At 37.3% G+C, this 102,413-nt stretch overlaps 6 protein-coding genes and 2 long non-coding RNA genes across 9 annotated transcripts; 3 read left to right on the top strand and 5 right to left on the bottom strand.

The window, feature by feature from the left end:
• The first annotated feature begins 446 nt into the window (after positions 1–446).
• LOC135082391 (uncharacterized) lies at positions 447–1,418 on the top strand. Its single transcript, XR_010259406.1, has 2 exons — positions 447–733; positions 988–1,418. It is a non-coding gene; the product is annotated as an uncharacterized LOC135082391 (long non-coding RNA).
• On the bottom strand, positions 1,374–18,483 carry LOC135082382 (AP-3 complex subunit delta). The gene is made up of 19 exons (XM_063977181.1): positions 18,263–18,483; positions 18,072–18,167; positions 17,408–17,677; positions 17,076–17,205; positions 16,831–16,970; positions 15,851–15,924; positions 14,671–14,819; positions 13,807–13,952; positions 13,247–13,448; positions 11,904–12,075; positions 10,977–11,142; positions 9,946–10,136; positions 9,181–9,339; positions 8,556–8,700; positions 7,503–7,632; positions 4,154–4,276; positions 3,657–3,789; positions 1,836–2,218; positions 1,374–1,717 (listed from the first exon to the last, which is right to left on the bottom strand). The coding sequence occupies exons 1-19, from the start codon at positions 18,356–18,358 to the stop codon at positions 1,647–1,649; spliced, it is 2,976 nt and encodes a 991-aa protein (XP_063833251.1). The 5' UTR covers positions 18,359–18,483; the 3' UTR covers positions 1,374–1,646.
• A 4,184-nt stretch (positions 18,484–22,667) lies between these two features.
• Positions 22,668–25,219, top strand: LOC135082371 (COMM domain-containing protein 2-like). The gene is made up of 5 exons (XM_063977171.1): positions 22,668–22,842; positions 22,940–23,017; positions 23,169–23,251; positions 23,587–23,760; positions 24,780–25,219. The coding sequence occupies exons 1-5, from the start codon at positions 22,776–22,778 to the stop codon at positions 25,092–25,094; spliced, it is 717 nt and encodes a 238-aa protein (XP_063833241.1). The 5' UTR covers positions 22,668–22,775; the 3' UTR covers positions 25,095–25,219.
• A 103-nt stretch (positions 25,220–25,322) lies between these two features.
• Positions 25,323–30,313, bottom strand: LOC135082363 (cilium assembly protein DZIP1). The gene is made up of 9 exons (XM_063977160.1): positions 30,088–30,313; positions 29,860–29,927; positions 29,374–29,541; positions 28,550–29,302; positions 28,213–28,479; positions 27,706–28,124; positions 27,484–27,634; positions 26,410–27,383; positions 25,323–26,318 (listed from the first exon to the last, which is right to left on the bottom strand). Exons 1-9 carry the CDS (start codon positions 30,200–30,202, stop codon positions 25,946–25,948), a joined length of 3,288 nt encoding a protein of 1,095 aa, XP_063833230.1. The 5' UTR covers positions 30,203–30,313; the 3' UTR covers positions 25,323–25,945.
• A 473-nt stretch (positions 30,314–30,786) lies between these two features.
• Positions 30,787–41,265, bottom strand: LOC135082357 (opsin-1). Its single transcript, XM_063977147.1, has 9 exons — positions 41,112–41,265; positions 40,787–40,955; positions 32,837–32,957; positions 32,626–32,743; positions 32,320–32,533; positions 32,064–32,211; positions 31,867–31,977; positions 31,602–31,768; positions 30,787–31,339 (listed from the first exon to the last, which is right to left on the bottom strand). Exons 2-9 carry the CDS (start codon positions 40,927–40,929, stop codon positions 31,213–31,215), a joined length of 1,149 nt encoding a protein of 382 aa, XP_063833217.1. The 5' UTR covers positions 40,930–40,955; positions 41,112–41,265; the 3' UTR covers positions 30,787–31,212.
• A 6,716-nt stretch (positions 41,266–47,981) lies between these two features.
• On the top strand, positions 47,982–49,149 carry LOC135082346 (DNA replication complex GINS protein SLD5). The gene is made up of 2 exons (XM_063977138.1): positions 47,982–48,683; positions 48,830–49,149. Exons 1-2 carry the CDS (start codon positions 48,104–48,106, stop codon positions 48,901–48,903), a joined length of 654 nt encoding a protein of 217 aa, XP_063833208.1. The 5' UTR covers positions 47,982–48,103; the 3' UTR covers positions 48,904–49,149.
• Positions 49,150–56,734: 7,585 nt separating this feature from the next.
• LOC135082336 (ATP-binding cassette subfamily C member 4-like) lies at positions 56,735–100,290 on the bottom strand. Its single transcript, XM_063977128.1, has 24 exons — positions 99,706–100,290; positions 86,140–86,385; positions 82,767–82,974; positions 80,703–80,928; positions 80,169–80,325; positions 79,397–79,646; positions 78,723–78,980; positions 76,505–76,672; positions 75,781–75,918; positions 74,919–75,086; positions 70,856–70,987; positions 65,555–65,639; positions 65,230–65,362; positions 64,500–64,784; positions 63,203–63,392; positions 62,827–62,963; positions 61,250–61,390; positions 60,592–60,695; positions 59,492–59,781; positions 59,290–59,412; positions 59,046–59,168; positions 58,514–58,674; positions 57,832–57,937; positions 56,735–57,740 (listed from the first exon to the last, which is right to left on the bottom strand). The coding sequence occupies exons 1-24, from the start codon at positions 99,777–99,779 to the stop codon at positions 57,552–57,554; spliced, it is 4,092 nt and encodes a 1,363-aa protein (XP_063833198.1). The 5' UTR covers positions 99,780–100,290; the 3' UTR covers positions 56,735–57,551.
• On the bottom strand, positions 91,885–95,158 carry LOC135082325 (uncharacterized). 2 transcript variants are annotated; one of them, XR_010259395.1, is made up of 7 exons: positions 94,868–95,158; positions 94,064–94,227; positions 93,796–93,984; positions 93,432–93,679; positions 93,176–93,347; positions 92,782–92,878; positions 91,885–91,995 (listed from the first exon to the last, which is right to left on the bottom strand). It is a non-coding gene; the product is annotated as an uncharacterized LOC135082325 (long non-coding RNA). The 2 variants fall into 2 exon arrangements; XR_010259392.1 differs by having other exon boundaries at positions 94,064–94,274; positions 94,868–95,157.
• Positions 100,291–102,413: the final 2,123 nt, after the last annotated feature.

The following is a 102,413-nucleotide window of genomic DNA, read 5'->3' as shown; positions in this document are numbered from 1 at the left end:
ACTTGGTTATTTTTCCAGAAAATTTATATTTAAGTGCATAAATGTAAAAATGGCTTCATAGTGCACAAAATTGGCAATAGGTGGCATAATAATGGTTACCTACTTTTATAGCGCCTAGTTTGAAATGTGATTGAACGATGACAACTAACAACAGTTGTCAGTTAGGTAAAATTTTATTTTAGTTGGATAAAGACAAAAAGTGGTAAATGGGTTAACGTGCGGGGGCTGCAAAATCATGTTGTGACGTCACGCGCGAATATTGGAAATTTTTGAAAATTTTAAAAAGTCCGTAAACTTCTCGAGGCTCTATCTTCGGTAATACTGGATGGATTGAGGTGAAATAAAAACTAGTGTAATGTGTGTGATCTAAACTTTAAATTAAGTCATAATTTAACTTAATATTACAACTTATGCGTGTTGTCCATTCCCTCCAGCAGAAAAACCTTTTTGTTATTAGTGTGTAATTTTACTCATTTTGTTCCTTAGTCTCAAACCGATAGAATTGGTTCCCTAAATTATTTTATTTAGAACAAAGATGAAAATGTCCTTTTACAAACCTCTCCACTAAAAAAGCTCTGAAATAAAGTAAACAGTAACAGTAGCAGTTTTATAAAATTTTCTTATTTATAGGTTGCATTTGGTTACAAAAAAAGCGCAGATGAAGGAGGCAAGAAAGGCGGAGCATGTAAATGAATATTGCAAACTTTCAGCATAAGAAAGAATAAGTGAAAAGGTAAATGCAAATACATTCGAATTATGGAAAAGGGTGAGTCCCAAACAAGAAAATAAACGGCGTAGAAAATTCTCGCACTCTGTGATGTCTGGATAGTTCAAGTTCACTGTACTATACATTCAATTGAATTTGGTACTCATGCAATGCGATGTGGCGTCGTGCCAAATAACTTTGGCTCGCTCGGCCAGCCAGCGGCTACTACAAAGTAGCATTGTTGACCTTGTAGTGTAAGTCCTAAATTATTTTTGTTATAGGCCCACAATTTACTTCCGAAGATGGTTTACGACCAATGAAGAAAATTATTTAGCAAGACAAAATGTTTGTAAACAGAACCTAGCGTTGATGGTAACAGTTGTGACGAAATAACAGTGTTTCCGATTCCAAGACCTTACTATCTCTATAACTAAATGGTAATGGACCTCTTTCCTGTCTTCAAAGTTAATGAAGAAGAAAAGGTAACTAAAATTGTCTACCACCCAACTTAATAAATGGTGAGAAGGCGATTCTGGTCCTTGTTTATTTACTGTGAAAGGTAGGAGAAGTCTAAGTTTAAAACAAATGAGATAGTAAACATTTAAGAATCGAGATAAGTGATGAATTTTTGGATGTTTTTACCGTTTTGTATTTAAATTGAAATACATTGTAATTGCATAAATCATTTTTAATAAAACTGTACATGATTATATATTTGTTTTTGTCTTTGTTATTATAGACTTAGTGGAAATATTATATAATTTTAAATGGACATCTTCATTTCCAGAAATATAACTGAATACGACGCCTATATCTAAATATGGAACAAATTATAACAAAAAATATTATACTAAATTGTTCAAAATTAACAATTGCACTGACAGCATGAGTAGTGTGACAAGAATCAAGTTAAATTATATTTATTTATTATGTATGTACACTATATAACTTCCTTGCTTGGTGTCGATATTCCTAAAGCTTCCTCGTATCCCACTTTAGTTTCATGTTTATCTGAAAACAATAGGGAGTTATCATTAAATATTTCTATCAATATGTAAGAGGTGAGAATCATAGTCATTAGGCCAGAAATATAGACAGATTAAATAGAAATTTACAAAATCATGCTAACCTTTTTTTGAAGATTTCTTCTTTTTAGAGTCCTTATCCTTAACCTCCTTCTTAGACTTCTTGTGTTTCTCAGTCTTAACGTGGTTCCCGACGCTAACTTCTTCAGACGAGTTTCCTTTGGACGCATGTTTTACTTTAGGTTTGCTTACATTCTCTATGAGCATATTTTCTTCGTCTATATTATTTTGCTTCGAATCAGATATCATTAAATCTAAATCATCACTTTTAGATTTCTTATCTTTCTTTTTCTTGACGGATTTTTCTCCAGAACTTTTGTTAGCCTTGTTTTTCTTGGATTCTTTGGACTTTTTGTTTAGGAACCCACTCTCCGGCGAAGGATATTGTTTGATTCTCGACGTAAGTAACTCATCGTCACGCAGGGGTCTGAAATAAAGTGTAATACAACTGAAAAACATTGACATGAAAGAAACAAACGAACATCATCATCTCATCGTGACAATGAGGCCTATCGTTTTTGTACTTAACAGTTGGCACCCCTGGCGATTGACAGGACCTTACTCTACAGTGGCGCCATCTTGATGAGTGCAAATACGATAGTCCTCCTACCACTTTAGCGCTCACAAGTTGGCGCCACTGTCTTCGCTACTAGCAAGTGACAGGACCTTATTCTACAGTGGCGCTAACTGGTGAGCGCTAAAACGATAGCCCTCATTGAGACAACAACAGAAGCAAAGATTTATACGCTCGGGGCTGACGTCTTGCGTAGTAGAACTAATAAGTGCGTTCTGTGTCGTTTGCAAGAGCGAGGTAGCATAAACTCATAAAACTCATTTATTTCTGTAAGTAGGGTTTAAAAAAGCACTTTTACACGTCCCAGTATTAACCCTACCACTGCTTCAGGACAATAAATGGGCCAGTGCTGAGAAGAAGCAGCGCAAGAAACTCTGACACTACTTGCAAGACTTGTTATTCGATATTTGAACTTGAAGTGTAATTTGTTGTATAGATGACCTGCTCTGAACTGTCCCACCAAACTCATTGACAGGGGGCGCCATCATCGTTGAAATATTACATCAGTGTGACCATTGAGGAATATTGCGGCATCCTTCTCGGTAGCGTTACCGGAATGTGTCAATTGAATGATAGGGAATAATCGGTAACGGAGTGCGGTCCTGGGGAACATTTCCGACAAAGATATGACAGGCGGAAAAAGCACAGGTGGTGTACTCACTGGTCAAGATCCAAATCTAGCGCTCTGTTTGGGTCGTCGGGCGGCGGCGGCGCGTCGTCGTCGGACACGGTTGCTCTCTCGGGCAGCTCGTAATATTACGCCAAAGACACAATAGGTGGAAGAAAGACAGGCGGTGTACTCACTGGTCAAGATCCAAATCTAGCGCGCGGTGCGGATCGTCGGCCGCTCTCTCGGGCAGCTCGTAATATTTACGCGAAGACACAATAGGTGGAAGAAAGACAGGCGGTGTACTCACTGGTCAAGATCCAGATAGAGCGCTCGGTGCGGATCGTCGGCCGCGCCCTCGGTCAGCTCGTAATATTTACGCGAAGACACAATAGGTGGAAGAAAGACAGGCGGTGTACTTACTGGTCAAGATTCAGATCAAGCGCGCGGTGCGGGTCGTCGGACACGGCCGCTCTCTCGGGTAGCTCGTAATATTTACGCGAAAGACACAACAGGTAGAAGAAAGACAGGCGGTGTACTCACTGGTCAAGATCCAAATCTAGCGCTCGGTGCGGATCGTCGGGCGGCGGCGGCGCGTCGTCGTCAGACACGGCTGCTCTCTCGGGCAGCTCGTAATATTACGCCAAAGACACAATGTGGAAGAAAGACAGGCGGTGTACTCACTGGTCAAGATCCAAATCGAGCGCTCGGTGCGGGTCGTCAGGCGGCGGCGGCGCGTCGTCGTCGGACACGGCCGCGCCCTCGGGCAGCTCGCCGCCTTCCTCCACAGCCGGCCGCGAAGCAATCGGCTCGTTCTCTGCAGAATAACGCAATTAAAATAATGCCCGTTTTCACCATCAATCCCTAATTTTTAAGTGACCCCTATGGGCCCCTAGGAATTTTGTTTTCAAAGGGGCACAAAAGGAGTCACTTAAAAAGGTCTTCACCCAAATGATAAAAGCTTGGATGGACGACTGTCCATCAAAATATACAGTGGCAAAATAGCACCTGCAACTTCATTCATATTGGCCACGCCTAAATCAGATATGAGAGTGCTAATCTCGATGTAACCGCCGTCAGCATCCGATACATTCATTTGTTTCGAGACTCGAGAGACAATAGTAGCTAGGAAACGTCCAATTAGATTTCATGGACCCATTTTGCAAATCAAATTAACTTACCATCGCTATCCGACTCAGAAGTGTGAACAGCCTTTTTACTCTTCCGTTTCTTCGACGGCCGCTTCTCTTTCTTCGTCTTCTTTGAACTTTCTCTTGAGATTAAGTACTTATCAGATCTCTTGGCTGAAATGAGAATACATAGATCATTCATTACACGCTTCTAGGAAAAAGTATTGCTTGCGTCATTTTAATACTCGTCGGTCAGTAACTATATGAAGCACGTTTGCTAAATGAGACCTTATTCCGTTGCAATAAGGATCACAAGCGAGGCATCTTACTGTGTTACGGCGAGTCATCCTTCGCCCGCGTAGCCAAATGAGACCTTACTCCGTTGCAATAAGGATCACACTTACTGTGTATCTGCAGCGGCACCTCGAGCGCTATCTCCGCGACGGGGATGTCCTCCTGCTGGTAGGAGCGCGGCGAGTCGTCCTTCAGGTAGTGCGGGTTGTTGCTTGCTCCTGCGTAGCCAAATGAGACCTTACTCCGTTGCAATAAGGATCACACTTACTGTGTATCTGCAGCGGCACCTCGAGCGCTATCTCCGCGACGGGGATGTCCTCCTGCTGGTAGGAGCGCGGCGAGTCGTCCTTCAGGTAGTGCGGGTTGTTGCTTGCTCCTGCGTAGCCAAATGAGACCTTACTCCGTTGCAATAAGGATCACACTTACTGTGTATCTGCAGCGGCACCTCGAGCGCTATCTCCGCGACGGGGATGTCCTCCTGCTGGTAGGAGCGCGGCGAGTCGTCCTTCAGGTAGTGCGGGTTGTTGCTTGCTCCTGCGTAGCCAAATGAGACCTTACTCCGTTGCAATAAGGATCACACTTACTGTGTATCTGCAGCGGCACCTCGAGCGCTATCTCCGCGACGGGGATGTCCTCCTGCTGGTAGGAGCGCGGCGAGTCGTCCTTCGGGTAGTGCGGGTTGTTGCTTGCTCCTGCGTAGCCAAATGAGACCTTACTCCGTTGCAATAAGGATCACACTTACTGTGTATCTGCAGCGGCACCTCGAGCGCTATCTCCGCGACGGGGATGTCCTCCTGCTGGTAGGAGCGCGGCGAGTCGTCCTTCAGGTAGTGCGGGTTGTTGCTTGCTCCTGCGTAGCCAAATGAGACCTTACTCCGTTGCAATAAGGATCACACTTACTGTGTATCTGCAGCGGCACCTCGAGCGCTATCTCCGCGACGGGGATGTCCTCCTGCTGGTAGGAGCGCGGCGAGTCGTCCTTCAGGTAGTGCGGGTTGTTGCTTGCTCCTGCGTAGCAAATGAGACCTTACTCCGTTGCAATAAGGATCACACTTACTGTGTATCTGCAGCGGCACCTCGAGCGCTATCTCCGCGACGGGGATGTCCTCCTGCTGGTAGGAGCGCGGCGAGTCGTCCTTCAGGTAGTGCGGGTTGTTGCTTGCTCCTGCGTAGCAAATGAGACCTTACTCCGTTGCAATAAGGATCACACTTACTGTGTATCTGCAGCGGCACCTCGAGCGCTATCTCCGCGACGGGGATGTCCTCCTGCTGGTAGGAGCGCGGCGAGTCGTCCTTCAGGTAGTGCGGGTTGTTGCTTGCTCCTGCGTAGCCAAATGAGACCTTACTCCGTTGCAATAAGGATCACACTTACTGTGTATCTGCAGCGGCACCTCGAGCGCTATCTCCGCGACGGGGATGTCCTCCTGCTGGTAGGAGCGCGGCGAGTCGTCCTTCAGGTAGTGCGGGTTGTTGCTTGCTCCTGCGTAGCAAATGAGACCTTACTCCGTTGCAATAAGGATCACACTTACTGTGTATCTGCAGCGGCACCTCGAGCGCTATCTCCGCGACGGGGATGTCCTCCTGCTGGTAGGAGCGCGGCGAGTCGTCCTTCAGGTAGTGCGGGTTGTTGCTTGCTCCTGCGTAGCCAAATGAGACCTTACTCCGTTGCAATAAGGATCACACTTACTGTGTATCTGCAGCGGCACCTCGAGCGCTATCTCCGCGACGGGGATGTCCTCCTGCTGGTAGGAGCGCGGCGAGTCGTCCTTCAGGTAGTGCGGGTTGTTGCTTGCTCCTGCGTAGCCAAATGAGACCTTACTCCGTTGCAATAAGGATCACACTTACTGTGTATCTGCAGCGGCACCTCGAGCGCTATCTCCGCGACGGGGATGTCCTCCTGCTGGTAGGAGCGCGGCGAGTCGTCCTTCAGGTAGTGCGGGTTGTTGCTTGCTCCTGCGTAGCAAATGAGACCTTACTCCGTTGCAATAAGGATCACACTTACTGTGTATCTGCAGCGGCACCTCGAGCGCTATCTCCGCGACGGGGATGTCCTCCTGCTGGTAGGAGCGCGGCGAGTCGTCCTTCAGGTAGTGCGGGTTGTTGCTTGCTCCTGCGTAGCCAAATGAGACCTTACTCCGTTGCAATAAGGATCACACTTACTGTGTATCTGCAGCGGCACCTCGAGCGCTATCTCCGCGACGGGGATGTCCTCCTGCTGGTAGGAGCGCGGCGAGTCGTCCTTCAGGTAGTGCGGGTTGTTGCTTGCTCCTGCGTAGCCAAATGAGACCTTACTCCGTTGCAATAAGGATCACACTTACTGTGTATCTGCAGCGGCACCTCGAGCGCTATCTCCGCGACGGGGATGTCCTCCTGCTGGTAGGAGCGCGGCGAGTCGTCCTTCAGGTAGTGCGGGTTGTTGCTTGCTCCTGCGTAGCCAAATGAGACCTTACTCCGTTGCAATAAGGATCACACTTACTGTGTATCTGCAGCGGCACCTCGAGCGCTATCTCCGCGACGGGGATGTCCTCCTGCTGGTAGGAGCGCGGCGAGTCGTCCTTCAGGTAGTGCGGGTTGTTGCTTGCTCCTGCGTAGCCAAATGAGACCTTACTCCGTTGCAATAAGGATCACACTTACTGTGTATCTGCAGCGGCACCTCGAGCGCTATCTCCGCGACGGGGATGTCCTCCTGCTGGTAGGAGCGCGGCGAGTCGTCCTTCAGGTAGTGCGGGTTGTTGCTTGCTCCTGCGTAGCAAATGAGACCTTACTCCGTTGCAATAAGGATCACACTTACTGTGTATCTGCAGCGGCACCTCGAGCGCTATCTCCGCGACGGGGATGTCCTCCTGCTGGTAGGAGCGCGGCGAGTCGTCCTTCAGGTAGTGCGGGTTGTTGCTTGCTCCTGCGTAGCCAAATGAGACCTTACTCCGTTGCAATAAGGATCACACTTACTGTGTATCTGCAGCGGCACCTCGAGCGCTATCTCCGCGACGGGGATGTCCTCCTGCTGGTAGGAGCGCGGCGAGTCGTCCTTCAGGTAGTGCGGGTTGTTGCTTGCTCCCGCGTAGCAAATGAGACCTTACTCCGTTGCAATAAGGATCACACTTACTGTGTATCTGCAGCGGCACCTCGAGCGCTATCTCCGCGACGGGGATGTCCTCCTGCTGGTAGGAGCGCGGCGAGTCGTCCTTCAGGTAGTGCGGGTTGTTGGCTTGTTCCTGGCGCCGCGCCTCGCGTAACTATGAAACGATGGTTTTATAATAAATAAGGGGATGTTTCAAAAACAGTACCCAATAAACGTCGTGAGAGGTGATAAGTGTCTACGCTAAAATTCGCGCAGGCGCATGCCCACCCACTGATTTAGCCTAGGCGCAGACCATGGATTTTTAGTTGGCCGATAGTTGGGTCCGATTTTAATTTGTATGAAGAATCGGCCGATTCCAAATCGGTGTAATGTGCGCACTTTCATACATGCCCAATGCCCATACTGATTAACTGCCCGACTAAACTATCGGCCGACAAAAAGATTGCAGTCTGCGCCTAGGCTTATTGCTTGCGCTCCCGTGCAAGTATTAACGTGGGCTAATGCGAACATCAGGCACATATGGTGGGGAGAATGAGCTAATCTTCAATTTGCTCTTAGTAAATTAGCGAGTTATCCTCATGCAGTGGACAAGTTGGGTTTTTATCGGCGGTCAAGCTGTATAGATCCTGGCTACACGTAAGATGCAGTGGTGGGAATAGTTCAGTAATTTATTTATGCAGTAGAGATTAGTGTAGGAGGAATGATTGAGTGAGTGAGTAAGAAAGATGTGATTTTGGGAGAAGACAGAACAGAAGACGGAGCGAGGACTTTCCGTTTCTTGTGGTTTACCCGGAAAAATACAAATAAAGCTAAAGTCCGGTCGCCGAGCACACAGAATTTCTTCCAAATCAATGACCTCAAGCTACCCATCGTTATCGCTCGCGCGAAATTATATTGCTGTCGCGACTGTGCGACGGGCGCCCACAGTGAGTGTGCGAGCGCGACAGCAATATAAACGCGCGAGCGATAAGGATGGGTAGCTTGGAGTCATTGGACGAAATTCTATCTGCTCGGCGACCGGAGTTTATCTGGAGAAATATAACCGCTTTTCGGTTCCTAAAGAATAGACCCACTCACCATCTCGAGCTCCTCCTGCGTGAACTGCGCAGTGGGCCGCGGGTCGGGCGCGGGCGGCGCGAACACGGCCGCCGCGCCCTCGTCCTCTGAGCTCGAGCTGTCGGAGGACCAGCGCTCGCGGGACAGCCATTGGTCTAGATCTAAGCTGTAAATGTAAAATAAACATTATGTTAGTAATAATAAACGCTATATTTGAAGGGTGCATTGCGCTGGACGCGTAACGTACTTGGAGCGCTTTCACATTTAGGCGACTTTAGCAGCGCGACAAACGCGCAACAGACGCGCTGCCGATAATTTTATACTATATGACAGCGGATGCCTGCCTTCACATTATAAAAACGCCGCTGCCGTACTGAGCTGTCGCGTTTCTCACGCCCTAATGTGAAAGCGGTCTTAGACAAGATTAAAAAGTATTATTTATCGATATTTCTCTAGATTTTGACTAAAGTTTTTCTGTGATTGAGTATTCCGGATGAGATTCACTTTCACCTTCAACCTGTTCATCATTTTCCATCTAGTGAGATGCAGGGCAAGAGCTTCCTCGTTGGGGATAGAAAACATGGTTCTGCATTTACATAATTCAATTGGAATAATATTAAAAGATTGGTTCAAATATTGCACTTACTCGGCGGGCATGGGCACTTTTTTCTGCGCTTTAGGCGCAACCGGCTTGAGCTCTCCATCGAACAGGTCAGCGAGTTCTTGTATTAGGCCGCCGCTGAAGCCCTTCGATGTCTCCTCGTCGTTCAAATCTTCGCCATTTGTTTCGACGTCTAGGCCGTTGCTGGAAAAAATAGAACAATTTGGTTAGAGAAACTAGCAAATAGCTTTTCTTCGCTGTGTTCGATGAAATCAGATGATTTGAGCATAATAGAACCCGTTTAAAAAGATACGTCCAAACTCAGGATGCGATTTCTAGTGCTCATAACCACACCACAGCTAGCTATAGTCCAGTACACGACCGTCTCGCTGTAAAACCAAAATGAATTCAAATAAAGAACACTAGTGATGCCCCGTGGCACATCACCTCGCATCGAGCGGTCCGTCATCGGCTTGGACCGCGGTGGCTTCCAGCACGCTGTCTTCAAGATTGAGGCGGCGCAGTACGAACGCGTTAAAAAAAGAACACTAGCTTTAGTTGTATATCGTCGTGATCGACAAGCGGTCCGTCATCGGCGTGGACCGCGGCGGCTTCCAGCACGCTATCTTCGGGATTGAGGCGGCGCAGTACGAACGCGTTAAAAAAATAACACTAGCTTTAGTTGTATATCGTCGTGGTTGACGAGCGGTCCGTCGTCGGCTTGGACAGCGGTGGCTTCCAGCACGCTGTCTTCAGGATTGAGGCGGCATTGACAAAGGAACACTAGTGAAGTAGTGACGCGTCAGTTACCTTGTATCATGGTCGACGAGCGGCCCATCGTCTGTGGCTTGGGAGGTGGCGGCTTCCAGCACGCTATCTTCGGGATTAAGGCGACGAAGAACGAGCGCGAGTAGCGCGTGCGCGTTGTGCGCTCGCTCCTGCACCTCCATGTCCTCGCTGCATAGCAGCGGCCGCATGCCCGCTACGCTCTCGCGCAGTACCTGGGAATCAATGACGTCTCATTTAAATATTTTTTTTTACGTTCTCACTAGGGTTTGTCCAGCGTAATAGGCGTTTGATCATCATCATCATCATCATCATTTCAGCCATAGGACGTCCACTGCTGAACATAGGCCTCCCCCAATGCTTTCCATGTTGATCGATTGGTAGCGGCCTGCGTCCAGCGCCTCCCTGCCACCCTTACGATGTCGTCGGTCCACCTTGTAGGTGGACGTCCCACGCTGCGTTTTCCGGTGCGCGGCTTCCATTCCAGACTGGCGTTTGATCACAGAATGTTAATAATTGACCGCTGCGCTAGGACGGCGTCACCCAATTACGGTGCATAAGTGGCGGGAGAAGTCGAATAGAAACAGAAATGTACACTGCAGTAAGAGCGCTTTCACATTTAGGCGATTTAGCAGCGCGACAAACGCGTGACTGACGTGCTGCCGAAAATTTCATACTATGTGACAGCTGATGCATGCCTTCACATTATAAAAACGACACTGCCGCGCTACTAACGCCCTAATATGAAAGCGCTTTAATGCGGCGCATGCTTCTCATGTGCCCCAGCAGTTGTCGCGCTATCTACGCTGCGCATAAGTTCATCAAACCGGGTAGGTTGGAATGTACGCTAGTGAGAAGAGGCCCAAAAAGCTAAAAACCTTACAGTCAAATAGGTTTTGAGCGTGGCGTGGGCTACCTAAATAAACTCCGACAAACGTTATTTCGACACTACTGAATATCGACATGACTTTACTTCGGCACTGCACTAGTGTAGTGTAGTGTCGAAGTAACGTTTGTCGGAGTTTATTTAGGTAGCCGGTGGCATGTATACTAACCGAGAGCGCCGCGTCCCTATCGCCTCGCTGCTCGTAACGCAGCAAGAGACGCGATGCTAACTTGAGCGCGGCGTGCGCACAGACAGCCCTCGCTCGCATCTGTCCTCCGCCCACGCCCGCGCATACCACCAAGGGAGATATCGCCTCGCGCATCACGTCTTCCTCTCTGTAAAAGATGCGAGCTTTAGAATAACATAACATACATAGCTGTGCTAAAACGAAGAACGAAAGGGATACGTTATTCCCTCACTCCGTTCCGATAGCTTGTCCACTGGAATAGAACAAAAGAGTTATGCGGAGTGCGGAGATTCGGACTGTTTTATTCCATAACCGTAGAGTAATGTGGAGCAGAGTTGCAGCCTGTTTTTCCATACGCGGAACTAGGCGAGCACGTGACGAATCATTTGTTTACCCCGCTTCGCTTCTTGGTTTTGCATGAATTTTTAAACTAGCCTGTGCACTGAATCGAAGCGATGATTTTATGCAATTCTTCACTTCTTTCTCTGCTGCTGTGGACACTTGGATAGGCAGCCTAAGGCCCCTCGCCCACGGTGACTTTTTGTAGGGATGCAGTAGCGATTCTGTAGTACTTTCGCATCGATACAGTCGCAATGCGGTCGCTAGCTGTGTGCCCTCGCCCACATAAACGCGCTTCTGTAGCGATGCAAACGCAATACTGTCGCACTTCTGTCGAGATGCAAACGCAATTCAGTAACCCTCCCTCCATTCTTTCCCCGATATCGTCCGACACGGTCGCGTGTTTGCGTCGATACCGTCGCGCTGCTGTATCACTGCGGCATCACTTCTGTAGTGCGTTGCAAATGCGACCAACGCGCGTTAGTGCTAGTTTACGAACGCTCGACAGCATCACTACAAAAAGTCGCCGTGGGCGAGGGCCCTAAGTGGTGTGGTGGTGACGTCACTCACTCGCAGTACTCGGCGAGCACGTAGGCGGCGGCGTACAGCACCTCGCGCGAGGCGGGCCCGGGCGGCGCGGCGGCGGCGCGCGCGCACAATGCGGCACACTCGCGCGCCGCGAATGCTCGCACGTCCGCCACGCGCGCGCCCACCTCAGTCAGCTGCGCGGCTATTATGGCGCCTGGAAAGAAAAAAACCGCTCACTTAACATCAGGTGCAATGAGGGTTTTCGCGTATGAAAAATCCGCCAGATGGCAATACGTAGACGCGAGGTCCAATTTTTTTTTTATCCACAACGAGGAAGCTCTTGGCCTGTATCTCACCTGATGGTAAGTGCTGCATGATTGGTTATTTTTGACATGACATTGACAGATATGTCAAAATCCACCAATCACGCAGCAGTCAGACCCCACATCCACGTCCCGCCATCTAGCGGTTCTTTCATACGCGAAAACCTTCATTGCAGTGAAATGCCTTGTTCTGCATAAAAAAATCACGTCAAGAATGCGATGCATTCCTCTAATCATACGCTGCGCGTGCCAAATGCGAAACTGTCGCAGCAGATATCAGCGCGCACGTTATGGAAAAATATCACAAGAAGTAGACATAGTGGGCCACAGTTCCAACTATCCATTTCCGTTTTTTCTCTCACCCTCATTAAATGGGGATTCTTTGCGATAGAACGAGATGACATAACCGGAAATGGGTAGCTGAAAGTGTGGCCCATTGATACATATTTTTTTGCGGGGCATAACGCAGTCGCACGCCAAAACAAACAAATCACGGCTTTAAAGATTTAAGAGAAAATCCAACAGTAGACAAAGCGCATTCCAGATGCGCATGCGCATATCGTGCGCGCACTTGTGTTTTTGCGTTCGCGAACACATTCAATCGATCTCCATCAGGTTCTTTTTCGATACCTATCCTTAACTGCCTTTTAAGTACTCATAAATAAAACTCACCGTGTTTAGCGCTCGTCTCCATCTCCGTGAGCTCGGCGAGCACAGTGACGTACCACTCGAAGTCGACGACGTGTTGGTAGTTGTTCTGCGAGCAGATCTCGATCATGCGCGTGAGCAGCTCGTCGCGGTACAGCGTGCCCTCCGCGCGCTCCATGTGAACCATCAGCTTCTTTACTATCTCCATTGAGTTCTTCTTTGATACCTTTCCTAAATTGCCTTTTAGGTACTCTTAAAAACACTAAAATAAATATAACTCACCGTGTTTAGCGGTTGTCTCCATTTAAGCGAGCTTAGCGAGCACAGTGACGTCGCAGCCAAAGGTTCTTCTTTGATACCTTTCTAAAACTGCCTTCTAAGTACTCTAAAATCACTAAAATAAATAAAACTTACCATGTTTAGCACTTGTCTCCATCTCGGTGAGCTCGGCGAGCACAGTGACGTACCACTCGAAGTCGACGACGTGCTGGTAGTTGTTCTGCGAGCAGATCTCGATCATGCGCGTGAGCAGCTCGTCGCGGTACAGCGTGCCCTCCGCGCGCTCCATGTGAACCATCAGCTTCTTTACTATCTCCATTAGGTTCTTCTTTGAAACCTGTGCCGAGAAAGAAAAATAGGGTGATGAAGTGGTTCGGTGGAAAATACTTAGAACTCGTCGTTTTAGAGGTGATCACTCTCTTTCGCACTGGGCACTCTGCACGATTGCGCCCACTTTTTGCTCAAACTTTTAGTTCTTTTATAGAAAAAGGGCTCCCTTGATCCCTAAATTCCAGCACCCTCACTAGGTTAGACGGCCCAGATTATGCCTTGAATACTGGAAACACTTATTTTTAACCGACTTCAACAAAAGGAGGAGGTTCTCAATTCGGTTGGTTTTTTTGTAGCTCAGATAATTAAAGTTTCTTATTTGACATCTAACGTAATTACCAAATGGACATCGCTGCGAAACTTACCATGCCATACAACAATCCTAAGGCCCGAAGCCTGATGGACTCGTCTTTGTCGTCAAGGCAGGCCAGCACAAGATCCTTATGTGCCTGCACTGACTTCGGATGGGACTTGAGTATTCGAGACATCGCTAGGAGTCCCAAGTATTTCACTGAAACAATAACATTTTCATATGACCACTATTAAAAAATCTCAATTATCAAAAGCTGCCAAACACTAAAGTTATGTGTACATAATCTTCGTACAACTTCTGCACAGTATGTATGTATAAAGAATGTAGGATGGCCATTGGCAGGGCTAGAGATTTCTTCTAGAGGGGGCAGCAGTTCAGCTGAACCAACAATATGTATTTTAATTCGTTTTTCAGTAGGTAGTGTCTACTGATTTTTATAGGGTAGGCAAACAGCATTCGTTTCAAATCTTATCAGTTAATTTCAAATCTGTTCTGAATTTATGACGATGTGATTCGATGAGAGCATACTCCCAAAAGTGTATTTCGTTTTACCATAGATAACATGAGTTAGTTTTGATGTATGGTAAACAGGAGGCGTAGAGTGAGTTTACATCAAACACTTTCGATGTCGACTGCGTAAAAAAGTGGCATTAAATGTATGACGGATTGTAACATTGAAACATTCAAGAACTAAAATCTTCATATAACGCTTGCTAATGACTACGTTTGATGTAAACTCACACTAAGCCCTCAGTACTCTATGTCCACTCCACGAGTGCACAAGAAAGGCTGCAGTGCGGGAGGAATGGCGAGGGATTGTGAGACTTGCCACCGGACCTGGTGTGACGACCACGACCACTCTGGCAAGAGTATAGCGACGAGGAAGAAGAAGAACTTTATGTCAAATACTACTTACAGTTCTGGTCGCTATCCTCGATGAGTATCCTGAGCTTCTGCACGCATAGCTGCACCGAGGCCGCGTGTCCCGGCATACCGCTGCTGATGCTGATGAGCACAGCGATCACCGTGTTGATGCACTCGTATAGGAGCGACATCGCCGATGTGCTGCCAAACAACACTGCTACTTAACACCTTCACACACGGATTGAAATAGACTGCATTTCATCAAGGTGATCGCATTGAGAAATGGCACGTAGATAACTATTGTTTTTGTTATGTTTGGCCATTTCTAAATGGATAAACAAAGTTATACTGCAATTTCTAGCTAGATTAGTGGATGCCAGGGTATACCTGTAGTCTGTAGTATTATAAATGTATTCCAGAGATAAACCTTGAAAAAGATAGTACATGGATTGGGACAATAATTCGCGACTCCGTTTCATTTGGCTCCGGAGGACACCGTCGGGTTTTAGTGAGTAGATCCCGGTCTTCAGGTGGGGAAAACCCCATATAACCCACTGGCCATCCCCTTCAGCCATTGAGTAAGCAACTTTATGCATATAGACAAAGAGAGGTTATATCTGGACCCAAAATTGACCATACCTTTTAAGATCTATAAAGAAGTTTTTTATAAACTCTCTTCGTGCTTTGGCAAATAGTGAACCCGATGAATTCCAGTCACGGTACTCGCGGTATTAAGCAGCTATAATATCACTATTTGATAGCTTTGCATGTGATAAAGATGTAGTTATACATGCTTCAGCGTTGTAAGCAAAATAATGTGATTGTGTAGTCGAAACTATATCCGATAAGATTTTACTCTAAGGAAGAGAAAGCTTTATAATATTACCTATCTATCATTAACCATCCAAGAAGGACAATTTAAATTAACATTATAATAGCATCCTTTTTATATTCTGCTGGATGCATTTGCACGATGTATTTGCGGTGACGAATCGAGACATGAGGACGCACGAGCAAAGGCTAAGTATAAAATCTAAATGCTACATACGAAAACCAAGCTGTTACAAACGAAAATATAAACAGAAGAAGCTGTGTAAGCAGTCAATTTCCATTTCGATGATTAAAAATCAGCTTTATAACTCTAGCATGGTAGTAGTCTACTTTCCCTTCACCCCATAGATGCCTAAAGTAACATTTAATGCAATAGTGTCAATTGACAACAACTGACTCACCTATGTATTAAATTAGTTAATGGTTCTATCAGTTTCTTGCCAAGTCGAGGCTCTAATGGGGTTAAGGCACCAAACTGCAACAAACACAATGATACTACTTAAATCTAGCTTCTCTGAGCAATGATGAATGGTTCCCTGAATTCATGATAGACTCCAATTTGCTGTATCCAGGTGTACTCAAGAGCTGTTAACAATCATTTGATTTTGAACTTTATTCTCTGAATCACTATTGATGTTTTGTTTATCATGTATCATGAATGTATTATCAGCAGCAAAAATAAATACAAAATGTGAGATGTGCCAATCCAGAATTGTGTAACTTGTCTTGTGGAAATTAGCAGAATAGTTTTAAAATTTGCATTTACTATGAACCAACTGTTATACTAAAACTAGATTATGTACTATGAATTCATATTAAAAAATATTAAATGCAAATTTTAACTTTTTCCAATTTGATGTGAGTATAGTTTGTCTCTAAATTGTATAATATAGTATAATTATGGTGAAGTTGGGTGTAGTGAATAATGCTAGCAGCTAAACTCATTTCATACTTTTACACTTGGTACCTGCAAATTAGATCTATGAGGCTTTGAGTTATTTTCCTTCCAATATCTGGTTCATATTGGGTCATTAAACCAAACTGTGAATTAATAGGAACAACTGATTAGCAGTGTGCAATAATTATTATCAATGTTTTGAATATTGGCTATATTAAATTACCTGATACAAATAATCAGTTGTAATAATATCCACAAAAGAAAATTAAACGATATGACACTTGAATAAGGTAGGTATTTTCTCATGTGCACTTTCAAGTATAGCAATACCTGCCTATGTCAATCAGTTTTAAATTGGAGTTTATTTATTCTAGAGTCATACAACTCAGCCAATAGAAACATGACTAATACAAGTGGAACATTCTTATCTCTAATGTATTATATGAGTTTAAATATAAATATACATTAAGGATTTGGACATACCAGTTTAATGATCTTGATAAGCATCCAGTTGTTTGTAGATGTGGTCATAAGTTTAAAAAACACTGGGGCTAAAGAGAGGTAATTTTTGGGGTTCTTTCTAGCTAGTTCACATACAACATTTACAGCAGCTGACTGAACACCTGTAAAAAGATATAAATAACATTAAATTGTTTTTAAAGTTGAAAAATAAGAGTATACTATCAAATAAAACCATGCCATTCATAAATAGATTTAAAATAACATACCAGGATCAGAGTCTTCCAATTTTTCTTTCAATTTAGGAAAGGCTGGTCTTAGAGCCTCAGGGTACCTTAGAAATACCTTGTACATCATGAGCACAGCCTTCATTCTTAAATAAGGTTTGGTTGAGCTCATCTAAAACCACAAGCATTTATTTACTCTGTCACCAAAACAGATACAATAGAATAGCAATTGATGTGTCATACTCAATTTACAGGAAAAGGAAGTTGCTCAATTGGTTCTATACACATTCCTGTGTGGTTAAAGCTTAAGAGAAGATGCCAGCATTTTAATTTAAATAATACAGTACAAATAATAAAATATTAAAGTTACTTACGAGAGTCATTATGTCATTTGCAAGATCTTTTGCCAAGTCAGTGGATATGAAACAACTAAGCCCACTAAGAGCAAGTCCAGCTTCATATTGGTTCTGAGCATTCAGATCTTTGCGGATCATGTTTGTGGTCAACATAAGTAACTCAGAATCAGCATGAAAGGACTGACTGGCAGCCAAGTAACCAATTCTTTTATAAGTGAACTTATTTGAGCTCATCACTTCTATTACATTGAATATGGCCCAAGATATATCATATCCCAACATTTGAAGCTGAAAATATAAAAGTGTATTAATTGTATAAGGGTGCTGTGATATAAATTTTGTAAGTAGTTTATCTAAACCACTCATTACTAATGTTTTGAGAGTTGTAGTGCACTACAAGTGCCTGTTAGCTTTTGATACTTGGTATCACAGCTTACACAGATGAATAAATTAGTGACTGTCTGAACTTTATTTTCAATTCTATTTGAATTTAATCAGATCAAGAATGGTCCTAATACATTAAGAGATGTAAATCAAATTTATCTAAATGTTATCTGCCAGGATTGCATTACAATAAGATGTCAGAGTATAGAGCTGTAGGTTACTCTAATAATCAACAAAACTATCAATTTGGAAATCTTAAAGCAACTAGGTAGTTTTATTTGATAATTCGCCTACTTACATAGGTAAGTTTTGCGACTGCGTTAGCTTTCACTGCTATGTTATCCTGCCGCAGTTCTACTTTGATTTCTTCCATACATTGTGCTATGTATTTTGCCTGTAAAATTTGGGAAAATAAATAAAAATTTAACGAGCTCTAAAGACGTGTTAATGTTTAGATAATTTGTAATGTATTCGCAACTTAATACCTACCTCATTATCTTTATTATTTCGTATGCCTCGCACAAGATCAGTGAGATTTTTGTCGAACATTCTTTCGAAGTTTCCCTTGACTTTTTTCAAAGCCATATTGACCGAATATCTTGTCTAACCATCAATATGAAACTTGCAGAGAAGATTGTGCACAAATACATGAAACAATGATTTTCAGCGAAATTGAAAAATTAATTTGTCAAAATTTCATTTCACTTGACTTGACCATAGAGAAAAGTAATACATAGGAAATAGAGAACCCTCTCTGTCAAATTTTTGAACCTACTAATTGACAGCCTGGTGTTAAATTCCCTGTACTTAACCTACGTACGTAACGCTCACATACATACATAGTACACGCACACATACATACATAAAGTCCACGCACACATACACACTGTTCACGCACACATAGGCCCTCATAACCTTCAAAGAATTATTGTTTTTATGATGTACAATGTAGAATTTTTTCAAATCCATTATTTTGAAAATATTTATCTTTATGGTGTACGTATTGTATTATTTTCAAAACAATGGATTTGGAAAAATTCTACATTGCACATGGAAATGCAAATAAGTAAACAAAAACTTTTGAATTTAATAATTTTACTTTATTTATGAACACACATAATATTATACACCAAAAGCGTCTTTTCGCAAAGTTTTCAACAACACTAAAAAAGCATTTGCACATTGAGAAAACTCAGATCACTTGTGAACATAACAGAAAGTTCTTCGCGATTCACGAAGGAACGAACAAAACTCCGATGAACCAGAACAGCAGCAGGTACGAAGGAATGAACTTGAATTTGACTCGACGACTCTTCAATACTTTAATAGGGCCACAGAAAACTTAAATGATGGCTAAGAAAACAAGAATGCATTTAACATAACAAAAACAACACCGGCCATTTTGGAGGAAAAACAAAGTTGCCATATGTTAAATAGTAATTTCTACTATAGGTCTACCAGAATCTCATGGCAAACAAAAATATTGGAAAAGTGTGTTTTTCATATGGCAATTGTCTATGGTTTAATGTCACCTGTCAAAGAAAATTATGAAATCTGTCAGCCGCTGCAAAAATTTTATAATCTCTTCTTGACTATTTGTTATTTTTGTGAAAAAATCGAAAAAGCTCAAGCAAGTCATATTGTTTTCAATGTGAATTGTAAAATAAGGCATAATTCAAAGTCAATCTTTAATTTAAAGCGCGTCGTCGAGTTGACAGTAAGTTGGACTGAAATGTTTTGATACATTTAGTTTATTACCCAACTGCGTCAGAAGGAGGGTTATGTTTTTTTTATATTATTCTTACTTAATAGCTGCTTTATCGATGTTTTATGGTCAAAATGTTATGACCATGTAAAGAAAATTAAAAAATATTTCATCAAGCAAGATTGAATAACGGAGAAGTTTCCAATTTTTTTCTTTTAAATAAATTTGAAATAAATATAAGTAAAACTAATAATAATTGTGAAAGAATCATGAAAATATCTCTACAAATAAATTATATACAGGGCCCTAAAGTTGCGCATAACTATTCACGCCATTTTGATCGGTGTATTCACGACAGTCATTCGGAGTACAAACAGTAAATCACCCCTGATCCAGTGCTGTTGACAGATCCATATTTTTTTAAATGTAACAGTTTTTAATTTTTCAGCTAGGGTCACTCAAGGTTCTTTCTTAGTAAAATTTTGTAACCTTTTTTTTAAATATCCCTGACCTGGCCATTTATACAAAAAGAACGGCACCGCCTGTTTCAATTCCACGCGATAATATGTTGGTAATTTAAATAATTAATTTCCCATACATTTCTTGATCTATTTAAAAAAAACTTCACCGTCTTTTTAGTTTTGCTATTTTCTCTGAATGGGATTAAAATTTATATTATATTTTAATCCCATTCAGAGAAATACAGGGTGTTAGTTAAATGGCTATATGAGCCGACACTAGCCCATGTTTACATAATTATGCATATAAATGGTATGGTGAAGTCAGAAATTTGATATCATCATTTTAATTTTTTTAATGTTCATACAAAATAAAATTTATAAAATCAGATTTGTATGAAAATTAAAATGATGATATCAATTTTCTGACTTTGGGGCCGTCCATATATTACGTCATTCTAAATTAGGGGGGGGGGGGTTGGTCTGCGGATGACGGTAAATGATAGATAGGGGGGGGGGGGGGTGTTTCGAAAATGACGTCATTCTTATTTATTTATTTATAGTTTATTGTTCACGTACAAAAAGATTATTTCTAAAAAGAAATTTCTTCCAGCACACCTAGTAAGTGAGACTGCAAATGTGAGAGGCGGCTAAGGCGCGTACAATACTAAAATAACTCATAATAAACATACAATGCAACATAGATGTACACAAATACAGTAATAACTACAGATAAAATACTCTAACAATAATATTACATATAATACTACCTGCCCGCCCCGGCTTCGCCCGTGTTACTTACATGTATTATACATATAAACCTTCCTTAAGAATCACTCTATCTATTACAAAAAACCGCATCAAAATCCGTTGCGTAGTTTTAAAGATCTAAGCATACATAGGGACAGACAGCGAAAGCGACTTTGTTTTATACTATAAGTCGGCTTCCTTTGTCTTTGGCGCGCATAGGGTTGCCAGGTTCAAAATCACAAAAGCCGGACTTTGTGTTTCATTTGGCCGGACATTTTACCCTAAAAGCCGAACATGTGACTTTATGTGCAATTAGTGTCAGCTCATGAGTGAGTACTATCATCATCGGTTGCTAACCAACATCCTGATGCGTGCGCTTCATATGATTCTGTGGCTCGACTTTCGCCTGGTGCGGCAACCAAATAAAAAGCCTAACAAAAGCCGGACAGGCCGGACAAGACCCTAAAAAGCCAAACATGTCCGGCTAAAGCCGGACGCCTGGCAACCCTAGGCGCGCACCGCCACCGCTGCGGACCTGCGGCCTGCGCTCGCTGTCAATCTGAGTACGAACGTGAACGATGCAACACGTTTATCCGCGCAGATTTTGTCATCACGCGTTTAACGCAAATTCGTTAAACAAAATCAGCAAACTATTTTCACTGCTATTTATTACTATAGTCGATCCGCGATGGTTAATGGTTATTGATTTACAAAACGTGCACCAGCGATTGTTTTCTGCTGTGAAGAGACGTTATTTTGATAAAACCCCTCAAGCCGCACAAATTTTGTCAAACTGGTAATGACGTCAATTTTGGGAGAAGGGGGGGGGGGGTCATTAAGAAATGACGATAGGATGATTGTAGGGGGGGGGGGGGTCTAAAATCTGAAAAAATCGATGACGTAATTTATGGACGGCCCCTTTACCATACCATTTATATGCCCATGTTAACATGGGCTAGTGTCGGCTCATATACCCATTTACCAAACACCCTGTATAGTGTTTTTAACATCAGGAAACTTCTGCATTGAAATGCTGGAAGAGCAATTTATTTACTATACCTCTTTATCTTGATCATCTATTGAAGAACAAGAAATGCAAGTGGAGTTCTTAGAATCTTTTTCTAGTTCTGAATGAAGTCATAAGTTAAAAGTATGATGCGTAATAAAATAAGTTACTTAAAGTAATATACGATTTGTTTATTTTTCAAGACTTGTTTAAAACCCGATGTATAAAAACATTCTTCATACACATACCTACCTAAAATGTATATTCGTACTTCATGTTCATTAATATTAGTCATAAAAGTAAAAAATTAAAAAGTATCAAGATCGTTTATTCCAATTTCCCCAGTATTGCTCTCAACAAAGTTTATTTTCCCTATTTGCCATGAGATTCTGGTACACCTATACTCTATTATGTAAATTATAACAAAAATGTCAATGTTCAGTTTTAAATTAAAACAAATTAATTTCATTTAAAAAAAGTTTTCACATTGTAATTAACAATATTCTCAAATATATTTTAATTAAGAAAAAAATGAAAATATGAAGGAAACAGGAGCAGCGACATCTAGAGCGTTTTAGGGTAGTTAAAAAGTATTTGAATTTATTCACCGATGTCGCTGTTTGGAAGCAAGTTTCACTTCGATGACCGTTGTATGGAAGTTTCCACACCCTGGACTTGACTGACTGAATGACTGACAGTTCTCAAGCTGTGCAATGTTGGCGTATTAAGGTTGCGTTCATTAATATTTTAATGAAACTTAGCTGAACTATAACTTTAAGATGCACTTTAAATTATTAAAAATTTCATGATGCAACAAGGTCTAAGCCCGATAGTCCATTTTTAATAAGATTCGAAAAGTACACAGTACAATATAAAATCAAAAATTAAAGAAATGTTTGTTTATGTATTAAACAAAACGCTATGTGACAGCAGTGACGGCCACCCGTCATACAGTTTTGTTTGACATTGACAGATCACAGATGTGTTTTTTTCAGTTTTTTGCTGTTTAAAATTTCTCCATTTTTTTTTTCAATAATAATTCTAAAAGAATAAAATAAGTGTTCATATTCATCCAGCATAAAAATGATTATTTTTCTTAGTGAATTACAGAAAGAACATCTCAATTTACTACACAACCACTCTACTCAAGGTAAATATAACAACTCAAAAAACTTTTCAACCGAATTAATCACTAAATACTGTACTCAGTCCTTTATGATAAAATTTATGATTTGCTATTGTTTCAGTGTTAGTCGACTTTTGTAAATTGTCAATTGATTACTTGAATAATGGAATTAATCTCAAGAAGTACAGTGTTGCTGCAGGTAAGTAAAGTAAATTGTTGCTTCGAAGCTCTTACTCTTAACTCATGTTACTTGTTTACATGATAAATGTTTTTTTGTGTGTTCATAAATTATTAATAGCTTTCATAAGTTTAATATTACCTATTGAACCAAAATAACTTTTCTTTTTCAGAAAAATTGGATGTACCAGTTACTACAATACAAAATTTGATTTATGCACTTACATATCTGTTGGTAGAGGCATGTAAACATAATGTAAGTGAAATGAATGCTAACATTTTGTAATAATTCTGGGTTCTACCTTGGCCAGCGTCTAAGCCTAGCAATTCAACGCGGAAACGCTGCCAGCCTTCTGGGCACCGCTAACCTCAATGACGGATCTGGGGATACTTAGTATAGCTTAAGAATGTTTTTATTTTACTTTATTTTCTGTAAATATTACTTTTGTTTGTATATAGTTATTAGTTTTTTAGTTCACTGTAAATTAATTGTAAATAACTGTAATAATTTAACTTTGTTATCAGTATTTTTTGCTTCAGATAATTACCTACTTATTGAATTTATTAATAACCATCATTCTTTTCCCACAGTTATCGGACCCAGACTTCAAATCCTCAATAGCAATAGCTGGATTTTCTTCTGAGCATCAAGAGGTCCTAGTCAAATTATATGCAACTAAAAAAGCAGAACTTTCCAGTGCTTTAAATTTATTACAACAAAAAGAGCCAACTTATCAAGACCTTACTTGGCGGTTTGAAATCCAGGTAAACAAAAATATATGAAAATTTTAAGACATTGTCTGATTAATAGGGGAGAGTTCGGTATATTGTACCGCCGGGTAAATTGTACCACCCTTATATTTCGTAAAATATTTATTGAATGTCTGTAATTGCAACACTCAGCGATACACGACTAAAATCAATTAATATCGGCCATGTGGTTTTTGCCGTGACAACAAACATGTGTGTTTTATTTTGAAAAGTATTTTTTCATTGTTTTCAAGTAACTTTTGACAATAGATGTTTAGATTGTAATTTTGTTAAATTTAATCACAGGGTGTTTCTAATATATTATTTAGAAGCGTAAATTAGTGTGGATTACAATTATTTGAAACATTTTTCGGTATTTATAAGCTATATTTTTTACCGATTTTTTAAAAGCACTATCACCTAGTCGGCTAAATTGTACCACATCAAGTTGTATGGAACTTTACCAAAGGATTTTGAATTTTTTTTAGTAAATCATATTTTGAAGTTATAATAGCGTAGATGTGTTTGACTAACAATATATGTAAGCAAAAGACTGGCAAAGTAGATTAGGTACAAGTATGCGTTACGATAATTGGAATTACAAAACTTGTACTCAAAATCGTGATAACGTGTAAAACAATATCGATTGTCTATGTTATTAACTACTGTTCCTCTTCGTTTCCTAATTTGTTAAGAACGTATCGTAAAATATTTTGCCATAGTTTTTTAAAGGCTTGAAATTTATTGAAATCCAATTTAGTAACCCTGTGGTACAAATTATCGAACCGGTTGGCTAAATTGGACCGAAGCTCTGAACTCGTACTTTGTTGATTTGTGCTAAATATACAACAATCACGTTAATTAATACTTATGAAATAGTAAGTTGAATAATGTATCTTTTATTATATACCATGGACATTAGCAAAAACAAAAGAAAACTATGTGTAAAATGGGATTGAAAAAAACTGGTCCAAATTAGCGGACTCTCCCTTAATATGGAAAATCACTACATTGGTGTTTGTTTGTTCTAACAGGTAGCCAGTCAGAAAAGCTTAGAAGAAGTAAAGCCTACAGTTGCAATGGACTTTGTGCTTATGACACCAAAAATATTTGCACAAAATAAGGACAGTAAAGGAAATAGTACTGAACCAGTGTACAAAAACCTTTCTCCGACTCATGTAAACTTGCCCATTCAAGATGCCAAAGCTGCTAGCCAGTGTCAAAATGTAATTAATCACATACTCCTCCAATGTGATTTACCTAACTTGATGCACATGACAAATAAATTAGACCAAGCATTGAAAGAATCAAAAAGCCAACATATACGCAAAGTACAGAGGGCATTATAGACAATGAAGAGGAATATTGCTTCAGTTAAGTGACTTGTGCCATCGCTGTTTTGAAGACTATGTAAGTAAGGATACATTCCATGTATTTTGCATATAATTTAATTATTTTAAGTGATTATTATTGATATTATTTTTAATTACTTAGCTATAAAAAAGGTACCCACATTCTTTCGGCTTAAACTGGGTTAAACACATTGGAAACAAGGAATACTCCAGAAACTTAAGTATTTCCTTTCCTATAATTGTGTATTACTTACCATATTGTTAAGATTCAATTAAATACAGCATAAATATATTTTGGCATCAATCAGCCCTTTGATAAGGTTATGCGCATAAGTGTAACCCTAGGCTTTTTTTAAAAAACCGTCAAATCAACTTTTAACTACTTTGGTTAATCCTACCTAGAAAAATATTTTACAGTGATGAGTAATAACCTTACTCAATACTTAATCAAATAAGAATTGGTGTTCTGCAAGGCTCCATTTTTGAACTTGCATTATCATAACATCAGGTGCGATTGTGGTCAAATACCTGCCTTTTTATGCATAAAAAAATCGTTATTAATGTAAAGAACTAACGACATTGCATTGCAATCATATTTCTCATCAATTAACATCTCAAAAAGATACACAATTATTGAATAAAGAACTATTACAGCTAGTTTAAAAGGAATTTTTAGTTCCCCCAAAAACTTCTAATTGTAGTGATAATTTGCTTAATTAACTAATGTTAAAATTGGCAAATGAATATTTAATTGTAACTAGTTTAAAGTAGAAATAAGTAACTAATATGTATAAACAATAAATTGTGTAAAATATATTTATTAATTAATTTTAAAATTAATATACAACTTAAAAAGCATCTCGTTCATTCTTATTTGAAACAATTCCACTTGTACTAAACTCAGATAAATCAATTTCGCTGTCGTCTTTCTCAGCAACTAACTTAGGTTTGACAAAAGCTTTGTTGTTAACGACTGGTCGTGGGCTTTCCGAATCATCTAGAATCGAACTGCCTAAACTAGTATTACTTCCAGCAATACTTGAAGCTCGCAACAAGGGTGCTGGGGCTAACACGTCAATGCCTCCTACTATAGCAGTTGAAGGAGTATCGTTGCGCCGAGCTAATTGTGATTCTATGGTCTTCGTAAGTTCTGCTATCTTAGGACTTGTCCGAGAGCTGAGTTGTAGTTTTGTATCGTTCTTCAGTGGCTCATTTTCAATGCTGTAAAGATCAAGTATAGTTAAGTAAATTGTGAAACACATACTTCTTAAAATATAAAACACTTAAATTATACTTAAAAGTTGATAAGTACCTTGATATATCCCACTCTTCTCCATCCAAATTTATTAAACCGAGTTCGTATTTCTCATTTCCATCACTTTTCTCAGTTAGACTCTGAGATGGTGAGGCACTTAGAGATTTCATTTGTATTGCTTCCATATCGAACAAAACTTTCTTCTTGTTTAAAGAAGACGTCGAGGATGCATTTTTCAAAACTCCTTTTGTTTGTTTTGGATTACTTTGAACATCTTTAGTCAAAGGTTCTTCTTTGTCTGAGGATTCTACGTCAGTACTATTGTCTTTAATTTCATGTGAAGGTTTGCTATTGACTATAATATCTGCTTTTGAATTAGAAATATTTGTGGCAGATTGTGAACGAAACAAATTATCTTCAGAAATCGTATACTTCTTTACAGTGTCTTTATAATCAGAACTTGCCGAAAGTGGTCTACGTGCAGGAGACTTAATAAGATTTTCTATTGATTTTGAACACTGCTTGACAACAGTTTCGTGGTATTTGTGCTCATTTTGGGAAGATTCACTGTCTGAATCTGTGTCAGTATTTATAACAGAATGACGCCTTGCAGAGTTGGTTGTTTTATCTTTAGTTTTATCTGTTGCATTTGAATTATGTCTTTTCTTTACAACGGAAACGTGTCTTGATTCTGAATTAGATTCAATTTGAGACTCCGTTGTAACATAATTCACATGTTTATTAACAGGAGTTGATGGTCCTGAATCGGGTGGTGTATTGAGCAAAGTCATAACTCTTCTAGCAACTTCTGCATTCAAAGTCTTTCTTTTATCTTTAGTAGCGACATCATTTGATTTGACTAAAGATAGAGCTTTGCTCTTTACATTTGAAATCACCGAAGTAAAACTAAATGGTTTGGAAATCTTATTTGGTGAAACGTAATCTTGTGGTGGTAAAACGATTTTACGTGGTACTTTTGAATCCAAATATGCTAAAATAGAATGCCGGACTTTTTCATGCGTAGGATTTTCCTAAAAATAGTATTATTGTTTAATAAATATACTAAAGTGTAATTTAGTTTAACCGATTGAGACCCAAATCAAATCTTATTAATTATGACTTCATTCATACCTTAGCTTTCATCTCTTGTTCTTGTTGCAATTGCATTTTCCGTTTTTGGTAATCAAACTTAGGAAGGCTACTTTTTAAAGGATCTACTCCAGCTGATATTAAACGATTATTAACTTCCTCGGTAATTTTTGCTCTTAATATTTTCATTGGGCTGAAAACAATCATGTCATAAGTATAAGCAATATTTGGTTTAAAGATATATAATTTTGCGTAGGTACATACCTTCCTGGTACGATAACTGTCCCATTTTTTTCTATTTTATTCGGTAGTGATTTTGATTTCGTTTTTTTACCCTTTATTTCTCTATTATTATGAGAATCATGATTATTTTTTGTGTTAGTAGTTCGTTGCAAATGATTGCTATCTAATTTGGGCTTTACTTTATTGACCTCGTCAGTCTTGTGGTTGGGCATTTTGTTTCCTTGTAAATCTTTCAGTGTTTTTCTTGGTTTCGGGGACTTTGCATTTTCCACACTTAAATCTTCTGAAGAACTAGTGCTAAAAGAACCCATATTTAGTAATGCTTGTGCCTTCTGATGGAGTTTTTTAAGAGTTTCTCTATCGGCCTCGGGAGTTGTTTTTAGAACAGCTTTTTTCTTCATTGGAGTTTTCTTAACGTCACCATCTTTTTGACTCGATTCCTGAAAATTATTATTGTTTCTTATGTATTGAATTTTTTAAAATAAACCTACACATGTTTATTGTAAAGGATTTTAGAATTATACATACTAGTTTTGATTTTGGCAAGTCTTCTTTTTGTGGTGAAGTTTTACTATTTTTTATACTTTGTTGCAACATATCTTCCAGCTGTGCCACTCTCCTTCTCTCAGCATCAGCCTGTGCTCGAGATTCTTGTGCCTCTGTCGCCACTTCGTTCAACTTTTGTACTAAAGATTCATACTGTTTTGCGTGTGTTTCGGCTCGGTTTGTCCATAGCGCCATTTGAGTTTCTGATTCCTTGCGTCTTTCAGCATCTTCCTTCTCGATTTGTGATCTCTGTAAAAAATAACAGCTCGAAAAATATCAAATGTACCTAAAGATTAAAATCACAGTTCAAAATACTTACAGAATTAATTAGTTCTTGTTTCAGAGCTAATATTTCAGCTCCCTGTTTGCTTATTGTAATATTTAGCTGCTCAATTATTTTCAGTTCTGTGTTTGGCACAGGAGTTTCTTTGTCTTTTATGGATTTGATTGTATCCATAATTTGACTTCTAAGTAAGTCTATCTCTTTATGATATTTATCTTGTTCTCCTTTTTTCCATTCTTCAATCTTATCTAGTAAATAGTCTTCATTATTTGTGGCAACCTTAACATCTTTTGTTTGCTTTAAAACTGTATTAGTTTTATTATCATTTTCTGTAATACTTTCTACTTTGTTTTGACTAATCACGTTAGCATTAGCTTGCTCTGAGTTTTGTTTTATCGCACTTTCCATCTCTTTCAATTTTAATTTGAGCTCTAAAATTTCGTCCCTTAATTTTGTATTTTCTGTAATATTCGGTTGGTTTGGTGAACTATCTTCAGTGTCCCTTTGTGGCATTTCCATGATATTCGAATGCCGTCTTGAAATATGACTTTTGAGGTAAAGTTGATTCAAAAATACTTTATCGCAAAAGTTGCATTTATTGTATTGATTTACGTCACCAGCGGCATAAGAAAACAATTCGTTCTTTTGCGATAATGTTTTCAAAATCATGCTGGCTATGTTATCATTTCCATATGGAAGGGGAGTTCTGTATGTGTGTTTGGTTTTTCTTTTTAATTTACGGATTTCTTCATCGCGGTCTCTGAGTTCTTTTTTAGTTGAATCGAGTTCCTGAAATTAAGCAATAGTTGAGTAAATTGTTTTAATGTGTTTATGTTTTGTAGATGAGTTTTGTTAGTGACCTGTGCTAGAGAAGTTATTTCCTCTCGTAATACGTAGACGCTGCGGTCTAGGTAGTGGCGGCAGAACTGTTGGTACTCGACGGCGAGTTGCGCGAGCCGGAACATCTTCAACACGCCCTCGTCCAATATACGCACGTCGAACTCCGACTCCAGAACACAGTCCAGGATCTATACAAAAATAATAATAATAAATTCTAGATTAACACACCGACACTGCAGCATTTTCATCCATGGCTATAAGTATAGAATAAAATGAATTGCACACGAAAGAAAAGGAATTTTTAATTGATGAAATCAAAAGAATCGCAAACAAAAACGAATCGGAGAGTAATTACAACTATTACAATGTAAGTCATTGAGCTGATAAAATGCTATATAAAAAAAAAAAAAAATCTGTTTTTTGTAAATAAAGTTCACCACTTAAAAGTACAGGTAGATATAGCAAATGAATTTGTAAAGTAATGAGTATTGTAGGTATTTACTCACGTCATTAACATGTTGTTCGATTAATACGAATTTCTTCTCACGTATTAAACTGTCTATGTCAATTAATCCTGCAAAAAATAAACCTCTAAGTTAGCTGAAGGTAATAAATAACTTTCAAATAAATACGAAGCTGATCTGATCTTCAACCTTAAGAGACGCATGTCTAAAATATGGGCAGGCGGGCATTTCTTAGTAATTAACTATACTTAATGTATATTATTTACTTACTGATTTTATTCCAGTCGATGTGTATTCGCGGACGATGATTGTTGAAAGCGAATCCCGCTTCGTCTGCTATCTTGGCAAAGTTGTGATGCAACTCGTAAGAAGTTTTGCATGCCATTTTGAATGGTTATTTTCTATTTCACTTACTTGTTAATACATTTTAACCTATTTCTATTATTATTTTATTTAATAATTAAATGAAACTAGTAAACACAGTGGAAGAATAAACTTGGCGTGGTTTGACATCGGCTTGTTTACATTTTTGATAGTTGCTAAGCAACAGGGTGTGGGAGTCATAGAGAAGTGATCATGGTGCGATCACAGTGCGGTGAAATGATTGATTTGTTTGCGTTGTCGTGCTCTCTTGTCTCTAGGTTTACATCTTATGAATGCCTTTGAGGTTGAAATTAATGGTTGAAAAATAAAATAAAGTGGTCGATTAAAAATTTATATCTTTTCAGTGAAAGGAAGACTAATTTTATAAAAAAATTTATAGGCTTCTACATTCTTCATCTATCAATCACTGCTACTTAATTATGTTCCAATTACCAATATCCTATTCTATTTGGGCTCACATCTCTCAGTTATGAATCCTACTCTATAAGTGTGTTTTATTATTTGAGTAAAAATAAATATCTTAGCATCGTTTTTCCATTTCCTAGCTCAAAAATTACAAACTACCTGTAGGGTCAAATGAAAAACTTTTGTTTGTGGTAATTACCACTTTGCTTGATAAACTTTATTTGGTCCAAGATACAGAGCTTGTTTCATCGTAATCTATCGCAGTACCTATATCTAGAGGAGCAGTCTCATGGAAGGGGTGGCCTAGCGACACCGTTCATTTTATCATTTTTTTGTATTTTTTTACGTGCCGTCGGCCTTTTTAAGCAAATGTCAGGTATAAGAAAAGTGTGCAACGTTCAACTCGACACCCAAAACGTGAACTCAAAATACGCAGGTTTGGAAATATTATAAAATAGTTTGTGACCGCCTGAGTATTTTGCTCAGCACACGCTCTGTGTTCAAGTTCATAACTTTGTACAAATGTAAATGTTCGCGTATAAAAATAAATAACATCGCATTGGCAGAAATCGTGTGTCCGATGGGCGGTGTGGCCAAGTCTGGTGTTTACGCGGCGGGCTTCTCCTCGGAGGTGGCGGTGGCGCCGGAGGCGACCGAGCCGCTCTCGTCGGGGGACGCCTGGCACGACAGCGATGGGAACTTCTTGTATAGCTCAGCACGGTATTTCGGATGGCTGAAAACACAAACATTCGATTAAATCATAAATCGACTCTATCTAGTGGTGTAGAAGCCCCAGAAGTTGGGATTCATTGGAGATCCTGGCTACAGGAGTTACAGTGGAGGAAAAGAAAGAATAGTCCCGTTTAGTTGCATAAAAATCGCTGGCACTAATTTTGAACATATTGGAGAAATCAGGATCAAAGCAAATGAAAAACATTTATTTGTATAGACACAGATTGGTGGTACTTCAGAAGCTGTCAGAGATAGTTACGGACCTGATACCATATACAATAGGATTGTATACGGCGTTAGCTTTGGCGAACAGGGAGCCCCAGATGGTAGCCAGAGGGCTGATGGGGGCGCTCTCGAATACTCCTGTGTAGTTGATCACCAAGTACGGTGTCCAGGCCATGAACCACAGAGAGATGGTCATCAACGCAACCTACAAATATTAGAGATTAGATAATATAAAATAAAAAGAGACGAAAACAACAACAGATCAGAAATTTATTGTTTTGGACCTTAGTGCTCGTGCATTACCTTGGCTAGTTTGCATTCAGCGCTGGTGTTGGCCGCTTCGGAAGACCTAAGGGAAGCCACATTCATTTTCTTGGCTTGTTCTCGCATGCCTTTCTCGTGGGCAGCTACAGCCTGAAATTAAGAGGCATTATTAAGAAATTAACTAACAACACAGTTGAGTTAATTTTGCATGTCGTGGGAAGAAAGAATATTCTTACCTGTACAATGAAGAAATAAGAATAGATAATAAGCAAAAGAGGCATGAAGTAGCAGAAGACGGAGTAGATGAGAATGTAGCTTCGGCTAAACCAGTCCTTGTTCAAGTAATCTGTTCCACAAGCAGTCATATTACCTTCTGGGACATATCTGGAATAACAGAAGCATAATCATTGTTAATTTTCTTAAACCATTTGGTCATCACAGTGATGAGCAGGAAACATAAAGGTTTGTTGACATTATTAGCTAGTCGTTTACCTATTCCAGCCGAAGAATGGAGCGAGCGTCCATGCAAGAGAGAACAGCCAGATTCCAAGGATGCGCAGTAGAGCTCCGTTGTTGGTCATAGGCTTGGCGGCGATACCTTTCACGATGACGTTGTAGCGGTCGAAGGCGATCATCGTCATTGTCCAGATTGAAGCACAGCCAAATAGAGAACCCGCGCAGGCGTACAGTTCGCAAGCCAGAGGACCTGAAACGAAAAACCAAAATTAAACCACTTGAAAACTTAGAATTATCTCATCTTTTTGGGCAAATTAGCTTTGTAGCTAAACAATTACTTACCCCATACCCAAGTCTCATTATAACAGTTCACAACCATAGCCGGAGACATCGCGCACATCATCAGAAAATCGGAGAAAGCAAGATTGACGACCAGTAGATTTGACGGCGTTTTAAGACTCTGAAAATGAAGCACTTATTAAACTTCAGCAAACAGCAGTGCAATTTATTATACCACCTAGATATTTCCACTGTGGTTATAATATGTATGTACCTTGGTGCAAGTAAAGATGTAGATGACCATTCCATTGCCAGTGATTGAGATGAAGCCGAGAACGCCGATAGTGAAACCCAAAAGACCGTGCCATAGCGGGTTCATAGGTGGAAACTGATACCTAGAATGAGACAGTCATTTTAGGTCAAAGTCAATACTCAAGTATGTTTATTGCTTCCTCGAATTGGTATTGTGACCAATCCTTCAAGATTTAGGAGTTTGTTAGCAACGATGTTAGCAACGAAAGGATTAACGCTGATTTGGCTATCAAATTACACCTGAGGAACGCGGGGAGTCGTACGGGATAACAAAAAGATATTCCTTGTGGCATTCGAACGTTGGCCGCGAGCTAAACGCCATGACCCGAGAGCCTTCTAAAATATCAGTGTGTTGTGTACCTATGATTGATGGCTTGAATTGGCAAATTATGGTATTGGTGAATAAGTTGGTTTCAGACTATTTGTATTTAATATCCAATTTGTGAGTGAGTATGTGTACGAATTTAACATATCAGAAGTGAGTCCGACGCCCATTGGTATGTAAATTATTTTTATTATTATTGATGCAGTTGCATGAAACAACAAGTGAGTTTTCTGGAAGTAGCCGCTCAATCAATAGTTGACTGGCAGAAAATAACATTAAGTCCTTATTTTATGCGCTTTTATTTTGCGCGATAAAGTTCACAACAAATGAATGGAAAATACAGTGAGAAAAAAAAACTGACATTATTTTGGATACTGTTACTTACGTTATTATTTGAGAAGATCTGCTTCGATAATTTAAAATTTTAATTTAATTTAAAAAAAAAACGCGAAGTGAGTAATTTTTGGTATGAGGATGTCATTATGCAATTTTTGCAAAGAAAGATTTCTTTTATTTATCAAGTATTGAAGATATTTATAATTTAGATCTTCGCAAGAAACTAAGGTATGAATTTGGAATTGCTAAAAGTGATTTTATAGTGAATATATTGAATTCGTAAAAGTACCATTTTACTAAGAGAAAAGATAAGTTCTCAGCAGATAGTTTATGATTAATATAAAAATATATCATAATGGCACAGTTCATTAATTTTATTTTTACTCCATCATTGGTTATTAAGATCTTAACAAAATAAATGTGAATTATTTGAAAGTGACAAAGGATTATTAGAAGTTATGTGAGTCAATTATGGAATATATTACTGTGAAATAATAATTATGGTGATGTAAATTAAGTAAATTTAAATTACCCATATAGAGTTCGTAATTGTTTTGTATTAAAATAATGTAATATGACATGCTGTTTGGAACAAACACATCCTGACTCGGATTGCGCTAGCGAAGCGAACCTGTGTTTATATTAACACCATTAAGATAAAATTTCGTGGCGAGGCCTCGAAACAATAAACACCATTGTGTGTGGTTCTAAAGGTTCAAAGTAAGTACTTGTGATTTGTTACTATTATGATGAATTTGGTTCGACAATTTGTCGTGATTGTGCAAACATGATTTATGGAGATACATATATTTTAAGAGTTACTGGTAATAATAATTTATATTTTGTGTATTTTAGCCCATGGAAAGGTATGGTACCTGCTATATTTACAAATGGCAAATGTACTGAAATAATCATAACATTGACTGACTGAACACATGGACGATGAAAGTTGGTAATTTTAACAAATCGATAATAAGTAGGTAAGACTACCTAATTGTCGTAGAGATGTGAACACAAATGATAAGTGTTTTGATTTTGACGTCGAAAAATAAATAAGATTCGGTAATTAGTTCATTACTCCAGTGAATGGAGTTGTTTTGAAGATTCGTAATTAACACTGTCAGAGTGGTTAAAGATTGGTCAAAGTTTACAAGTTGAAAAGCGACACCTACGTGATTGTCTAAATGTGTCTGCGTTACATTTATGTTACCACACGCAATGTATTTGAAATAAAATCGTATCTGAGGTAAATGAAGTGATAAGTAAGTAATTTGTTTTCAACCATCAATGTGGGATTTAACAGTTGGGCTTTCAGATTTGGTAGCCATTGTGCTAGAATGTTTGTGATATTATATGAGTAACGTATTGGTTATTACGTCACTATGAAAAATTGAACTTGAGTTAATAATGGTTTGATACCTAAGTGTAAAGATCACGAAAGTCCGGTGATGTTGTGATGATAACAATGATTTTACAGGTAATGTTTACAGATACTGATTGAAAGATTTGAATTAAATGATGATTTGTTAACCGGAACAAGGTAATTTAATACATAACTGATGTGTAATACATCCAGTGCAGCTTATACAGCCATGTGTAGTGAGCGATACCATGTAGTATCGATGAATATGATTTTAATCAAATTACTGGTTTTTACAACAGTTATTTAGAGCGGTTTTAAGTTTACGTTTGTTGATCTTGTTGAAGCGGATGTAGCGAAATTAGAGCTAGATAAATTGTGTACCATATGGGTAACAGTGTTTTAAAGCATACCTACAATTGATTTACCAAGAGACAGTTTATTGTGATTGGTGGTATAACCAATTAGCAGTGAAAATAGATACATCATTGAAATTACGTTATATTAGTTTGAGTGTAACTATCCCGTTGGGAAAAGTGTGGTGTGTTAATGTTGTAATTATTATTATTATTCGATGACTGAGTAAGAAAGGTAGGCCGAATAGCAAGCAGCGCTCACATAATTGTGAAATGGATGCTGAAGCTTAAACGGTGCTCACTCAGTAGGTAGATAGATACCTGAATTATTGAGTAAGGGAAATGCTATGAGAACAAATACAAGGGTGCCAGAGATTATTCTTATAAATAGACAAATTACCCATAATAATTGATGCAAATCGAACTATTTGATTCTAGTAACACAAATTGTGTCGAATACCCTATATTTTATAGTGAATGAATAGTGATGAATGAACTAACAAATAAGTAAGCTATAGACCTGAATCACTATGGAGAAGAGACTAATATACGAGTGATACTATGTGAAAAGAATGTATGTTTATTGATATGTGAAATGTGATAGTGATGTATGTAAAAAAATAAATATCCGTGACAAATGTCATACGACTTAAAAATAAAAGAAGCAACCTGCTTATTTGCGAGACAAGGAATCGAAACAGACTCGTCGTTCTGAAGTTCATATTACATGGTCACATTCTCTGTAATTTATGTAGAGTTTAATGTTTACCTACCATTTTCGAGCAGTGTACTAGTGGACCTGCGTGATAATGAATTGATAACACAATACAAATGATTTATGAGACTCAATTTAGCTGTTGTTACGTATATGCGAGACCTACAACACTGAAGACGAAAGAACTAGAGGTGTGTAAATTGGAGAATACAACTATGTAAATTCAAAACAGGACTACGAGGAGGCATGTGCCTGACAGACAGATCTTAGAGCATTTTGTTAATTGAGAGCAGCTTCTACGAGTGTCATACGGTGAAAACAATGTACTCAATTGAGTAGATAATATAAAATCCTCGCATGGATAGATGTTATAATATTATACAGAAATAAATTTAACCACATTTCAAGGTACACTTAAAATATGGTATACGAAAGTTTAAAATAAGTAATGTACTTATTTGGTGATTAAGTTAAATCAGAATGATATTCCAGGGATGGAAATAAAAGTAAAAGGTTAATAAATGGAACGTTAAGAAAATGAAAAAAAAAGTTGCCTGTTGATAATGGATATAATACGAGTAGCAAAAGATACCTTAAGCAGGCTTTTGACGGAGGACAAAATTTTATTGAAAACCCGATCACTAGAATAAATGAAATATTAATAAAATAGAGCGATAATTGCAAACAGTAAAAGTTTACGTTTATCTTGGCGATTCTCGAAGTGGCTGTTCCAGTGTTAAATGAAGACATTATTTTAGTACATATATGTATCTATTTACATGGGACTAAACTTCTTTATAATGATTCAAGTTCATTGGTGGAAGAGTTAGTAAGTACTTACTGAATTCTGCAACGATCGACCCAGTTCACAAGAGTTATAACGCATACTTATTTGCTTCCCACTTTTAAAATCTGAAGATAATGATGTTACACCGGAAATGTTACATTACATTTCCGGTATTCCGGACTGTAACTGAATTTAACAGCATAATATAATGAAAAGTTGAAGATGATAATGTAATAATTAATTGGCCACATATGAAAATTTGTCCATGGAAGTCGATACAAGTGTGGACACTGAGATGTTTACAAACATTTCAAATGACCGACTCCAGGCTCGAGTGTAGTTATTGTTATAAAACATTATCGGAACATTATGTATACGAAATTCATACATAAATAATTAAGTTGCAAAGGATACAACAAGTCGTAGTTCATTTAAATGAGAAGAGTTTTAATGCTGGACTTTATGAAACTGAACAATAATGGTGAATGATGAAATCAAAGTGATTGTGTTATTGTTTTACATATTATAGGTACGTTTGGTGAAAGTACTTATTAATATATACATTTACTACTATACATTTAGTGGACGTGACAACAAAGAAAAGTATATTTACTGCCATCTCAGTGAAATAATCCAAAATGTATGTATACAGATACATGATAATGTGTTCCAACTTATAGAAAACAGTGAATTTTTATAAATGGGATACACTTGAAAAAACATAGGTACGACACGTGGTAAAATCTTTATCTACCATAATGAGAAATAAATAATTTGAATTTGAATAAACATGTCTTGTCTTATGAAGTGGTAGACATATTGACGAATATAAGTGGTACTTCATTAGTTTGTCACACTTGAAAAGCATTAATGAAACTTATGATAGTGATCTAATCCACCATACCGTGTATGCGAGATGTGAGTAGTACATCCAGACTCACCACTATTTCCTTGAGTAAAGGAGCAGCACTAAAGTTATCAAGCATTTATAATTCCAAACAAACCCTGGACAGCAGTGCAGTAATAACAAGGCCGATTGTGAATCTAGCGAATACTAGAATTGAGACTAAAGTGAATTTAAAATGAGAGATTTGAAATGTGAAATAGTCACATCACCAATGGATACTTACTTTACAATATAGTGCATTGAGAGTTGAGACTAGAGTGAGTCTAACTAGAGGTTTGACAATGTGAAATAAATAGTTGTTACCAATGGATCCTACTCTAGGATATAATGCATTGAGAGTTGAGACTAGAGTGAGTCAACTAGAGACTTGACAATGTGAAAAGTCGTCACCAATGGATACCTACTTTAAATTATGAAAAGCGCATTGAGAGTTAAGATTAGACATGTGGACTATCCAATTACTACTCATTTTGGGATATGTACGTGACAAAATTTGCAGGCAACTATTTTAATCATGTGTACAAGTAATGATTACTGGGTCCTATTTATGAACATTTACATATTGGTTGACTATATTGAGAATAAAATGTAATGTAATGTAAATTATAATGTTACTGTTAAAGCAATGGTGGAATTCCTTACTTCAGAATGTTTATTATATTACTGTTACGGGACCAAACTACTTAGAAGGAAAGCAAGTGATAAAAAAAAAAAAGGTGATTAAGAATATTATTTTGGTAGCAATGCTGGCACCAATGGAGGTAATGATTTAATTTTATTTATTAGACAAAGGAGTGAAAAGTATGCCGAAGAGCAAGCAGTGCTCACTTAATCGTGAAATGGATGCTGAAGCTTAAGCGGTGCTCACTCAGTAGATAGCTGAATTATTTTAAAACTACATTATGAGTAAAATAAAGAAACGCTGGTCTCAATGTGACAATTTTATACGATTTACTGAATTGAAATGGAACGCTAATGTTTATAAATCTTATATTATTATGAGTGAAAAGGAGGCCGAAGTGCAAGCGGTGCTCACTTTAATTGTGAAAGGGATGTCGAAGCACAAGCGGTAGTCACTCAGTACCTGAATTATTACGAATATGTATATTGTTAGTGAAAAGGGGGCAGAAGTGTAAGCGGTGCTCACTCAAAAAATGTGAAAGGGATGTCGAAGCACAAGCTGCGCTCACTCAGTACCTAAATTATTATAAGTTGTAAAATTGCTACACCCTTACAGAGTTAATATTAAGTATGATACAGTATGTGATGAAATATGACTTGCAAATAATGAATAAATAAATATTATGAATATACATATTATTATGAGTGAAAAGAATGCCGATGCACAAGCGATGCTTACTCAGTTTTTGAACAAGTAGAATCTTAAAGGGATTGATAAAGTGAAAGCAGGAGTTCCACAAGGTCATGTCATGGAACCTACACTGTATCTATGCCGCCTAAACCTGTTAATGAGGAAATGAATTGTAATGAAATGAAATTAAATAATGAAATGAATTGAATAAATGTAATGAAATTAAATTAAATGAGATGAGATGAGATGAGATGAAATAATGAAATGAATAAGCGTAATGAAATGAAATGAAATGAAATGAAATGAAATGAAATGAAATGAAATGAAATGAAATGAAATGAAATGAAATGATGAAATGAAATGATGAAATGAAATGATGAAATGAAATGATGAAATGAAATGATGAAATGAAATGATGAAATGAAATGATGAAATGAAATGATGAAATGAAATGATGAAATGAAATGAAATGATGAAATGAAATGATGAAATGAAATGATGAAATGAAATGATGAAATGAAATGATGAAATGAAATGATGAAATGAAATGATGAAATGAAATGAAATGAAATAACGAACGTCAAAGCGAACGTGACAAAATTAGTTTCGATGAAGAGATATTTACATCTTGGCATGTACTTGGATGAAACGTAACGTGGAAAAAGCATATTTTTACCAAACGTCCAGCAATAGGACAACAATAACGCAAAAAGTCATAAGAAATGGTCAACCTGCAGTGGAAAATAAGGTCTTGTTATAGTATAAGTGTATAATGAAACCAATCTAGACAAACGTTTTTGTTGAAGTTTCAATGGAAACTGTCGAAGATGCTACCTGAATTGTAAATCTTTATGTGAATGCACTAATGTGGTAAAGCAGCAGTATACGATGGAGTATTGAGATATTGTAGAAGCACCGTGGTACGTCACGAGAGACTTTACCGAAAATTCGGTATCAAAACAGTGAAAGAAGAAATAAATAATAAAGCTAAACTTATCATAATGAAAACTGGAGCTACATAACAGTTTATTTGTGGACGATATATTTTCAAGTATTCGTTCGTAGACTAAAGAAGAAAGTACCTCAGGACTTACTGAAAGAAGATTGATTTATGACACTGGCCTCGAAGACCGCCAGAATCATTATTATGAAAATGGTACTGAATATCGCTCAGACAGAATGATTGCAATAACAGAGAAAAAGAAAATGTAACGAAGACGGAAGAGTAAAATAGAATGTTTAATTTAAGGTCCTCGGGTGAAACTATTCACAAGGAAGGTGTTGACACTACACTGGTGTTGTCAAATGCGAATCGAATTTCAGCTGGACGATTGATTCAACTGTTGATTAAGGTGTTGCAGATGATAATTGATTCTCAAATAATTAAACGACATAGATAGCATACATGTATGGGGACATACATCATAACGTTCGAATGGCCGAAGCGGAATGGGGACATTCCGGCATCAGGACGGCCGTCTGTTAGCAACGATGTTAGCAACGAAAGGATTAACGCTGATTTGGCTATCAAATTACACCTGAGGAACGCGGGGAGTCGTACGGGATAACAAAAAGATATTCCTTGTGGCATTCGAACGTTGGCCGCGAGCTAAACGCCATGACCCGAGAGCCTTCTAAAATATCAGTGTGTTGTGTACCTATGATTGATGGCTTGAATTGGCAAATTATGGTATTGGTGAATAAGTTGGTTTCAGACTATTTGTATTTAATATCCAATTTGTGAGTGAGTATGTGTACGAATTTAACAAGTTGTTTCAGAATACGCGCCTTAATTTGGTGTCTGTTATACTTACCAGTATGGATCGACCATATGCAGCATGTCGGGAGGCACTTTATCGACGACGGTCTGGTTGGCGGCGCCATAGGCGGCCACCTGCCCGCCCCACGCCTGCAGCGCGGCGACTCCTGGGCCGGGGTCCAAGCTGGCAATTGCCATGATCACAAGACTTCTGTTTGCTTAACCTGAGAAAAATAGAACCTCTATGAATTAATATCGTTTTAAATATGGGTATCAAATGTTCCCTTTATTGAGTCTTTTACATGTAAAGCGAAGTAAAATCCAAACAGTAGTTCCTAAAACTAAATAAAGACAAGAATTAAATAAACAAATCCACTTACTTAAAAGTTCCAAGGAAGGGATGGACGCCCCGAGATGGTTATACCAAAAGTACTGAAGAAAATCGCTGCACGAACTACTCCAGACTTTAGTTTTGTAACCAATCTCGTGTCGTGGCGGGGTTGCCAAGGTGCGGAGGCTACTCGTCTTATTCCGCGCCGCGGCCGTCTTTTATACACTTCTAAGGATTATAACTAAGACGTCACAGAAAAAAAATCGATATTTATAATGAGATAGATATGAAGGTGAATACATCACCTACTCTACTTTGATGCTTTTTTGCACAGGGCTGGCTTATATTTTCTAAAGGATTTCTTTCATAGTGGAAAAACTGAGTAAAATGTCACCTTCCATCTTATGCAAGTTCAATTAAAACTTTGCTGTGATTAAAATTAAACCCATATCGAAGTAAGTTGGTGTTTAGTTATTTTTCCAGTTCTCATCATTTCGATTTGCATTAGTCGGACCACGTTCCTTATGGAAATCTGTTTACTTGTTCTGTGTAAGAGTATCAGATCAGATAGTTAGATTCTGCTCTATTTGTCAACAATCTAGAGTTCGGGACTTTAAGAGTTTGATTCTTTGGGTTTTGAAGTTCACAACTTCACATACGCTATGATCGTAGTCACTCGTCTATTCCTAACATCAGGGAGTTATGGCCAGTGTGATTTATTATTATGCATTATTAGTTCATTTTAATGAAATCCGTCCCTGGCACTTGGTCTTATGCAGCAGCTAATATAGTTATAAGGCTACCAAGAAGCATAAGGGAATAAAACTAACAAGATTACGGGGCTAGGAACTGTAGAGACTGCATTTGTAAGATATGCATGTACTCGTATGTGTAACCTACCTGTTTAATAAAATTAGATACATATTTGTGTTTTGTGGTATCTCTTCGAAATATCAAAATCATCGATCAATAAAATTGATGTTGATCAAATATAAATTATTGAATGCTACTGCTGGAGGGTCGTCGTACATACAAGTCTTTTTAGGCACCTATACATATGTATACTAGACTAAGAGCTAGTGAACGCCAGACCTACGTTATTTTATAAAAGCTGAAAGTTTGTCAGCGTATGCTCCCAATAAAGGTTAGAATGCTGGTGAATCATGAAGTTTAGGTCATCGTGGCTTTGGCAGCTATCCTAAAAAAACTGTCTGGCAAGGAGTTGGAACTGTCAAAACTATCTGGCTAATGTGGAAACAACTTCTAATCATTGCTCAAATATATATATATAAATATTATGCATAAAAGTCAGATTTTTTGGTATAACGTACGCCTAACTTTTACGGTGGCTTTTTCTGTATATTCAATAGGCTGTAATTCTTCTTACGTTTACGTTTGCCTTCACTAAGCTATTATCATAAAATAACATGATCTGATCAAACTGCAGGCACCTAAAATCTCCAAGGCAAGATAGTTAAAGGTTAGGTGCCAGCACTGCCAGATCCAGACGGTAATTTTTCGATAAGAAGGTATCGTATGATTTCAAAAGGCATTTGCTATTGTTTGTGTTTATAAAAAGAACTAGCTTTGGTCGCCCGCTACGCGGGCTACAAAAGCTAGATCTGCGATGCTGGCCGCTCCGGGCTTCGCCCTACGCGGCGCTCGGCCTGCGGCCTCGCATTCGGAGCTCGGCCTTCGGCCTCGCAAAAATTACACGGGGCGTTTATCGTTCGTCGCAAGGCTCTTTTGCTTTTTTGACGCAACACAAGTAAATCTATGGGTACTGAGGGGATTTGAACCATCGCTCGGCCTTCGGCCTCGCCTTTCTGTCTGTCACTGGGCTCTAGTCCTTTTTTGACGCATTAAAAATAAATCTATGGTGACTTACAGGCTTTAAACTATCGCTCGGCCTTCGGCCTCGCCTTTTTCTACGTTAGCTAAGCCCCCCTGCATACAATTTGTATGGAGAATTTAGTCCCTTTAGGAAAACGGGTGAACGCTTGGCGGCCATCTTGGATTTCCAAAATTTTGCATTTTTGCCTTAATCTGGACCATTTTCCGCGCCGAAGCCCATTTTTACTTTTTTTCTATCCTCACCCAGTCCCGAGGAGCAACGCCTTAAAAACACCCATGTCACAAAATTTTGTGTTTCCGTAATTCCCAGTGTTGCCAGGTGATCGAGATGAAAATGGTCAAATGTCATTAGTTTGATCTATTTGCAGGAGGCGTCATCCAAATTTCTGACCGATAGTCGTTATTTCCATTTTTTACATTTTTGAACCAAAACTCTCAAAGTATGGCAACACTGGACATTTTAGTTTTCCCAAACGATACTCCTTGACAAACTACGTAATCGCCCCATACAACTCGACTTTCCCAAATGTTGCCAACTGCCCGAAAAATGCATTTGAAAAATCAGAAATCTGAAACTTTTTACAAAATAGCCACCCGCTCAGCCGCCATCTTGATTTTCTGACATTTCGGATTTTTCCCATAATCTGGGTCGTATAACAGACTAAGCCTCATTTTTGGATTTTTTCTCCCATATATCCTTCTATCCGTCCTTAACTTTAAAGACACCCATGTCGAAAAAAATACTTTTCCCCGTAACTCCCAGTGTTGCCAGGTGATCGAGACGAAAATGGTCAAATGTCATTTGCACGACCCCTTTGCAGGAGGCGTCATCCGAATTTTTGACCGGAAGTCGTTATTTCTACTTTCGACATTTTTGGACCAAATCTCTCAAAGCATGGCAACACTGGAGAAATTTCTTCACCCAAGCGAAACCTCTCGACAAGAGACACAACCGTCTCATACAACTCGACTTTCCAAAATGTTGCCAACTACTCGAAAAATGAATTCCAAAATTTCGAAATTTTCAACTTTTTACAAAATGGCCGCTCACGCCGCCGCCATCTTGATTTTCTGACATTTCGGATTTTTCCCATAGTCTGGGTCGTATATCCAACCAAACGTCATTTTTATTTTTTTTCTGCCATTATTCTTTCTGTCTGTCACTAACTTTAAAGACACCCATGTCGCAAAAAAAACTTTTCCCCATAACTTTCAGTGTTGCCAGACTTTTTTGATAAAAATGGTGAAATGTCATTCGGGTCCCCAAACGTCACCAAACTGCATACCAAGTTTTTGGAATTTTTGGAAATTTCCATTTTCTACTATCCGGGGCCGTGGTGGAAAATTTTCTACCAAAATGGTAGTTTTTTCCGATTCATGGCAACACTCGAATAACAGACCAACAATCGCTCGGAACATTGTACCCCACTCCGGTGTCGCCATCTACCGGAAAATTGCTGTCAAAGTTTAGAAATTTTTTGATCGCAACAAAATGGCCGACGGCTCAGCCGCCATCTTGTTTTTTGATAATCTGTGAATGGGGCTCTGAAGCAGACTATATAAGTCACAAATACCCAAAAGAATTTTTCAAAAACAATGGCGCATCTCGGAGTGACACCTCCCTAAAAACACCCCGAAATCGCATTTTCAATCCAAGATGGCGGCGCGGCCATTTTGTTTTTCTATTTTTTTCTCACATTAAAATACACCTTTTGGCAACTCCCACAAACCACCAAAAAAGAAAAAATTCAGGACCAGAGACAAAAAAGTTGATGTCTCAAAAAATGCCGCCATTTTGTTTTTTGGTTCAAAAAATCCAGTAAAGCTGGCAGTCGAAAAATCTAGTTTAAAACAAACATAAACAATTTTACCCCTCTCCCCTCTAAATACCCCAAAAACACCCCTGATCAGTCAGTCAGTGAGTCAGTGGTAATCGAGCTTTATATATTATAGACTAGCTTTGGTCGCCCGCTACGCGGGCTACAAAAGCTAGATCTGCGATGCTGGCCGCTCCGGGCTTCGCCCTACGCGGCGCTCGGCCTGCGGCCTCGCATTCGGAGCTCGGCCTTCGGCCTCGCAAAAATTACAGGGGGCGTTCTCGTTTGTCACGGTGCTCTTGTGCTTTTTTGACGCAACACAAGTAAATCTATGGGTACTGTGGGGATTTGAACCATCGCTCGGCCTTCGGCCTCGCCTTTCTGTCTGTCACTGGGCTCTAGTCCTTTTTTGACGCATTAAAAATAAATCTATGGCGACTCACAGGCTTTAAACTATCGCTCGGCCTTCGGCCTCGCCTTTTTCTACGTTAGCTAAGCCCCCCTGCATACAATTTGTATGGAGAATTTAGTCCCTTTAGGAAAACGGGTGAACGCTTGGCGGCCATCTTGGATTTCCAAAATTTTGCATTTTTGCCTTAATCTGGACCATTTTCCGCGCCGAACCCCATTTTTACTTTTTTTCTAACTTCACCCAATGCCGAATTCATTTGTTTCTACAATTCCTTATTCCTCCGTTGTCCCAAAACTTTGAGTTCCCCTAACTCCCAGTGTTGCCAGGTGATCGAGTTGAAAATGGTCAAATGTCATTAGTTTGACCTATTTGCAGGAGGCGTCATGAAAATTTCTGACCGGAAGTCGTTATTTCCATTTTTTACATTTTTTGACCAAATCTTCCAAAGTATGGCAACACTGGAAATTTTTGTTTTCCCAAACGATACTCCTTGACAAACTACGTAATCGCCCCATACAACTCGACTTTCCCAAATGTTGCCAACTGCCCGAAAAATGCATTTGAAAAATCAGAAATCTGAAACTTTTTACAAAATGGCCGCTCACTCGGTCGCCATCTTGATTTTCTGACATTTCGGATTTTTCCCATAGTCTGGATCGTATAACCGACCAAACCACATTTTTGGATTTTTTCTGCCATATCTCCTTCTGTCCGTCCTTAACTTTAAAGACACCCATGTCGAAAAAAATACTTTTCCCCGTAGCTCCCAGTGTTGCCAGGTGATCGGGATGAAAATGGTCAAATGTCATTTGCACGACCCCTTTGCAGGAGGCGTCGTCCAAATTTTTGACCGGAAGTCGTTATTTCTACTTTCGACATTTTTGGACCAAATCTCCTAAGGTATGGCAACACTGGAGAAATTTCTTCACCCAAGCGAAACCTCTCGACAGAACACACAACCGCCTCATACAACTCCACTTTCCCAAATGTTTCCAAGTACTCGAAAAATGAATTCCAAAATTGCGAAATTTTCAACTTTTTACAAAATGGCCGCCCACGCCGCCGCCATCTTGATTTTCTGACATTTCGGATTTTTCCCATAATCTGGGTCGTATATCCGACCAAACCTCATTTTTATTTTTTTTCTGCGATTATTCTTTCTGTCTGTCACTAACTTTAAAGACACCCATGTCGCAAAAAAAACTTTTCCCCATAACTTTCAGTGTTGCCAGATTTTTTTCATAAAAATGGTGAAATGTCATTCGGGTCCCCAAATGTCACCAGACTGCATACCAAGTTTTTGGAATTTTTGGAAATTTCCATTTTCTACTATCCGGGGCCGTGGTGGAAAATTTTCTTCCAAAATGGTAGTTTTTTCCGATTCATGGCAACACTCGAATAACAGACCAACAATCGCCCGGAACATTGTACCCCACTCCGGTGTCGCCATCTACCGGAAAATTGCTACCCAAGTTTGGGGAATTTTATGCTCGCAACAAAATGGCCGACGGCTCGGCCGCCATCTTGTTTTTTGATAATCTGTGAATGAGGCTCTGAAGAAGACCATATACGTCACAAATAACTAAAAGAAATTTTCAAAAACAATTGCGCATCTCGGAGTGACACCTCCCCAAAAACACCCCTGAAAACGCGTTTTCAATCCAAGATGGCGGCGCGGCCATTTTGTTTTTCCGTTTTTTTCTCACATTTTTGAACACACCTTGGCAACCCCAACAAACCACTAAAACAGAAAAAATTCAGGACCGAAAACAAAAAAGTTGATGTTTCAAAAAGTGCCGCCATTTTGTTTTTTGGTTCAAAAAATGTAAAAAAGCTGGCAGTCGAAAAATCTAGTTTAAAACAAACACCAAAAATTTTACCCCTCACCCCTTTAAACACCCCAAAAATACCCCTGATCAGTCAGTGAGTGAGTGAGTAGGAATCGAGCTTTATATAATATAGATACCTATAACGAATTTAAAAAAGAAGGAGCTGAAAGCAATAACAGATTTAAGTTTATTTTATCCATTATGTCAAACATGAAGCAATCGTAAATCGTCAAAGACAATAATTCAGACAAATACAGAGAAACTAAATTAAACAAATCCTATGAACGAAGTGAGATTAACCAGTTTTTTACATATATCTTGCTTATTTATTGGTAATTATAATAATGATATATTATAGTAGGCATTAAACTTGCACGATAGATCGGATTACAAAACAAAATAGCGGATAAAATGTCTACAACTCTGTAATTATCAAACAATGAAGGAAAAAGATTTGGAAAACTAAGATTTTTCCCGCGACAACGTTCCGGAAACGGGCTACTGACAGATGTCACCAATTACTTCCGGTGCGTTCCGAAATTATTCCTAACGCAAATTCCGCGGTTTATAAAATGATCTGTGCTGATTTTTCAATCGTCGGTTAACTTTTATCTGAAGAATAAAATTGACATTTTGACATATTTCCCATACTGAAACTGTCAATGTGCCAAACTTATTTTTCAGTTAAAAGTTATCCGATAATTGAAAAATCAGCCCTAAATTGTAAAACCAGTCAATAAATTATATTAGACTTGCACTTTCTAAGATTCTTTTGTTTCAATTAGATTCAAAAACATAATTATGGTTTAGGTTAAAATGAGTTTAAGTTCTTAAGAACTTGAATTTAAAAATAAAAAATATGCGTTGAATTGAAGTGCCTATAATTTTATGACTTTTTAAATTAATTCATAATTATTTATGAATAATAATGAATACTTTATTAATTTTATGACTAATAATTTACCTGAGGAAGTTTCGGAACGGAATACAAACGTCAGTGTCATGGATGTCAAATTGTCAATCAGCAAAACTCGTTTTGGCCCGGTCGAGCAGATTGTTGTTTTCATGTTAAATTGTAAAAAGTACTTGAATTAATTCAATAATAACTACTTACAAACATTCTACGACGATGGATTCAATCGACGATATAGAATTAAGTGACGAAGAAGAAGAAATAACAGCAGACACGGTGTTAAAAACATTGCAAAGTGCTTGGCAAAACGAACGTCTGGCGCCAGAAATATTACCACATCACAACGACATGGTGGAGTGTATGCTTGGACAAATACAACACATGGAGAGGAACATAAACAAACTCCCAAAGACTGATCTGCGAGCTTCTATCCATAAAATGGAGCTTAGCAGGATAAAATTTGTCATATGCAACTACCTTAGAACAAGACTAAACAAAATTGAAAAGTACTGTATTCATATTATTAACGAAGAGAGGCAAAGGATGGAGAGCGGCACAAATTACCTGACACCATCGGAATTTAAATATGCACAAGATTATTTGCTAAACATGGAGAATCATTTGAAGACTGTTGTGCTAGATAAAATGCCTGGCAACATGCAGACGCTTGAAATGAATAAAATGGCCATTTACCCGAATTTACAAACACATGTATTCTTGAAAGCCAATGATACAGTGACTGGTGTTGTGTTAGAGGACCTTGTTGGGGATCAGGATGAAGAAATAGATTTAGAAGGTAACTTATTCAATCAAGTTTCTAATGTATATTTTCATACAATACAAGTCAAATTATATTGTAAATTCTACAATATTCCACCTGTCAATTGAGCTGCTGTCATCCAGCGATCGAAGACTTTAATTTCTTCTTTTTCTATTTTCCAGAGGGATCACAGCATATACTACAGTATAAACCTATAGCAGATTTGGTAAAGAATGGGAAAGTTCAACTTGTATGACGAAGTATGTTCCGTTGGCTAAATCACAAACTTATGGTGGTGTGTTCATTTACCATTATTCAACTTAGAATAAGTATAAAGTTTTAAAATGAACTAAGTAGTGCTCATGCTATGAAGTTGTTTTTATGAAACTTTTTAAATAAAATGTGTCTGAAACTAATGTTTTATAAAACGTAAGTTTTCTTGTCTGAAACAGTTAAGTACAATGTTTTTTTAACAAAATAATATAAATCTATATCAATCAAATGCATTTTCTATTATTATATCTGGTTTGAAACAGTGTGGTAAATGAAACATTGGAAATAATTGAATTTTTATATTCTTCATATTAAATATACAAGGCTGATTTAATTGTAAACATACACAGTGAAAATAATCTCATTAACACTTAGGACATATTGAACATTGTAACATCCATAACATATTGGAATGAATATTTTACTGCCATTAACAATTATTTATAGGTCTGACACAACACAAATCAAAAAATTTGCATACAATTACCCTCATTACTGGTATGGTACATAACTTTTTGTGATAAAGCATAACGTACCTCAGTTATTATTATTGTTTTTGTTTTCTTCATGTCATCTCTGTCATCATGACGTAAAACTCGGTAATTAAAGTTAATAAGTCAAGTTCAAAGTGGTAATAAGTGTGTTAAGGTTTTAATGTACTTGTTTACAGTAATTTGCACACTAAACACAATTTATGAGCTCAGACATAAACAATACCACAAATAACAATACTAAAATGATTATAATAAATGAGGTATGATAAAATTTATCACAAAATATCTTTTTTATTTTTAGTGATCAAAACCACCTTCCATTATCAAATACCTATTGTACTCTTCTTTAAAGTATCAATAAGATATAACATCAGATATCTTGTAACAATACTTAAAGTTTCACATTTAACAAAATAAACTTGGTAGGTAAAGGCATGTCCAGCTGTGGACAAAGGCTATAATTATTATAATATTTACTATTTCATAGTTATTACTTATACGTTTTTTAACGAGAGAGGTAGATACATAATTGTAAATATTTGTTTTGAATATTTTAAAGTAGATTTATTAAAAATAGTTATTATTGTGTTATCCATACTTACAAAAAATGATTCCTACAAGGGCCTTGGATAGCCTGGTAATTAAATAGTAGTACTTAAAATGGCAGTAATTATAATATATCTTACTGCAGATGCTTAGATGTGAGTGCATCCACTCTGTATTTGTGAAAAGCACGTAATACTAGCTTCGAACATTTTAACCAAATAAGTTTTTAGTAAGTATAACATATTTAAAAAAAAAACTAAAATCCACATGGACCAACATTTTATTATCATTCAATGATGTTTAGATAGTAAAAATAGATTGATTTATTAATATTATTTGAACAATAGGCAGGCATAAAAGTAAAGAGACAAATAAGTACTAAGGCCTCTTCATAATTAGCACCAATTTCACTATTTTTTAGGTTCGGAAAATTGTAACGTTATACGTCACATAATTACTATAATGAACAAAAATAACTAAAACTATCAAATACATAAAACAACAAAAAACTGTAAACAAGATTTTATTCTTATCACTAAATAAATAACATTTACAAAACAAATAATTTACATAATATAATATCTCAAATCAATTTTAATAATTTTTAAAGGTTCCGTACATATTTTTTGAGCCGTGGTTTGAATTGTTGTCGAATTAATTTGGTTTTACATAATTATTTTTGAAGGTTCCGCATAATTTAAGTAATTTTTAAAATGAGTCATCAAGTTAAATTTTTATCATTGCAAAAATCGGAACTAGAGTATGAAGTTCTCATAAGAGGTTCTACTCCTGCTGCTACTGTTTTTGATTTGCGCAAACAAATTGCAAAATTAGGACCGATATTTCCTTCTGAGGACATTTTAGATAGTCCCTTGGAGCCTGCTGACGATATAAAAGGTGTTGAAGAGACTCTTAGCAAGGTTAAAAACAATCTAAAATCAAATTTAGATAGGAACACTTTGTTACGTACACAAAACTATCTAAACCATTTGTACCACCGCATAAACCGAATCATTAGCAATAAAGATACGGACGAACAATTTGAATTTTGCGTGTCTGAATTTAAAAAGTATACAGATATTTTAAAAATTAATACAGATACGGTTACCGATCCTTTAATACCAACAAGCAATTCAGAATGTCCGACTACCTCTGCTGCCCCACCTCTAAATATTTCTGTCACTTGTGATCGTGGAGGAGCAGTAGACTTAGGTAGGCTTAAATATGACGGTAAGTCTTGCGTACGAGCGTTCATTCAACGTCTTACTGAATTTTGCGTCGCTAGGAGTATCTCTGATACTAGGGCCATGTCTTATGCCACTGAAATTTTCACCGGAGACGCACTTCATTGGTTTAGAAGTGTTAGGGATCGTGTGTCTAATTGGAGCGAGCTAATTACCCTGTTGAGACAAGATTTTGACCAGTCTGACTTTGATTACAGACTGCTGTCAGAAATTCGTAACAGAACACAAGGCGAATCGGAAAACATCACGATTTATTTGTCGATCATGTCCGGATTGTTTTCGCGTCTTTCGAAAACTCTGTCGGAAGAAGACAAATTAGAAATAATCCTCCATAATATTAGACCTTGTTACGCTAGCACTTTGGCATCAGCTTACGAAATCGGGACCCTAGAATCGTTACAATCGCTTTGTCGTAACTATGAAGCTATCCAAGCACGTCTCGCTAATTTCCGCGAGCCTAGTGTTGCGACATCAAACACCTTAGCTCCTGAGTTCGCATATAATAAAAACCGATTTAATTACAAAACACAAAATAATCCTAATAGTTACTCAAAATTTAATAAACCTATAAACAACACAAATTATAATCAAAATAAAACCTATACAAATAATTACACTAATAATAAAAACAATTCAAATCAAAATTATGTACATGCAATCGAGTCTCCTAAGGTTCCTTATTGTCCTAGGTGTCGTGTGAACACTCACCATATCAGTCAATGTACTGAAAATAAAAACAATATATTTTGTTTTAAATGTGGCAGACCGAATGTCAAGAAACCTCAATGTCCAGATTGTAACAAAATCGAGCCTTCAGCTTCAAAAAACTGAATGGGCTGAATTGTAGTAGTACAAAAAGTAATTTTGATAAAACTGATTGGGAAAACTGGCTTCAAACACTCAAATTATTTTTCAGTTCATATAAAACTGCTACAATTCGCAGCAAACCAGTTAATGATACGAGACCTTTTGTCACAGTCAATATAAATAATATTTCTTTTACTGGTCTACTTGACTCAGGTTCCGCAGTAACCATTTTGGGTGACAACTCTCATGTTTTATTAGAGAACAACGGTCTTAAACTGCTTACTGATACCTGTATTCTTGTTACAGCTGCAGGTGGTCAGTCTTTACAAAGCATAGGTCACATTAATATTCCTGTACATTTTGAGAACCAGTTTCACATTATTGACGCTGTAGTTGTGCCACAAATAGAAACCTCTCTTATTTTGGGTGTTGACTTTTGGCGAAAGTTTCAAATATGTCCTAAGTATTTGGGTAGCATCTCGTTCGGTACAGTCGGCGACGATGACGATACTACTAATGAAACTCTAATTCACGGCTATGACAATTTATGTGAGTCTGAAAAACTTATAGCGGATAACATCATAGATCAATTCAAAGACATTTCATTTGAACGTAGGGGTCTAGGACAAACTTCTTTGATTACCCATCGAATTGATACCGGTGATGCTCAACCAATCCGGCAACGTTACTACCGCATGTCTCCGGAGAAACAACGAATCCTGGTTGAGCAGGTCGATGAGATGTTGGCTCTTGATGTGGTTGAGCCTTGTGAAAGTGCCTGGTCTTCCCCAGTCCTTTTAGTAACAAAAAAGAATGGTCAGCCGAGGTTTTGCCTCGATAGTCGCAAGCTCAACTCAGTTACCAAGCGTGATGCTTATAATTTGCCATACATTTCTGAGATCTTGGATAACCTTAGAGACGCTCGTTATCTTAGCAGTATCGATTTATCCAAGTCTTTTTGGCAGATTAATATAGCTCTCGAGGATCGTGATAAGACTGCATTTTATGTTCCGGGTAGAGGTACACTCAGGTTTAAAAGAACCGCGTTCGGTTTAACTAACGCACCCGCGACTCAACAGCGTTTAGTAGATCTTTTGTTCGGTGAGTTTGGCCTTAATGTCTTCGCATATTTGGATGACATAATAATTGTAAGCAATGACTATAATAGTCACGTGACACTCTTGTTAAAGGTCTTAGATAAATTAAAACAAGCTAATCTCACCGTGAATTTAGAAAAATGCAAGTTTTTCCGTAGCCAACTTAAATATCTGGGTTATGTCGTCGATAGTCGTGGACTGCGCACAGATCCCGAGAAGGTCGAGGCTATATTAAACTATCCAACACCTACTAGCCGAAAGGACCTTAAACGTTTTCTTGGCACAGCAACATGGTACCGTCGCTTCGTACCAAATTTTAGTACAATTGCTGGCCCTTTAAATAAATTGACTTCTAATAAAAAAGGCACACCTCCATTTAAGTGGACTCCGGAGGCTGATGTGTCCTTTTTAAAACTAAAAGAATGTTTAGTTTCTGCTCCTGTTCTAACGTGTCCTGATTATGCTCAGCCTTTCGAGGTACACACGGATGCGAGTAACTATGGGGTAGGCGCTATGCTCACACAAACAAAAGACGGTAAGGAGCATCCTATCGCTTATATGAGTAAGTCCTTATCTGCGGCTGAGAAAAATTACAGCATTACTGAGCGCGAAACTTTAGCTGTGGTAACTGCTCTAGAGCACTGGCGGTGTTATTTAGAGAACGGCAAAACTTTCACTGTCTATACAGATCACAGCGCCTTAAAGTGGTTCCTCTCTCTGAGTAATCCGACTGGTCGCTTAGCTCGTTGGGGAGTACGGTTGTCATCTTTTAACTTCGACATTAAACATCGTCGTGGTGTAGACAACGTTATACCCGACGCCCTATCGCGGTCTGTGCCAGTTAGTGCTATCTCCTCCTCCGATATAAAGGACACTAAAGACGAGTGGTACAAAACAATTTTTAACGGTTGCCTTAACAGACCACAAGATTTTCCAAATTATTTAATTAAAAACGACATTTTGTATAGGTTGACTAAAGTTAAATGTAAATTGCAAAATGAATTTTCGTGGAAGATCGTAGTTCCTTCCGAATTACGTGAAAATGTTATTTTAGAAAATCACTCGCAACCAACAGCTGCACATTTGGGCATATTTAAAACTTACCATCGCCTCATGTTGCGTTACTTTTGGCCAGGAATGCACAGTGATGTAGTTCAGTTTGTTGGTTCTTGTCAAAAATGTCTTGAATATAAAACTTCTAATCATCAAATACTGGGAGTCATGGGTCGTCCAAAACAATGCTCTCGTCCTTTTCAAATGGTCTCAATTGACCTCATGGGCCCTCTGCCTGTTAGTCGAAAACAAAATAGTTACATTTTAGTTGTGACCTGCTGTTTTTCAAAATTTTGTCTGATTTATCCAATTAGAAAAGCAACGTCAGATGTAATTATAAAAATTTTAGAGGATTCCGTTTTCCTTGTCCACGGAATTCCTCAAACTATAATTGTCGATAATGGTTCACAATTTATTAGCCGTGACACAGCTGTGTTATTTAAAAAATATAACATACCCAACATTTATTTTACGCCGAAATATACACCACAAGTTAACACAGTTGAACGTTACAATAGAACTATTATCACTTGCATATCAACATTTGTCGAAAATGATCACAGAACTTGGGACGTTTTTATTCCAAAGGTTCAATTTGCGATAAATAACTCGGTAAACGAGGCTACTGGTTTCACGCCATCTTTCTTAGTCTATGGTAGGGAACTTGTCACCTGCGGTACCCACTATACAGACTCAGAATTAGACAACGAAATCTTATTTTTACCTCGGGATATTTATGCCGAAAACTTAGGCTGCCTTTCTAGTATTTTTAATGACGTACAGAAAAAGTTATGGCATGCTCACGAAAAAAATACTTCACACTATAATCTGCGTCGAAAGCCAGCAGAGTTTAATGTGGGAGATATTGTTATGAAGCGCGCTTACGTATTAAGTGACAAAGACAAATATTTTAGTAAAAAGTTAGCACCAAAATTCATTAAATGTCGTGTGACTCATAAAAAATCGCCTTTGGTGTATGTCCTAGAGGATATGTCAGGTAAAGATTTGGGCACTTGGCACATTAAGGATTTAAAATTAGTTGGCCTAAATAAATAAATATTTTTTTGTCGTTAATTAATGTTTATTATAATAACTTTACCTCGTAAAAAAAAAAAAAAAGAACATCTTAAGTATTATTAGTTTGTATGGGTTACCAGTTCAATGTATAGCAGGAACCTATTTATGTAAGGATGCGTCATTATTCATTATATTAAAGAATAATGTTGCCATAATGAAAGCGTGACGTATGAGAGCAATTTTATGAAAGGATTAATACAAGCATCGACTTATTACTTTTATGCGGATTTTTTTTTATAAAAAAAAAATCCTTGGTGACGCGGGGGGGTAATGTAACGTTATACGTCACATAATTACTATAATGAACAAAAATAACTAAAACTATCAAATACATAAAACAACAAAAAACTGTAAACAAGATTTTATTCTTATCACTAAATAAATAACATTTACAAAACAAATAATTACATAAATCACTTAAAACTAGCTTAAAATAAAATAGATCAATATTACAGTGACCTTGCTAATGGTTCGTTTATCGGTCGCGCGGGACCCTAAGCAGCTTTCTCTTCAATCCTTTGCGTCTGGGCATTGGTCAAAAACATCGTATGATTTTAATGGGCGGCGCCTAAAGCCGTTTGACCTTTAAAAATCGTCGGCCAGGGCACGTCTCCCCGGCTTCATTTCGACAAACCAACTTGAAAAGTACGGCCGCGTACCTGCCTATCGCCGCCGCGCCGATTCAATTTCAAATAATTTATAATATTTAGTGCAAATGCAATAAATACAGATTGCAAAGTACAAATTTCTGCGAGTACAAGTTATTACGCCATATTTCATAAATAAGTACGATAAAACTGTGTAGTGAATACATCCCCGATAGGGTAAGTGATGAACAAGTATTTCTTCTTTCGCTTTAGTTTTAAGCAGATAATGTAACTACAAGTTGCGATTAGTTAGTGCCTATCTATCCAGCTTTGTTGAAAACCTAATTATGTCGCAAATTCCTGTAGCAGAGATCAGTTAGTAATTATTCGCTATTGGCGTAATTATTCATACAAATTGTTAATTTAAAGCATTTGGCGTAACTAATAATAAATCATAATATTGTTTACTTCATTTTAATTATGCTGTGTTTGTAAACTCCGATCTGATTGCATTCATCGCCACTTCGCCTGCTATCCTACTTACTTAGGCTCGACTTTCTTGGCTTGGTTTGACGATGATTGCAGTCTCCGGATGTTGAGACCGGAAGTGGCTTAAGCTGGAATGTTCATTCCCAGGGATCGAATTTGGGGACTAACGCGGAGGCAAACGCGTACCATCTGCGGCTCAAGATCCAAGGCGCCTCCAGCTGACAGCGACTACGTCCAGCACCTACGGCCACCATCTACCTTCGGCCGCCCTCGCCAGGGAAGTCACGGACCGCGAAAGTATACCCACAGTCGGGCACCCGAACCCCGCCCTCATATTTTTTGTAAAAGTAAATAAACCGTAATTTTATCTGTGTACGCTAGTGTTGATTATTTACTAATTTCCCACTACGCGACAAAATAAGTTATTATTTATATAAATTATATGGTATTTTGTATATCAAGATGGTCTTAAGTAGGTACATATTTCTAAGTACTTTTTGGTTCAATAGTTAATTCACATCACATCCATTAAAAATAAGTAGATAAGGCCGTACAGTTCGTAAAAAATGAACCAACGAGTCTTCATTATTTAAGTATTTTACTTAAGTATATAAAATACGATTTTACTTAATAAGTACCTAATTTAAAAAATGCCTAACTTAAAATAAAAACTAAATTCGAATAAAACAACATCACATTTCTGTGATTTGATACAAGTGCAAGGCAAAAAGTGCAATGTAATTTTATTTAATCAATGGCATTGGTATTTGAAGTTGTGCCACTGAATAATTATCTACTATAATTAGTCCACGCGTTATCATCAATCCTCAGTGGAATGACCTTATCTTCTACGCAGAGATAGATTGATTATTTACATCTTTACACGTGGCAAGTTTATGATATACTAAGTACCTAGTAGGTATAACGCGTACCTACGTATACGGTTTACTTTTACGCACAAAAGTAGTTTCTTGATAGGAGTTGAATGCTAGATGAGAAAATATAAAACGAAGGTGATCACCATTTTCCACGTCTACTAAATTGTACATCTGGGTAATTAAATATCACATTGGCTTTACGGTCCTCCTAACCTGTGTGAAGGCATTTATTCCTTTATAGTTACATTTTCCCAAACATGTAGGTGACCATATTAGGCAGTTTGGCAGAGACAATTAGCATTTTGAATTATTTTGTTTTTATCTGTGTTAATTATCACATTGGAAAGCCTATTTTGTTTCTACGCCGCTTGAGTATCCTCCGCGTCAACGTACTTTATATGCTGGGCGTAAGCATTGGCGGCAAGGTCGCGAAGGCTCTGCTCGGCGGCGTTACCAAGCTGCTTCACCATTTTTGTGAAGTGACCCTCCTCGTTCTGTAGAAGTTCATGGGGATGCCCGCATTCCATAATGCGGCCCGCTTCCATCACCTAATCAGAAACAGATATAGATCATTTATTATATTGAATCCCCAAAATATGATAAGATTATTAAACATTTACGATATGTAATAATACTTACGACCACTCTATCTGAATCGGCAACAGTGTGCAAGCGATGCGCAACAGTCAATACGGTGCAATCGGCGAAGTATTTACGAATGGACTTCTGGATAAGGGTGTCGGTGCTGAAACGAAGAAAGAAGTAATTTTTCTTGATTAAAATCGTAATTACAGCAATAGACGCAAACAAGCCTTATCCAGCCTGCAATAAATTACTGAAGTAACCGCTATAGAGTGCAAAATTAACAAACTCAAGTTCCAGTGGGAGAGCTCGTAGAGCGGTTGGTCGATGGAGCAGAAACCTCGAGAAACGATTACGCACAGAAGGACGTAGGTAGTAAGCAGAGTTCTCGATGGACCGAGGACGCGAGGGCCTAGTAAAAATGCGGGAAGATCCTAGACATGGGCTACGTAGGAGTGGTCGTTGTAGAAATCCTTGCGAAAAGCTTTTATTCAGCAGGTCAGCTCTCGATGTAAAAGTCGACTACTATTGAGACAGACTGATATGTGTATCACTATGAAACACACATTGTTGTGTTCTGGCAGTTAAGTAGAGGTAAGATAGCCAGTTCCTCCGTGGTTGAGGATTCCGGGTGAAGCTCGCTTCCAACTTCGGCCTGATCGTCACTTACCATCAGGTGAGATACAGGCCAAGAGCTTCCTCATTGTGGATAAAAAAAACTTAATATATCTGTACATACTTGGGGTCGACGTTGGCGGTGGCCTCGTCCAGCACCAACAGTTTGTTGCGAGCCAGCGCGGCGCGCGCCAGGCACAGAAGCTGTCGCTGCCCCGCGCTAAAATTGGTGCCGCCAGACGCTACCGGCGCAGATAGAGATGTCACGCTCTTCTTCAACTCCACCTGATACCAGAAAGTTATCATCCATCAAATTAAAAACGATCACGTGAATTAATTCGCGCAATGAGATGTCGATCCTTTCATTAATTATTCATTATCTCCCTTTTTATTATCATGGTTTTCGGTGTCCTGTATTTTCATGATTCTAGGTCAACGGGAATTACCTACCCAATTAATCCTTGATCTACTAGCGAATGTCTAAAAATATGTCATAATAAATTGCGTTATCTTTAGATTGCCTTGATTGTGTTCAGATAAGGGCTTCGCTTTTTACTATTGTGATTAGCCGAAAAAGAAAATACCTACAGCGTTTTATTTTGGAAGTTATGCTTTTGGCATATCAATCCACTATTATAGGAATTAAAATTAATTACCTGCTCCAATGCCTTCCATATATCAGCATCGGTGTATTTGTCAAACGGATCCATGTTATAGCGGAGACTTGCGGAGAACAGAACGGGTTCTTGAGGAATAATTGAGATCTTTGATCGCAGTTCCTAGAAAAAAGTAGGTACCATTTAGAATACGATGTCAATAAAAAACCTACTCATATCTACAAATCTCAGTTAAACCCTACTGATACTATTATCAGTACGTATAGATAAGTTTTAAACTTACTTTGAGAGCAATCTCTCCAGTTTCAACATCGTCGATATACACGTTGCCCTCAATAGGCGCCAGTCGGAACAGTGCTGATATCAATGATGATTTACCAGCGCCTGTGCGTCCTACGACACCCACCTGAAAAAAGTATAGAATTATTTTAGTAGATGTCCGACCATTTCCAACGTTTCTATTATGATAAAAAAGTTCTACTCACTTTCCAACCGCTTTCAATTACGATGTTTAGATTCTTTAGAACAGGTTCCGAATCAACGTCGTAGCGAAGGTTGAGGTCTTTGAAGACGAGCCTAGCTCTCTGAGGCCATTCTTTCGGAGGGGAGGGACCTGAGGTGTTCTCTTGGGGCAGTGACGTGAACTGTATGATACGTTCCACACTCGTCATTTGAGATATAACTTCTGTGGCCTGCTTAACCCCGTATTGAACCATGGTGACCAAAATCAAGCCCTGACTTAGAGCAAGCCCGACGTTGCCAGACTGCGTATTCCCTGAAGGAAGAAAATAATTTATTATAATAAGACTGAAACAAAGACGAATTACCAAGGATATATTATTACACTAGCGGCCGCCCGCGACTTCGTACGCGTGGATCCCGTTTTACCCCCTTCATCTATCTTACGCGGTTTAGATTTTTTCATACAAATGTTTTTTCCCGCTAACTTGTTCCCGTGGGAATTTTGCAATATCCTGTTGTAGTTAACTAAGCTTTAAGTTTACTAAGGTACCTGCATGCCAAATTTCAAGCGTCTAACTTAAGCGGTTTAGATTTTTCATACAAAAGGTATTTCCCGCTAATTCCCGTTCCCGAGGGAATTTCGGGAATTCCTTGTTGTAACTAAGCAAGCTTTAAGTTTACTAAGGTACCTACATTTTTCCCGCTAATTCCTGTTCCCGTGGGAATTCCTAAGTATACTATAACTTGCCCAGGAGTATGAAGAATAATTTTACCAAGTTTCGTTAAAATCCGTCGAGTAGTTTTTGTTTCCATCAGGAACATACAGACAGACAGACAGACACCCCCTGATAGTTATTTTGAAAATATATTTCATGTATAGAATTGACCTCCCTACAGATTTATTAAAAGTATAGATTATATTCATTAATATCTATTGCCATTTTAGTAGTATTGCTAAAATCAAGGGCATCTATTTACTTTAGTACCATGGGTTGATAAAAAAGTGATATAGACTTTTATCTACAAATAGAAATGCCGGGTAATACGCAACACAAGATATCGTAGTCAATGTGTCATAATATATCTAACATGTCAGATAACATCGATATAATGTAGATCTTACCATCATCCATGAGCAGGAACGTGTACGAGACGATAACAACGTAGAGGGCAGATATGAGGCACAACCAGACGGAGAAGGCGGTATTTGTAACTAGAGTTATATACCTGAAAAAAGACAATTAAATAGCTCATAATATACACATTTACATGGCTTAATAATGTAATGTCCCTAATTAATACCGGGATAGCACTCTTTAAACAAACTTTGCACATAGATAGGTACTCGTAACAAACTTATTTTGGCTTTAGCTGTCCTGCTGCTGAAAAATCATCTCAATTTTATTTACAAATGTGTCTAAGACCATTACACCCATTCCTTACACTTCCTTACAGGTATACTTATTTGTCTAAATTTTGCATCCGATACCTGCCGAATACCCACCCAACTCATCGGATATCTGTACCACCTGCGCATTTTCAGAGAATGTACAATACATTCTATGAAAGTTTGTACGCAGATACCCAAGCAGATGGGTGTAAGTGCTTGCTGCTGAGCAAGCACTTATTTTTTCGAAAAATCAGGTTGATTCAACCCAATTCAGATTTACATGTCTTCATTAACTTTTAGCTCTACCAGCGCTTCGCCAGATTTACTAGTCATCTTCCATCAGATCATCTCAAATTCAAATATATTTGGTAATGTCATTCCCGTGACTTACCAAGCGGCAGTGTGCACGTCCTGTTTATCGTCGAACTGCTTGCGCAGCAACTCCTGCGCACCGCAAGCGCGCACCGTTGACAGCCCCGCCATGCTGGCCGATACGTGTGAGAACACAGGACTGCGGGACACGCCCTCCACCCTGGAGAGAAATTAGTTTAGTAATTAGCATGATACGGGCATGTGTTGTTCCAGCAGAGAAAATAGGACCTACGAAGACCGACTCTTCCCGCGAATGTCGTAAGTGACTAAGGCACAAATATTTGAACAGGATTCCCCAAACCATATGACCAGCCAAATTATCCATATGCCTCTAATAAATCAGAGAAGGCCTGCAGTGGGGGCTTTATGACAAAATAGAATATCTACTTACTATAACCAAGTAAAGGCAGGTGTCATACATAGAACACACGGTGGGAACGAAATTCCCTTATCGCCTCTGTGCTACTATCTCCTAAACTCCGAGCATTGATGTTGTACTTAATCCATCTTCTTCGGACCCATGTGATAGCTAAGAGCACCCGTGCATGATGATAATTAATATTGCCCATGAAGACGCACGATGATTGCGCGTATCTACGAGTATCAAGACTGGCTGCTAAATTTAACTCTACTATGACCGTGGCATTTGTGGGAAACTAGCTTAAAGCTGGTGAACCTATTTCTTTGAAAGAAGAAAACCAGCTGATGCTGAAGAATATTAAAGATGATTCAAACATGATAAAAAAATAGTTGAGAAAATGCGACAAGCTTCGTTTTTAAAGGAAATTGGATAAAATAATGTGCCGATAAACGCGAACTTTGGACTTGATCACAGTACAACTTTAACTGTATTGTGTTTGTATTACACAAAGATAAATATAACCACTGTGAATAAAGAAGAGAATCATTTTATTTACTTATCATTCTATTACATCATTGGCATAGCCCAGATTGTCAGAAATAAATCAAAGTCTAGATAGTTCACTTATCACTCTCTTTGCGGCTTGGTTTTACGGTCAAATCATTGTGAGTTTTGATTTTGCAAGCTACAATGATTAGATGGTTTTGTTGTTGTTGTTTCAGCCAAATGACGTCCACTGCTGGACAAAGGCCTCCCCCAAGGTTTTCCACAATGAACAGGCAGGCCTCCTACTAGGTGGACCGACGATCTGGTAAAGGTCGCGGGAAGAGCCTGGATGCGGGCAGCGCAGGACCGTTCATTGTGGAGATGGTTTTACTACTTACCTAATTCATCGTGAATCATGTGATTTTAAAGACCTACAGGCAGTAGCGGCGTAAGGGGGGGGCGGTGGGGGCGGTCCGCCCGGGGTGCCAAGCATCAGGGGGTGACAAAGTCGCGCAGATTAGTACTCACTGACGCATCTGCATGGCAAGGACGGTCGTGATGTCATGACAGGGGGGGTGCCATTCTGGGGTACCTTAGGCTATAATGGGGGGGGGGGGGGGGGGTGCCGCCCCGGGTGCCAACCTATGCTACGCCGCCACTGCCTACAGGTTCTGCTTTAGAATCTCTGCTTAAAAAGTTTTTTGAACTTTTAAGATTTGTAACTAATAATAACGTTACTTATCACCAACCTTTTAACTGCCTGTGCTGTGCTGAGGTAGATCATGGTCCAGCCATACATGAGCACTGCGCAGCCGGCCGTTGTCAGCAACATGTAGGGGTTGACAATCGCCACCATCACTAAAATTCCCGACATCACCATGAACACCTAGGAAACGACATTTGACCTCATTAGAAACACAAAGTTATAAGTGATCGAGACAAAAAAGTAGAGTCGAAAAGATGGTTCCGAAAGAAACTTTTTTCTGTGTAACCAGTACCAACTAAGTGAAGTAACAGGATGTTCAAATCTATTTATCCAGACAAAATAAATAAACCTTATCTCGTACATAATATGTAATCGTAAATACTAGCAAAGGTGGGCCTTTGGTGTCATCTTCTACACACCTGAATACTGTCCAAATACATTCTCGGTAGGATCTCGTCAACGTAGCCCATGTCCTTGGAAAACCGATTAAGGACTCTTCCCGAGGGGTTAGTGTCAAAGAATCGCATGGTGGCCGCGAGAATGTTACCGAACATCTGGTTGTGTAGCCTTATGGAACTTCTCATGCACACCCATAGAAACAGCACGGATCTGCAAAGATTTTTTTAGGAATAGAAAGTGTTGTGCATACTTTTCACCTAACAAAAAACTTTATCTTATCCGAGTAATAGTAAAATAGAGTCTGATAGATAAAACACATTATAAAACATTTACCTAACACCTAGTATTATATTATCTGTGCTAACACTATCAACTATTATCTATGTCTGGGTAATATTACTATTTACTACTGTAGTAGTAGGGCATTAAATCAACGCTTTTTAAATAGATAGCTTAACCTCAAAAGATAATTTTATTAGTTGATAAATTTTCATTCATACAACATAATAGAAAGTATTTTTTACGTGACAAGTCTTTGGAATTTAATAATATTTCACTCGTCGTAGCTTCGTTAACTTTTAAACCTAACTAAATTACTTAAAAAAAGTGAGTGGAAATACACTCGGCATCAAATAAATCGCACCTCCCGCGACAAGCACTTATCAAACGTATGCATCCCCACTTCCCACCAACATTGGTACCATTTGAAAGCCTAGTTCTAAACTTCATTTCATTAAAGGAAAGGTTTTTACCCCAAAAATGTGTCTTTACAAGGATCCAGAGTCACTTCTTCAAAAAATAGGTAGTTACGCTATAGCCATTTTTTATGACTATAAAACTGTTAAGTTGGGATTAATCGCTATCCATCTGTTAAAGAGGACACGTGAGATCTTTATTTGGTTTTATAACCATAAAAATTGGTCTAATTGATCCCAGAGGTGAGCCCAAAGTGAGGTCTATTTTCAAGTCACATTTATGGTATATGTTAATCATTTATTTAGAAATGAAATGTATTTTTCTTTAAGGATATTTATTGGGCTTTCAAATAACACCAATATTGTTGGGGTACCATGATTGTGTCAGAAGAAAATCTTTAAAGTTCCCGTCGCGGAAGGTGCGGTTTATTTGATGTTGAGTGTAGAATGGCGAAATCTGTTGCAAAGTCAAGATATTATTCTCTACATTGATAGATAGCGCGTAGGTACTTCCGTCCCTAAGTTGTCATAATGATAAAGTTTATCTTATGCACTTAGTGCGCAATAAGGTCTTCTTTTATAGCTATCAGGTACCTACAAAAAAGTAGCAGAAAATGCTCACCTCCAAGTAGTTAACAGAACACAGCCAATAATTCCAATTGTCCATATGTAAATGTACCACGAGTGGTCTACATTTGGGGCAGCAATGCTTTGTATTGTGAGGGCTGTCTTAACCATAGTATCCAGTACGGTGAGATTACGTCCATCTGTGGTGGTCAATGGGGTTTCAGTCGTAACACTGGTAAATTCGGTGTCGTTGTAGCTATTCGTGTTATTCAAGTTGGTCAAATTTGCTAGCTCCTCCCTTGCTGCAGCTGTTGTGTACTGAAGCTCTATATCATTCATCCTAAAATCAAATTCAACTTTAATTCATTGCCATGCCATTTAAAGAAACCTATTGTGTACTTCGGAAGCCACTATAAACCGGGACGATCCGATTGTGGCGTGATAGCAGATGCTAATGTCGACCACGAATCACGGTGAATTGGTGACCTCAATTTTTGCTAACGAGGCGCACTAATTATTAGAGAAGTTGTAATTCGACTGCACTAATAGTATTTAGTGGTGAAGTCTCCATTAAAAAGACATGGTATAATGTACGGGGGTTCCCAATTTTGTTTAGATCAGCTGGCTGCAATCAAACCGATTGTCTGATAATAAATAATGATACGTGAAACTCAGTCTGGTAATTACGATGATATTATGGCATGATATGAATATATGATAGGATGATAGGAAGTTGTGTCGGACGCGTTATCAGACCGTTTGATGATACGAAAAGAAGAACTCACCAATGCGTAAGCCAGAGGTCACTAGCTGAAGTGATTACTTGCGCCATGATAATGGACAGGACCGTAAACAATAGCATACACCAGCCACCGCCGGCTCGGAAATACTTCACGTACACCGATGCTGATACTCGACCTTAACAAAAAATTACATGATAAACCGTTAAGTACCAAAATTAACAACCACTCTACTAGTATTAATTTGGTTTGGACTGGACGTTTTGTTATAAATAATTAACCGCCTTATGGTCTAGCTAGCTTATTATCAACGTAGCATGACTATTTTGTCGGTATTGAAATTCTATGGTTTAATTTATTCATTGAATACCTGATCCGGTTAATTCCGCGTCTTCTTCTTCTTCCACATTATCAACATTTCCTATTTCATTCACTGTGCTGACGCTCGAGTAAGACTGAAAACAAAAAACAAATTTAGATTTGATTTGATTTGATACTAGTACGAGTATAGTTGGTAGAGATTGATGGTTAATGTATTGTAAGCAATAGTATTTTGTCTTTAAACATTCAATTAGGCCTACTGTGCTATGACTTGACTAGTTAAAGTTGCGTGGTTTGTCAAAGTTGCGTTGTATTACCTACTTGTTAACGTAGTACTTATTATTATTCTGTGCTAGTAGGTAATACAACGCAACTTTGACAAACCACGTGTTTTAAATATGTACTAACATGTGACTAATGTTTTTGCGTTTAGGAAAGCTACGAACTATACGAGTAATTTTCCGAAATTGGGCGAAGAGAAAATCAAGTAGATACCAAGCAAGGTACTAATTAAGTAGATACCTACACTGGTTTTATTGATTCTTTTTTGACGAAGGCACGTGCCAATAACTCCATCTAACTTATAATATAGATTAGTTATCTCCATTATTGCATCGATAGATTAGCACTAGAGATGAAACGGATAGTTGTTTGGCCGGATACCGGATACCGGATATCCGGCCAGCTGCTAGGCCGGATAGCCGGATATCCGGCGGCCGGATAGTTGGCCCATTGTCTCGTTTCATGTCGTGACGAGTTTAGCGCCGCACAGGTGCTTCGAACGCGATCAGTGGGTCTATTAGTAGACTAGTCACACTTTTCGAAAATCGAATCTGTCCTAATCTTCTTCTTATTCGTTACGCTCTTGGCAGAGCGGTCGTGGTCACGTTGAGGCGTTGTTCACATCGGTTGGAGAGGCGGATACAACTCTCCGCACGATCTCCCTCCATCTCTCTATTGGCAGACTTTCTGGTGCAGTCACATAAGCCGTCTCCCACTGCTGCTTTCACTTGGTCGGTCCAGCGCATTGGTGACCTGCCACGCGATCGGGTTCCTTCGACTTTTCCCTGGACGACCAGTCGTTCTGTCCGAATAGAATGTCAGATTTTGCCACTTGTCTAGGGGGCAGATCAATTCGAGCGATTTTGGTTGCTATAGTGAGTGTGTGATTGAATAGCGAAAATTAAATTAGTTTACTTGCTGCATAATTTGACTGAACTGCATGCATCATGTCATCAAACCATCAGTGAAAAAAAGATCGCCTTTTTTATTTGGCAATATTTCGACATTAACAGATATTATTTACTACAGGGTGGCCCAGAAGAAAATTCACTTTTGAAAATTCAATGAAGCGAAAACTGTACATTTTTGTTGAACTTTAATTATTGCAATTTAAAGGAAATTTAGTGCAATTTATTTTAAAATTTACTTCCTTTTATAAATTTTATCGTACATGTGATTCCCTTGACGTTTACAACATTCGGTCAACATACATCACAATTTTGGAAAACGAAATGGATTCAGGATCGATGAATGCTGCACAGTTTTTGGATTAATAGAGTATACTCTGCTCATAAGGTAACCCCGCAAAAAGAAGTCTGCTGCAATGAGATTAGCGCTTCTTAGAGGCAGTGAGATTTCATCCCTGCTTAATTGGTTTGTTGCATTGAAAGGATGATTAATTTTTGAGAATGCTATACTGGTAGGCTGAAAAGCTTTTTTGATTTTTAAAGCTGCAAGATTCGCAAGGCTATGACCGGAGCACTTGGTTTCACCAAGATGGGGCTACTTCAAATGAGAGCATTTAGATGGTAAGAGACATGTTCCCACAAAAAAATAATTTCAGGCAGGGGTGACATCTCCTGGCCACGAGGAAGCCCTGATCTCACTCCAGAAAATTCTTTTTTGTGGTGTTAGGTACATTAAGAATAGAGTATACTTTTATAATCCAACAAACATGCAGCAACTGAAGCTGAGCATTCGGCAAAAAATTGAAAATAGGTTTCGAGGTAATTCTAACGAACGCATTTCAAGATTTTGATGTATGTCGATCGAATGTTGTAAGCGTCAAGGAAATCTCCTGGGCGATGTAATTTAATAAAGGTAAATTTAAAAATAAATTGCATTAAATTTCCTTCAAATTGCAATAGTTAAAGTTCTATAAAAATGTACAGTTTTCGTTTCCTTCAATTTTCACAAGTGAATTTTCTTCTGGGCCACCCTGTATTTATGTATTCGTCATTAGAATGAATAGCCCAGAAAAAGAAATTAGTTTTTTGAAAGGCTTTTTGAAGAATGGCTTTATGTAACTTTTTTGGACTTTAAATAAAAGCTGTCATTATTATAAGCCATTTTATTGATATTTACCTCAAAGATTAATGTATTTCATTTTATTAATAGGAAATTGTCGTAGTTTTTTAATATCCGGTATCCGGCCGGATAGTGAGTTACTATCCGGTATCCGGCCGGATAGTAAATTTAGGCCGGATATCCGGCCTACCGGATAGTTGCCGGATATCCGTTTCATCTCTAATTAGCACCATATTCACCAACTGATATGATGTAATGAACATTTAATCTTAAAGTCAACTCATTTTTGTACCAAGGCAAATTGAACTTGATCATCTTAGCTCCATTAATAATAGAAAAGTCTAACTCTAAAAGGTATTTTTTAAAGGTTATTAGCAATTTGTATTGCACAAATTACTAATAGTCCCTCGTGGTAAATATGCTTGTGTTACGAGTGGGCTCACCACAATAATCGAGCGGCGGTGGGATTCGAACCCGCGTTCTTCGGATCTCGAGTCGGCCAGTCCGACCACTTCGCCATTGGGCTATTGTGGCTATTAGATGGGTACTCTTTGTAATACAAAAATATTGTCATAGACCCAATACTGTAGAGTCCTACCTACTTGGTGTAAATCGCGCATACTACAATAATACCTAAGTATTTATCTCTGAGTGTGCAATAACGTAAACATTTGTTATTCTTATGTGTTTCTAAAACGTATGAAACACGCCGAGGAATAGAATTGTGTGTATTATTAAGTACGGAACATGATCGCAGACAGATTATAAAGTAGGAAATGATTGTTGATTTATTTTTGCAACCTTGCAGCTGCGTAAACTAAATCTTGTTTGCACTTTTAACAACTTTACGAGCAGCTCCTATGTTCGTATCTATTAAAGCTAAGGACTTACCCAGTATCTTATTTTATCTCAGTAACTACTTAATAATAAAAAAAAGATCTCATTTAGTCATCCCGGATTTAATTTATGTATTTGTTTTGTGAATTTTCATACTCTTATACAACAGTTACTGACTAACGATGACACTAAAAACTGAATCTAAAAGTTATGGTACCTATGATAAGGGTGTTTAACTTCTGTAGTAGTAGGTAGTTGATAAACTTTTAAAAATATTTTAGGCAACTTAAATGAGTTACAACAACAGTTGAAGATAAATTTTTCGCAAGTCATCGTTACCAAGCGCCACCTAACCACGTAACCACAAAATGACGTAGGTGGTACTAAATCATGCAGTGTAAGATTTACAAAGTTAGATAGCGATATATTATGGTAGGCTTTGTTGTCTTGTATAGCTACCTATTCATAGACTCAGTACATAGCGTCATTTTTGTGATAGGTACACCTACCAGATTTAAAATTAAATTGTCTCGTTAATTCTACCAATTCGCGATAAAACACGCCCGGATTACTGAAAAACTAAAAAAATCTATTGATTACGATGATGACGGAGTATTTATTTCCTACATGTAGTACGGGTTGACCGAAATAGTGTGAATTAATCATTTTAAGACATGGTTTTAGATAACAACATAAAAAATTTAAGTGGATTTAGGTCTGAAACATACCGAATAGAGAATATAATAATACCATCGAAAAAAGAAAAATTACTGAAATCCTGTTTTTTTATCAAAAAATCACACAAAACCAAGTCGATTTTATTAATGTAATAATGGTAGAGCGTAATAACTCTACGAGTACCTACCATTAGGGTAGACGTTAAAAACTATGTTAAAAGCTTTGCTTATTTACTGAAATTTAACAATTACAAAACAAAGTAATTAACGAAGTATGTAATTCTATGAATTTGTGTGTCATTTTCGTTTGTAACTATAATTATCCGGCCTTGGTTTTTATTATTACGTAAGGTATTGATTTAAGCTGCCAAGCATTTGAATGTCTCGTCGCGTTACTTTAGCCATGGGATCTTTGTTTTGTGTTATTCAACTGTTTCATCATGTAGCATCGCGGACTAATCGAGCTTGATTGTTTTAATGAGACTATTAAAGCAGTGAGCGACTGTCCCACATCTCTATTTATTTTTTAATTCATGATGCAAGGAAATAACGCTAGTATACTAGAACGCGTGTAACATAATATTATTTTTATTTCTTTTTTCTGAATTAAATAGGTACCTAACAATTAATTTTAACGTTAGCTTGTAGTTTTATATCAAAAATCTTTTTTTTAACTGTGTACCTACTTATATCTACACGAGACGGTTTTTTTTGCTTCAACGAATAAATTAAATACCATTACTACATTAAAAGTATTTCGACCGCTGGTTTTCTTTTTTTTTTCTGAAATAATATTATCGCTATGTTTTTATTAATAGATTTCCTTTTTTATTTATAGTTTACCTAGCTTAGCCAATAAAGTTAGTAAAATCTAAATAGGTAACACTACTTTTGATTTGTATAATTGCGTTAATTACAAATTATAAATAGCTAGCTTTGCCTTATTTTTAGAGCTCCCTACCTACACCATAGTATATCTATTTTTAGACATACGAAACTACTTTTCGACATGAATTCCATTAGACTTTTAAATTTTTAATGTGATCAAAGTACAAGATGTGTTCCTTATTATGGGATTAAAGAAATATAATTAAATATGAAAGTTATAATACGCACGTATGCTACTTTACCAACTGTGCGTAGGAATACCTACATCTATAAATAAAGGAAAGACAATAGGGGCAATCCGGGCAATACAATAAACATGTAGTAGGTAGACTAAAAACGTTCGAGAATACACACTCAACTCAAAGCGCAATTTGACACCGTGTGATGCAGATTTAAGGCACACGTGCGGATTTAATCATACGCATGCGGACTGCCCGCATTTCATTGTTTTATTTCATACATGTTTTTTCAATTACGCGGGCACACAATACGAAATCTTTGTCCTGCGTGCCACCAGCAGCGTGATTTTACACAGATCTGCACGCCTGCCGAAATCTGCATCACAGGAAAAAGGCACTGCGACATTCTTTTGTTTTATCTCGCAAAAAGATTTTGTTTTTAGTTTTTTTTTTATTTACCTTAACGGACATTGTACGCTGTCGCATCGCCGGCGGACAACCCGACTCATCTGGCTCTTCCTCTTGAAGCAGTTCTTCGAATAGCGGCGAGTTAGACACCTCATCGAAAGTGCCACTAGTTTCTATTTCACCCTGTAAAAATTGGCTTGTTTAAACGAATTGAACTAGGTAATTAATGCTCTTCATTCGCCCTCTGCATCAACGAGAGACAAATTAACTTTTGTAGCACTTGTTACTTACTATGTAAGTAGTGTCACAAATGGTAGTATTCAGAAGTCTTTAGAGATTATAATGACAAACAGGGACTTGGCATATTCAATCCCATTTAAATAATTAAGATTTATTTACCACTATTGTTTCAGTTTCACCTCCTTTATTTAGGTACTGCAAATTTTCTATGTATCTTCAGAACAAACTTTAGCAGAAGCTATACTTTGTGTTATTAAGTAATTTGTTTAAAATGTAGATAATATGCTAAGTAGGTTATTTATTTGGTTACCTACCTACATATCTTTAACATGCACGCAAAATAAACAAGATAATTTTATAGCCATGTGTCTTTCAGTGCAGATGTCTTTTCAACAAACTGCTTTATTGTAGACTAGCGGCCGTCCGCGACTTCGTACGCGTGGATCCCGTTTTACCCCCTTCATCTATCTTACGCGGTTTAGATTTTTTCATACAAATGTTTTTTCCCGCTAACTCCCGTTCCCGTGGAAATTTCGGGAATTCCTTGTTGTAACTAAGCTTTAAATTTACTAAAGTACCTGCATGCCAAATTTCAAGCGTCCAACTTAAGCGGTTTAGATTTTTCATACAAAAGGATTTTCCCCGTAATTCCAGTTCCCGTGGGAATTTCGGGAATTCCTTGTTGTAACTAAGCTTTAAGTTTACTAAGGTACCTACATGCCAAATTTCAAGCATCTAACTTAAGCGGTTTAGATTTTTCATACAAAAGTATTTTCCCGCTAATTCCTGTTCCCGTGGGAATTCCTAAGTATACTGTAACCTGCCCAGGAGTATGAAGAATAATTGTACAAAGTTTCGTTAAAATCCGTCGAGTAGTTTTTGTTTCTATAAGGAACATACAGACAGACAGACAGACAAAAATTTTACTGATTGCATTTTTGGCATCAGTATCGATCACTAATCACCCCCTGATAGTTATTTAGAAATTATATTTCATGTACAGAATTGACGTCTCTACAGATTTATTATAAGTATAGATACCTAAATACTTTACTGAAATTGTGATGCCACAAACAGATATCTAGTACAGTCCATACAATTCATATCTAATAAGTATAGTACAATCTATTCCACGAATCTTTGTTGCAGTTGCAAGATGACACCTATTACAAAATGTAAAAGGTGCAGGTGCCACAATATTATTATGATGTGCCATCGTTCGACATGTTCCTATTGTATTATTGCACTGCATTTGGCAAAAGCTGTAAATTAATTCATAATTTGCTACGGATTTTAAGTTAAATATTTTTAAAACATCCATTATTCTTTTGAAAATATCTTATGCAGGTACCTAGACTTCGCGCCAAAAGAAAAGACGAGAGATGCATGCAAATTAAGGTAAGTGCCCCCTACTTCGGTATATTAAGGCTCTTACGACTTTAACATTTTATTTAAAAATAACCAAGCATGATATCAGTATGAAAGCTTTTGTATGCTAAACTTTGATCTTTTGACAGTAAGTTAATACATAATTTATAGTTATATAGTTTGAACTTTTTTTTATATTAATTGTTCTGCGGACCTCTTGTTTGGATCCTGTTTCGTGACAAAATTTTGCTCTGTTTCTAAGTTCATGAACTCATGTCCCCTATTTCGGGATAAGGTTTTATGCATACAGTTAGGATATTTTAATTATGATTAAGGGTTTAATAAATTTAAAAACGATAATAAAAATTTAGAATAAAATAATTATGTGAAATTCACGATATTTTACCTGAAATATTCATAAGAAATAATGTGAGTCTAGTATAATATTTTGATTTGTTAATTCTAACAACATGTGAAAATATTTATATAACCATTAGAAATGTAGGGGGGGGGGAACTTACCCCCCCCCCCTCGTACCCATAAAATTTAGATTTTTTATTTCTAGCGATATGTGAAAATATTTATATTAACCATTAGAAATGTGGGGGGACTTACCCCCCCCCCCCTCTTCGTACCCATAAAAATTTGATTTGTAACACCCCCCCCCCCCCTTCTCCCCATAATCCCACGTCTGGAGCTGATTCAAGTGAGAGTAGCCCCCCCCCCCCCCCTGAAAATAACCCCAGATACGCCAATGACTCATAATAAAAAGTAAGTAATTAATTAATTTCTTAGGTAGGTAAGTATTAAAAACTAAAAAATATGTCGATTTCTTTGATGGTGTGTGTCATAAAAGTACCTAACACCATACATTTATATATCACGAACTTGGAAAAAAGTAACAATAATACGGTTCCTTGTTTCGTGATACTGATTATTCCAAATTCCCCAAGTAAAATTCATGAATTATTGTCAAAATGTGTCAATTAACTATTATCTATCCCATATACAATACAAATAAACAAAGATAAATAAAACAAATCGAAATAAAACCAAAATTATGCTGGTACTACTTATGCTAATTTATCTTAAAATTGGTCATATATGTGAACTTCAAACTCGTGTCATATAAATTCTAGTGAACGAAACATATACCGAATTTAGGTCATGAGAAACTTAAATAAATGCATTATTTGTTTCATAACTTACATTTAAATTATCATAAATAATTATTTAAAAACCAAGCATCAAAATGTTATCCATAATATCCTTGAATCGGTAGTGTCACGAAATAGGGGACACCCGAAAAATAATATGTACGCTATTTCGTGAGTCAATTAATCGCAATTTTAAAGGAATTCTACGTTTTCATATAACTTTTTTCTAAGCCAAATCAATTGTCAAGGAACACATGAAACCACAATTACAAGTTTTATTTAAATGGACGTTCCTTCGCCTTTTTATAAGCTTAAGAAGTTGGAGCGCTAACCTTACGGTGAGAGCAACCTTTGCAAGCCGCACGGCTGTTTTTGGCTCTCTGAGAGTTTGAAGCTTCGTATTGCTCTCATTTTTGGCGCCACAATGTTGGTACTTGGTTTTTAGATCGCTTAAATAATAGAGTTTTTGTAGTAATGAAGAATTTTTATAAATAATATTCCATTTGCTTATTATTTGAACTAGAAAAAAAACTTACGAACTTACGTACTATCACGAACTAGTAGCCGTTTACCTTAGTGGTTGACTAAATGCTTTAAAATTCTATTGTTGATTTCATCTTTCAGTGTACATAATATTTAATTTAAATTTAAAACATGTAGAGTTAGTTATCTGACAGTTTAATATCAAGGATAATAAAATGTAGAGCTGTTATTCTCTATTCGTACCGACTATACTTTCATAAGTAGGTACATTCCGTCACACAAGGTGACACAGAGAAGTCATTATCAAATGCTTTCTGAAAAACCCTAGGTAACTAGGTACAACTTAAAATTCAAAATCATTCGTTTAAGGTCGCTCAGAGAGATGATGATGATGTCCAGGATTCGCTGTTATTAAGTAAAATTATATTTTATTGCCACATTGACTCATCACTCGACAGTTATTATCACAAACATTGGACACATCTGCAAAATTGCATCAACAAGTGCATCTGTGGTTGTTTTCGCTATCGTAGAAATTAACACAAAACGAATATTTGCTTGGTAGAGCCATGCTTAGTCAAAGATTTGGTTGACATACTTAATAGTGGATTTAGGACACATTCTCATTATATTACTTAAGTGAATAGTCTACTATTTAAACCGACTTAGCAGACAGACATTATCAATTTTACTAATTTTATTTTAACCTAGACTACTTTACATGCGACCTGTAAACTTATTAACATTTATATTACGTCTCTCCATATAAGACGTCCCAGCGACTCTAGGAGAACTTATCGGTCCCTTATCAGTCGGAAGTGTCTCGTGATATGAATTTCAAAACGTTATGCTTTATTAGGACTTACATTGCGAAGTATGACGACTCTGTCAGCTGCTTTGAGATGATGCAGCTGATGAGTGACGAGGATTCGCGTGGAGTGTCGGAGCAGGCCCATCACACACTTGGCTACCAGCTCTTTGCCCACGTGCGTGTCCACGGCAGATAGCGGGTCGTCCAATAAGTAAATGTCCGCCTAAAAAAACAAAACTGTCAAGTAACGAGGCCTAGTAATTGAATTCTATTATACAAGTTGGAAGCAAAAGATACTACCGTAATTAGGTACATTAATTATTGTTTTTTTACTAAGTGCATAATATGCACAACATAGAATAGATAAACTTAGAATATAGGTAAATTATCAGTTCATTGAGTAGTAGGTATTTACAGACGACCGCTCATCACATACGAGTTCATACGACTTACAATTGAAGTAAAATCGTATTTACTACAACAACATAAGGTGTCCCTGCTTAATGTAACTTTTTTACCAGTTTTAATGAGGACGTAGCATATTGTAATGAGAGTAACAATGAGTAATTCAGGTCATCCCGCTATACGCGATAAGAAAAAATAAACATTAATGTGTTCTTCACTGCAGACAGCCCTTTGTACGCAGATGGTCAAATAGGTTTAATTCCTTTCAATATAAAGAACATTATGAATGTTGTCATAGGTTCGTTTTTATCACTTATAAAATAAACTACAACAGCTCAGTATAATTACAAATAATATATAGCTACAGGAATCGGCCCCATTGTTATGTAAAGTTATACAGACTCTACATTGCATCTCATTTATTAAAGATGCCAGTGTTTAAATTGATTCAGCGTGCCGTCGCGTCGTAGCTGTACAATAGTTTCATAAATTAGTTACAGAATTTCAATTACCTCTCTGTAGCATGCTCTTGCGAGGCCAACTCGAGCCCTCTGGCCACCACTAAGACTGGCGCCTCTCTCGCCAACCAGCGTCGCGTCTCCATTTGGAAGTTGCTCAAAGTCTCTCAAAAGGGCACACGCGGTCACCACCTAATGCCAAAAATAAGTTTTAAAGTCGTTTCGTAAACAAAATCATTCCCGAACGTCATCTGGCGCTTCATCTCCCGGCAGTATTTTTTTTGTTGAATAACAAAACAACTTAAGAAGTTCAATACTTATGTAGGTATTCTGTATTTATACCAAAGGTTGAATGATAAATATGGCCATACGGCATATCGCCTTTTGCACCCTGTATTATGTGCAATAAAGATTTTAAAAAAATAGGTAGGAGTAAGAGTTAATAAGTGCTCTTTAATTTTATTTTTTAATTTTAGCGTTATGTCGGGGGTTACCATTTCCAAGAAGGTAGCCAAGAAACAAAAGGCATTCGTTCATATTTCATGTATACAAAGACTGCTCCAAGAATGGGTGAGTACATTACATTACCTAAGCGCTTTGTCCACTACAGAAGCAAGTATTTATCATACATTACACGGATCGAGACAATTGATTTTCAAGTGTCATACATATTGATACCTATAAATACACACATGTTATTATATAACTTTTCGAATACCTAATACCTGTGGTAATACTTAGGAACATGAGTTTGTTAACATTAAAAGTAGATGCCTACCTTCTTGTATCGCACGGGATCATAAGGCAGGCCGAAGAGAATGTTCTGGCGGACTGTAGCTACGAAGAGCCACGGCTCCTGGCTGGCGTAGGATATGCGGGAGCCACCGAGAGATAATGACCCTTCTGATGGTGGTAGTTCGCCCAGGAGTAGTTGCAGCAGCGACGACTTTAAAATAAAAAATATATAAGTATCAAGCAAAATAAAAATAGTTAACCATTATCAGGTCATAGACCGCACCATCTTGATGTGTGGCAGTGTGGGGTCAACATCTTACCATAAAATGCTAAGTTGCGAGTACCTAAATAACTAACAAGAACAACCATGAAATCAAAAACAATAAATGTATACAAAATCGCAATCAGAATACATTCATGGTCGCAAATAATTTGCATTAAATTAGCTCTACATTGTTTATTGATGGTTGTCGTTATGGTGGTTAAATTGGCGAACATTATCGGCTAACGTTTTAGTAAAATTACTTACAAATTAATTTATACCCATTCGCGAAACGAAATAAAGTATTGAAAGTACACTCGCGAGCAATACTATGGAATCACTTACATGAAGTTGTTTCCACGCGATCTTGTGTACTAACGAATTTATTAGTAACAAAAAAAGTGGCACCATTTTAAAGATTAAACTTTTAACTTTAAATTAATACCAAATTTATTTAAATCACATCAGTATTTAAAAAGATATCCCGTTTAATGTGACGAAGTAAGGAAAAAGACATGTATCTACTCTTTGATACGTCGCGAGTAGCGGCCTATTTACCCCCTATAAAAGCACGTGTTTTCGGATTTTGCTTTTACACGTTGATCCTTACACATCTCCGCTTCTTTTGACACTTTACCTGGGATTCTACACCTTCAGAAGCAGCACAAATCGTTGCACTATTGCAAGAAGAGCTCAGCCAGCGGGCTGTCGCACGTCAGCTCCACATAAGCCAGTCCTGGGTTTCGAAAGTTTTAAGACGCTTTCGGGAGACTGGCGGCTTTATCCCGAGACCAAGTTCTGAACAGCACCGGTGCACATCGCAGAGGGATGACCGTTTTTTCATGTCAACCTCTCTATAAAATCGTCATTTGACTGGTATCGACGTCCAGCAAGAGCTCAGAAATGTTCGTAGGATAGCTGTTAGCAAGTGGACAGTTCGTCTAAGATATAAGCAATAGAATTTGACTCCAAAAAGGCCTGCCACGGGCTCGAAACTGACGGCAGGTCACCGATAAGCACGCTTTCAATTTGCTCGTACACATCTCGATGGGAAGTCGAGCAAGCCACCCCTATAAGCCACTGTTTCAGCGAATCAGCACTGCACAAATCTCTCCCCAGGCCGCCTATAGACCCGACCTCTTCGACTGCTGCACTGCAAACACAGTCTGCATTCATCGGAGAACAAAACTCGCCTCCATTACTCGCCTTCCCATCAAAATAAGTGCGAGCTAATTAAAAGCGTGCTAGTCGGTGACTTGCCGTCAGTTTCGAGCCTGTGGCAGACCTTTTTGGAGTCAAATTCTATTGCTCATATCTTAGACGAACTGTCCACTCGCTAACAGCTATCCTACAAACATTTCTGGGCTCTTGCTGGACGTCGATATCAGTGAAATAACGATTTCATAGAGAGTTTGACATGAAAAAACGGTCATCCCTCTGCGATGTGCACCGGCGCTGTTCAGAACTTGGTCTCGGAATAAAGCCACCAGTCTCCTGAAAGCGTCTTAAAACTTTAGAAACCCAAGACTGGCTTATGTGGAGCTGACGTGCGACAGCCCGCTGGCTGAGCCCTTCTTGCAATAATGCAACGATTTGTGCTGCTTCTGAAGGTGTAGAATCCCAGGTAAAGTGTCAAAAGCAGCGGAGATGTGTAAGGATCAACGTGTGAAAGCAAAAATCCGAAAACACGTGCTTTTATAGGGGGTAAATAGGCCGCAACTCGCGACGTATCAAACAGTTGATACATGTCTTTTTCCTTACTTCTTTACATCAGCCGGGATACCTTTTTAAATACTGGTGTGATTTAAATGAATTTGGTATCAATTTAAAGTTAAAAGTTTAATCTTTAAAATGGTGCTACTTTTTTTGTTACTAACAAATTCGTTAGTTCACAAGATCGCGTGGAAACAACTTCATGTAAGTGATTCCATACTTTTGCTCGCAAGTGTATTTGGCTTTAAACACAGTTTCAAAATCATGTTAAAAAATATTCTCCTACCTTCCCTGAGCCAACGAGACCAACAATTCCGATGAATTCCCCAGGTGGTACTGTCAGCGAGATGTTTCTCAAAGTATAGACGATGGGTTCGGGCTGCCAGCTCGCACTAACTCCAGACAGCACCAAGGCGGTTGGCTTCATCCTCTCCTTTTGATTAGCTTTATCCAATTTACTGTCTGTACCATTAAAGAGACTCAATTTGGTCTTCTCCGCTTCCTTCTCTTTGCCATCGTTTATTTCTTCTAATGATAGGAACTCCTGCAAGGAAATAACTGATTCAATTCCTTGTAAATCATTAACTCGTGTGGTACGAGGGAACAATTTATTATGAAGATATCGCATACAACGTCATTACATGACAAATATTATCAAACATGCATTTTACTGCTGTTGGATTGGAAAGTGTTTTTAAGATTTTAATTAATTAGCCTACTCGTAAATATAGCGCAAACATTTTAACAATAATATTGCGAGTTATGAATGCTATGATTCATTAAGTTTGAAAAACAAAATGTAAATAACTCAATAAAATCGCATCCAAAATAACAAGTGTGTTATTATAACCACAATAACAAAACAAACGGCTAATGAAAAGTCTGTTTACTATTTTTTACAGTTAACAACTTGAACTTATAAAACAAACAGCCTAATAATAGGAACTAAAAAGTTGTTACCTCCAGTCGTCTGATGGACACTTTAGTTTCAGCGAGGAACGAAAGAGCCATGGGGAAGAAAATATTGCAAGCTAATTGCAACAGATTGAAATACTGGATCAAAGAAAACGCAATTCCCGATCTGATTTCTCCACCCATCACCACAAAGGTTACTATGGTCGCGAACAAGATGAATCTCTCCGTGAACACCATGAGAGCCGTAGAGAACCCTTTGATCATTGACGTGCGACGTATGAACTTAATTTCGAGCCTGTAAGAATAAAAACTAGTCTCAGAATCCAGAAAATAACATCATCTTAACTAATTCTTTAAAAAAAATATCTACATGGTGCGTGACGTATGGCGCATAGGGAGACAGAGAGTAGGTAGACACCCTTTTACTTGTAAATAAATCGAAGGGTGTACCAGTGGGAACCAGGTGGTTGAATGGTAATTTATCAATTATTTTTATCAGTATGTTCGAAATAGGTAGGGGATGTAGAGTCGCTCGCATATTTCAAATAGATAACATTATTGAATTGTGGCATTATAATTTACGGAGCAAATCTGTTCTATGACTTCCTTTATATTATAACCTGACGTCACAGAAAAACCTAATAAGGTATTAATTATTATTTTCTCATTAGTGCCCAATAATATTTACGTGGGTATTCACAACAAGCTGGTAAAATAGTTAATTAATGGCAGACTAAAATATAAATATTCCCAATCAAGCAATTAAGATAAGTACTTTCCATTACTTTTAAAACCAATAATTAAAATGAAGCCTTACTTCCTCAAAGTGTCGACCAGTTTCTCGAAAGGTTTCTCCCAGGCGTACATCTTAATGACCTGCACTCCGTTAATTAATTCTGTCATCACTCTGACCCTCTCATCTGTACGTTTTGCTATCTTCCCTCGCAGAACTCCTTGACGATTGCTGAGGTAAGCTAAAACATCACCAAAAATTCATGACTACAAATAAATTGCCAATTTATCAATGAAACAGAAGTTCCGTTTAAGTTATCGAAACTGTTTAATAAACCCTTAGTCATTATGATTTTATAAATTAGATATCGATGGCTCTATTTATCAATTTTATCACGAATTAAATTAGATATTGGTAATTTGTTAATGGGCACCATTACAGGGCATTACTTTAATATCTGCAATAAAAATCCGCGCCAATTTGGCAATCATATTAGGTAGGTACGAATAAGATTTGATTAACACCCAAGACTCGATTAATTTATTATTTAGTATCAAAGAAGTTCAATATAAGAAAGTATTCATTTCAAAATTAACTTTCGACGATTACAATAAATACCTTGAATCAACACGGTCTGCAAAAATATGACCAACAGAGCAGCGAAGGTGGCGTAGGAGACGTGCTGCCAGACCAGATAAGACACCACGGGCACCACGATGGGCATCACCCATAAGTAGTTCAGAAACTGGCACACCAGGTCAAACCTGTTTACGTCATTCGACATCAAGTTTATAACTTGGCCCGGCTCTGTTTTACTCATTCCAACGCGATCGAGCTTCAGTATCTACAAAATCAATAAATCATTATGTAGGGTGGTTGGTTTTGATTCCCATAGTTTAAGTTATTTTGAGACTGATAAATTTTGAAGAATGGCAAGTCAGCCCTATCTATAGTAATAGTAGAGTTTAAGCGTTATTTATAAGTGCTATATCTTTTTATTGTCCAAAGGATCCTGTATACACTCGGCAAACAAGCTTACCCTGTGCGTGTACCTAATAATTATGTTTTTTATTACCAACTTTCCTACTGTCTTACCAACTCATGCATGTCATGGTGAGAAATGAAATTAAAACTGCTACGGCGCCAATCGCGATTGTCTTAAACCTATTCTAAATAAATGAGTGTCTGTGTGTGTTTCATATAAGACTCATTATGACTTGCATTAAGATTTTAGATTTACTTTGTTACATAAATTTTTAAAATGTGTGTTTGTACGAGTATAACCCGTTATTAAAAAAATAAAAAATACTTCAACTTTCTTGCAACGTAGACCGTATTAAATTACGTATTACCCTAAAACTTCTTCATAAATTTTAATTTACTAATGGCGAATAGACTTATTCTGTTAATTGATTAATAGACCTTTGGTAGTCCTATTTTTTGGAGTGTGTGGTTTTCACTCTGTTTAATAGACTCAGAATCGATACATACACGTGTTTTAATTAGAGGAAGTGGTTATTAATAACTCACGGAACCCCATCGACCCCATATAAAGAATGGTAAAGGTAACTACCAAATACCATTAACCACATTACAAACGATACAATTCCAATTCTATAAACCAGTGGTTTTCAACCTTTTTCATGACACGACCCCCCTAGCATGAAAAAATATTTCGCGACCCCCCGACCACTTATTTTTTTTTTTTTCATGCATTTTCATAATTAGATTTCTACTAATAATATTTTTAAAACTTTACTGTTTTTTTTACTGAGGTAGTTTTTACAACCTCTCGCGACCCCCCTACAAAGGCTTCGCGACCCCCCAGGGGGTCGCGACCCACAGGTTGAAAAACACTGCTATAAACAATCAATGTTAATCAATCGTGAGTAATTCATTGATTATAGTACTTATGAGCTTTTTTAATTAAGTAAAAGTTAACCTACAGTTTATTTATTTATTTAATGAAAGAAACATACACTTCTATTCATAATTATGTAAACTGCTTATTTATTCTGTTCTATTGCACATGAGAAGTCCAGTGATGTCATTATTATACGATAACTAACCGACCTCTTACTAGCCTTCACTTTTACCTACTAATAGGTATAGTATGTAAACAACACTTACAGCTTTTATAGGTCAATTGTCATAATAAACTATCGCTCATTCATCATCTTTCACTCATTAACGGCTAGCAGAGATATCGCAGTACGGTCAACTTTGAGTGAGCCGAAGGGCGGCGCGCGCGCGTTTCACGAATCGATGATTTATAGAGGCAGATAAGCAGATATAAATTAGTATAATTGTAAATTATATTAATTATTTTTCCTAATTATCTCCCTTACTACCTAACTTATTTAAAAATAGTAAATACAGGGTTGTCCAAACCTCAAAACGGGTTATTTTTAAAGGTCCACGACTCTATTATTCTATTTTCCCACCGGGTCCATGAAATTTTAAAATTTTCATCAAAAATGCTTTTTTATTTTTGATGTCATGGACCCGTTGGCAATTAAATCATACTTTAATTGCCAATGGGTCCATGACACTAACTTAATAGAGTCGTGGACCTTTGGGAATAACCCGTCCATCCAAGCCAGACGGATATAATTTTTTTTAGAAAGTTGGATTAGGCTATCGGGTCCTGCCTGTATAAATTAAAGAAATCATTGCACGTACCTTTCTATACATGATTGAGCAACATGCTATTCGAACTTTCATTCCAACGCATGCCTGAGCCAATGTCATGTGGTTCATCATTATGGCGGTAACTATACTCAGTAAATTCATAGAAAAATTCAAAATATGTGCTTGTTTATAAGTTTCCGCATTCCTTTCCCCGGCGAAATATGCTATGAATAAAGCTAACGTGTATGGTATCAAAGGCCTGAAACAAAGTTTTACTTCCTTTAGTTCAAGTTTCATTTTTAGCTAGAAGACACTACCAGATAACGGTACTGCCGCATTAAGGAAAATAGGCATATTAAATACCTACTACATACATACTACTATAATTAAATGATGATCGCATCTCCTTAATTTTTCGTTATTTAAACAAATTATAGAGCATCTACGTAGCAAGTGCAATTCATATAAAAACACTACACAATTTTCTCAACTGTGCTAAAACTTTTTTACGTTGAAACGCGGTTAGGGTAGTTACATAGACCGCAAAATGGGATTACTAATGTTTGGCCAAAAAACGTTTCCCAAATTATCACATCGCAAACAACGTTTCGCAAATTTTCTTTTGGCAAATTCTCATTTGGCAAAACAACTTATTGCAAACTTTTAATTCGCAAATGTCGTTTTTGGCATATTATTGTTAAGCAAATTATTGTTTGGCAAAGTATGTTTTGCCAAATGTTTCATTTGGCAAAAATATTTCACGATAAACTATTTACAAAATAATTTGATTGTCACATAGAATGGACTACAAATTAGCTTGTGGTTATTATTTTGTTTAGTGGGTAGATAATATAAAATTTGTTCTAAATTAATTTTCATATTTCATTCTTTTTATCGAAATTTCCAAATGATTCATTAAACAATACAGGTGATTCTAGCGCTCGGCGGCCGCTGCCGCGGCACGCTTCGCTCGCCTTCGCGCGTTAAGGGTCACTGTTCTAACCTAACCTAACCTACTATTTTCTGCGATACCTACTTTCTGCAACTAGGGTTTGTACCCGGGTAATCCCGGAACCGAAAGAACCGGGAAAACCCGGGTTTTTTCGACAGCTTAAGAACCGGGTTTTAAAAATTCAAAACCCGGTTCTTTCGGTACTTTCGGGTTTTGCATATTTATCTAAAAATCTGTTATAGGTATTAGGCATGAGTCGTAACAAGAACATTGCGAACGTATAGAGAACCTAAAGATATCAGATTAACTACTAATAAAGATTACCTACTTATTGGTTTTGTATTTTTTTTTTTTTTATGAGATATGTAAATATTTTAAGCATTTTTCTTACACTTTTTTTAAATCACTGGCATATTTTTGTTTGCGCTTACGCTGCGACAGGTTATAAAGAAGATTGACGAGTATAACTTGCCACTATGCTTGGCGTTCGTAGACTATGAGAAGGTCTTCGATTCGTTCGGGTCTTGGGCAGTGCTTACAGTCTCTTCAGCGGTGCCGTATTGACTATCGGTATATCAAGGTGCTGAAGTGCTTGTACAAAAACGCCACCATGTCGGTCCGAGTACAGGAGCAGAGCACGAGGACGATTCCTCTGCAGTGAGGCGTTAGGCAGGGAGTTGTTATATCTCCTAAACTGTTCACCACTGCATTGGAAGACGCTTTCAAACTCCTTGAATGGAAAGGATTAGGCATAAACATTTGCCCACGATACTGATTGTGGTCATGGCAGAATCGTTGTAAGATCTTGGCACAATGCTCAAAGACCTTAATCGAGTTTCCTAACAGGTAGGCCTGAGGATGAATATGGACAAAACAAAGCTTATGTCCAATGTCCATGTTGCGCCCTACCCAGTTTCGGTTGGGAGCTCAATCCTCGAGATTGTTGACGATCCAGCTAGGTAGGTCCAATTTCGAAAAGGGAGTCAATCGTCGAATCCAACTCGGCTAGGCAGCGTTCGGGAAACTACGCAACATCTTTTCATCCAAAATACCTCAGTGCCTGAGGACGAAAGTCTGGTAACACACATTGGTTGTACCAATGTGTGTTACCAGTGATGATTTATGGCTCGGAAACGTGGCCTCTCACTATAGGCCTTATACAGAAGCTCAAAGTTGCACAGCGTGCTATGGAGAGGGCTATGCTCGGTGTTTCTTTACGAGATCGAATCAGAAATGAGGAGATCCGTAAATGAACTAAAGTAGCGACTTTAGTTCATTTACGGATCTCCTCATTTCTATGTCAGCGGATTCAGCGGACATAGCCCGACGCGGACGCAGAACTGACGGCCGATGGGGCAGGAAGGTCCTGGAATGGAGGCCGCGTACCGGAAAACGCAGCGTGGAACGTCCACCCACAAGGTGGACCGACGACATCATAAAGGTAGCAGGGAAGCGCTGGACGCAGGCCGCTACCAATCGATCAACATGGAAAGCATTGGGGGAGGTTTATGTTCAGCAGTGGACGTCCTATCCTATGGTTTAAAATTAAATGATGATGATGATGATGATATTTTTGTGTGAGAGTTGGCAACACTCCTTCTCCTTTATTTGCTTTGCATCTGACAGTCAATAAATATAAATAGTCAAATATATCGATAAGTTGGATGAAAAAGACTCGATTGTGGTACCTCAATTGAAAACTAATTATTTTACTTTTTTTTATTTTTGGGAGTAGAATTTAGTAAAAATAGAAAAATATTGTAAATCATGTTTGTTGATTATTCCTAGTCTATTCAAAGAAGTGTTATTTCAATAAAAAAACATAATCAAAATATTGTTTTTTTGGAACCGAAAGAACCGAAAAAACCGGGGCTCCCGGTTCTTATGACCGCCAGACCCGAAAAACCCGGTTCCTCAAACCAGAACCGATTCTGCATTCCCTATCTGCAACCATACTATTTTCTGCAATCTCTTTGTTTTACATAAAATTCTTGTGAAAACCATGATCATCTGCCTTATGCTTTGATTTGTGGGTAACGGTGGGTAAGTATGTGAAGTGTCAATTTGACCAAACAAATTATTTGGGATATAATATTTGGCAAAATAAAACATTTGCTATACAAACATTTGCCAAGTAAAATTTTTCCAAATGATAATTTGACCAAATGAATTAGTTGCGAAAAGTACAGTTGCTAAAAGTTCATTTGGGAAATGAAACTTTGGCGATAAGTTGTTTGCGAAGTGAAATTTGGCGAAAAGTAATTTGGCCAAACGGAAGGATACCCGCAAAATGACTAGGCAGACTTGGAGAGCCGCGTCCGCGCCGCGGTCCTGCACGATCGTAGAGCGGTTTCATATATCAATTTGTTAGACTCTAATCGATCACAAATTCAAAAAGATAGCTAAATCATTCAAACTCAGAGCAGATATTATTTCAAAGATCGAAATAATATGTCTTATCATATCACTCACCATAACACGATAAAAAGTAAACCAACGCCAAGTCCGCAGAGCATGTACTCTACCCAGAAGGACCTAACGATGGCCCGTGAGAGGGACGGTTTGCCGCCATTCCGCCGGGCGTTGTCGAGCTCATACTCCCATGCCTCCTCGAGTCTGTCGCCGAGGGCGCCGGAGTGGTCGCCCTCACGAGCCTGCCAGAGGTCCTCAAGGGTGATTGCTTGTTTGTAGCCTCTTTTGAACAAGCTGAAGCTCCATCTGAAACAAAGAACATGAGCAGTTGGCATCTTCTTGTCAAATACACGTTACCTATTTGTACCAGACGACAGCATATAAAGCTATGTCAGCGACTTTAGTTCCTTTACGGACCTCAACATTTCTTATTCGATGCATCCATAGCACGCTGTGCATAATAAATTAAGCTCAAGCTTATTTAATTTTATGAGGCTTATAGTGAGAAGCCACGTTTTGGAGCTAATAAACACTTCGGCAAGTTGTAATAAAAGCGAGTTAGCAACCAAAATGTTATAGTTTGATGTGCAGTGGACTTTTTGATAGTTTCCGTGTTAATCAACTAGCCTACGCGTACGTTGAAATGCCTACCAATTTATGTATTGTTCAAATCACCACTATGGTAACAGCTGCAACGATGCTTTAATAGGTAGGTAAAGTTACCGAAAACGTACTCATATCGGCAAACCCCTTTTTTAGTAAATCGCTGAAAAGTTTTAAACTTTAGAATTTCCGCTTTTTAGGGGAATTGGACCCCTTGATCCATAAATGCCCAGCGCCCCCTGCAGGTAAATTGACGGCCGTAATTATCGGGTTATTACCTAATGGTTAATTTTAGTTTGACCATGTTGTACCTACCTATGTACCTAAATCTTTTATTCGAATTTTGTTTCTTTCTTACGGCATAACTAGCAGCGCAGCACCGGCAAATTCGTCAGAACATTAATTATTTTCCTTGGCAGCGATATTTATTTAGGTATGTAGTTTCATAACAATGCATAATTATGCATAACACCTTATACCATTATACATATAATTTAATATTATGAATTAATATTAATAATATCTTTTCGGTTGTTATTTTATTATTGTTCATAGTATTGTCGTCTCCACGCTAGTTATCATTTTTGTCTGTTAAGAGTGTCGGTGTAAAAATACAGTCGTAGGTATGCTTTATTCATAGAAATAAAATATGTGATAGACCTAAAGGATATTCGAATGAGCTCGCAAATATTTATATTGTCACCGTGACTTGCAGAATTCAAGTTACCGTAAGTGTTCCCTTGCTGAATATGCGTCACGCGAAATTTTTAAATTGAAACTTTATTGATGTAAGTAACTGGTCACTGATAGTACAAAATTATGCTACACCATATAAAATCTGAAAGTAAAAAGCCTTTACAAAAAGGGGGCCTTGTCTTCTAGGCGAAATATGCGCGTGTTATGTCTGTTCTGTTCCGACAGATTGTGGTAATGTGAGTAAACCAATCAGGTACCTAGGTATATTAAGTATATTGATCCTCGAGAAAACTGGCCATCATTGCCTTTTATTATAGTGCGGGCCGTAACATAAGTTTGTGATTAAATTAAGTAGGCTTAGATTGGAACAGGAATTAAAATGTGAAAAATCTTCTATTTTTAGACCAAGATTTGGCATTTGAATTGTTTTCAAATAGGTCCTACCTACCTTACTGTGGGATTTTTATTATTTTTTATGCAGCTAGTACCTAGGACCTACCCAGATAACAATTTAAACTTGAATCTGACTTGCAGTAAGTTTGATGTATCAAAAATGAAGCTTTGTTTCAAATTTGCCATGGCAAGTATATAAACTTGAGGCAAGTTTAAATCAAACTTTCTAGTTTCCGAGCGACAAACTTGCATTAATGTGTTTCTATAAAGTATATGCAAGTTTGCCTTAACAAACTTGCATTATGTCTGCTTCTATAAATTATATGTAAGTTTGCCTTAACAAACTTGCATTATGTCTGCTTCTATAAATTATATGTAAGTTTGCCTTAAGGCTTGGTATTTCTGCTAAAGTAGGTATTTCACGCTGTCAAAATCTGCGCGCGCAATACTTCGCCGAAGACAGCGCGCCAAAGAGCTCTCCCAGCTACACAGTATAAAAATACCAGTTGGTTAGGTTAGGTTGACTTCCTTCCGTTCAAGCGTCACACTCACAACACTTTCAAATACAAATCATATCCAAGTGATACAAATTAAAACACCTTTCAGAATTTTTGGGAATATATTTTAGAATCGAATAAATATAAAATATAACTGCCAAAGTAAACACGGTTCAAAGAGGCGTGGCATCACCCGACCTTCCGGAAGTTCAAAAGAATTTCAATATTACGTCACCCGACCTATCGGTAGGTCATTTAATAATCAGTTCATCAGAAAAACATTTTATGATCAGTTACTCGTAGTAGCGATTATTTAGAGCTTGGATAATAAATTATAGTTGTTGCAATTCACGAAACTTTGCATGTGGTTAATTACATTAATCAGTACACGCATCAATTTTGTTCAGTCTTTTTGTTTAATAATAAATAAAAATATCATACTAAAATTGCATACATATTTGTTTGTATTGGTCTGGGTGTTTTCCTTCCATAATTTATGTACAACGTATTACGGGGCTCTGTATCGAAAATCACTATGAGCATCACACGCGGTTACCTGGCGCAGGCACCCGCTCTGAGCACTCATGGGAGTTTATGCAGAGGTTGCTAGAGTTTGACTTTGAGCTTTGTTTATAGTCATTACGAAGCAGATTTTGATGGGAAACTGCACTTGAATTCGAAAGGGTAATTTGACGGTGTTAGGGGAATTCTAGGAATAAATGCAGAGCCTCCTCATTGAGATTGAGACATTTCAATTTGAGATTTCACTTGACATTGATTGCAATCTGACATGGAGTTTTCAAACACTTGTAAAAATAAAAAGTAATTAAATCAAAAGCAGGAAGTATCTAGTATTGATATCAACTTCGACGCAAATGACTCCCAAAATAACTTTCTACCCCTTTCACACGTTTGTCATGAATTATAATATTAAGGAATTGTTAAGCAAAATTTCAAGTAGATTGAACCAAAGAATCACTGTCCCATACAATCTTTGCCCCCTTTTTTCACCCACTTCATTTCATGACCCCATTTCGGAAAATCGGATGCCTACGCATACAAAGAACACACCTTCCAACTTTCAGGTCTCTACGATATCCGTCAGTCATTTAGGACAAAGCATTTTTACTAGTTGTCCAATACTCTAACGTTCCAGGTATGTCATTGACAGGAGGGCGTTACTATCTTAATGGTTATTTATTAGTCCCAACTTTATGCCACTTGACATTTCAGAATCGTTTGACTTTAGATACCTAAGCGATTTGATATTCAGAGTCTTTTAATGAAATCAAGTTCTAAAATAACTTGAGGTGTTGTACCCGATCAAGCTTTTCATTGCAGGACAGTTAAATAGTTTTATTATTAGTTTCTTCTTTAAGTCTTGATTTGTCAGAGTAGGTAAAGGCTCCATGAGAGCAAAATTTAGCTTTATAATAGTTTTTAATTTTTTTCTTGAAATATTTGACGCCTTGTAATCTCTCGTTAATATAGGTCCACACAAATAAAGAATGTTTGACTTAGACTTAAATAATTATTATGCTCGTACATAATTATAAATAAACTAGCTTTCCGCCCGCCGCTTCGCCCGCGTAGTATTTTTCGGTTTTTATATAACCTATTACACTCATATAATATAATGTGGCTTTCTATTGGTGAAAGATTTTTTAAAATCGGTTCAGCAGATCCCGAGATTACCCCTTACAATTTAACAAATATACAAACACACAAACTTTACCTCTTTATAAATTAGATAAAGATAGGTAATTTGAAACCCTATTTTGTTTTATTCTTTTTTTTATTTTAAACATTTCACAATCCAAACTAATATTTACTGTAGGTAAGTAAATGCTAAACTAAATAGTAAAATATTAGTTTGGATTATGAAATATCCTACTTCCTACTAATATTATATAGGCGAAAGTTTGGATGTCTGGATATTTGTTACTCTTTCACGCAAAAACTACTGAACGGATTTTGTTGAAACTTTACAGTATTATTGTTTATAACCCAGATTAACATATAGGCTAACACTTATGACGATATGTGACAAATAAATTTCAATAAATAAATAAGACGTGTCTAAAAAGCCCCATCTACCTATCGTTATTGGTTAAAATCTACAGCGCTGGACAAACTACTGTATGACGTTCGTAAATATTCATTTGGGGGAAGCCGTGAAACGCCATCTATCAACATGATATCTAACGGGGGTAAAACGAGGTCTACGCGAATGAAGTCGCGGGCGGCCGCTAGTTTATATAGGTAGCTTTCCCTCCGCAACCTTTTTGGTATTCCATGTATGTGTCTTTTAACTGATTTCTGTTACACATTTCATGTAAAATTTGTCCAGTTATAACTCCATTTACATCTGCATCTGTAAACAAGGGTTCATGTTCTCCAGCCCAGATGCCGAGTAAACAGAATCGTCTTTCAGTGACGTGCAGCTGCCCCTATATTTGACCCACTGACCTAATTTTTTATTATTTATTTGTATCACTGTCAGTGTCTTCTAAAGAGTGTAAAGACGATTGTATGTAGGTACTATTAAAATGTAATTTTAACTCATTGGTTTTGTCTCATATTTGAGGAATGTACTATGTATCATGAGTAGAGTCTTCGTTTAAAAGGATGCGAACGATTTAAATTTCAATAGGTAGACAAAATTGATAATTCTTAATTATCAAAAATTTTAGCTTTCTCCAGTAGCACTGATATTATTATACTGTGACTCATCAAAGTCATAATTGTCAAAAATATTGACAAATCGCGAACTGTCACGGCCATAAAACTGACACGCGTCCGTCCTCCGTAAGCGCCACCGCGCGACTGATTGAGATTGTCCAAGCCGTCATGGACGATTTTTTCCACATTTTTTAACATAGTAACTAAATAAGACGCAATATAAAAATTTCATCCGTTAAAAGCCCTCAAGTTATTTCTGAACTTTAGTTTAGTAAAAGATTTAGAATATCAAATCGCTTATTTTAAAAATAAAACCATAAATAGAAAACGAATAGAGGTAACTTTGGGAATTTATTCTATCGAGTCAACTTCATTAAATCGTGTTTCCATCCGTTAATTGCCCTAGAAAATATCCTCAACTATGCCCAATAAAAATCTTAGCCTTTAACTTTACTGTTTAGTACCTCAAAAATGATAAATGAAAACCTCATTTTCGCCATTTTCTCTGCTACCCGGCCTTAACAAACTTGCATTATGTCTGCTTCTATAAATTATATGTAAGTTTGCCTTAACAAACTTGCATTATGTCTGCTTCTACAGGGTGTTAGGTAAATGGGTATATGAGCCGACACTAGTCCATGTTAACATGGTCATATAAATGGTATGGTGAAGTCAGGAAATTGATATCTTCATTTTAATTATTTTAATTTTCATACAAATCGGATTTTATAAAATTTATTTTGTATGAAAATTAAAAAAAATAAAATGATATCTAATTTCTCACTTCACCATACCATTTATATGACCATGTTAACATGGGCTACTGCCGGCTCATATACCCATTTACCTAACACCCTGTATAAATAATATGTAAGTTTGCCTTAACAAACTTGCAATGAATATGCATGTTTGACATTAAATAAAACAACAAACATAACATATATTTTTTTATTATTTATACTTTTATCTTATCTTACTTTAAATGAGAAAAAATCGGTTTCATGGTCGCCGCTATTGGTTTTTTTCTTTATTTTGTGTTTCTGCTCTGAAACAAAAAGAAACAAGTATATTTACCACAGGTTAAGACATTATTTTACATTTAATTGTATAAGTTTCTGTACTACTAACAAAATTATGAACTATGTCTGAAATAAATATATTTATAGTAATCCTTAAAAACTACTATAAGGGTAAGGGGTTATTAGTTAAAATTCTGAAAGGAGCACATCTAAAATTTGTAAATCACTAGGTACATAGTATAAAAGAAAGTCGCTGTCTGTCTGTCCCTTGTGTAATAATAATGTAATACAGGATGTTAGGTAAATGGGTATATGAGCCGACACTAGCCCATGTTAACATGGGCATATAAATGGTATGTTGAAGTCAGAAATTTCATATCATCATTTTAATTTTTTTAATTTTCATACAAAATAAATTTTATGAAATCCGATTTGTATGAAAATTAAAATAATTAAAATTAAGATATCAATTTTCTGACTTCACCATACCATTTATATGCCCATGTTAACATGGGCTAGTGTCGGCTCATATACCCATTTACCTAACACCCTGTATATGTATAACTAGCGACCCGCCCCGGATTCGTATGGGGTTCTATTATATAACCTTTCTCATAAATCCCTCTAACTATTGTTGAAAACCGCATCAAAATCCGTTGCGTAGTTTTAAAGATTTAAGCATATGTATATAGGAACAGACAGCGACAGCAACTTTGTTTTATACATATGTATAATACATGTACCCGTGTGAAGCCGGGGCGGGTCGCTAGTGTAAAATAAAATACATCTAATGTAAATAAATTAAATCTTACCTTCTTGAAAGTCTAACTTTAGCTTGATTTAGCCAATCACTTATAATTTCTTTTAGACTGTCTTCAGTTACATCTTCGTTGATTTTTCTACATATTTCTGAAAAATAAAATAGAAATAATTAACACTAACAAACACGAATGATTCAGAAAATAATAGTAGTAGGTATATTGAGAGATATACAGGTGTATCTAAATGAATTCATTGGCAACCTTGCAGGGGGAAGCTCAGACCATCATTATGAACAACTTTATTTTCGTGATCAGTTTTTGTATGAAAACAGGAAAAATTGGTCATAGGAAAATTTCATAATGATGGTCTGAGCCACCCCCTGCAAGGTTGCCTATGAATTCATTTACACCCTGTATAAGTTTGTAATAAAATAAAGGTACTTACGAAAGATTAATTTATAGGTTTCTGTACTCATAAATGACTTTTTATTCGAATTTTTCATCTGTTTCCCAGTTAACGAATACAACTCGGCTACATCATCTAGAATTATTCGTCTCAACATATTAGTCGTAAGGCTTCTTACATTTCTGCCGCCAATACCAGACAAAAATGACATCTGAAATTTAATTAAAGTAGCATTAGAATGTTTTCATAGAATAATAAAATTTGCCCTGTGTTTAAGTATTTAATTTATACATACTATTGCCTGTATTCTTGTTTATTTTTAAATGGTCATCGAAATTATTAAAACTTGCAATATCTTTACTGGTAGACTTGCCAAAAGTTCTGAAAGACCTGCATTGTCATCTGTTGGTGAAAATGTTTCTTCGGACCTAGCTAACGGTAAATCCAATTTTCTATTGATTTCAGCCATTTGGTTAGCTAGGTCTGACACAATCTGAATCATATGACTCTGCTGTATAGCATATTGCTTGTTTGTAATGCACTCTGTAACAAATAAAAAAACATGGAAAAGTCATAACTAAAACAAGTGAAAATATGAAATTTTGTCACATTGCATCTTTGACGAGAGAAGCTCATTGCATGTTATAAAAACCTGTTACCTGATTGGCAGTTAACAGCTTTGAGTTGTGTTTGCTTGGCCTCTTTAGAACCGGAGGTGACTGGGTAATTTACAGCAGACATTATGTCCACTGTCACTTCATTTGTAACATCATTTTCTGCTTCGTCTGAGTCCAAATTTCAGGTTTCTTCCGCTTTTTTTAAATGTAATCGTGCTTCACCATAAGTTTCTGAAATAAATAAAAAAGTCTCACAATAGTAAAATCTAGTTATAACTTAGCAATACAAAAATAAAGAAAATTATTTTACCATAACTTTTAAGTATTTTTATTTGATATTGTGACCATGTTGCTTCAGGTGCAGGCATCTTCTTCAAGTTTGTTTTTGATTTCTTCAGTGCATACATTAGGGTAATAACAAGTGTTGGTATCTTAACCACTTTGATGAAACTATGCCAGGAGCATCATCTTCATCTAAAAATGTAACCAAAAAAAATTTTTTTGATTCCATTATGCAAAGTCTGAAACCAAATAACACTATTAATTATAATTATATTATATAATAATAGATAGGTATGTAGGAGGAAATTTATGTTACCTTTGCTAAGACATAACTAACAATTTTAAGAATTAAACGAGGTAGGATAAAAGTACATGATAAGGTGGATAGGATGTTTAGGGGGTATTTTATATTTACATTTACAATTTTGAAGTGCTATGAGTGTAGCATTTTCATAGCAACATGATAATTATTGAAAGGAAAAACTATGACTTTTCCATCACTGTACAGCAATTAATTTATTTTATTTGAGGATATTTGTTAATTTTAGACGTTCTATTTATGTATTATTTTCCAATTGCAGTGCAAGACAGGGTCCACGATGTACATTTACAACTTACAATAACACCTTTCTGTTACACATAGATAATTAGAAATAGATATTGAGTAATATGCATAACTAAACAGGATCGAACATGCAGGAACTATTTAGGGTTAGGAACACTTGGAACACGTTGCCTGGGTTTGAAAGTAGGTAAATAAGGTTTAAGGGATAGATATGAACTACATATTATCATTAATTCTGTTTGTAAAAGTAAAAATAAATGAACTAACCTTTAATCTTCAGCACGTCACGCGTCCAATTCGCACAACAGAAGCGTTTATTAAATAAAACACCGTGCAAAACAAAAAAACTTGTAGGTTCTACGTTCTACCACTGATTTTGTGCACTGCAAAACACAAATTAGAGAGTATGCTGCAAAAGTGCAAAACACTTGGCTGTTTTTTCTTCCGGAACCGGAAGTTTTTGTTTTCTTTTTTATGGCTTCGGGCGAGTGACGTTGGCGTATGACCACTAGTGATTATTTGCAGTGTTGCCAGTCGGGTCTTGTCAGAAATTACCAGAAATATAAAAAAATGTAACCTTTTTGAATAAAAAGTAACCTTCATACGGGGGGGGGGGGGGTGCGGAGCGATTGTGTAAGGTTGTTCATGGATGGTTCATGTTTACCTAAATTCGAAATTTTGACCATTCCATGAAGACCGAAAGTGACCGGTCGTATAAAACCGTTTCATGGATTTGCGTTTTATTATCAAAAAAACATTTGCTAAAACTCATTGTCTTTAACAAATAATAAATCAAATTCATGTTTAAATGCAGTTTATGACATAATTTTTAAATTGTCACTATTAATATTTTTACTGAATAACCTGTAAAAGTTAATTCTACAATTTCTGAAAAATCACCTAAAAGTAACCTTTTCATTAGTGTAACCAATGCAGTTCAAAAGTAACCTAAAAGGTTACAAAAGTAACCTTCTGGCAACACTGATTATTTGCTCCATGCGTATGACAGTTTAACGCAAGTTTGTAACAAACAAAAAACAAACTTGATACTTCATCTTTGAAACATAGCGCAAAATGCAAACTTGCTTCAAAATTAAAAAAGCCTTGAAACATCATACCTAAATCAAAAAGCTTACAGCAATATTGCCACAAACTTGATTTGTCATATTTGACATGACAATCTAATTTCAAATAAAAATCATGTTTGCAGCAAGTTCGCTTGCTATCTGGGTAGATACCTACTTAACTATGAATATTATAAGTTTAATGCAATCACTACGTTAATATGGTATTACTAACAATAATAGAAACATTATTCTCACAAAGATAATAACAATAATGTTGACCTTTTGCACAGATAATATAATACTATAATACCTACATAGTCACTATTTTATGCAATTAAATATTTAGTCCTCATGTGATGGCGACTGTACGCATACTTAGTCCCAAAAAGCACATCAGACTATTTATTATTACTTATATTTATGTTGTAAAATAGCATCTATTACCACAAGATAAGATTCGATCTACAGTATTAACCTTAAATATGTGCTGTAGTCTTGGATTAATAAAGCCTAGATAGATAGTCAGTGCACGAAAGGTGAGGCAACTTTTAGTGAGCCGGAACGGCTCACTCACAAACGTCACATGAACAGTCAAAGTGAAAAATTGGTAAACACGTCCGACGAATTTTAATTAATTATGACGGTCTGTGCTTTGAAAGGGTGTCTAAATACATCAGAAAAACGAAAGAAAGTGACCAGTGTTACATTTCATAAGTAAGTACTACGATTCGACGCGTATTTTGGTAGAATTTGGCTTTCAAAAATTAAATACGGGAATGATACCAGTAACAAGAAAATTTATTTCCCAATTGTTAACCGTACAAATACACTTCCTTTTTTATGAAATCGAGACTTTTAAGTCGATTTATCTTATTGTAATTACGTAGGTATACTTTGAATTCAATAAATAAGTAAGTAAATGATGCGTTTTGTTTTTGTTAAAATATAAAATAATTAAAAACGCAATAAAAATTTCCCTACTTTCGGGGAAATCGCCTTCATTTTCCACACTCCCCAAGAAAATGGACACTAATGACATAAGATTTTTGCCTCACTCTTGACGAAGCGTTTGTATGAAGACTATCCATCTAAGGCTGTAGTCTATAAAATACCACTTATATTGCTATTCAATCGAGAATAAATTTTGCCATTAGTGATCGACGGTAAAAGTTTATTTGTAAGTAGGTAGTATTCATCAACTTAAAAGCACGTACAACCAAGGTTATCCCAACTAATATTATAAATGCGAAAGTAACTCTGTCTGTCTGTCTGTCTGTTACGCTTTCCCGCTTAAACCTCGCAACCGATTTTGATGAAATTTGGCATAGAGATAGTTTGAGTCCCGGGAAAGAACATAGGATAGTTTTTATCCCGGTTTTTGAAACAGGGACGCGCGCGATAAAGTTTTTCTGTGACAGACAAAATTCCACGCGGGCGAAGCCGCGGGCGGAAAGCTAGTCTTAACCCTTAATTTGACTTTGTCCGGTAGGGCGGACACTAACTTTAGAAACCAAGTAGGGGGTGTTGTAAATGTTATTTTTATTTTATTCTACAATATTATTGTTTTATAACCTCTGAAAAAGTTTGTAGAAAGTGAACTTTGACGTTCGCAACACTGTATCTGTCAGTCGCGAACAAAATGTCAGCGAAGAGACAGTCATCTGTTTTCGATAAGGTAAATTATTTATTTTTTCAGTATTTTGCTGTTAAAAGCTCATTGTTTTTGCAATTTGTTTAACAATAATACGTGTATGATAATGTTTAGCTGAAATTCATAACATTTTATACATGTTTTGGTGTTTTTTTACTCGCTTGATCTCTTTGTCCGGCACAGCGGACATTGTCAATTACTCACTGATATTCATAAAACAACTTTGTCCGCTGTGGCGGACATAGTCAAATTTAGTTTGTTTTGCGGTTATGGGTGTTTTCTTATGTTTTTTTTTTGTTTTTCATTTGTCTGAGGCATGCGCGTGCTTCAAGAATATTGGCTTTAGTCCCTAGAACCCGCTTCCTCAGACGCAAGTGAGAAATCTGATACTGATTTTGAAATGCTTGATAAATGTGCTTCTACTAACTCAAACTATTCTTCACCTGCACCCTCTATCGAAATGATAATGATAATTATGATCTCTCTCTAATATAAATATTAGCTTTAGCTTCTGTTATAACGTTGCAGGTATTGTCAAAAAAAGACAGTGGTGTTCTACATAAAGTTTCAAACGCGCCTTTGCTTTGTGATGGGCAAAAATGCAAGAAACTGTTTTTAGATTTCCATACCAAATGAATGTTTTATGTGTTCGTTTTTAATGTTACGCTTAATTACTTACTTAATTTTTCTTGCCAAAACACCAATTTCCAAGGTGTTTTATTCTCAATACTATAAAAATTCTTAATAAAATTAGTTTATAACGAAGTTTTTTTATTTATCCCCTATTTGCCAATGTCCGCCACGGCGAACATTCAAATCTACTCGTTATTTATGACGTCTTTGGCAGTGTCCGCTGTGACGGACACGAATTTTCCCAACTCTGGGAAATGCAGGATTTTTTTTCATATTTTTTTAAAAGTTTTTAGCATACCCTTGATGCCTTACATTCATCAAACTCATGTATTTCCATTTTTTATGTCGTTGCCAAATGAAGGGTTAAATAAACACAATCACATTCGCAATATGCGATAAGTTCATAACCACACTACATAAGTTTATGCTAAGTCCCTAGTTAAAGGGGAATTATAAAACGAGCGACTAAAAAAAAACTTTGCGACTGATGATGGCATACTGTTTTAATACCTTGAGCGGTATGAATTTGAGTAAGCGAAAAATTTACCAAACTAACGACGAATATTGATCAATAATAAAATCCAGAACGAGCTTACAAAATGTGGGTTTTGATTATTACATTTCAGACATAAAAATACTATCCGGGCGACTAAATTACTAAGTGAGCGACTAGAAATACAGAGAGGGCAACTTTAACATGAAGATACATTAGATTTTTCTAATTGAGGTTTTACTGAACGAACTACAAAAAAGTTAATTCTAAGCAAAGTTTTGTGAGCTGCTTTATTAATGATTATTGGTTACTGATATTATATTTGAGGTCTCATGTTTTTTTATTTTGATACGCTTTATTAATGAAAACTACAGATTGTTACAGCGCGCGAATTCGAATGGGGGCGGGTGACTGTCCCGAATTTTTAACAAAATAGGTATGTATGCAAACACGTTTTGGGTCTAGCAATTCGGCTCAAACTAACAACACCGCCACTGGAAGCAAAACTGATACCTATTGGACAAAAAAGAAAACGAGGCCGGCCCGCTAAGTCCAAGCCAGCACTTATCATACAGTGACGATGAGTAGGTAGAGCTCCTCAATCCTCATAGTTACCAATGAACCTTATTAATAAGATTACTTTTTTTTGGGTCGACAGAAGCGACTTATTTTATTTTGTTTTTTTTTGTTGATTCGATTTAAGAAAATACAAATTTATTTCATTTTTCGTAATACCTACATTGTTTCATTTGATTACCTACCCTTAAATTTTAATGATTTATTTTTTTCGCTACTAGAATAGTGTTCCGTCAAATATTTATTTCATAAGATCATTTTTTATTTAAATGTGGGCTCATAATACGCTGCTCATAATAGTATTTTTCAAAGTAGTTTTTGCATTCGACACACTTCATTAAAGTTCAAAATACCACTCAGTATAAAAAAAGCATTTGCCAAATATTGAAAAAAATGCAGGACCTAACGTTGACACTCAATCAAATATTAGGTCGCTCAAATATTATGAAGCTTCTCATTTTGTATTTTAAGGAACTCAATTTTTTTTTGTAAGTTGCTATTCTTTTGATTTTTCGTCACTCGCACTCAGTCGCTCACTTAGTAATTCTTTAGCCCACATTAATTATTTTTGACACTTACAACATAAATTTACAGTCACTCGTTTAAATACTACCCCTAGTTAAATAGTAAAAATTGTTTAGAGATACATAAGATAATGAAATTCTAAAGATAGGTAAATACTTACGTTAAAAATATCTTGGATGCAATGTTAGCCTTATCATGTGGATTTTTTTCCTTCAATATGATTTTTGAATCCATTGCAGGCAATAAATTTCACTCATTGACGACTAAAATTAAGTTCGGCTTTTAAACTTTCCGTAAAACAAGTGCGTTTTCACAAGTCAGTCACTTTTTAATTTACCAATAATCAATATGTATAAAAATTTACTCTTGATTTTGACAAGATCGATGAGTTCCACCAATTAGTTTCAATTTTAACATTTCATCTGAACAGATTTATCTGTGTTGAGCGCCGGATTGCATAATAAATTAGGTACTTTTGTATTTGAGTTCTTCGATGTTTTTTTTTCTTTTAAAAAATGTATACTATCTAGTAGCTTTTAGTATTATTTCACAGGATGTGTATTATAAGAACATATAACTATGGTCACTGGTATAATTTAAGTATTCTATGAATGTTTTAAGGATATTATCACAGTAAAGTAGAACACTGACGGAGCAAACGCGAGCGTCGAGCAGTGAATTCCGATCGGTGCCGACTGGTGCCGACGATAGACTGGCAAATAACTGTTATAGCTCGCCGGCCTATGGCTCGGTACACTGTGTTGTAGTCGTTGTAGATAAAACTATATATAACGATACTTTACTGTGTGCGTTGTGTAGCGTATGTGTGGCTCTCTTCTTACCTAGCTCGTTCCCTTTTCAGCAAATGCTGACTCATTCATGGAGACACAACACTACTATCCGTTCGCGATAAGTTTGCCGCTGGCGATATGACGTCACTCGAAGAAAAGCGTCTATAACTTTAACAAACTATATTTAACCTCGTAAGTCCTGTGTTTTTTCAATAGCAGTATTCATATCTGCCGGATGTACTATACCAAGCACAAACTAAGAAATGTGCTTCAGACCGAGATAAAAAATTGACGGTTTTCAGAGTTTTTTAAGTGTAACCTTATGTTTTGTATTTTTTAATGTAAGTTTAGCATCAGCAGCAACTGTTTTAAAAGAAAAATATTGAAAATAGTTTGTACTCCTATAAGTACGTTAGGTTTTATACGGTGTAAAAAAATGATATCATTAAGATAAAGGTTTTATTTAAAATATTAAAAATAAATCATATTTTTCTTCCAAATATCACATAAGTGAAACAATAATAATAAAATTCAGTCTTTATGACAAATAAGCTTCATTATTAGGCCCTTACCAAACAATTCACCAAAATTATTTATTTCATAGTAATATTTTTGCATTTTTTTAAAGAGCCACAAATTCAAATTTTATCAAACTTTTTAAGTAGATTGAAACAACATCCAGCTATAGAAAACATTGAGACGATTTTTGAAAATCGGTATATCTGTATATAATTATTATTTTTTTGTAACGGAAACAGACTACAATTAGGTCGAGCTGTCTTTGAATATTAAATTCTAATTAAAAAAAAAAACAAAAATAAGTTAAACATTTTATACTTAAAAGTAAGTCCTTGAAGTCCCATTTCAAATACAGAAAGAATGATGGACATAGCTATATTAGGAAAGAAATTACATAGTAATGAATATTGAAGAAGAAAAAAAACACTAATTTCATACCTAATACAAATTTCAAACAATTTTTTGTGTAACAAACGCCTAACGTACTATGTCAAGTACAAATTATTTTAACCGATCATGAACCTATTAAAATACTAAGTTTCTTTTTAAATTTTGTTTAATTCACAAAAAGTATAATTTATATTTACTGATACATTTAAAAAACAAGACAAGAAACAAAAGATTACTTTGATATAAACAGATAAATTATCTTCGTGCCGGCCGGCAACCCCACCGCGTGACCATTTTGCGAAAAAATGACACTTGACACTGACAGTTGACGTTACCTGTATATCATGGCAGAATTGACCATAGAGTATTGAATGAGTATGGTCGTATAGGTGTACCAGAATCTCATGGCAAACAAAAATATTGGAAAAGTGTGTTTTTCATATGGCCATTGTCTATGGCTTTATTGTCACCTGTCAAAGTAAATCAAGAGATCTGTCAGCCGCTGCAGAAATTTTGTAATCTCTTCATGCCTATTTGTTATTTTTGTGAAAAATTCGAAAAAGCTCAAGCAAATCATATTGTTTTCAATGTGTATTGTAAAATAAGGCATAATTCAAAGTCAATCTTTGATTTTAAAGCGCGTAGTTGAGTTGACAGTAAGTTGGAGTGAAATGTTTTGATACATTTAGTTTATTACCTAACTGCGTCAGAAGGAGGGTAATGTTTATTATTATATTATTCTTACCTAATAGCTGCTTTTTCGGGGTTTTCAGGTGTATTTCATACATTGGTTCAGAGGAATAGTGAAAACGTTATGACCATGTAAAGAAAATTGAAAAAGATATCATCAAGCAAGTTTGAGTAATTGAAATGCTGAAAGAGCGATTTATATTATACAGGGTGGAATTTTGTGAGCCACCACCACAATGCCACCTGGAGGGAAAGTACTCTTAATATTGTAGATAGAAATTTTTTCTCAAAGAAAACATTCCTTTAATTTTTAAAAGAAATAGAACAGCATTCAAAGATTTCCAAAAATTTGCTTGCCACACCCGGGAATCTAACCAACTAAAATCTGTTAAAAATTATATCCTGTATTTTTATTACATCGATCGTTAGGGTTAAGTATAAGGATGAAATCTCTCTAACAAACTTGATAAATCAAATG

Source organism: Ostrinia nubilalis, chromosome 2 (genome assembly GCF_963855985.1).
Source record: "Ostrinia nubilalis chromosome 2, ilOstNubi1.1, whole genome shotgun sequence".
Lineage (NCBI taxonomy): Eukaryota > Metazoa > Arthropoda > Insecta > Lepidoptera > Crambidae > Ostrinia > Ostrinia nubilalis.
The sequence above is the reverse complement of the archived record's forward strand: the minus strand, read 5'-3'. Positions and strand labels throughout refer to the sequence as shown.

Excerpts from the sequence above, each read along its gene's own strand:
- LOC135082382 (XM_063977181.1), bottom strand. The coding sequence starts at position 18,358 with ATGGCTTTGAAAAAAGTCAAGGGAAACTTCGAAAGAATGTTCGACAAA. Across the intron at positions 7,633-8,555 it reads CGCAGGAGGAGCTCGAGATG|TTACGCGAGGCGCGGCGCCA; the intron begins GTGAGTGGGTCT and ends ATCGTTTCATAG. Across the intron at positions 4,277-7,502 it reads GGTGCCGCTGCAGATACACA|CCAAGAGATCTGATAAGTAC; the intron begins GTAAGTGTGATC and ends TTCTCATTTCAG.
- LOC135082371 (XM_063977171.1), top strand. The coding sequence starts at position 22,776 with ATGATTATTTTTCTTAGTGAATTACAGAAAGAACATCTCAATTTACTA. Across the intron at positions 22,843-22,939 it reads ACACAACCACTCTACTCAAG|TGTTAGTCGACTTTTGTAAA; the intron begins GTAAATATAACA and ends CTATTGTTTCAG. Across the intron at positions 23,252-23,586 it reads TAGAGGCATGTAAACATAAT|TTATCGGACCCAGACTTCAA; the intron begins GTAAGTGAAATG and ends CTTTTCCCACAG.
- LOC135082363 (XM_063977160.1), bottom strand. The coding sequence starts at position 30,202 with ATGGCATGCAAAACTTCTTACGAGTTGCATCACAACTTTGCCAAGATA. Across the intron at positions 29,928-30,087 it reads CATCGACTGGAATAAAATCA|GATTAATTGACATAGACAGT; the intron begins GTAAGTAAATAA and ends TATTTTTTGCAG. Across the intron at positions 29,303-29,373 it reads AAATAACTTCTCTAGCACAG|GAACTCGATTCAACTAAAAA; the intron begins GTCACTAACAAA and ends GCTTAATTTCAG.
- LOC135082357 (XM_063977147.1), bottom strand. The coding sequence starts at position 40,929 with ATGGCAATTGCCAGCTTGGACCCCGGCCCAGGAGTCGCCGCGCTGCAG. Across the intron at positions 31,978-32,063 it reads CTTATTTCTTCATTGTACAG|GCTGTAGCTGCCCACGAGAA; the intron begins GTAAGAATATTC and ends TCTTAATTTCAG. Across the intron at positions 31,769-31,866 it reads CTGAATGCAAACTAGCCAAG|GTTGCGTTGATGACCATCTC; the intron begins GTAATGCACGAG and ends TAATATTTGTAG.
- LOC135082346 (XM_063977138.1), top strand. The coding sequence starts at position 48,104 with ATGGATTCAATCGACGATATAGAATTAAGTGACGAAGAAGAAGAAATA. Across the intron at positions 48,684-48,829 it reads TGAAGAAATAGATTTAGAAG|AGGGATCACAGCATATACTA; the intron begins GTAACTTATTCA and ends TCTATTTTCCAG.
- LOC135082336 (XM_063977128.1), bottom strand. The coding sequence starts at position 99,779 with ATGGATTCAAAAATCATATTGAAGGAAAAAAATCCACATGATAAGGCT. Across the intron at positions 80,929-82,766 it reads GCTCAATCATGTATAGAAAG|ATACTGAAGCTCGATCGCGT; the intron begins GTACGTGCAATG and ends TTGATTTTGTAG. Across the intron at positions 59,782-60,591 it reads GTTCCTGCTCATGGATGATG|GGAATACGCAGTCTGGCAAC; the intron begins GTAAGATCTACA and ends TTCTTCCTTCAG.